The sequence below is a fragment of the Dermacentor variabilis genome, chromosome 6 (genome assembly GCF_050947875.1).
Source record: "Dermacentor variabilis isolate Ectoservices chromosome 6, ASM5094787v1, whole genome shotgun sequence".
NCBI classification, from domain to species: Eukaryota; Metazoa; Arthropoda; class Arachnida; order Ixodida; family Ixodidae; genus Dermacentor; species Dermacentor variabilis.
The window spans coordinates 111,061,499-111,169,892 of NC_134573.1; the positions used below are offsets into that span (position 1 = coordinate 111,061,499).

At 43.8% G+C, this 108,394-nt stretch overlaps 3 protein-coding genes across 5 annotated transcripts in view; 1 reads left to right on the forward strand and 2 right to left on the reverse strand.

The window, feature by feature from the left end:
• Positions 1–4,212: 4,212 nt before the first annotated feature.
• botv (exostosin like glycosyltransferase 3) lies at positions 4,213–48,412 on the reverse strand. Its single transcript, XM_075695454.1, has 10 exons — positions 48,112–48,412; positions 47,560–47,724; positions 45,789–47,289; positions 43,947–44,048; positions 38,178–38,332; positions 28,796–28,923; positions 28,204–28,348; positions 25,985–26,113; positions 25,355–25,617; positions 4,213–22,951 (listed from the first exon to the last, which is right to left on the reverse strand). Exons 1-9 carry the CDS (start codon positions 48,259–48,261, stop codon positions 25,408–25,410), a joined length of 2,685 nt encoding a protein of 894 aa, XP_075551569.1. The 5' UTR covers positions 48,262–48,412; the 3' UTR covers positions 4,213–22,951; positions 25,355–25,407.
• A 6-nt stretch (positions 48,413–48,418) lies between these two features.
• RagC-D (Ras-related GTP binding C/D) lies at positions 48,419–79,301 on the forward strand. Of its 2 annotated transcripts, XM_075695458.1 has the most exons (9): positions 48,419–48,509; positions 49,022–49,176; positions 49,324–49,418; positions 51,942–52,075; positions 55,272–55,471; positions 66,153–66,267; positions 69,780–69,922; positions 75,912–76,060; positions 78,815–79,301. In XM_075695458.1, the coding sequence occupies exons 1-9, from the start codon at positions 48,507–48,509 to the stop codon at positions 78,961–78,963; spliced, it is 1,143 nt and encodes a 380-aa protein (XP_075551573.1). In that variant the 5' UTR covers positions 48,419–48,506; the 3' UTR covers positions 78,964–79,301. The 2 variants fall into 2 exon arrangements, with proteins under 2 accessions (XP_075551573.1, XP_075551572.1); XM_075695457.1 differs by lacking the exon at positions 48,419–48,509 and having other exon boundaries at positions 48,995–49,176.
• A 15,931-nt stretch (positions 79,302–95,232) lies between these two features.
• LOC142585025 (putative protein-lysine deacylase ABHD14B) overlaps positions 95,233–108,394 on the reverse strand; it is a 16,946-nt gene continuing 3,784 nt past the window's right edge. For both annotated transcript variants that reach the window (XM_075695461.1, XM_075695460.1), the window contains exons 3-5: positions 105,095–105,260; positions 103,749–104,053; positions 95,233–99,820 (exon numbers count right to left, since the gene is read on the reverse strand). In XM_075695461.1, the coding sequence (XP_075551576.1) occupies positions 99,611–99,820; positions 103,749–104,053; positions 105,095–105,260 (681 nt within the window). In that variant the 3' untranslated portion in view covers positions 95,233–99,610. The remainder of the gene's footprint in view (positions 99,821–103,748; positions 104,054–105,094; positions 105,261–108,394) is intronic.

Here is a 108,394-nt window from a genome sequence, read left to right on the forward strand (position 1 = left end):
GAATGTGGAAAATAAACATGCCTAATTGCTAGACAATGCTTTCAATCAACACCTAAGCCGATATTTAATTTCTATATGCAAGACAGGGAGCTTACACTTTTGCTCAAAATAATGCCTGCTCTTTTCATCAACCTCTGCAATAAATGCCATTTTTCATGTTTATTGCAATGTGTTCACAATGGCTGTTGTTTTGATTTATTTTCAATGTCGCGATTTAGAAGTGCGCTTAGCAACAAGGTCAAAGATAGAGAAGTCTCGCGAGTGATTGGCGATGATGACAATAAGATTGATAAGGCTCTGGCGCCATCTGGTAGCAGAGAACAGCACTGCACCAGTACTAAAACATTGAGATGGGCGGCACATCACGGAGGCGAAGCCTGTTCTGAAATTCAGCGAGATGACTAGGCAGTGCAATGTGGGCATCACTCTGTGCTACCGCAGCTACGTGCAGTAGGAACAACAGGAGGGGAAGGCCGTCGGAGAATTTTACTAACAGCTCCACTTATGCGAAACAAGAACTATACTTGGTTGGAAAGGATTCATAGCGCGATGTCCTTTCATACTGTGCACATTCCATGTGCTTCTTAGAAATGACACTAGTAGAATACAGTTAATCTATAGAATTTCTTAGTTTTCTTTGTTGTATCTGTTAACTGAGGACTCTGCACCTCAAACCAAAAGATAACGTAAGACACAAGGACAAAACAAACTTTTCCAAGACCAGCAAACTTAGAGAACAATTAGCCATTTGAGAATCATTTACCTTATATGCAGTACCATTATATAAAGCTAGAGTCCCACAAAACCTGCAGTATGTTAACAGTAATAGCTGCAGCCGCAATGGCCCAAACATTTGTCTTCTTGATAACTGCGTTTACTTACCTTATCTACAGGGACAGTTTCACCATTTGGAAATTGTCTCAATTATTATTGTTACCCTATGCCTTGCATCATTTTGATCTGGGAGAGGAGTGACAAAAGTTGTCACCATAGAGCTGCAAAAGATTAGAAGCTCCTAGTTTATCTTTCACTGGCTCCACCATAAATGATGCAGACATTCATCCTCGCACAAATTTTTCTATTACACTGTGCTGATAATATGTGATTATAGAAAGCAGACTTGATTGAGGCACCTTGTAGCACCAATTTTAAACGGGATCAGTTTTACGGAGGTGCACACAATTGGAATTCACAACCGTGGCACAGCAAACAGCACATAGCCTGCATGCACTTTGGTGACAAATTGGAGGCAGCACACGAGCATATCGGTGTGCCAGATGATGATACATTTGAAACAAAGCACAGGTGCAAGATTTACGAATAAATGCATTCTTTGTCTCCCAGACTGAAGTGGCCCAGCTTCATTTTTCTGCCACTGTCATGAACTATGGGTGCAAGAATATTCAAAACTTCTGTATAAGGAAACAGAATAATGCACTATTCAATTCGGTCTCCAAATCGAGTAGTCAGTACTTATAGATATGAATATTGTGATGGTCGTTCACCGAGAATGGGACCCTTAATTGCGAGGTCGACCTGCTGTATTCTTATCGGCACACCCGAGAATAGGGAACACAGTCTTCTTCTATTGAGCCTGTGCACACTCTCGAGCAGATCGTCTTTGTCGTCATCATCGTGGCTCGATGCAGACAGGGGCACGGCAATGGCCTCCCTCCAGAGAAACCATCGTCCGAACGCATGGCAAATAGTAGTCAGTGCACAAATGCAGGCTATATATGTCACTCAGAGAGATAAGGCTTCATGCACACCTTGTGGACAGTTTCAGGTACACACTGGCGGCGTTTCAAGCAAGACGAGATGTCAGCAACGACTTCGTAGGTGTGTTGTGACATCGCTAAGGCGGCACAGAACTTTATACGGTCCAAAGTACCGCCATAGAAGCTTCGCAGAGAGGCCATGCCATTTGCTGTGCTTTAAGTCCTCTAGTGCGTGCAATCAAACGTAAAACTTGAGCAAAAGTGAAATAAATTTAATTCCAGTGGCCATAGTAGACATAAAACACAAGAGATTATGCATTGCGGAGCATGCTATATATTGCTCACAGAGCAAGATGCCAACATCATGAATGCTAGCATAGGAACATTAAAGGTATTCGAAAAGTACTCAATATTTAATTCAAATTGATTATGGCACTATTCAATTCATTCTCAGTCAAGTGGAAGTCGGTCAGATTTTCAGCGCAGCTACTTTGCTTATGACTGGTACCCAACTCGCATTCAAACCTATATGAACGCACATAGACTCATTCCCACTTGAACTCATGCTCATTCGGACTCACTTCAGCTCACTCAAACATGCACCTCACCACCTTCATTATCATCGGGTGCACACAGAAAGGGGCACATCAGGCACCAAAGTCTTTCAGTCTTCCCTTGCTGGCCAAGCCCCAAGTAGAGACCAGGGTAAAATATAGTTTGCCAGCAAGCAGTATGTCGACAAGCGATGTGGTGCTCAGCATCAAAAATTTCACTGCAGAGACTATGTAAATGTTTGTAAGTTTGGCAGAGGTTCCTCAATGTATGCAGCCTCTTTCCATATCAACTTTTGTACTAGATGATAATAAAAAGTGTAATTCATCCAAGCTAATTCTTTGGGATGTTCCTTGTGGATGGTGACCTTGATACAGTGAGGTTCCAGAAAATCTTCCACCTATGTCGTGACATCACTTTCCATCCAGTCCTTGCCTAGGATTTGTCCCTGTATCCACCTGCCAGGATGCAGCAACTTGCTCTGAGGAGGAGGAAGGAGAGTTTGTTGACACAACTGAGGAGTTAGAGGGCAGTGAACCTTGTATTGCTGCACAGAGTGAACCTTACGTAAATGTCTCTTCACAGGTGCCAGGAAAACGGGGCCAAGTACCAACAGTACTACTGAATCAATGTCGCAGGAAACCACACTAGCAAGTGATCGAAGCTTGCCAGTGCTTTCCAGTTCCTCGCCCACTAGCAGATTGAATCTCCAGGAAGGAACAAGCTCGAATCAGCAGTTTTCGGGTTGCCTTGCTCAAAACTGGAGGCCACCCTAGTTTGATGTTTTTAGTGAGCATTTTTTAGACATAGCAATACTTTGTCACTGCATAGTGCCCAATGTGTATTAAGAGTGCAGGCCTGTGTACACTGTTATCCTCTCTTTCTCTCTCTCACACACATACACACACACAGGAAAAGAAACTCGTATTTGCCCATTATTTTATATTCATGTATCTGTTAGATGTAGTTTGAATTTATTTTGACTCAAGGAGTCTTGCTTTGTGTCAAGGCTATGAAGTATAGCCTCTATTTCTGTGTCAGTATACACTTTGAAATAAAGACCACGAATCTACATCACCTTTTTAAAGAGGCAAGTGGTGTTGTGTCGTGAGATGTGTGCCTTCTCAACCAGGCAGCACTAAGCAAGCTAGCTAAAGCCTGCCCTGCTACACCATGTGCCAACGTCCCGTGTAGAAGCGGGCAAGGTACTAAAGCACAGCATGGAATAAAAGAAGAGAGTCCCGTTTCGTCCGTTGCCCCAATGTGTTTCTTCACTCGTCGCTGCCTCAGCAGCTGCAATGCAGCTCAGCACCGCAACAGTCAGGTGTATATAGAAAGGGGATGCGTACAATGCAACACAACAAGTATTCCTCTCCCTCTCATATCTACTCCCTCTAGGACTCGCTTGTGCTTACTTACTCATATTCATACAACCACATGGACTCGCTGAAGCTCAGACCCACACTAATATGTGGCTTTGAATCCGAGTGAGTCAACTCGTGAGTAAGTTCGTTGACCTATGGTTTAGTATTAAAGGCTCATTTGTAATATAATAGAATCCTATCAGCTAATCTTTGTGAAACAAGGTACAAAACTTTTGTATTAGGGTGATGGAATAAGTTGCGTGTTCGTTACTTGTTACCATTGAGGTCCTAGCCTGGCTATAACAGTTCAACAGGACCAATGGAATACACGTGCATGCGGGCACGTAGCTCAGCAAAGATGCCAGCAAAGTATGCATGTCATGCAGGTAGTACAACACATAAAAGCATGTGGATTCACTACAGCAGCCAAGGTACAAATTATTTCGTACTGGTGCCTGCTATAACCCAAAGTACAGAAACCATGGACAGATTAGAGGAAACAGAGCAGCAAAATTGAACATTGCCATGGTATTGGTGAACACCCGTTTAAAAGGACAAGTAATAACACACTAGACTACTCATAATAAAAAAGAAATTTATTACAGAAAGTCTGTTGCGATGGTATGATTTAGCCCCACTGCTAACACTGGCATTTGGTGCTTAGCTTTGTCCCGGAAAACAAAGTGAACACAGGGAGGCATACTTGTGCAGCAAAAATGTACACAGCACCAAATGCAAACACATGAATCAATAGATGGAAAGAATGCCAAAGCGGGCAACAGCACAAACAGAGTGGTATCAAGCAGCAAGCAAAGAAAAAAAAAGCTTATGTAAACGTTATGTGACACCGCCCTCGCATGAAATACATGTTGCGAGATCTCAGAGAGGACACTTTTGTCTCGAGATTGCTCAAAAATTGACGCATAAGGTTGCACGATTGATCTGTTGGATATGGCTCCAAAGTGGCATTACTATGTGAGACACAATTATAACATGTTTTCTTAGTGTCAGCACATTCATTTAACACTACGCATTGCCAATACTGTGATGACTGGAATAGGGTCGGTGTTTCAGCTACTTTTAAGTGAAAGACACACAAAGTGGAATTCAACTGCCATTACAGCATGGAATAAATACGCTGATGATGTGAAGAGACACATCAAATAAGGTGACAGTAGCATGTGTCGTGACACAGCTTGCGACACTGAAGCGGCACATGGTTGCTGTTTTAGCATCACAACACCGGATCAGACATGTGACAACAGTACGACTGGTTTTGTGTGAACAGCCACTTCCCCATACATTGCACTCGGCAGGTTGTAACAGTGAGAGGTAAATGAAAAAAAATCTGCCCCAAGAGACTCTTAGTGACAGTCACTTTTTTTTTCTTACTATGGATTTGTACTGTTTTTGTCATCATGGGAATGCCAGGTGGTACAGGAGTGCGCAGATCAGAAGACGGCAATGCTTACAACACTCAGCCAATTACATGCAACCATTCCGGATATTCTTTTGCATCTTTTTCCACCAATATACTAACACAGGTTGCTGTTCCTCGAAAAAAAAAAAAAATGGTAGCTCACGTCTTCAAGTGATGTAACAGAAGCCATCTTGGCCTATCATAAGTGATGAAAGATAGTGAAATGTTTATGCACAGAAAATGGCCGACAAGACCGCTTCGAGGATGCCTTTGGAGAGTCTCTGAGAAGTCTATGAATGCCACATACAAAATGGCCCACACTTGCTCATAGAATGACAGAAAGCTGAGCTAGTTGGTAAGGATTCATTATGCAATACTTGCTCAGACTTTGCACTGTCTGCAACGTTATTCCACAAACACAAGTAAAGCTGCACGCAAGTCTTTCAGCAGCTGTGAAGGCTAGTACACTGAGCTGCGAACACTCCAAGCATTTTTTTTTTTCTTTTTGGTCGTCACTGAAGGTAAAAAACTATACTAGTGCCAGATAACTTCAAAGTGAATTACCAGACATAGACATCACAAAAACAGAGGTGCACAGAGGTCCACACATTCTTTTATGTAAAGAAGGAAAAGGTAAAGAAGGAAAGAATAAATGCACTAGGCATTTTTTTGCTGCCAGCTCAACTAGCTATTCTTCTTGGAAATTCAGTTAAATACTGGAAAGCTTTTGACTACATATGACTAACCACATTGTAGCTCTGTAACAATTAAAATGGAAGAAAATGCTAGTTTTAACAAGTTTGTAAGCTACCTTTTAAAAACAGAAGTGAAAAACTCATAACATCAAAGAATTATAGATTACCACACTATTAACAATTAACCCTTTAATCACAACCACATATGAATACTGAAAAAATAAACGTTTAAAATTCCTATCTAAATGTGCAAAATACATCAAGAATATGCATATTCCACAATAAGAAAAAATATTTTCCAGAAACCTTTTGGCAATAGGGAGGAAACGCCAGGCAGGAAACAGGAAGCGGGCCTCACTCCAAGACACCTATGGCTTCGTTTGGAATTTTTACAGGCAGCTCTCGTCATATGTAAACCATAGGTATACATTTTATTTGCTTTACATAACGTGTATGACACCCTCACGGCCAGGGATCTTGCACCAGTCTGTCTACCCTTACCGAGCTTTGAAAAGAAAGCAAGTCACGTGCCAAACTTCCTTTTCCTCATTTTGTGTTCCTGCTCTGAACCAGTCAATGACCCTTGCTACCTGTCATTCAGTGTTGGTCAAACACATTTGGCCAGATACTTCGTACTCAATACCGAAACTCAGCAAGAAAAACAAGCTTTTCTGGTACGTTGCCTACAAGCAACACTCACCGATAAAGGATTAACAGCAAGATAGGCTGCTCCAAGATATGTCGCCAGCCATTCAGGAGCATGATTGTTGTTTGTGCAAAAGACACCTGGAATCTGTGATAGAACTCAATCCTTTGTTTTGTACTTCAGTCACGCTAACAGCACTTTGTGCTTTTAGAACTATCAAATTTCCACAACACTTCGCACTTTGCCTAAACAAAAGTTCAATTGAATGAACCAAATTTTCAGTCTCCAAGAACTTTTGCTTAAGTGCCACTATAGTATATACTCAAAAAGTATGAAGTACACAAATAGTCCTATTCAATGCAGAAACTACACTTGAGGTATGATAAATGGGCATGTGAGGAGGCTAGAATTAAGTGGCTGTTCACACAAATGGAATAAGATATTTTTTTCTCATATGAAAAGAAAAAAAAACTTGCTATATCAAAATGATCAGCTTTCAAATTATGTAATAATGCTAGATGCCTTCTAAACAGGCCATGGAGCTTCGTTGTACAAAGCAATTCACATCTGCTAGACAACCATTCAAAAGCAATAACTTCCTCTTAAAATGCAAAATTCCTCACAAGGGTAAGTAGTGTAGTCCGCCGATCAATGAAGACAAAAATCTCTGTGCAAGCAAGAACACAAGCGCGCGTCGCAAGAACTACCAGTATGCGACTTAAATTAAGGCTTCCTTTAAAATTGGCAGCACAGTTCCAGGAGGATAATTAATAAAGAAATTATTTTGTTCCCCAACTAAAAAGTGCTGATTAAGTGGGAAATGGAGCAATTGTAATGGGGCTGTGCGTTACAGGCATGGAAGACGTTTCTTTGTTTTACTATTTGTGATAGTCTAGAAGCATTAAAACATGTGCAGGACCTCAAACCATTTGGTAAGTCTCGCCCTCTAAACTCTAATGGGACGTACTGAAAAGCATAATGAGCTATTACATATTAGTACATGGATTATTGCAGATGTTTTTTTTTTTTATAGCCTAGGGACTGTACATCAGCACATTATGATGCAACACTGACTGGGTACGATGACAATGAACAGAAACACTGTGCAGGGTAACAGTAACAAATGCAACTCATAAACACACATCACTATTCAGTATCTACAGTTGCAGCGCTACAAACAGTTGTGCAGGCTCATAAAAGACACATACTCTCTATACTCCACCTGTATTGTGAACAGGTCAGACACAAAACTCCAAAATACAATCTGATCAGTTGACTTCTCGTAATCTGACACTGAGAGGGCATGAGAGAATGGCTCAAATACATAATCCATAAGATCTGTTAAACAGCTCTCCATCAAACTGAACCATCATTTGCTCAGATTCAACTCCCTACTTGTGGGCAGAGCTTGTTAACATGAGCAGCTGCAGTACTAGCAATCGTAAACGATTAAGAGCCTCTCCATGTTCTAGTCGTGAGATAGTTGGTTAGAACTCAAAATTCTAGAAGCAACACAAATAATGGGCCAACACAATGCCCATGTCATCTAGTGTTAACCCTTGCTGCTGTTTTGCCGTCTGCACTGTATGCAGAATGTCAGAGCAATATGCAACTGGCATATTTCTCACAAGTACTTCACTCTCCTTGCAATAGACAGAACCTCGCTTCAGCCGTCTGCATGCTTGGCCCGGCTGACAATCTTGTATGACGCCTGCTGTCGATTCTCTACCACAGTGATCCACAACCAATGTCTGAAATCTCAATGACGAGTTAGTAGGTTCTACCCTGAATATATACTCCTTCGTACAAGGCCTTATGCAGTTTATTGATTGTGATCGAACTGTGTGAAAAGTTGAAGTAACCAATGTCAAATTAACAGAAGTCAACCGTATCAGTTTACACTGTAAAAGAAACACTACGTCACAGCCTGAGGCCAGCAAGAAACTGGTATGATTGTACTATCAGAATGTTGATTCCTTCTTAGACAGTGCTACGTGCCATTTCCTCCTTGCTCACACTTTGATAGTAAGTCACAGCAGTAGTGAGGTTACAATGAACAGAGGTGGGGGTGTACAAACATAGACTTTGTATATGTGTAAGTGTGTGTCCTGGGGGGGTAAGATTATCAGAGTGTCAAGGCACACAAAAACAATGTATAAACTGGTAATGCTACAGGAATCTATGTTGGAAACAGGAATCTGTGGCTCTGCTATGAACTCCTTATACAAAAATATTTCACAAACTCACACTCTGAACAAAGGTTGAGATATGCCCAGTCACAGTCTCTTCTTGCCAGCATCTGTCTACTCTGCAGTAGTGCCATAAGGGAAGATGTCTGTGTGCTTCATTCATCTTGCAGTTCAAAAAATTTTGAGGGTGAGTGCAAAAGTAATGCTAACTTTGCATTTACAAAGTACTTATTTTTTTCTCCAAATATCTCGTATTCAAGCAGCTACATACTAAGATTGCAACTAGCATTGGTCACAAAGAGTGTGCAAGTAAACAAGGCAGCCAAGACAATCCACCAGTGGACACAACAAAATCTTGGTTTCCCCAGCTCAAAAAGAGTGAGCCCTTAAAAAGCACAATACTGTCATACAATGTGCACACAACCAGACAAGCTAGTGATGGCAAACATGAAGACATAGTGAAGAAATTGGTTACAGTGAACACAACAGCACGACTCAATAAAACAGCCAGAATCAACAGCAAACAATATGAAAGACAGATGCAATGCCAACCGAATGTTCAGCAAGTGTCATAAAGGGACCCCATGACAGCTTTTGAACATGCCAGATAAACCTGCCCAGTCACTGGGCAATGATACCCTAAGGGCAAGAGCCAACATACCATTACTGCACCAGCTGCAAAAGGACCATGATATTGCCCAGAAGTTTGCTTGCCCTTTCCTGAAAACTTGTAGAAGTCCCCATCACTTTTCGTGTTTGTTGTGACCTGCTGATAATACACTATAGCCACTAGCCGGGTATCCTCAAATGTCACACGAGTAACGTGTGCCTCCCTCAGAACCGAAAAGTGTAGAAATCTTATGACCGACAAAGTAGTAGCACCACCTGTAGGCAAAGCACAATGCCACTGTGCCGGTACGCTACAGCCTTGAAGATCAGACTGCACATAGTACACATCTTGAAGGCCATGCCAATAACAAAGCTCAGCATGATGATGGGGTCACAGGTGGTGTCACGCAGGTATGCTACCAGGGAGGCTTCATATTTTCTTCAATAAATTTGCCTCAAGCAACACAAGAAATATAGCACATGTGAGCTCTATAGATAACATGCTTACCGTATAGTTGAGCAGACTAATAAAAACATGCTTTATTAGCAAACACTGAAAAAAAAAAATATATTTTACATGCAAGTGTGAGAGCACAACAGAGATGAATGCACTTCACCTTCTGGGTGTGGGTTGATGCCATCAGGTGTGTGCCACCATGCTACAGATTTTGTTGCTTTCAGTATTTCGTGTGAGATGCCATTGTAAAGAAATTAATTTGAAGCATTCAAACAGAAGAAAAAAGGCAACATATTGATGGCATATCCAGGATTCATGCACACATTAAAATAAAACTAAATTAAAGAAACTTGATTAATTAACCGTGTGCCATCACTAGCATATGGCAATGCTTAACAAAAAAGATATTAATGCAACATGCCTCACCGGTGAAATGAGAATCTAAATGGTAGTCTGCCTAATTTGGTGGCAAATCGGCAGAACTTCTGGATATGACACCAACTTAAAATCGCGCTTCGGTGTATGTGTGTGCATATGAATGCTCCTAAATCCATATGCATTGATACAGCACTGCTGGTTTGAACATCTTAAAAAATAAAAAAAAATTAAAGAGAGTAGCACATGAAGACATGCCAGGGGCAGAGTTTGATTGCTGACAACTCTGTATGTGTTTGTATGCAGTACACTCAACATATTTATATTTTTGTACAAAAATATTTGTGAAGTGGTGACCTCCAATGTGACACATAGCACACATTTCTTGAAAGGTGTCAGAGGGCCCATTTATGTTTTTATATCCCCAATAATTCCATTTTGCCACAAAACCATGCCATTCACTGTTGCATACTGAGTTTCTGCATCGGAAAGACAAAAAAGACAGAGGTATTGTTTTACAGCCTATTTTCAACTGCTGATGAAGGAAAAGCATAGGAAGCACACAATGATAATAAACACACCCATTTGATCACATAAACATAGATAAGGAAATGCATGCAAACTACAGTAAAGTGACTGGATGAATGAACAAAGAAAGACTCATGAAAAATATGAAGACGCCCGAAGCAAAAGTCACAAAGTGTACTGTAAAAAAATAAGGAGAACGGCTCGCAATACTAACGTATATGGAGCAGAAAACCGTTCAGACTGGATATTTACATGTTCTAGACACTTGACTAGAAGTACAAGAGAAACAGCATTAAAAGTAAATAGATGCAGTCTTGGAGATTGACACTTGCGACAAGGACAGCCAATGTTTAAAGGGACACCAAGAAGAAGCATTGCATCAGTTTAGGTAGGTAGAGCATATTGCAACAGCCTTCTTTGCATTGCCTCATAGCAACAAGTGGAGAAAGTGAAAGCCAGACTTCCACATAGAGAAAAGCGCAGACGACGAAACAAGAGATATACAAACTGCACAGGTGCACTGTTCGTATATGTCTTGCCTCATCATTGATGCTGTTCTCTATTTTGAATGTACACCAAATAGCAGAGCTTGTAAATACCAGCCAGACCTCTTTTCTTGAACACAGCAGCCAACTTGCTGTGCCTGCGACATCAAGTATGGCCTCCCAAGTTCCATGACATTTTTGTGCATTTGGGCCATTTACGTGTAGGGAAAGCTCCCAAAAGTTGGCAGGCTGCACCTCTGCTTCCCTTTCATATGCAATGCATACGAAATGCATCCGCTGGGCTGGTAAAAAAATTCACTAAATGCAGGAAGCTGCTGTCAAAATCCATCGCATCAAGGCGAGCTGGTGTGGGAGCGTTAAGATAGCGTCGCCAAGTCTAGCTTGCTGCGCTTCTGCTCGTGGATAAGAACGACCTGTTTTGCCTTTCAAAAATTCAATCTATCAACCTCATTCAACTTAGTATTTACTGTCAGTGACTAAGTTTCAACCGAGGGCTGGCATGCGTTTGCCAAACTCGTGGTGCAGTGAAAAAAAGTTTTGTATGCATGTTGTACAGATAAATACTGAAAAGACAAAGTCAAAAACCTTAGACTGCAGTTTACGTATGGCACAGGCCTAAAGAAAAGTATAAATATATGGCAACTTCCTTAAATGCAGCTGGCTCACTGCAAAGTCAAGCTTCGCAGATTTTTTTTAGACTTCTCAGTTTTCGCTGTGATTGAACATTTTTTCCCACATCACATCAGGAGCATTAGAATGATCAGGAAACAGAACATAGGGACATAAATCAATGTACGGTGAAAGCGAGAACATGAAACAAAGTTTTTTGCCCCTTCATTGACAAATATGTATGCCTCAGGTATGCCTTCCTCACGTGCTACAACTTGTGACTCATTTCTCGCCATATTAAAAGAAAGATTTAGCTTTTGCCTTGCTTATTGCAGTACATGCGAAATGCAGAAATGCTGTCATTAGGCAAATGATGAGCTAGTCTCAATGAAAGCTGCAGCATTTAAAAGAAGAAAGAAACAAGATAAAATTCTAACAGCTGCTGGGAGCAGGGTTTTGGCCTAGGCCCTCAAACTTTTGTTAAGAGAAAAGTTAAGGAAAACCAGAAGACCTAAAAGAAGAAAGCTGAAGCATCAAGTTTACATTTCCATATTGCTATAACTATTTTTCTGACCACATGAGCTACCATACATAATAATAAGAAGCATGTGAACTGCTCCTAGAGTGTCTGAAGAAGGCAAAATTGATATAGGTACCACTCATATGAGTGCACAAATATTTTGTGAACAGGGCTTTTGCAAATCGAGTTAATTGAAGTAAAGAATTTACACAAACTGTGAATGGACATGTCAGTTTTGTTCCCCTTAAAGAGACTCCAAAGAGAACATCAAAGAACACTCCAGTCACCTCAACACCTTTAGATTACAACAGGGCTTGATCACAATTGAGCTAGATCGCAATGGTGTTCAACTGTGATAAAATTTCTTGATTGTAATTGGCTCATGCATGCCAGCTACAGAGGGGAGTCAATTGTGGTAAAGAAATTTGATCCTGATACAGCACGATCGCAATCGCAAGTGTCCCTTGTGACCCGGGTACAACAGGTTGATAAAGCGTTCTGTCAAAATTATTATTCTTATTTTGTGGCAGAAAAGGTTTATTACTGCAGCAGAAAATGAAATAAAAAATTCCACTTTTCGAATATCACATCAGAACTTACGTGATGGAACTTCAGAGTGACGTCATGGATTTTAATGTATGTTGTATTTGGGCCACCTCGGCACGAGGAAAGTTAGCTTGGCAATTCCAGTCTTCAGCTCCTTTAAAATGCAACGTAGCCTTTCTTTACTGATAAACAATTCAATAGGTAAAAGCCGATGCTATCGAAATCACTGATGCCATGGCAAGCTGTTACAGGAACTTCAGTTCAGTGTCGCTACTCTTCACTTCTTTTTGCATCTTTTCGCACTTGCGAAAATTCTTTTCCAAGGTTTCACTATTTGATAAGTGCCATTTTACTAATACAATTCAACCTAACATTATTAAGTGTCCATTTTAAAAGCTCTAGCAGCGGCAGTTGACAGAATTCTCAGATTTACAACTTTTTCACTGCATTTTTTTTTTTTTTCAATCCCTTAGTCTTCGCTTACTTTTGCAGAAGAATGCTAAATGCCTGAATAGAAGGTCCACTCCCGACAGTCAACTGAATATGGTTTGAAATGAACAGTAGCCACCACCACCAATGCAATCTTGAGCTCCCAGCTAGTGGAGTACTCTTCTGCCTTCAATGTCCTCTGCTACCAGCATCCGAGCCCACGTTAGACGCACACACCACACTTTTGAAATGAGATCTGCATGGCCAGTGCCCTAAGCCCTGGAAAATTACGTGGCATATTTGCCTGAAAACTGTTTCAGACTTCCTTGCCAGAAGTGCAAAGAAGAATGTGCAGGAATGGTGGCGTATACAGCAGGAAAGCATTACACAGGAGCTTCTGGACATATTACAGAGACTGCACCAATGTAACTGGCAAATCACTAAACCAGGAGTGATTTAACAAAGTTCTGAAGCACAAAAAAGCGTGAGTACTACCCAAGAGGAGCTCCATCGAGAACTCAGCGAGGTGGTATGACTGCAGGGTTCAAACGGCACAGGAGGCACAGGACAATGAAAGGACAGATAGATATGCACTTTCAACTGGATTCCATTGGTCAAACACTGATTTTCATCAGGAATATACAGACATTCTTGTTTAGTACACTTTCTTCTGATATATGGTCTTATTTATTCCAGGTTTTCTTCTTTAACCTTTTAATGACGGTGCATATAAATACCAGAAAAAGATGTTTGTTATCTATCCAAGTGGGTAAACACATCGAGAATAAGCATAACCAATTAAAATTTTAAAAAATGTTTTCCCAGAACTTTTTCAGCAATAAGACGGAACAACAGGCAGAAAACTGGAAGTGGGCTTCACTCCAAGCTACCTATGGTTTCATTTGGAATTTGTACAGACAGGTCTTCTCATATGTGAACTTAGGTACACATTTCATTTGCTTTATGTGACATGTGACACCACTGTAGCCGGAGATTATGCATCGGTCTGTCGCCTCTGACCATGCTTTTAAAAGAAAGTGAGTCGAGTGCCAAAGTTTGTTTTTCTTGTCCTGTGTTTCTGCTTTAAACCGACAAATGACCCTTGCTGCCTGTGATTCAGTGCTGCCCAAAGACTTCGTAAACCAGAAACCATAGACCAGAAACTTCATACTCAATACCGAAACTCAGCAAGAAAAAAAAAAAAATCTGATCTGTTGCTTGTGTTGCTTGTAGACAACACTCGTCAATAGAGGGTCAAAGAGGCCCTGAAACACTTCTCTAACTAATAATAATATGGCCTCACCATGAAAGGATGTTGTCTCAAGAATCTCATGCCAAGAATTTTTTGAATCCTTTGACTATATGTGGAGTTATCACACCGATAACTGACTTTCTCTCTCTTTTAAACGCTGCTAGTATGCTGGAAGCTACACAGCAGAGAAGCCAAGAGGGCAAAGCTCCAGAAAAAAGATGACTGTCACGGTGGTGAAAGGGCTCGTCAAGGCACCCTGTGGTGGCCACAGTACACTACACTACAGAGCATGGCATCTCAGAGGCCATGCATAGCTGGTGCAGCTACGCACAGTGCAAAGACGAAGTAATTTTTCTGTCTTTTTGAGATGGCAGACATATATATTTTTCATTTATTTAATTCAAAATTAGCAATTATGCATTACTGAGAATGCTCTCGCAATCACGAAATTGGCCAATAGCATCGGTGGGTCCAGCTGTTTTCAATGACGCTGCATGACGGCATTGAGGAAGCGAGAGCAAGTGAGGTTTCACTGATTTTGACTCGAGATTGTAAATTCCATGCTGCCTGAAGTGCAGTAGCATTTGGTTCACACGTTCACAGCAGCCTCTACAACAAACTGGCAGCATTTTCTTACTATGTTCAAAAACTGTTTCAGGGCTCCTTCAAAGTTTTTTGAAATAATATATGTTTCCATGTTATTCACAGATACAATATGATCTCTCCTTTTTCTTTTGTATAGTATAAGCACTGCTGCTTGATCAGTAAACTATAGCTGGGAATGTGTCTGTCGGTCCTTCCGTCACTCTCCTACTTCCTCTACACTGTCCATCACACGGAAAGAGCCGTCCTGCTTTCTTACACCAAATCAAGATATGCAAATCATTACTTGCCAGCAAAGGGTTGAATGGAAGTGATGAAAAAAATGTAAGTTCCAGTACATATGTGCCGGTCCTGCTCCCAACAACTGCCTGCAATGCACTTGCCATTTGAACAAAATGTTCAAACTACCAAGCCGCAAGTGGCTTTGCCATGTGCTTTTAATTGTGTCATGGGCAGTTTACAGCCTTTTGCAGCTCCCTTCCGATTCATTCATAGGTACATACTGTACATATGTACTTTTGTGCCACCGAACCTATGTAGTGCAGTAAAGGCTACATAAAGTGTCGACCAATCAGGAATCACAGCTGGGAGAATAGCTCAATCATTGCCCAGCACTAATGCTATTATGCATGATGTCAGTTGGACGAAAGGATCACGGATGCACTATCAACAGAGCATAATGGAACCGAAGACGCCTCTTCCCTTGCTCTCTTACCTAATTGGTTGATGTGATCCAGAACTTTAACTGCACCGCACACATTTGGTAAGACAAAGTACCGAGGAGCAAGCGTTCACCTCAAAGATATGATAGGCCTCTTATGAACATAGCATTGGTCATTAAGCCAAGTATCAATTCTGGTACATCACCACAAGAATCTAACTTTATGAGAATTAATGCAACAGATAGGCCTTGAAAAGTCCACATCCTCTTCCTACAAACCAACTTTGTAGCAATTACAGTGATTGACAGCTGTTTGATTCCAATGCGACAACACATGCACACAGTTCTGATGAATTCATGAATAAAAACTTACTTCAAACTTGCAACTTCCTTAGATCCACTTTGGTCTGAAATCTAGCTGCGGTCAAATAGGAGCAAACGTGACCTGCCATCCATGTTTATGGCAGACATGAGAACAACAGGTACTGGTGCTATACAAAAGGTTGAAAAACAAGAAAACAACACAGAGTGTCTTGAGATAGTGCTAGCCAAAGTGTTGCGAAGAGCCACCTTGTGGCCCCCTAGCCCGAGACACACGCTTTCAACCAAAGACATGTCGCTACGAAATGTCAGCTTAGAAATTTGAACAGTGCGCATGCAAAATTATAAAACAAAACATGTTAAACCATGTTCAACAACACATTCCATATGCCCGTGACGTAACATTTAACATGACCCGGCTCACCGAAGTGCAGGGCATTTACTGTTGCACCAAAATAAAGCCAACGCACTTGAAATGATGCAACATAAAAATAAAGCTGACTCGAATTGTATCGTGCTACAATATATTACTTCTTTTCTTGGTCTTGTCCACTTCTAATGACTCATGGTGAACCAATCATGCTGACAGTGATACAGTCAAACCTTGATTTAATCAAGTTGTACCTGAAGACAAAAAGTTCAATCAAAAGCTTTGGCAAAGTGAAATTAGTTCCTTTTATAAATGCAAAAAGAAAGAAAGAAAACAACTCAGTCATTTAGCATGTTTTGAATGACGAAGCTTAAAGGGCACCAATGACAAACATTGAATCAATCTATAATGTTAAATTACACTTCGAGAAAACATGAAACATTTGCTTTATGGCAAGGGATGGCTTAGTTGCAGAGAAAACTGGCTGAAAAAGCCACACAATTCTTTCGCAATTCAAGTTGCACATGACAAACGGGTTCCCTTGTAGCTGCACCAGCAATCTTGCATAACATGCTCTGCAATATGCTGCTGACTGATCTGACACACAGGCCTCAGGGAGGGGCCCCACGCTCCCTTCCAGTTGAGTTGTATGAAAATGTATTAAATAGACAGCATTAGTGCATTCTTATAAAGGCAATTACAAATTTTAAAAGTTAACCGAATTTTTCTTTCATGATGAAATGCAACATAATATTATCAGTCAGTGACTTCAGCCAGTGTGACATTGTGACAGCCAGTACTATTACTATATTTTCACAGTAGTGGCATCAATTCTGTCTTATGTTTGTGTTCTTTTCTTACTTATGGAAGCTCTGTTCTTAGTAAACATAATGCTTTGGAGAACTCTAAATACTAATCCATCAGCTTACTTTCATTTATTATTTGCCTTTACTGTCTCTTTCAATGAGAGTTCAAGAGAAATTTGGGCAATGATGCAATAAAAATGTTATACACACTCAACACACATGTTGGATCCGATTGTCACTGCTCACCGAAAATGTTATCTCTGTAGAAATGAGGAGTCACAGTTGACCTGTGGTACATTAGACTGGTTCCTACTATGTTTCAACTTGGATCTGAATGGTACCAAGCCTGCTCTAGATTAAAGCCAGAGAAAGTGTGCCCAAGCCAAACGTACAACCACTTGCCATAGCAATCGGAGGCCACAACAGTGCTTCTGTTGTAAACAAATATAACGGACCAACAAGCTACACACCAGCGTGCACCCGCCACTACAAGCCACGTCGCTAACAACGGACGCTGCAGCAGCTATGTGATCAAAGCTCCATGGTGCTCCCATGTTGAAGCTGTGAGCAGCCCTGAGCACGGCGCTCTTTCAGAGCACCACACTCAAGACTGCTCAGGGCTGAAAGTGCAGGATGTGTTCTGAGCACTCCATTTTGACCAGCCAATTGTAAAGCACTGTGCCATAGCACACTAAAGCACTCAAAAGCGACCAGCCGAATGTGCCATTATTTTGTTCGCAGATATGTCACAGATGGCTACCATTCGTATTGCAGTTGAGTTCTCACACTAATGCTAAGCGTAAAAGAACTTCTGGCTTGGTTGCAGTGAGCCTCGCATCACCTTACAATACGAAAGTTGTCGCAAGTGCCTTGGCACAGTCACCAGCTACTTTAGCTGAAGAGGCGCTTGCAGCACACTTTTTTTCCTTGTAGCTAAAACAGACTAAGCAGTGAAGCCATGTTAGCCAGCACAAGAGCTTCGCTGCCAATACTGGTGTGCGTGAATCACTAACAAAACAATTAATGCAGAAACTCCTCTGAGAGTTGTATAATTATTCATGAGCACTGTGTCTCAAGCTTATCTCCACGCAACCCAGTGTCGTTATCAGTGTTATGAAACTTGATCCGACCAGTACAGTTAACCCTTTGAGGGACAATGACGTAAATATACGGCGCCGCGAACAAGTCCGAAAATGGTCGATGCCGTATATTTACGGCGCCTTCTGTACGTTTAAAAAGCGTGCCCATTTCCTAACTTTTTCTTTTTCTATCATGTGCTGCCACTATGTGGACACAGGTAATTTTTTTCTTGCGCCTCCCTCGCACGGTTTTTGTTGCATGGTTTATTTTAGAGCTGGTTTGCTCCCGCACGTCTATATACTACCACTCGCGCATTGGCGCGTGTGTGGGCGGGTGCGGTTTGGGCTTAGTTTCGCGGGCAGTTTCGGCTTCTTTTGCTTGCAAAACTGATGGCTATCTCGTGACTAATCACTCAAAGGGCGACTGCTTGTTTCTTGCTTGTTTAGTGCTCACATGGGTGGACATAGGAAGGATGCCGCCGTGCATGCGTTTTCGTTGCTTCTTTTTTTTTTGACACTCGCGAAAACTAATTGCCTCTGGTCGGCGATAAGACGAAGATTAGCGGAAGTTTGTCAGACGTTTTGCTTTTTTGACGGGCACACAACCACACAGTTTTCTTGAGTGCACGCACCTACGCAGTTCAGTTACGCTTATAAATATAACTTATAAATATTAGTGCAAGAGCAGGAACAGGTGAGAGTTGGGAAATATTCTCATGTGCGCATTTTCAAAGCCTTGAACTATGTGTATAACAATGCATCAAATTTTTAATTCTGATAAGTTTATTTCCTTTTTTATTGTTGTTCTTCATGAATGAAGAGTACATATATACCAACGCAAAATATTTTTTTCTCACTTTACGGTCACCCTAAAAAAATTACCGTAAATTTTTTTCGAAATAAGTGCCTAAGAAGAATTGGAATCTGCAATAAAAAAAAATCGACCCTGGGCGGTCGCATATGGCGAAAAAATTCGATCCTTAAAGGGTCAAACTGCAATATAACGAGCTTCAATATAACGAAATATTTAACTTTTCATAACCTCTTGTTAATAGAAAACCATATATTTAGAACCTCATAAAACGAAGTGCGTTTGTATGCAATTTCAATATAAAGTAATTTCACTGCCGCCAAAAAGGTATGCCGAGACAATAAATGGAAACTTCCGTGGATGCAGATGGTCAAATGATTGAATTACAAGCGGCTGTTTGCAAACACACTTCTCAATTTGCACGTGGCGCGACAAGAGTGACCGCATGATGTTCCGTATAAGGTCCAAGTGCGATAAGATCCTATCATGCCCCACAAACTGTGTGCTTCAGGTGCAAGTGAAAGTGTGCAAGGGTGAGACAAGATGGTGGTGTCACGAGTGCCACGAGCAAAGGGAAAGAGGGGGAGGGGAGCAAGCCCATGGCAATGGAGTCAAGCACACGTGAGGGGGCGGAGTGGGGGCAAGTTGGCGCACATCTCGGCTGTGGTTGCGCATGGCTGTACGCGCGGCTGAGCGCGAACACAGCCGCGCACCATGCTTTAGAAGTAATCTGCCATGTGCGCAAAGAGTGGGTGTGGCAAGATGACATGGCACCATGTAAGCTGTCTTACTGCGCGTTTAGTATTGGAGGTTGCGCAATCTCAAGTTTTGATGGCCCTTAGGAGTGAGAGGCAGACAAAGCATTCGTTCCCCACTGCCGGCGCTTTTCCTGATAGCATCGTCTCAGTGCGGGCGATGCTATCAGCCGCGGGGCCGAAGCGCATGCGAAAGCGTGGCTTATATGTATGCTTAATTTGTGCCGCCGATAAGATATTGTCGATGTACGTGGTATGAAACCGTATCATTTGTTGCCAGCTCCCAAATTTATCAAAATGAATTGTTTTCTCATCCAAATTTGCTTTTTTCATTTGCTCAATAATTCGGAAAATTCTGCGGCCACTTATCATGCAAGAAAAATCGATCGGCGACTGTACTTATTTGTATAAAAAGTTCAGTTTCAATAGAATGAAATTTTGATATAACGAAGCAAATTGCCGATTTTACCGCCCTCGTTATATTGAAGTTAAACTGCATAAATGACAGTGCTATGGCGACACGAACTGCTATGAATGGCGGCCCAAGGTGAATTGATGATGCAAGCGAACTACTGCGCCAGGTGTGCTGATGCATTCCGATCATTATAAGCAATTAATGCTCTTTAGTGCCTTACCCATCCGCATCGAACCATCACCAACTATACTCTGGAAGCAGCTGCGTATGGTGCGGCCCCGCGGACCTCTATCTTGAAAGCGAGTGCTGATAGCTTCATGTGCACTGTGTTCTTGCAGCTTATTTTGCATTAAGTGAGAGACAGCACGAAGCTCAATTCACTCGCTGATGTGGGCCCTATCTTGAAAGCGTTCATCTTATGTGACGGACGGACAGGTTTCCACATTGCGTAGGCATAGAAATGCTTACGCATATATAACCTTTGTAGATGTGTGCCGATCTGAGCAACTCATTAAAGACAGCAAAGCTGTACATAAGCGAGTTCTCAAGCTACACATCTCAAGCAATATTGGGGGTATGTTGGCTGAATGTTCTTAGTGATGATTCGTCACCAACCCCTTAGTCAAACGGCCGATTCAAGGCTCCCAAGCAGGCTCCTATAGGCTCTCACCGCCACAGCTGTACAAACTCCCAGCTGACTTCTAACCTGGAGCCAGTAAATACGACATGAGAAACAACAATTATGGTTTACTGACTGAAAAAATGAGTAAAGAAGTTGTTCTCTATCTGAGCGAGGTATATGCAAAGTAACTTTCATATTATAATCATTGATAATTACGTTTCAAAGCAAGAATTCTGTACTCCAATGCAGGTTGCATTGCTGGCTGTTCTTTGACATTTGATACTGAGCCTGCTGCCGCACCGTGTGGCCACACAAAAGCAGTTGTGAAAGTCCTCTTAACAGACTCGCTGTAAAATGGTCACCATGTCACGTTTGCTATGCTGTCATTACATCATAGTCATCATAGTCACAGAGCGCAACCAGGCATTGATAAAATTGGCTGCGACTATCAGTTTACAAAAACTTGCACACGTTCTGCTTTCACATTCCTGGACGGTTTTCACACTCCACTATGAACCAAGTAGCTGCATGAAGACCAACAACGTGCCACACTAGCAAATAGCATGACGTTGGTTCATTGCTTATCCATTGAGCTTCTTCGTGTGAAAGCTGCCAAAGCACACTCACAAAGTGGGAAGGTTTCATGATTCAAACTACGATGCAATATCAATCTACTAAATGAATAAGTGCAAAATGTAATCTTCCACAGAAGTGCTCTGGGAGAATGAATATATTTGTTAAATCAAGGTTTGACTGTATTTTAAGAAGTGTCTCTTTCTTTAATTTTTTTGGAATGGTGCATTCACATTTTGCATCATTTCTAATTAGGCTCTGTAGAAAGTCTCTTTCACACTCAGTGTGCAACGGGCGCCAGCAGCTAGAGCAGTAGTAATGTCTTTCTGATAATGACATGCTTCAGAGGGAACCCCCAGTACCACAGGCCAAAAAGAAATATATATTGGTAAAGGTTGCTCCGAGGCTTCATTGACTGATATCTAAGATCTTGGAAAGTGGTCTTGGGCGACTATCTGCACTCAAGGAAGCAACGACAATTACATCATGGCGAACCTCTGCTGTCTCGCTTTGCTTGGCCTGTAGTAGCGCTAGCTGGTCTGCCTCGGTGCGATTCACTTGTTGCTGTACCATTTCTTCTTCTGTGGCACATTTCATAAGGTGTCACATTTAGCATACAGCTGAACCTTGATATAATGAACGCATATACAGCAAATTATCAGATATAACAGAGTAAATCTAAAATTTGCTCATGTTCCCTACCTATATCAGTGCGTATTGCTTATAACAAACATCAGACATAAAAAAGGTGCTTTCATGTCGGAAGCGACATCGTTATAACGAGATTCAACTGGCTCATAAATGTAGGGCTACTCTAGACATCGTTATCTGACCATGGCTGGAGTGTGATGACTGATGCTGTTGGTGCCAGCGCCACCTAGGGACAAGGAGGAGGACCATGTAGGTGTCAATCAATCCTGGAGTGGAAGAGGAGGCCGCTCCTTGTGGTGCTCAGGCAAGGGAGCGAAACACTGATGGGAGGCATGAATGGGGGGGGGGGGGACTTTTCAGGCTACAGGATTACCGTATAGACTCGTATAAGGGCCGCACTTTATTTTCACAATTTTGACGAAATGCGGCACTTACGCGAGACCAAACCTTTTGGTTAATATGGTGCTGGCGCAGCAGGTGACTGCTGGACACCCTGGATCCCCGACGACTGTACCACTGCATCAGAGGTCAACGCGCAGCTCTCGCCGTCTAGTAGAGGCACGCGAAAGTGTGCAGAGCATGGCATAGGGGCACTGAACGCAATTGCTCCTCCGGTGGGATTATTTTTTTCCAAATTTCGGGCTGCCAAGTTGGGGGTGAGGCCCTCACACGAGTCTATACGGTATTGCCGTGGAAATTTGCAAAGGTCGCTCACAGTTACCGGTAAAACATAACGGTTTCAGAAATGAGTCATGGGCAGAAATGCTGGTGCAGTCATGACCTATGAGCAAAACTGCCAGCAACAATACCACTGTCTTGGGGCCGGTGCTGCCATTGTCTATGTCCTTGTCTAAGTGGCAAGTCTGCATCTGCAACGAAATCAAAACACATTAGAATAATTAAGGATCCTATAACCTTGAGCTTCCTGCACTGCAGGTGCCATAAAAGCAATACAGTATAATCTAGTTCATACGTCTCAGAAAAAAAAATGTGAGAAAACATTTACTATGACTGGGAAAGCCTACTATCCGAAGTCACTGAAACATTTGGTAGACTGAACTGTAGTTGACATCTACGTATTGCAAAATGTTGCGTGAATCGTTGCAGCACAAAATGCCGACGCGCACCAAGCTTGGTGGCGGTCGAGCGGCCCGAGACATGCATTGTCATTATTGCTGCTTCAATTACTGCTGCATTGTCATTATTGCAAGTTTACGTTCGCGCTCCTAGAATTTGGCCTGCGTCCGCAGCTTCTTTCAGTGGCCCATTTTGGCAGGAAGCTCTGACCTGCCCAAATGGTGAGAATTGTTGCAGCCCAAGACGCCGACGCGTATCAGGCTGGTGGAACCCAGGACATGCTTTGTTGCTTTCTGATTGCATAGCGTTAACAGAAGCGCAATCGAGCTGGTAGGCAATGCCGAAATACGATGCCGCCAGAGCAAAACATGACGCTCACATCACGCCACCTGAAGCAAAGAATGACAGCACATTTGGTAATCGCATATTAAAGGTGTGCAGTACGCCTCCAATGGCACTAAGCCCCATGCACTGTGAAACAGATAAAAGGAGGTGCTTATCGCAGTAGGGTTGGCAATGATAGCTGGGAATGAGACATGCAACAACCAGAGAGGAGATTTCAAGGTGACATTCGGTGGTACCAGAAGAGGAAACTGAGTAGGTGCCGGCATTTCCATGTGACATCGGCGAGCAAGTACTGCCGGGAAGCTGCCATGGCAGGCACCTAGTGCTTTAGAATGCGCACTGCTTAGCGTCTTTTCTTCTTCACATGGGATCTAGCAGCTGGGAAATGCATCATACGATCATACGAAATGTATCAACATTGGTGTCTAAAGATAATCTTTTCCAGGAACTTATTAACCAGTAAAAAAAGATGTAACTGCATTAGTTCATTTTCTGTGTTCTCGATCATGAGCGTTCATACTGGGAAATCATATGAAATGGGATCGTACGAACAAGGTTCCACTGTACTTTACTCATTACTGCAGTGCTATGCTTGGTTAAAGAAAAGAAAAGGAGAAAAAAATACAGTTTTACCGAATGTGAAAAGCATTGAATATGCCAGCTAGTGCATCATTACACCTGGTAAAAATTACAGAGTCCTACATGGTATAAATATCTACAGCAGTGCCCCAACAATCTGCTTCACAGAACCACGCTTTGATTTGAAAATTATAACAGTGTAAACACATGCAAGGACAAAGGAACAGGGACGAGACACAAGCGCTGGTGTATTTTCTGTCCTTGTTCCTTTGTGGTTACATGTGTTTGCGCTGTTTTTTTAATTTTCAAATCAAGTATGCACCAACTTGCCCGGAAAGAAGTTTTAATAAAGAACCATGGTTGTTGCTCTGCCATCTTTCATGCCCCGTATTTCACTTCTTGCTGCTGGCTCCAAAACTCCTTTCAGCTCAATGTTGTTTTATGCTAATTGTCTCATGCAGCACAGTGAGCAACTGCAATGGCTGCCTTGTGAGCAAGTGGTCACACTTTGCATTTTAACTATGCTGACATTCAGGTAGCCGCCTTTGGCTTGAGCACCAATCATCAGTGGTGGCCGAATAGAGCCCTAATCACAAGGAACAAGATTCCAACAGATTTTCGACATCGGCGCCTCCTGCCACCAAGTGACATTGGCTGACATCGGTCGGCTTTCATGCAGAATAGGCGAATACTATGAGTAGACTCATAGAGCAAGCATAAAATTGTAACCATGCCATAGCATCCCTAACACCTCATTTGTCTCCCTTTTATTGGCAGTGCCATGCTTTGGTTTCGATTGTAAGTCAACACTCCACTTGATATTTTCAAATCTTAAATATAGATCCACTTACAATCATGTAAGTGCACTGATGCCTGCAGACCCTTGGGTTTGCATAAATAACATCTCGCAGCGGATGCACAATCTTGAAGCGATGCTCAAGCAAGTGGTTCCTGTGATATCCAATGCATGTAAAAGTGAGCATACTGTGGCTTAGAAGGACACTAGAGGCAAAAACAAAGTCAATCTAGACAGTTCAACACGGTAGGTAAAACTGAAATTTTCTGGATGTATACAATCAACTCTGGAGACACAAACACTTGTTGTGATATAATGGAAGGCTCACACATTATATGAACACAACCTTTTCACTTTGTCAGACATGTATTCTGTCTCAAAACATCTACACATTTTACACACATTTTACTCCCGCATCCCTTCAAGCAGCCAACTAGCCAAGTCAGTAAGAGTAGAAGGTCCAACAGTAACTTACCTGCTATCAACTGCAGAAAATACCCGTGTGCACAGATGACTGATGAGCGAACCTCAGATGAACTTGAAACACTTTTGCCGGTCATGTGGTATGCGGGTCTTGAACAGAATGGAGTCAAGCCTGAACTGGGTGTACAGCAGGGGCATATAGCCATACACCTTGACAAAGAAGTTGAGGCAGGTGTCTCGCTCGTGGAAGTGTGAGTCGTCAGCTGACAGCGATACCGTGCAACCCGGGCACCGGAACGTCCACCGCGTTGTGACCTAGCACAGAGGGTGAAAAGAAACAACTTTAAGAAACTGCACACCTTTTAAGGAGGGTGTGGGATATCACCTGGTATCAATGGGAATCACCTCAGAAATATTCTGAGGTGATATTTGAAAAACAAGAAGTTTTTGAATGGTTTTTAGGAAATGTTAGCGGCAGCCAGTTGCTGACAGTTCCATGACTTCAACAATTTTCCTCTTTTTCAACAATGCAACTGTGCGCAAAGCTGCGCCGACACAGTGCCATTTCCATGTTGCTTCAAAGCAAGTTGTGCGTGAATGAGCCCTGCGTGTCTGTTACTACGTGCCACTTAAACGGCCGATCGCCAGTCCTTGGCAACGAGAATCAACTGAGCAGTCCTACCTTGAGGGGTGGTTTCCGGGTGATGTGTGAGACTAGGAAGTTCATGGCGATATCCTCGCAGTTCATGTACTCGTCCACCTTGTCCCGGATGGCTTGGGGCATCACGTAGGTGTACACGTACGAGTAGTACTGCGCACATGCAAACAGGAGAAACACTCTACCGAGACACCAGTGCACAGGAATGCACAAACACACTCACATTTCACTCGAACTCGTGTGCAACCTTATGTATTGCACTGCACAGCGTCGGAACACTGAACTCAACTGATTTGCCAGAGAAACGACGAGAAACTGCACTCCTACGTTCTGTATTAGACACTCAGCCTCACCATACAAGCACTGTATATAGCACACACAATTACGAACTGTGACATGTACAAATTGGCCAACATAGTAGAGCAGATAACTAATGTAAGCCTTGAATATCTGTGTGAATGCAGCTAGATGCCACTGCATTTACATTGACTGGCAACATACCATAGACTGACGCCATCTCAGTGGACCTTCAAAACTACTTAAATATAGGATTTTGATATTCAAGGTTTTTAAAAAGGCTCGAAAGACCACTATGAATCTTGTATGCATTTAAGTTACTTATTTCTGTCTGGCACCTTACTGCTTGCTGCAAACATAAAGAGAAAAGAAAACCAAATTTGCTTTATTAAAGGCAACAAATATTTGATTGCTTTCTGCGCTCATGTGCTTCACTTATAACCAAGGACTTTACCCATTCTCAGTACTGAGACATACATATGCTAAACCAGGGCTGCACAACTTAAAACCAGTAAGGGTTAAAACTAACTTTCTCGGTAGCCACACGGGCTGCGCTTTAGTGGGAAATGCTGCACCTTTTGCTTGCAGCAAGGCAGCTTGTTTTGTATGATTCATTCAAAAGATATTGCGAAAGTGCATGTTCGATTTAATCAGGAACATTACGTGAATTAATGCAGTCTTAGTGTTGGTAGCTTGAGGAATACGTTCAGTTGTCCTGCACCTTTCTTATAGGCTTACAAAATCATACATTATGTTTGACGAAAAAATTTTTCTTTTTACCAATGTATGAACATGCTCCATTTGCAACACCAGCACGCAATAGAAGTCTGCACTCGACTGTGCGCTAGGCAATAAAAATCTGCATACGGCCCGCAGGCTGTATGTTGTGCTGCCCTGTGCTACGCAGTTTTTATTTACTTAAAGCACTCAAGCTTCGATAATAAATTGAACTTGCTCTTAATGTCAAACATGTGATCATTGTATAGAAACACTGTGATACAAGCATAAGATGAAAATGAAGCTTGAAGAATGCAAAGAGAACCCATAAAGACATGGTCCCACTGAAGCTAACGGTCATGGCAAGAAAAAAAACATGTATTATCCAGACTTTGGAAATTCCACTGCTTGACAGTGCTATTAACTGCGAGGGCATGTTCCTGGACAGAGTAGCCTTCAGCAGCTTTTTTTCAATTCACAGGAATATCCTGCATCTTTTCCAGGATGAACAAAGCGCATACTATTCATGAACTACCAAAATGTGAGCAAAACAGAGAGCTGTGCAATGCATATCATCAGAATTTCATTTACAGAAGCTCTTGTGTACCTTAGAGCTAATCTAGTTACTGTTTTAATGAAGCATCGAACTCATCAGATAATGAATCATCACACAAAACACCAAGTGATACAGGCACGAAAAGTGATCTTTAGAAAAGGCAAAAACTGTCATCCTTCTGAAAGTACCACAAAGCTAGAAAGGAAATTCATATTGGTTTCTCTGAGGGAGAGCTTCACAATTAAAGAAAAATTTGTCCTAGTCTTGGTGTGAATCTAGGACCAACACCTTTCTGGAACAGTCACTCTACCATTTGAACTAACAAACAGGCTAGCAGATAGCACAACAGGGCTGAGTTAATTCTCATAACCCGAAGTGCAAGGACAGCGGAAATGGCAAATCAGTTTAATGTAAATCTGCAAAGTGGAGAATGTTTCATAAAGATAAAAAAATGTTTCATCTATTGAACAGTAGCATAAAGCTACAAAGGAAATCCATATGGGTTTCTCAGGAACATTCACAAATGAGAAAAATATCTGCTAGCCTCCTGGCCAGCAGAGATAACCAGGTGAATGCCATGGAAAGGTGTCTGTCCCAGGTTCAGTTCCTGATACTCGTTCATGAAACTTCCTACACCTCGTGGATTTCCACAGAATTAATTTGCCATGCATACCTTGTGGAAGAAAGCAGCCCCCATCAGCACCATGGACAGCTCGCAGGAGTAATTGCTGTTGTAGTACCACGATTTGTGGTTGATGTCCCATGCATGGTAGCGACCCGGAAAGCCCACAATGCGGTCTCGGGCTTCACGCCAAACCCTGTCCCAAAAGTAGCAGAACTCATCTGAGTGGCTGTACGGACCCCGCTACTGTCATTATGAACACTCTTTCAGTGATCTCAACATCAAGGAACAGCTACGGCCACAAATACTGACGTATCCAGCATCGGACTAAATTAAGCTCATTGTAACATACAAAAAACAAGTTAAACAAAGCTTTAAAAACAAATTGTCACTTGGGAAAGCTTACAATCTAAATTGTATGATGTACATTGTATGACGATGATGATGTAAATTGTATGATGTACAGTACGTTTAATGTTTCTTGGTGTGACCATATAATAGCAGAAAGCACATGAACCAGAGGAATGTGGCTGAGGTGTTCTAGTGTAAAGGTTATGATGCTGGCCGTGACGTCTTTAAATGATTTAATTGGGAAAGCGTGAAACAGTAAAAGGTCACTGCAAAACTCAGCAACTGCACACACCTGAACCCAAACACTATTTCATCATGACGGAGGTGTGTGTCATCGTCAACAGAGAGCACAGCTTCCGTCTCGATAGAGGAAAATGGCAGGAAGCGGTTGTTGAGGCTGTTCTTCTTTGCGCGTACCACCTGGCATAAAGGCAGAAAGGAAAAGTATGAGGATACAGCGGGGGCACACAATGAGCAAGACTGACAGCCGGTGTTTGTGGTTTGTCTTTTGATTTAGTGCCACAGAAACCCAACTGTCCAGGGTCCCCAATCCCACAGCGGTTACACGGAAATAGGCACACAAAATTTTTGACAAGAATTTTTCGATCTGTAGTCACAACCGTCTTTATGTACTCCTGTGCTTCAAACAGTGACAAGTGAGCATGACAGTAATTGTACACCGGTATGAGAGAGAAGTCAACAACCAATGTGACCCCATCTATGAAAAATCAATCTCTTGTTGATTGAGGCAAACCTCACGCAGGTCATGCTTTTAGAACTGTTGCCCTGTCTCTACGATTAAATACACACATTTTTTCTACTTCCTGTTAAAATGTCTTTGATGCCCCAGACAAATTTGCCTGAGAGTTAAATGCGTCATGTAAGCCACATTAGAAGATAAGAAACCCATGCATAACATTCGACAGAAAATGTTGGCACTACTCCCTCTCTGATGCACTGTCAAGCTGCAAGATTTCACTGTGTATATTAGGTCATGTTTCCACAATCTCCTGTGCGAAAAATGTTGCAGAAATGCTAAGAGTTGCTATCAGAACGTGGTTTACAACAAGGTTTACAGAGGTGCATTACAACAGGCGGCAATAACATGAGGCGTGTCGTCTGTGCTGCCTCCAAACATACAAAGGCATGACTGCAGTAAGTGGCATTTAATTAATAATTACATAGTCAGTGCGTCCTGTGAACGCAGTGTCTACTTATGACTTAACAACTAGCGTATTTGCTTTCAAGATTGCTACACAAGAGCATACAGCCAATCATGAAGTTGCCATGCATGGCACACTGTGTAATTTGTAATTTGTAAGTGTTCACTAGAGACCAAATAACACAATTGCAGAATTTACTTTACATAACGATGAAATAGCCTGGGTATACAGAGTAGAAACATTGGCTACTTTTCTCTGTAACTTTCATTGTGTTTCTTTAAATTTAATAATAAAAAATAGAGAGATAGGATCGCCAACCTAGAGCTTAAAGGGGCCTTAAACCATCCCTCATGCTTGGTGAAAAAACAGTCTTCGGATAGCATATGCTGCTCTGAACATCTCAGCCAGATTGTGCAGTCATGCGCGGCACATGGATCTCGCAAGTGGAACGTGAAGTCGCCATTCTCCCAAATGCTCTCTTTTCAAAAAAAGCCTGCTCCTCGCTCTTTTCAGGATGCTTTATTTCATAATATAACAGATTCCCACAGTGCTAGTGGCTGCTATTGGCCAACAGCTGACACCAATCAAGAAGGGTGCTTGGACCAGAGCGCTTCTTCCTACTGTTACTGTACATACCGTATTTACTCAATTCTAACGCACCTTCGATTGTAATGCGCACCAGATTTCCGTGACTAAAGAAAACGAAAGAAAATCCCCCCTTTGATTTTCACGCACAATTGTTTGCCGCGACCTAAAAAAAGAAAAGTCCTTTACAGTACCACTCACCTCATTCTTTCATACAGGAATACATCTTTCTCTTATTTGGAAAAACAAAGATTTACTCCCAATACACTAAAGCTGCGATAAATGAAAAAAGTTGCAGTTTCACCTGAAAGGCGAAACCTCTGTTACATAGCAAATTATTAGACAGCTATACCAAAAGTCAGGATAGCAGTTTTATCAGCCATATAAGCTTTTAGAGATTCACTTACTAACTAAATTAACAAGCATGGTGCCACGTGCGCACAAGCAAGCATGAACACGTCTCACGCGATGACCGCGGAAACTCTTTATCAAAACACAGGAGTAGGGAAGTGCAGCAGCAGGAGCGAGCGAATTGACCTTTGTGCAGACTCTCGCTTCAATGCGCACTAAGTGACGAGAACACAGTGCGGTACACCTAGATGCGTCACCATCGCAGATCACTTTCAAGATGGGCTACCTTCAATGGTAAGGTGGCGCAATGATCGGCTCAGCCGTCAGTGCTGCCGTGTCAGTTCTGCAAAACACCGAGGCGGCCACTACTACAGAGGCATGCTTTTGCGGCGCTCGTTTGAAACATGTTGGTCGTTCTAAATTGCAGTTTGAAGGCAATTGAAAACATTGAGGTCCATTTTGGACCACCAGCGCTTGAGAAAGAATGTCAAATTTACGACTACAACTATATATATTGTGTCAAAGAAGTAAACAGCACGGATATCGCAGTGAAGTGCTTAAGTTAAAATATGGGGTTTTAGGTGCCAGAACCACGATCTGATTATGAGACACGCCGTAGTGGGGGACTCCGGAATAATTTGACCAACTGGGGTTCTTTAACGTGGACCTAAACCCAAGTACCACATGTGTTTTCGCATTTCACCCCTATCGAAATGCAGCTGCCATATGGCCGAGATTTGATCCTGCGACCTCGTGCTTAGCAGCCCAACACCATAGCCACTAAGCAACCACCGCAGGTTGTGAAGTGTTTGTCACAACGAAGCAAGCATGTTTACGACGTCGAACTCAAAGCAAGTTAACAAACCATTATTTTATGCCACTTAAGTGAGCAAATACAGCCATGGATGCTTTTCAACTGTCATTTGTAGCTTCATTACTTGGAGCGAGCTGTGCAGCTCACAACTGCAGAGGTTTTGGCGAGTCCGCAGGTACCTGTTTTTGTAAGTTGACAAAGTGTCTTGAGCATATTCTGGTATTGTCGTTTGGGCTCGAATGTCACCACTGAACATAATAGAGAGCAATCAGCTGAGACTAAACAACATGAAGACTGAACAAATGTGCGCAAGAGAAATGCTAATTTGTGAATACTCTATGTGTGCTGCGGTGCACAACCAACCTTAATTCTGTCGTTCCAAGCGAGAGAGTTCCAGCAGTCATGTCTTGATCTTGGTGCAGATCAAAGCTGCATGTTAGCTTATTAAAGCACAACAAAAAGCACACTGCATACAAAACTCCAGCACGGAGCGCTTACGAAGTTAGATTTGACACGTAACAACCACTGCATGTTTGTTTTGGAGTGAGACGAGCTAAACAACTATCTAAACCAATTTACAACAGCAGGAATCAGTTCATGTGCTTTTATCACGGAGCAAGAAATATTTAGGAGTGGAAACTCCGCTGTTTGCGGCGACCAGTAAAGGTCACAAGCCCGCGGATATATTTTCATGCTGGCGGCACCTGGCGGCATGGGAAGAAATTACCGACGTTTCGGTTGCCAGGGCAACCGGTTGAGCGTGTTGCTCCCATTCGGCCGCGCGTGCCTGACTTCTACCATGGCGTGGCCGAAGCTGCCGGAGCCGCCGAGCCGCCTGCTGGGCGCTGCTTTTTTTTTTTTTTTTCCGCTGCGGCTTCTACGACGCGCCGCATGGTGCCGCCACTGCATACGGTAGCGTCGGCGCATGCAACAATTGTGACTTTATCTGGTCGCCCGCGCTCGCTCGCGCTGACGGGAGTTTCACCTCCTATATGTCTTACTCCGTGGCTTTTATGCAGTTGTCACTTTTTTGTGTGTTTTTACGGATGCCACTGCTGGTTCTTTTCTTTTTCTTTTTTTTTCATTTACGTCTTAGTTCGTTTAACACAATTCGGAAAAGCGACACGAACTGCGATGATCCACTTCAGCCACTGGGTTGCTTCCCCCGGTTTTGAAGGGAAGTGGTACAATATTATGCAGACATCCTCTTCGCAGTTGTGCCAATTCTTAACGCAGCAGTATCTGCGCTTGTTCTTTTTGTTTGCACTTCTCACGGAGCAGCTGCCAAGAAGCCACGGTGAACCCATTGGAAAATAGAAAAGGCAGGCTTTCGGGCGGGCCTTAGTGCACCACGGACAATGGTGAAAAAAGCAGCGAGGGTCTACTCGCAAGTGCTCACCACTGCTGCTAGGTGGCGCGACATGTACAGGCAAACTTCATTGCAGGGTGCCTATAGGGGCTGTGCAGTCACACCATACATAGCAGCCGCTGGAGTAGAAAGTTTCTCCTGTTTGCACCAGTCTCGCAATGCAAGTTTCAGGAACTCCGAACGCCAATGATGCAGCCCGATTTCTGTCCGTCTCTGCACACGTGATCACTTTCCTTGTAATTGCGCCATTGTGATGAACTCGGCACGTCTTTGTAGTCAACACTTTCATGCTGATAGAGCAAATGCAGAAAACGGTATAGCCGGGAAGACGGACGGTGCACTAACCTAAGCCAGTGCCTCCTTTGTTTTTTTTATGTGTCAGCTGAGTGAGCGCCGCAGCGTCCGCCGTGCCCTCTCCTGTTACTCTCTCGATTTTGCCCCGAGATGCCGCTTGGCGGCTCCACCATATTACCCGCTTGCAGACGATGTTCTCCCCCGCCCCCGCGCTGGCAGTTTGTGGACATTTCGCGCAGTGCTTTTGTCGTCTGCAAGCAAGAACTACAAAGGTTATTGGGTGTTTTCGCAATCACAATAAAGGAAGTAATCTCTGCATGCAATAAAAAATAATGTTGAAATAAATTGTTATTATGAGTCTCACCGGGGCCACAATTCCCGCCTCCGCCAACTTGCAGACAACACTTTTAACCCGTAGGTTTCTGGCAGCGGTAGACAAAGACCCATCTGTTTGCTGCAACGGTGATGTTCCTGTGATGTTTTACACGTCAGTATGCGCTGCTGTTGTGTACCATTTTGCACGTCGAGCCAGTGAAAGAAATACCCTGGAGTGTCCTTTCAAGGCATACTAGCGGACAGAGAGCTATGGGAACAATGGCTGCAAGCTATCGCAAGGAAGAACTGGGAGCCGAGTTCGAATACAAATTATTCAGCCATATGCTGCCTTCATTTCTTGTAAAGTGACTTTCGCCAGGTCACGAGGAGCTCAAGCAAGGTGCAGTGCCCCAGTGTTTTTCCTCACTATCCGTCTTACATGAAGAAGGAATAGCCTAAGGTGAGGAGTTCTAGCGTTACACAGAAAAGAAGTGCAATTCTTCAATGGCCACGCCAGCTAGCCTGTCTGCATCTGCCGAGGAAGTGCATTCGTGCGCTGCATCGTCGTAAGCACACTCAAAGTTTGCGTGAACGTGCCTGCTCAAGCGCCCAAGCCCAGATGGCCCAGTGATCAGGTCACATCAGAAAGCGTATCTGCAGTCTGCAGCGATGACGTGCCTGATACTGCTCCTTTGGCATCAACAAGCGAGAAATGCATGAACTTCATTTTTCCAACCGATGCGCAGTCAGTAGATGGGGCAGGTGCCCGTGCCTTGAGATCAGTTGGCACTCAAGCTGAATGGAGAAGCTCTCCATCAGTGCCTTCCTAGAACGAAAGAAGTGGCGCGAAGAAGAAAGGACCTGGAAGGCATGGAATAACAGGCTGTAGGCAATTATTGACGCTTACAAAAAGGAGCTACAACACCTAAAGGAAGAGTGCAATGTCAACCAATTTCTTCAAGTCCCCGCAGACTCAAACCAGGGCAGTATGAAAGCCAGATTAATTATGGATCAGGTGCTGAACTACAAGGCAAGAAAACCAATGTGGTGAGAAACACTATATGGCAGTGCATAATTTTGCGCGACCTTTCCACAAAGTCATATGAATACCTGAGGACAGAGCTCCTCGCACTCCCATGCAGAATGACACTTCAGAAGTACCTAGGAAGTACTGCAGGCGAAGTAGGTTTCAGGGATCTTGTGAAAGAAAGGCTGAGCACCGAGATGGAATGCCTCGGGATGGAACAAGCCACAATGTGCAGCCTCGTCGTAGATGAAATGCAGATCAAGCAGAGGCTCGAGTACAACAAACAAAGAGATGTCATCCCGGGAGATGTTGACATGGGAGCTCTGAACAACGTTTTGTCGGCATCTGAAAGAAAGGAACTGGCGAACTTACTCTTGTGCTTTTTGCTCTGTGGCTTGCATGCGAGGTTCAGGATCCCGGTAGGATACTTCCTCACGAGGGCCTACACTGGTGAGCTATTTGCGGAAACCATGAAGCACGTCATCAGAAAGACCAAAGACCTGGGATATGAAATAGTTCAGGTTGTGACTGACGACCATAAAGTAAATGTCGCAGCAATGGAAGTATTATCGCATGGGCAACTGCAAACCCAAGTATCTCATCCCGCCGATCCAAGCCGAAGTTTGTTCCTGGCATTCGATCAGAGCCACATTATAAAAAACATCCGATCACAGTTCCTTGCAAAAGAATTCAGAAAAAATGGCGAACTTTCTTCAACTTGCGTAAAGGACCTCTACAAAATGCAAAAGGGCTCGATTCTAAAGCCGCTCCATTTTCTCACGAGAAAACACCTCTTTCCATTAAATATAGAAAAAATGGGAGTGAAGCCTGCCGTCCAGTTGTTTTCACCTGCTGTGACAGTGGCTTTGTCCTTCATGAAGGATCATGCAGGACACACTTGCGATGCAAAGTTAGCCAGCGTCGGACCAACTGTGGAGTTCATGAAGAACATATGCAAATGGTTGGTCCTTATGGATGTCAAAAATTGTCAACAACATATTCACCAAGATCACCCGGACTCCGAGCTTTCGAATCCTCTGATCCGGAGGATTCGAAAGTTCACTGGCTGGAGCTTGTTTTCTTACAATATGTTGAAGACTTGAAATTGGCAAGCAAACCGCAGAACTTCCTAACGAAAGAAACATACCACGCCCTGGTATTCACAACTGTGTCTAACATTCAGTGCATTATTTTATTGGAGAGAGGATTCAACTTTGTATTGACGCATAAATTTTCAAGCGATTCCATAAAATCGTTCTTTGGGTCCCTTCAGTGCAGTGCTGGGTGAAAAGACATGCTGGACATCAGAAGCACTGTTTCCGGACTTCAGAAGATGCTGAAGACGAGAATAGTCGCTGCTTTGCACACTAGTAACGTACAAACTTCAAGCTCATTCTTTTCCTCACGCAACATTATTAGGAGCAGCAAGACAGACAGCACATCAACAAAAAAATGCACCCACAGCAGTGAAACTAGCACAGCAGACATATGTGAACTGTGCATCTCATCAAAACCTTTTCTTCCAACGCGAGACATTGCAGTGATTTTCCTTGTTGCGGCATGCATATCCCGCATTGTGAGCGAGAAAGTTGAGTGTGAGCACTGCGTGTTGCTGGTCGCAAAAGCACAAGGAAGCAGTTCTAGTGCGACGGAGGGTTTGATCGCACGCCAGGACAGAGGAGGTCTGTGCTACCCCACTCAAGAGCTGGTGCGAGCTTTGCATGCCCTGAAGAGGTTTGTTGACACAATGCTTTCAGACTGCGCATCCCCGAAGGAGCCCTTGGAAACGTGTTTAATTTAGAGTGTTGACGTTATTGTAGCCTTGCCGGTACTGTTTTGTGAACGTTGTGGCAAAAGCCACACGCACAGACTAATAGAACTTGTATGTAAGAGATTCATGAAGCCACTTTTCACAAACTATGCCGTTCACTTCACTGACGAGAAAGCAGTAGCCAGGCTTTATGAAAACAAGCCACTGTCTCGCAAGCACTTAAAAAGCTTTGATGGCTAAACGATAACGCAATTTGTCACTTGTACGCCATCTTTGACACTGGACTGATCCACGTCCATATTTGTTGAGCTTTAGTGGTTCATACATGTCTGTTTCACACAAGTCTCTTGTCACAATATTATTAAATTGTTCTTTTGCTTTCTCACTTATTCCTGTCAATTCAATTTATCTTTAACTCAGGCTCTCACCATCAGCAGAAGACTTCAGATGCTCCGAGATAATGCAACAGATTTTTGAACACTTCTTTCTGCACGATTCTCTCATGCGGTAATATGGATGGTTCGTAAACATGGAAGACTATAAAAAAATAAGCTGCAATAATAATAATAATAATAAATAAAAACAATGCACGGGTTAGCAAGGGCTGCAGCATGCCACAGCCGCCACCACGAGGAGAGGGTAATAGCATAGTGCCACCATGCAGTCAATCAGAGTAACAGAGTGATGATGGGACACCAATGGAAATGGGCGTGATGCAACAGGCACAGAAACACGCACTCTGTGGGTGCTGCCTAAGCACACACAGGGGCACTGCCTAAGCACATGGGGAAAGCTACAGCAGCTAAACTCGAAGCACGTGTGAGGCAGCCATTTTGAAATGCCAATGGCGATATGGCAACGCAGAATTAGGGACACACTCGATTCTAACGCGCAGGCTATTTTTGGACCTGTTTTATGGGGAAAAAAATTCGCATTATATTCGAGTAAATATGGTATTTATTGATGCAATTTAATAAACAGGCTGAAGTATGCGAAAATGTGCTTTCAAATTTCGATAATAATTGTACATACTTCTGGAAGAAGCCGACTAGCGTCTGCTCGAGCTCAGCTGTGGCCGCCTGCATAGGAATTAAACTTTGGTCATCGTGCTTGTTGGTGTAGCAGCCATCGGGTCTCGCTAATTTCGACTAGTTTTGAACACTCAACTAGCCATGAACTATGCGAAACTTAAGATCAGACCACATGCACACTTGCCAGCGCGCCTTCCCTCCTGGCCGCGCCTGGTTAGATGTCTTGGCAGACTTCACTTCATGATGAGCTACTGATATCACTTCAAAATGCGCAAGTTGGATGTGGCTACTAAGCTGGTCAAGGACAGAGCAAGTTTGCACCACATAGCACAGCTAGACAGGAGCATATGAGCACGAGTACGCACTCTAGCCCTGCCGTCTACAAAGCAAACACTGTAGTTGCTTGTAGCTGCTGTCTGCTACATAGCACAGATAAGATGGCTGCCGCAGGGTGCCACGATGAGTTCACTGGTTGAGCAAACTGCAGCTCGCTGAGGACAACCGTGTTTGGCACATTTGACGTGTTGTAGGCACCGGAATCATAAACAGTGGCGTCTACATAAACATCCAAAATCAAATTTGAAAAGTACGCCACAGTAATGTTCAGTAGGCCAAGCATTATGGGCACACCCCGTTCTGCCATAGCCTTCACAGTGCAAATCTTTGAAGAAAGAGCGGAAGCATTGCGAATGGTACTATATGTTTCATTGCCAATAACTCTGCTTCTGCTGAACACATTAAAGGACTTTTTGAGCCAAATTATTTCTGGAATACTGTGATTTAACTTCAAATGCATTTTTCGACTTTGATAAAAAGTGGTTCAGGGCCCCTATTTCCCACATCTACAAGCCTACCACATGCAAAATTTGACCTGTTCACAAGGTATCACAATGACTAGATGCAGCACATACAAATATTGGACCGAAAATCTGGATAGGTAACAGTGAAACTTGCCTCAATGGGAACACCAATATCCGGCCAGCGCAGGTCAGAAGATGGTGGCTTCAAGCTGTTCCACACGACGATGACTTTGTTCAGGTGGGGAAGGCTGTGCAGTCGCTGAAGCGAGTCAATCAGCACTGCCTCTCGCTCATACGTTAGCATCACCACTGCATTAACACAGGGATAGGTTGAGTTCATGGCCATGCAAATTCTGGAACAACACAGCATTACAGTTCCCTTTGTGTGGCAATGAATGGAACGGATGCCAAATGCCTGCGATGCGACGTGCCTAATCATCACGCTTGTCTACATGAAAAGACTTGACCGTTGGGCATGTGCGACGGGATTGTGCGTGGAATGTACAAATCCTACTCTCCTTTGTCCTACGTTCAACCTCTTTATGCCAAGGAGTGGTTTCCTTCCGTGATCCTTTGTGTGGGTTCACCCGACCTGACCTACATTCAACCCCTCTATGCCAAGGAGTGGTTTCATTCCGGGTTCCTCTGTGTGGGTTGACTCAAAGTGTCCTGACAAGGCCCTCTACCATGGAGCAAGAGAGAATGAGGTTGCCCAGATGGTGGAAGGAATAAGAAAACCATAAAGCCACCATCCGGAGTCGCATCTTCTCTGCCTTTGTGTGCGTGCGTGCACGCATGCTGAATGTTTGTGTGTGCGTGTATGTGTGTGTGTGTGTATTTTTTTGTCTTGAGCACACCACTCACCCATAATGATGTATTAAACTTCTGTTAATTGTTTTTACATCACCTCATCTTCCCTGTCAAACAATTTCCGATGGCCAATCTGGTTCGAGCTCCAAGTAGACGCTGTTGCAGGTCACAATAACCCCATCCCTATAACAAATGGCGGTAGTAAGAATGAGCAGCACTGAAAATAGCCATGAATTTGAAATTATTGCATAAAACAGAGTTGTTGGAGCTGGCGAATGAGTTGCACCTGGATGTCACTGATGTACTCCGAAAACCACAGTTGATTGAGGCTATTCTTGCTCTAGAGGCAGAGGATGATGAGTTTACAGAATGCCTGGAGATCATTAGATAGAGGGAGACTGCAAAAAGTCAGGCAGAAGAACATAAAGAATGTGAAGGATGGGAATGTAAAGAATAGAAAAGGGAACACGCACTTTAATTGAAGCAACTCGAGCTTGAAATGGAACGCGCTCAAGCAGAAGGGCAGAGGAGCGAAGGAAACAGTGCAGGAGAGCGTGTATCATTAAAGATGATAGAGCTAATGCGGCCCTTTAAGCTCGGAGAGGACAGTGGTTTGTTCTTGATGACCTTCAAACGAACATGTCAGAAGCACGGGTTATCCCGCGAATCATGGCCATAGCGTCTGCTCACACTGTTACTGGGTGAGTCAACAGGCATAAACGCTTGCTTAACCAGAGAAGAAACAGAGGATTACGATAAGGTGAAGTCCAGTTTGCTGAGGAAGTATAGGCTGGCAGCGGAAGCACTCCAGCAGAAGTTCCACAAAATTAAAAAGGCTAGGAATGAGTCCTGTACAGAATTTGCATATACCGTAAGCTTACGTCAAACATGGAGGAATAGCTCAAGGAACAAAAGGCCTACAGTGATCATGCAAAGGTTCAGTGCTTTGCACTTGAACAATTTTATAAACGGTTACCTGAGAGCATGACATACTGGGTTCAAGATAGGCCAGAATTAACATGGTAGCGAGCCGCTGAACCAGCCGAGGAACTTGTGACGTGTCGGGCTCATGAGTCAGCAACAGTCGAAAAGGCTATCACAGTTTCAGGCTTGGCAGGCCGAAGCCCAGGCCGAAAAAAAGAGAGCACGAGCCTATGATTGAGGGTGCCTCAAGATGTATAGTTCCTGGTCAGAAGGGACCATTGAAGTTAAGACAAAGCAGCAAAAAAAAAAAAAAGGAATCGAAGAAACCCTTTCTTTGCTACAAATGTCACAAACCAGGGCACGTTGCTGTGCAGTGTAAGAAGGCAGAGGCATTGTTTTTATCGGTCAGTTGCCATGACGAGAACATGAAGCTGCTCAAACCGTACATGCGCGACCTTGAAGTAAACGGAAATCCATGTCGCGTACTACGCGACTCTGTGGCTACTATGGGCGTGGTTCACAGCTCTTATGTGGAACCTGAGATGTTCTCGAATGAATGCGTCTGGATTAAGCAAACTGTAGAAGCTCACAGTGCATGTCTTCCAATCGCAAAGGTATCAATTCAAGGTCCTTTTGGTACACTTGAGACTCAAGCTGCCGTGTCACCTATGCTTCCTCCAAGGTACCCTTACCTGTTCTCAAATAGGTCAGCTCAGATTTAATTTTCAAGGAGGCCAACGTGATGGCACTAACGAGATCGAAAACTCGTGAGTTAGCTGCAAAAGCAGTCGCAGAAATGGCCCTAACTGAGATGGATGGCTGTTCGGAACCTCAGAAAGCGGAGATAGAGAATGCCACCATGTCGGAATTGCAGGAGTTTGGATCTGCACAGGCAGAGGTCCCCGTAGTGGAAGCAGCCAAGTTATTGGAAGAGCAGTTGCCGCACACATAAACGTTCCTGAAGAGATTCCGGTAGAGCTTCTGGGGCTCGTGTTAGTCACTAACGGAGAGGCTAGAGAACAACTAATTAGGGAAATAGTCTCTAAAGGACAGCTGGAGCCTGAACAAATGATGGAGTTGCAGGAAATCCTGGAAAAATTTCAGGACCTATTTGTAGATAGGCTAGGAAGGACATCACTTCTTACACACGACATCGAACTCCCTTCTTTGGAACCGGTACGTTCAAAGGCTTATTGAGTGTTGCTGTGCCAATGTGAGATTATGGATGCAGAGGTGGAAAAAATTTTTACTCCAGGTGTGATCAAGCATTGTCAGAGCAATTACACCTCGCCTTTGATCTTCGTTGAGGTGCCAGGTAAGGATTCACACCCTTGCATAGACTACTACAGGCTAAACGCGATCACTAAAGATCAGATTTATCCTATACCAAACATTGAAGAGTGCATTAAGAAAGTTAGTGGCGTCTGATTCATTTCTACCCTGGATTTAGTTCGAGGCTACTTGCAGGTTTCACTCACAGAGTTGGCTACAAGATATTCCGCCTTCACATCTCCGTTGGGAATGTTCCGCCCTAAGGACCTAAGCTTCAGTTTGAAAGCACCGTACTGTTTTTCAGGCCTTATAGACAAAGTGTTGCAAAGACAGGAAGAGTTTGCCCTGCCTTACTTAAATGATGTCACAATATATTCTGCATCTTGGTCACAGCATATGCAACATCCGAGGGCAGTGTTGACCCATGTGCGTGAAGTAGGCTTAACCGTCAAGGCACCAAAATGCCAAATAGCGCAAATGGAAGTGATCTATCTATGCGATACGAGATACCCCACAGGCGCACACAAAGACAGATATGAGATCTTAGGGGTCGCCGGGTACTATCAGAGGTACATCCCTAGGTATTCTGAACTAGCTAGCGCTCTAACTGATGCTCTTCAAAAAACTGAGCTACAGAGTATCCTCTGGGAGGAAAAGAAAAGAATCCTCCTTCAATGCCCTGAAGTGCGTGCTGACGAGTCAGTCCATGCTAAGATCGCCAGACTACACAAGGGTATCTGTGTTTCAATGCAATACAAGTGAGCGATGCATGGGCATATTACTAAGCCAAAAGGGAGAGAGCAAGGAGGAACACCCCATCTTTTATGCAAGTCGGAAACTCACTAGTCAAGAACAGGCATACAGCGCTACTGAAAAAGAGTGTGCATATCTCGTATGGGCTGTTCAAAAATTGTTTTCCTATCTTGCGGGCTTGAGGTTCGTCATCGAAACGTATCATTGTCCTCTCAAATAGTTCCAGACAAAGGTATGGCCGTCTCCTGTGCCGGAGCTTCACTTTGCTGCAATATTCTTTTGAGATGCGCTTTAAAAAGGTGACTCTCAATGGCAATGCTGATGGCTTAAGTCAAAGCCCCTAGATCGAGAATCAGCCTCAAACGTTTCATGAAATTCGTGTTTTGCTTCCTAACCTAAGGATTGGAAGGGCCTTATTTTGGATTATGCATTTGAGTTGAGTCATGTCTTGTGAAGCGTATAACAAACTTATGTGTGTATTTAGTGCTGCTGTCAGTTCTGTAAAACTGTCAGTTTTGAGTAGGAAGTAGGCCTGGTGGAGCTCAGAAAGAATTTGTCTCGTGCTTGTTGACTGAGCCACTGAGTCTCGGTGTAGTTCTAAGACACATGCTATGGATGGGAAACTGTTGCAGACTCTTCTGAAGCATATAGACTGGGACCAAGATGTTGAGCGACGTGGGAAAATGCCCATAGTGTTTCGCGCTCAAGAGACCTGTGGACAAGCGATAACTACAAGCACCGACCTGCGTCATTCCTCTGGCCAGCGAATGTCGTCCCTTACCCATCAGGATCTCCTACAGCGGCGGGGCAGGCTGTTACAGTTCACTTTGAGCAGCAATGAACGGAGCAGATGCCAAACGCCTGAGACACGACATGCCTAATCATCATGCTTGTCAACATGAAAAGACTTGTCCGTCAGGTGTGAGCGATGGGATTATGCGCAGAATGTACAAATTCTACTCTCCTCTGCCCTACGTTCAACCTCTCTATGCCAAGGAGTGGTCCCCTCCGTGTGGGTTGACCCGACGTGACCTACGTTCATGCCCTCTATGCCAAGGAGTGGTTTCCCTCCGTGTCCCTCTGTGTGGGTTGACCCAACGTAGTTTACGTTCACCCCCTCTACGCCAAGGAGTAGTTTCTTTCTGTGTGGATTGACCTGATGGGTCCTGACAAGGCCCTCTACCAGAGAGCAACTTGGAGAGGATGAGGTTGCCCAGATGGTGGAGGGTACAAGAAAACCAAAAAGCCACCACGTGGAGTCACATCTTCTCTGCCCTTTCGTGCAGGTGCACACGCGCTGAACGTTTCTGTATCTTTTTTTTTTTTTGTCTTAACCCATAATGTGTTAAACTTCCGTTAGTTGTTTTTACATCACCTCGTCTACCTTGCCAAACAGTCTTCAATGGTCAACGTGGTTGAAGCTCCAAGCAGACGCTGTTGAAGGTCTCAATAACCCCATCCCTATAACGACAGCTTACGGACAACTCATTTCTTCATTGTTAGCTTGCTAAGATATTGTCACGGCACAGTGACAGTCAAGGAGCAGAATTACTTCCAGAATTACTCAATAATGAATTCAAATTTTTATGGGGCGAACTTGTGCCCAGACAGCAAAGACTCAAATGACAATAGCAGTGAGCCCAGTTGTCAATTGCCAAGACTAATTCTATAGCTCAAGTCCGTCAGCTACTCATGCATGTCTCACCACACATTACAGAAAGTTCGTTGACAACACAGATTCAAGAAATTCAAGAACGTACAACATTGTTCGCATCACAGTACAAAGGGACTAAACAGAGATGAAAGAAACTAACAAAAAGCACATGAACATAAAGGATCCGATACAGCTGCATCACTGTCAATTTGGTGACGACGTTTGTAAAGTTTCCAATACACCAAGCATGCCTTGCGTGAGAGTGAAAACCTAATGACAGTGGCAGTCTGGTGAAACCGGCAACTGGCAAAAAGTAAAGCATGTAAGCGTTGTGATATTTCTCCTTCTAGGACTCAGTGTTCCAATTTTCTCTATGAACATTCATCACATTCTCTAGCTTCTGTCTGAAAGGGGTGTTCAGTTTATTTCACTGGCTACTCGTTATCCATACAAAATTTTCACTACAGCAGTCTTACTGAATGTGGTAGGTGACTACAAGAGAGTGCTGACCTGTGAACTGCTCCCTGGGAACATTTCCACCAAGAACTTCCCCAAACTCCTTTCCAGAGCCACCAGCGCCTTGAGCAACCGGCCTGAAGCCGAAACTAGAGCCTGCAAATGAAAATACATTCAGTTTTAAAGATTGGTTGGGAATATGAAACTTCAGGAACTAATATTCAAGTTTCTTTTTCTTATGCAGGGTCTGAAACATTTATGGAAGATGCAAATTTTGCAAGTATGAATAGGGTCGCCGCCTTTGCTGAAAAATCTATCCACCACTGATTCGGGAGGGAGGGGTACTAGTGCATGAAAAAAATGCAAACAAAATGTGGTAATATGCCCCATATTTATTTAGCATGAATAAAATGTGATGCACTTTTTAAAATTTTTGTGCTACAGTTGCAAATGATTTATTCCTAAGGCATATCTACAAACCCAGCAAGAAATGCCACTTTTCCAGGCCATTCTAAAGTGGAATTTACAAACTGACCTTGGTTCTAGTAATGCTGGCTGTGATTGAATTCACTGAAAGGCACGCACACATGTGCTGATCCAGGAAATAACCGGAAGACCGGCAACTGCGGTGCCAGTATGGGGTCAAACCAGCAGCCAGTATCGCGAGGAAAAAACCGGCCAGGTGGCAGCCCTAAGTATGAAAAACCAGCGCCACTCCATAAGCCTTATTCAACAAGAGGACGCATCTGTTCTGTGCACTCCTTACTCCAGAGGGATCGAGAATTTAGTTCCAGAAAGGCTGAGTGGTCAGATTGCTCTGGCCTTCGATTTTGCACTGGGTAAGGGGGACAGAAATGGAGAGGAGTGATGATAATAAAGAGAAGGAAGTGCATTATCTCATCATCAAAAGGCTGCCGTAATCCATTTTTGAGGCTTTCACTGTTTTGCTGTCACTATGATGCAAAGGAATGCTTGTTTGATGCAAACTACTAGGTAAGCAGTTTCCCTATGAGACAAAGACCTGGACCCGTATTCACAAAAAAAAAAAAAAAAGCTTTTATGCTATAAATATCTGTAACAGCCGATCTCAGCTATGGTCATGAGTCTGATGACATATTAGCAAAGACGGCCAGCCAATGGCTGCATTCTTGAGTTCCTTGGGCAGCTTTGTGCACTCCGTACCTTGTGTTCCAAAAAGGTGTCAAATATGTGGGAAAATGCAGATTATTTAATCACATAAAAACTGAGCTTTTCATAGGAAGCACTGAAGGCACAATTTATCTAATGAAAATAGTGTGGTCTAGTGCTAAGGTTAGGTTAACACACAGCTGACACCACAGCACAGATTTTTCTACACAAGCACACGTTTTAGAGCGACACGTTTGTGTAACATGTTTGAACCCCCAGGCAGAAAAAAGACTGCCTTCCTACTTATTCATCATTACTGAAAAGGTCAGGATTCCAACCTACCAAAGTTGTGAGTGCCTGCACTATGTACTTTACATTTATTAACAGAAGTGAAGAAAATGTAATGGATGGATCACACTCACAAAGCTACCATCAAATTACTATAATTTGAAATTTTGGTAACTGGTTCAAACAAGCCCAAAAATTTTACTTTGCCGGCTGTGTGTTCAATGTATACTGAAATGCTTAGTACAGACAAAGTTGGCTGTTAACTTATATCCATGCCACATGTTTGTGCAAAATTACATTAAGGGTTATACCTTTAATGACACCCCCAGACCAACGTAATGCTATCCCCTATGTAGAGCTAAAATTTTTTTCAGCAAGAAACATACCATTACTAATCTTAGACCCAATGTTAAATCTTTTTTCAATAACAGAGCATTAGACATACAAAAAATGGAATTCAACCTGTTCTCCCAAACTCACCCATGAACTTTGCCTCGGAGGGGAGAATAGGCTCTTGAACCCCATATGGGTACATAGTGTGTGGGTCGAAATCTTCGTTCCACACTTTTGCCTGGTCATTCAGGGTGATGCTGAAGTTCCTCTGGTATGTCAGTGAGGGAAATGGTGGCTCAATGGGACCTAGCATCTCATCCGTCTCCGTGTTGGGTGCAGCTTCAATGGTGAGTGGGTGAAAAGTGCTGTTAAACACACTTGGCGATGGCTCCTCATGTGATGGTGGAGCAGGAATCCCAAGCCGCGTGCGGACGAGAGAAAGCACCGTGTTGATCATGCGAGACGTCGTTGACAGATAATTTTCCCAAAGCAGGCGGCCACGGCGCCGTAGCTCCACGATGTCAGCGTCCAAGTAGGTCCGCAGGATAAAGTGGACTTCAGTGACCCGTGCCAGTGGCAGCAAGAGCGCTGCTCGTGACCAGTCGACAAACTCGGAGAATGGAAGCTCGACGGCATCGCCACCAAGAATAACAGGGATGGCCCCGTTTTGCAGACTCTCGCGAATGCGCACCAGGAATGTGGCCGTCGATACATAGTCAGCCGGAGGGGCAAAGACAATTGAGAATGTTGACTCTCGTAGCAGCTGGGCACGACTAAAGTGGTTGCCACACAGCAGCCAGTCATTTGGCACAGAAGATGCATTTTCAGCTGCCAAGCAGCCGAAAGTGAAGTTCAACTCATTGTCGAAGCCCTGCAACATTTTGCTGAGAACGTTGACAATCATCTCGTTTGCGCGGGCTGCTAGGGTGATGTTGGTGTCATGTGCAAGCCTTCCTTGGAAGCTCAGAAGGTAGCGCCGACGTGCGGGCAATATCACCGGCGCCGACTCCCATGGGTGTGCTAGTTCCTTGCCCAAAGGTGGTGGTGTTATTGTGATATCAAATTTTCGCCTGAAAGTCACCGCCCCTGCAGATGACTGCACCACGATGGCCCGCTGCACATGCTTTTCGTTGAGAATGGTGGTGCTGCCCAGGTTGATTACAATGTGATTGCGTCCACTGCCATTCCAATGAGCCAGCTGCCGAAGGTAACTTGCCACTGACCACGATGGCAAGTGGCCACCGAGTATAACCACATAAACGCATGCAGCACTTGGATCAAATGTGGTGTGAACATTAGTGTCAAGTATTTGGGCAAGGGATGCACGCACATTCAACTCCAGGACCGAGTCATCAGTAGGATAGAAATAAACAGGAAAGCCAGATGTCAGGGAGCAGCGCGAGTAGTCGAAGCACGAATGCATCTGGCACTCTGGTGGCTCTGGTGTTGGCAGGTACAGTTGATGTGCATCTTCTCCAGTCAGAAGCTTCAGAGGTGGTCGAAGAAGAGGTATGTTTCGGTTTTCCAGCTCTTCTCGCGCATAGGCGGCTTGTTTCAAGGAAAGCTTGATGCGGTCTAGTTCGAGGCGGTTTTTTGTGTAGCCACGCTTTGATTCTTCGACACTTTGAGTCAAGGTGAAAATTTCAGCCTGCCAAAAAGAAGCACAAGGAAATATAAACAACATGCACAACAACCAGTTAGTTACAGGTAACGACAAATATTTAAAATGACTTGTTGCTGCAAACACTGGTTAGCTGCATGTCCCGAGAAAGCAAATGGCGAAAGTTGTGCTTGAGTGATTAAATGGGAAAGAAAACGTGTCTGTATTCATGAGTTCTATTGCACAGCTCAGCTTTTGTTACAGCATTCCTCGGTCAGCTAGGACATCAATTAGGCACTGAGGTCCCATTACGATCACCTGCAGTCTTTGTCGCTTCTTTTCCAGGTCTCGAAGCTCGCTGCTCACAGACAATTTGATCCGAAGGAATTCTTCAATCCTCAGCTTTAGGTCCTCTAAAACATGAATATCGTCAAGTTGGATGCGCCTCTGCAGGTCTGTCGCTGTATCCACTGTGCCCACAAACTGCAACGAATTTCGAAATGAATGCTCGGTAAAAAAAAAATGCAAAGCAGCAACCGGTTACAGATATATTTAGGTAGCGTTAGAACCAGAGGGTCAAAACATCATCGATAGACCATCGCTGTCATCGTTAACAAAAAGAGTGCGTTGGGCGACTGTTGCAAAATGCACAAACAAGCACTTTTGCTTTGCGTTGATATGCAAGCTTGCGCCCTCATCCTCTGCGTACTTAAAGCAAAACGGGATAACTAGCAACCTTTTTCACACTCAGGCTGTGCAGGGGAACACGCCATACGATGTAAACGCAGTTACGGGCGATAATTTCGAAACAAGGCATTCCCCATGCGCAAAATAATGTAGGGATACGAACAAATGATAGCAACAAATTACCTTTGAAATGTAATAATGCATAAATAGCGACACGATGACTAAGGCGAGAAGAGCAAGCAGTATGAATCTTGTCGTCCCAACTCCGGCAAACCACGCCCGCACAGGCTTGTAATTGAGGCATTTTTGTAGCCACCGTCCGTGATAGGCCATTCCTCAGGTCTTCGGTGCGAGTCTCCGGATTTCTCGGGGCGAGGAAGAACTCGCAGAAAATGTTTTGAACGACATCGGTTCCCGATGAGAAAGTGCACCGCATCTATTGAGACATGGGCGCCGCCATGTTTCCTCTCGCCACCGTGCTCTCGCCCCTCTCGCCGAATCACGTGAGGCCGCAGTGGACCAAGTGGGGGAGAGTTGGCCTGTCATATGATGGTTAGGTGTGCGGACGGTTTGTGCTGATGGTAATGTTCGCTCCTGTGCCGTTTCTTTCTTGTTCCTCACGTTTGTGAAAGTTGTGATCGACTGTGAGGCGTAATTGACTCCCTATGCGTGCTGCGTCTTCGATCGCTTGCTGCTTGATTGTGCGGGCCTGGGCGTTTACTGCGGCGGTGACGGCAGTAGCCTGCGAAAGAGGCTGTCTGCAGCCGTCCTGTGTGTAGTTGCCTGGTACAAAAGCGAAGACGCGTAATCTTGCAGTGCCGCTCGGTTTTGGCGCCGGTTTCGGCTTCTTTCTTTTTGTCACGGCGTCCTGCCGTGCGCAGCTGCTGCATCCACTCGCCCGCCGAACCACGCGGCCCTCGCTGCTTGTGACCGGGGCGGGCGGGCGAGCCGTTGTCAGAAAAAAAGAGGCGTTATTGCCAGTGTGAGGCAGTGTTTGCACACCCGAAAGAGGGCTTCGTTGCATCTAGTGATCTATTAAATTTCAGCTTGATAGTGACGGCCGCGCTTTGACGTCGCTTCGATGTCGTTTCAGTCTTTCGCCGAGGACGAAGACGGCTACTCGTCGAACTACCACGTCGGGTCCCTGCCGCGTGATTATGCCTATGGACCCGACGACGTTGAGGGCGACCCGACACATGCCACGCAATGTGCGAGGAAACGAAAAATCCTCCTCATGGGGTCCAAAGGGTAAGCGAGCAGAGTTCGCCTCACCGGTCCTTCCTTTTCACGCTGCCTCATTAGCGGCTTTTCTTTCTTCATTTGCTGTTTTTATGCAATGTATCAGTTCACATTTGTAGGACCACGACTTTCTTGCCCTTTCTGTGTGGATTTCAGGAGCGGGAAATCATCCATCGAGAAGGTGGTTTTTCACAAAATGTCACCAAATGAAACTCTGTTCTTGGAGAGCACCCACAAGATAGTTCGAAATGGTATGACATTGCCCCATTTTCTTTACGCTGCCCTGACTTCTGTTGTCTTCAGTGAATACGTGCACGCACCAAATACAGAAGCGCAGCAGCCTGTCACCACCCCTAACTTAGTCTAATTAGAATACTGCAACCCAGTACAACTTGGGTGGCTGTGGAGCTAGAAGAATGCTACAGTTATAGAAATTACAGCTGGGCTGGATCAATGCACATTTCTGATGGAAAACAGCAGTATCAAGCTAGAAATGACAGAATCAGACAAGGCGGCACTTGCACTTAGTAACAACCAACTCATTTACTGCGCTCGTAATGCAGCCCATTATCTGGGCACCTGAAGTGATAGGGAGGGTCTCCTGCATGGTGGTGTACTGTCTTGTTTTATGCTGGCTGGATTGGATTTCATGTGTTTGTCAAAACCTTGCAGATGCATACAATGTTCACAACTGTAGCTTCTACTGCATTAACACTACAATATGTTAATGCACCCCCTTTACTATCAAATTTAAAACAGTTTGTAGATTTGACTTAATGTTAAAAGTGGTATGTCAAACAACATTGACATTCCTGGCCATGGAGCCACAAAAGTGGGGTAAAATTGGGTGCACACCCTCTTCTATATATGGTCAACGCTTATGTAAACAGCCTGACTTTCTCCCTCTCAGAGCTGTACGCATCTGTGTTCTAAACTTAAGCAACCACTATTTGACCTTCGTTGCCCTGATGTATATAACCACCTTTGTCACCACTTCACTAAAAGATGATGTTGGCATGCCACTGGCATTTAACATGCCCGGTTTTTTTATATTAATTTAATAGTTCACATTGTCATAACTTTGCAGACTCATAGCCTTTTTATAATGTTTAGCAGTTAGGCATAGTAAGCAGCTCCTAGTACTCATTGGCTTGATGGATAACTGTGCCACCAGAAACAGTCATGTTTTAAGCTTGCTAGAAGCTGTTTTTTTAGATGGTATGCATGTAAATTAAGTCGAGCAAGTAATCAGGTTGTTAATTTAGCAAAGACTTGTCATTAGTGGGGTCAGTTTGTTCATTGTTGCGCGGTCATAGTTGATTAACAAATTGGATGGGCTAGTTGGTTGCTGGCTTGATGGAGTATGGTTATAACGGCGCACTTAGAGGACAGGACACAGAAAGAATGCACACAGGACAGTCGCCCAACTGAGCTTTACTGCATAAAAATTACATGAGCAGCAGTTGCTGTACAGAAACATTAGAAACGATATTGCCACAGTGCACTTTATCAGCACAAAAGCAGAACATCATGTCTCACTTCACTACTGAAAGTCCTGATCTGCGCAAGATTAAAGACACATTTCTAACCACGCTATAACACTTTCTACACTCTTCATATCCACGGACTTCGATACTGATTGCGCAAATATCTCTTCTTTTCTTGATAAATTAAGTGACGGGGTGCTAATGCAACCTTTTCCTTCATTTATTATACAAAATGCCTCAAACATTTTGTCACGGCGTCCTGCCTTGCGCAGCTGCTGCTTCCACTCGCCCGCCGAACCATGCGGCCCTCGCCGCTTGTGACCGGGGCAGGTGAGCGAGCCGTTGTCAGAAAAAAAGATGCGTTATTGCCAGTTTGAGGCAGCCAGGTCAGGTGCACGGAGCAGGGCAACTGAGAAAGAACGGCCAAGTAAGCCTGTGGTGGTGCCTTATTTGCACAACCTCTCCCACCGCTTCAAGAAAGTGACTGGAAAGTGCGGCGTTCCCATAGTCTTCTCCACCTCTGAGAAATTGGCTCGTATGTGCCATGCAGTGAACTGTGAATGCCCTTCGCAAAAGAGCATGTTGCTTGCCTTGTAAGCTGCCAAAAAGAGGTGGTATACCGCATTCCGCTCTCCTGTGGCAAATGTTACGTTGGCCAGACTGGTCGGTGTGTTAATGACCGTTTGAGGGAGCATCGAGCAAATGTGCAGGCTTCATAGTGGGGGGGGTCACTTGGCTGACAATTGCAAAAGGTGCCTGTGTGCTCCATTGTACAAAGACACTTGTATATTAGGAAGTTTCAAGGCTCCCAAAAAGAAGAAATTGTGTGAGGCATTTTTTATAACAAAAGAAGGTTGCATTAGCACCGTGTCGCTTAATTTATCGAGAAAAGAAGAGGTATATTTGCAGAGTAAGTATCGAAGTCTGCAGATTTGAAGAGTGTGGAAAGTTATAGCGGGATTAAAACTGTCTCTTTCATCTTGTGCAGATCAGGACTTTCAGTAGTGAAGTGAGACATGATGATCTGCTTTTGTGCCGACGAAGTGCTCTGTGGCAATATGTCTAATGTTTCTGTGCAGCAACTGCCAATCATGTAATTTTTATGCAGTAAAGCTCAGTTGAAGATTGACGACTGTCCTGTGTGCATTCTTTCTGTGTCCTGTCCTCCAAACGCGCCGTAGTTGAAAGCATACTTGTGCCAAAGCTTCTGCTCTTTTGCCTGGTTCTCTCAATATCTCGTCTTTTTACAGATGTGTGCTACATGCTGCAAACTTTTCTGCCTTTCAGACATATCAAACAGCTCATTTGTCAAGTTGGACATCTGGGATATCCCTGGCCAGGTTGATTTTGTTGACCAGGTGTCTGACTTCAAGAGCGTCTTTGATGGCTGGGGAGCACTTGTATTCGTAATTGATGCTCAGGTATGCTTGCCATTACATGGTAGACTCCCTTTGAAATTTTAACCCTGTCACTATTGTCCAGTGGATGTTTAAGCAAATCTTGTCAATAATGGATCTCTGAAAGACAAACATTGAATCAACCTGGGATGTTATACTACCATTCTAGAAAAACCTCAAAATATGTTTAATAAGTGACGTGCAAAGAAAATCATGATTTTTTGCAGCCACACTGTTCTTCCATAATTAAAATCACCTGTAACAAATGGGGTTTCTTATGTAGCCATGCCCGCGAGCTTGGAGCTCATTCTTTGGCAGATGCTCCTGCCTGCTTTAAGTCCGGGGTCTGCACAAAGTCACCATTGCATAAGAAGCACCGACAGGAAGGTGGGAAACTAATGTTGAAATGCAACATCATGAATGAACACTTTTGTTATGAAGGGTTGACTGCAGTTTTTTAACCACAAACTGGCCATGTTATGCAGTGCAAATTGGTGCTGTATATTCACAGTGATCATGGCAATCCTGCCTTACATTTACCTTATTTTTTTCCTTATGAAAGCTACATTATCAGTAAAAGTGATTGGATACCCATTAATAGTTGAATTACTACTTTAGCTCTGGCCATGTAAAGCTAACAGACAGTGAAGCCAAGGAAGTATTGGGGAAATTAGCTGTAGTTGAAATTGAAATGTAGGAAATAATGTGTAAATGGGGCGGAGGTTGTGGGTTCAGCTCCCATCAGCGACACATTGTTTTTGTCTGCGTTCATTTCCCTTTTTTTTTATTTTCTACGTTTCAATTTCAACTACAGCTAATTCCCCAATGCTTTGCTTGGCTTGATTGTTGGCTTTATATGGTCATGATTAACAAAACGGAGCCCCTTGGTTCCCCTTCTTCTCTCGTTTACTTTAGCTCTAGTGCCTCTCAAGGATGATTATCACTGACTCACGCCTTCTTAGCAATGAGCTGTATGGCTCTTTGCTATACAATGTGTTTCTTTCAGACCATGAAATTTTAAATGATTGACTTCTAGCCCTTGAACTGGATTACCCATAGGTGGACATTGCTTGCTCGAAATGCTTAATTGATTAACTAACAAAATTTTGCTGATTAGGTTCCTAACTAATTACCTTATGGCACATATTGCAACTTACAAATTGCAGCTGGTGAATTCGCAAGGCATATACACTTGGGACGAAATTTCAGGAAGACACTGATTTCGAGATGTTCATTCCCATTGTGTGCGATGAAATGGCGTTCCAGTTATTTTTGTACTGCAGTGCGTAAAACAGCATTTTGTCAAAAAATAACAGAAATAACAATGCATTTTTACCGTAACATTGATGGTGCACATCTAGAAAGTCATGCCATCCTCAGAATTCATTCCAGGTGTGCATGTCCTGCGAACTCACCGGCTGAGCAAAACAAGACCAAGGTAAAAGCTTTTACCTTGTTCTCGTTTTACTCATCGTCTTGAATTTATACCTCCCGCCCTCCCCGTGTTTTCCCTGAAACTCGCCAGCTGCAGTTCCTAAATTTCAAAGTAATCACTTAAAAAATATAATTCGTGAGATTTTGTAAATTGGACCATTGTGCATATCAGTTTATTGTTCAAGTAATGTCTGCCTCTTTGAGCATTCTGGTTCAAAAAAAGATTCTGTATAATAAAAAAAGAACTTGGTATAGAGGTGTTAATGAATTATCTGGCAATATAATGCTCCGCAGAAGCTTACGGACTTTTTAAGTACTACTGTTCTGCAACTCACTTTTATGTATTATTGGCCCTGTGTAATATATACACAGTGTCAGAGATCTTTATTGCTTGCTGCAACCTACAACGATGGCTCAACGACCATGGCATGCTCGTGCAGAGGGCAAGGTCACTAGTTCAGTCTATGGCTACATTGCGATATGGATGAAATGTGAAAATTTCAGCGGACTGAGGTTACGTTGTACCTCTAGTAGGACACTAGAAGAAAGCACACGAGTCAGTCTAGAATGGACTTCAGAACTTTCTGTGTGTTTGTTTGACAAGAAATGATGGTGTTCAAGTGGAGAAAGTGAACGTCAGTCTTTCCCATCCCTCAATTAATGTTTCTTATATGGCATTCCAGAAGGAGAAATTGCCATTCACTGCATTATCCGCTTGTCTTACATTTACATCCCTACATAATGCCAGGTCATTGAAATTAACCTCCAGCGCTGTACTAGAGCATCCCTCATAGATCAGGTGTATCGGACATTAAAGTAATTTCTCGCTATAACGAAGATTTTCCTTGAAGTCTAATCGAGAACTAGTACAGTAGTCGTTTCAACGCTCTCCCATCGCATTCGTGGCTTGCATTCATAGCAACATTTCTTGTTGTTGTAATTAAAGGGAACACACAGCAGCATCTTATTTTCAAATGCTGCTGTTTTAACCTTGAAGGATTGCATAGGTGTGTGTGCAAAAAAACTTTTACAACAGACGAGCTTGATACAAGGTTACTTAGCAAAATGTACAGGTGGCTACCGTCACTGTAAAGTGTCTCATTTATTGCTCTCAAAAGGAACAACTGTGTGCAGTAGTAATTGGCTGTAGTAGTTTCTTTTGCTTAAAACCACATAATCAGTACAGTGCTGTCATGTGAAAGCTTCTGGCTCCCATGCTTGTCTCGCTTCAACTGCTATAGTGTGTTGGATTCATTCTGTTCCCTGTCATTGCCCCGTGGCCATTGTTGTGCTCAGTGGGACTGCAATGCAAACACATCCATATGTTGAGGTTACTGTGCTTTTTGAAAAATCACTGGTGTTCATTCTTAATCTGGAGTCCTTTGCTACATTCTCACAGTAGAGGTGTTTCTTTATAGTGTTTATGCCCATCAATTATCTTTGTAGTGTTTATGCCCATCATCATTGGCATTCCCACTTCTGTAGCTTTTTCTTGCTATCTTTCACCACCTAGTCATCGCCAATAAGTTTGCCAGTCCTACGTATCGCACACACGGAAGTGCTGACAAATGAAATTGGTCTATTGAAGCAAAAGGGGTACATAGTCTTGCACAGTATGATCATGTATTCACATCTGTTGCCAATGTCTTTAGCAATATCTGGTAATGCTAATTGGAAATTAGCTTGACAGCTTTTGTCTGCATGTACTTCTGCTTAGGTGTGACTTGTGCAGTGAGTCTAACTAAATGGAATATGCGCTAACACGACATGCAATCCAAACGTGCAGGACGATTATATGGAGGCGCTGCAGAAGTTGAACAAGACTGTAGTGATGGCAACCAAAGTAAATCCAGACATGAAGATCGAGGTCTTCATTCACAAAGTGGATGGCCTCTCGGACGACCACAAGATTGAGATCCAGAGAGATATCCACCAGCGGGCGACAGACGACCTTGCTGACAGGGGCCTTGACAGCGTCCAGCTCAGGTGAACATGGCACTTTTTTGCCCCTGTAGAGCTTCCACGAGTGAAGTGCACTTTAGTGAGGCAGACCGCACAGATGAGAAACAGACATAGGTGCCAATTGAACACTGGTTGTTTGTTGCACGAAAACACGCACACACATAAAGAATAGCATACCTGCCAGCTTTACCTGCCGTGGTAGCTTAGCAGCTATGGTGTCCTGCTGCTAAGCGCGAGGTCACAGGATCAAATCCCGGCCGTGGTGGCCGCGTATCAATGCGAGCAAAATGCAACAACGCCTGTGTCCCATGCATTGGGGGCATGTTAAAGGGACACTAAAGCGAAACAATAAATCAGTGTAGCCTAATGAAGCATTATTTGAGAACCCTGTAGGCAGTCACTTCAAAAAAATAGTTTATTAGATGAGAAAATGAAGGTCCAAGTATCAGTATTTGAATTTCGCACCGAAACCCCAGTGCGTGCCGGTACGTCAGCGTGACGCCAGGGATACCAAAGTATGTTTTCGCATTTGGCCCGCGTTGGCTGAATACAGGTTCCCAAAACTTGCCATGTTTAATATTTGATTCCTTTAGAACACAATGTACTAAATCTTTACCGCTATATACAATTAGAAGGCCCTAGAAGATGCCATTAAAATCCAAGACGTCACAGCCCCCCAGTTGCGGGAACTTAAGTAGGCGTTGCCACCTATATTTCGTTCTTGCGCTTTTTCTGGCTTACCAAACGTCTTATCGTTGTAAGAGTGGTGTTTTTGGTGTTGTAGAACGGTAATTTACGGATGCAGAAGAAATCATTTTTCACTTTAGTGTCCCTTTAAAGATTCCCTGATGGTCAAAATTATTCATCAGTCCCCCACTACAGTGCGCCTCATAATCAAATCATAGTTTTAGCATGTGAGACCCCAAAATTAATTCATTCATTCATACCTGTCATATTTTACTATTGTTTCATAGAGTGCCTGATTTTTACAGCTTGTTTCTAATTGTCATAGTGACATTAGTAATTTTATTATTTTTCGTTTGCATCAGCTTTAGCACAAAACTCATTTCAGGACGATGCAGATACAGTCACTAACCAATTTTTCAGACTCTTAGTTTTTTAAAATCGCTTAGGTTACTATGACCCACGACTAGCTCACCATACCATAAAATCAATTTCGTTAATGGCTACTGTAATGTTGGTCGCCATAACATGAATATTTCATGAAACTTCATAAATGTTTTTGTTTGTGATGCCCAATTGGGGATAAAGGTTCATGCACTCAAAGGTTCTGACGGTTCTCTTAGGCGGAACCTCCGAGAACCCAATTGAGGACAAAGCCGTTGGTTTCGAACACACACAAACTTTTAATGGAACTAAAAAAGGCTTAAAATAAATAGAAGAAAATATAAAACATAAAAGAAAGACTCAAATACACATCACAGCAATAAGAAACACACTTGGGGCTAGTATGAAGTTAACTAGGGCGCTAGTCCGGGCTTGCCATGACGGCAGGGACACATAACAGTCTCGACGCGGCGACAAGCTGACGAAAGGAGTTGCGCCGGTCTCACCAAAGGTCGTGGTGTAAGTTGGTTGGCCGGGCGACCGGAGCACACCAGCTCTGGCTTGGAGAGGTAAAGCAGGCGGCTTTGTGGCACGAGTAGGCGGTGGCGGCGGCGTTCTGGCCGGGCAGCTGGGTGTAGAGCTCGGGCCCGTAGCCCGACTGCTCTCGTCCTGCCCACGGGCACCGAAGCTTGAACGCCGGCCTCAGGCAGCCGGCGGCACGACAGACGGCGGCGGCGTTCTGGCCAGGCAGCTGGCGTAGAACTCGGGCCCGTAGCCCGACTGGTCTCGTCCTGCCCACGGGCACAGAAGCTCACCGGCCTTGAGCAGCTGGCGGCACGCTCGGGTAGACGGGCGACGCACAGGAACGAGCTGGCGGGAGGCCCCGGTCGGGTGAAGTCCTGGTGGCTCGGGTCCGGAACCCGACGGCCCGTCTTCAACTCCCGGTCCGGTGGTTGACCTCCTCCTGGCGTCACTTCCTGGAACTCTCCCGGCGTCTCCCCTCGCACCACGCTTTTTCTTCTTTCTGGCCGATTAGGCATTCTCCGATTGGCTGCCTGACGCCCCGTGGTCTTTCCTAATTGGTTGGCTTTTCTTCTTTTAGTTGCTTTTCTTGTGCTGCGCGTTCACGTGCCGGACGCTCTTCGGCGTCACCGTTTTCCTCCTTCCAGCACGAAATTTGCCTCGGCGCGCGCACTCCTTGTCGTCTGCTCCTGACCATCCCGACCACCGCACCATGTCACGCACCACACATCTCACTGGTACAGATAATTCTAGCTGTGGTTATGAAACACGCTACCTCGTCTTGGCATGCACTTGTTTTAATGTTTATCTTGAGCAATAAATGAAATTTCGGTAATTTCTGGCTTCAATAGTGGTATGTTTCAAATTATATGGCAGATCTTGAATAGTAACAAAAGATGTCATGTCGTAAAATATTACATTAGCTTTTAGAAGCTCTAATTATTATTGTTCTTTCTTGCTATTTTCAATATTTTTAAACTAGCTTAGTCGATTATTTTTCCTTTTTTTTTATTTCACAATTCTAGATACTTGACCTGGCCATCTTGTTAGATAATGTCTCATCTTTTCACATAAATGTGTGTGCTTTTCTAATAAGCTGTCAGTGAACAGTTATCACCTGTGCGTGTGTCTCAGGTGTGGTTCTTTCACTATCATGCAGTCCACGGAAATCGCAATCCAAGTTTGACACTTCTTGCTGTACTATGGCAACTGAGCCTTTGAATGGCACTGAGGTTATCAGAAAGCCAAAGATATCTTGAAAAGTCTATTGAATATTCTTAAAAAGCTAGGCATTGTATAATATGCAGCTCGGCAGTTTCCTCTATCCATAGAAGCCATAGCTTTGCAAGTCATTTTATCACATTGTGGAACGCATTCAAAGGCCGAAATGTTTATAGACATGCAGAGTGAAATATGAGAGAGAAACATGAAACAGGATCTATCAAAATCTATCTGCATGTGTTTGAACATGTAATTACAGAACCTCATGCATTTGAGACCTGCCACAGTGGTTATGATGTTACACCGATGTGGTCACGGGTTCAATATCCAGCCCCCATTTTGATGGGGCAGAATGTAAAAATGCTCATGTACTGCACTTTGGGTGCACGTTAAAGAACCCCAGGTAGACAGAATTAATCCAGAGTCCTCCACTACAGCATCCTTTGTAACCCATTGTACAGTTTGGGAACATCAAAAATCCACAATTTGATCTTTGTGCGCTTGAGGGTCAATTTTATGAACGTGTGGTTGGAAGCGCCTGTGGTGTCCTTATCTGTGCTTCTCTCAAGTCCTGCACTATCAGAGCCTGTGAAAGCCACAAGTAAACTTGCTGACTGAACTTCCTTGACTGAACCACAAATGCAGGGTGTTATCAGTGCGCGTGACACAGTGATGCGAGATGAAGTGTTGGCAATAAGATCAGCTGAGTGGTGTACGCATTGATTCTGGTGCCTGATCGTCAACCGCATTTGCTGTTACCTTAAGTGTTTGTCAGATTTCTAATTTTAGGATTGTGCTATCATTCTTTTTTGGCCTGTAGTCATCTAAGGCCACATTGTTTGTGATCTTGCAAGTATCATAGCAGTATTACTATTAGCGGCAGTCATGGAAGACATGCTCCTATCTGCCAAGGCATCTTGGCTGCCAATACAGATGAGTACATAATGTGTCATGGCTTGTATTTAAGTTGTAGTACTACTCAAAGTTTTTGTTGATAGAAATTTAGTAGGGGGCCTTTGGGTGCAACAGGACCAATCTTTACAATGTGCTGTGCTTATGGCGCTCTTAAATCGTACCTGTTGTGAGGCATCTTGCACTTCTAGGCTCTGTTTCAAAAGGCCAGAAGATTGGGCAGTTGCTGGTCCAAAATTTAGACATATCTGAATTGTCATACCTGTCATGTACCACAGTGGAATCTCGTTGATACAATTCTGTATAAAATGTTTTTTTGGGATAATACCGTAGTTACACGACTGTAAGTCGACTCGAATGTAAGTCGACCCCCCCATATCGCGTGCAGCAATGAAAAAAATAAGAAGGGCATACCCAAGGGCGCATTCGATGAAGAAAATTTATTAGTAGCTGACGTGGTCACTGGACTACTCGTCTTAACTAGTGCTGCCATCGTCAGCGCTGCTATGGTCCCACAGCACGTCGTCGTCCAGCGAAATTCCATATTTGCCAAACGACTGCACCACGACATCTTGTGGAACAGCAGCCCACACGCAGCCGTCAAGGAGTCTCTTTTGACTGGTCCGGTTGGTGTAAGTTCACAGTGGAGCAGGTCCTTAAAACGCGAAGATCCGGGCTTGTTTCATGACCGTGTCGCACTTCACTGGCAGGGACCGATCACGCATTTCAGCGACGTACACCGCAAGCTTAGGCTACAGCTCCAGAAAGCGTCCAGACTTCGGCACGTGTGAAATTCCTCACTTGCCATCACAGGTGAAAATTTCGCTTTGCTGCAGTCACCACTCTCGCACCACTAGTTCAGAAACATCGAACTTGTGGTCCGCTGCACAGTGATTTGTTTCTTTGGCTTAAAGGATGGCTGCCCTCTTGAATGCTGCTGTGAACGAGTGCCCAATGAATAGTGGGCCTGGAGCACTCATGACGACTGAGCAAGCATGGAAGTAGCACGTAGCCGGCAGTCAAGTCGAATGCGTCAAACCAATGCCTTTAGTCAAACTAAGAGCATAGAGAAAGCTAAGAGCTACAGGGACAGAGAAACACGTGAGCGGCGTCTGCTCTTCCATGAACTAACCGATACTCCCCGCCAGCGCCGCCGTTCTAAAGGTGCCACCATGAATGGAACAGCAGTTTTGGTTTCGATTGTAAGTCGACCACCCCACTTCAGATTTTCAAATTTAGAATATAGGTCGACTTACAATCGTGTAAATACAGTACGTTTTTCTGTTTTTCCCAGCTAACATGCCAAAGGAGCAATGTATTTTCATACAGTTGCTGCGATTGCGTTTTCACCTGGAACTGGATGATATGATTGTAGAAATGGGCTTTTAATGGTATTTCTAAAAGTCATGGCTTTATATTCCAGTGTACTAGCTTAAGTAACATTCCAGTGGCCCACGAACAGTGTGCTATGCGTCCGTAGCTGTGCAGACTCTGCTGCAGTGCAGACAAGTCGCCACCGGGAGAGTGCCACTGCCATACTGCCACTTCAAATCGGATAGAGGATGTTGCTGATATTGGTAGGGATGCGAAGACAACAACGATAAAGAAGGCGGTTAAACTTTTTTTACGGACATTGAAAAGAAGATAGTCTAGCACAAACTGATGAGCTCTTTTAACTTTGTGCATAAGTGTGTTGGCTGCAGCTTGTGGTGTCGAGTGTTGCTATCACTCAACATGTCACTATCACTCAATTCCACATGAACCTTTTGTTATTTAGTTTATGGCCGAGTACACCTATTTTCATACTTTCTGTATCTTGATTTGCGTAATACAATTTTAGGATGACACATTTTATTTTCTGGTTCCCATGAAGATCTTATCAACGAGATTCCACTGTAATAACAAAGGCTGTCAAATAAATATATCTATGCAGGAAGTGCTCACACATTTTGTTTACTAACAGAGTACGTAAAGTCGGCTAGCTCTCGGAAAGGGCTAACAGGAGGAGGTGGTGAAATGTGGAGCTAAAGTTTGGTGCAGTCAGCTTCCAAAGTTTACGGGACACTGGATTTGCAAGAAAGCTCAATTTCTGCAAAGCCTGGGCACATAGTCTCAATCTCACCCGCCGTGGTTGCTCAGTGGCTATGGTGTTGGGCTGCCGAGCACGAGGTCGCGGGATCGAATCCCGGCCACCGCGGCCGCATTTCGATGGGGGCGAAATGCGAAAACACCCGTGTGCTTAGATTTAGGTGCACGTTAAAGAACCCCAGGTGGTCAAAATTTCCGGAGTCCTCCACTACGGCGTGCCTCATAATCAGAAAGTGGTTTTGGCACGTAAAACCCCAAATATTATTATTATTATTATAGTCTCAATCTCTTAAGTTTCAATCCGTAGTAGTTTCTGCAGCCTACATAAGGCTTTATCAAATGAGGACCATAAATAAACAGAAAGTTTGCATTTGTCATAGCCATTTGTACATCGAACAGGAGGAAGGTTGTCTGACAGCACCTTCGCTTCTGGTGTGGTTTTGTTGCCTTTACTGTACACATACCTGCCAACTCTTGCGAACTTCATCGTAAAATTTACAAATCCAGGCAGGTCTTATGATTTCTTTAATATTGCAGCAAGTTTTACAAAAAGTTAAATCATTCAGAAGGACAGAATTTAAGGTTTTTAAAGATTAAGCGACAGAAGAATACAAGAAAATGCATGCACCAAACTAATTGTAATGATACTTGTGCAATAAACCATGTACTAGAGGAGTACTTGCTTTGAGTAAGTTTATTCAGTGTACTTCCTCGAGCAGGCGACATCATCAGCATCACTGTAGCTTCAAAAGTCACTTTGATCCGGAAAATAATGTGTTGCTGCTGGTTTCGTGCTGTCTAAGTGTAAATCAAGATTGACAAGTAAAAGGTTAATAAGGTGCACATGTATTCCACAAAATGTGTTTGCTCAGGGTGACATTAAAAAAAATGCATGCTGCTTTTCCCTTCCCGCTTCAGCCATATCCGCAGTATTTAAAAAAAATTTTGATGTTTGCAGGTTGGCAGGTATGTAGGTATGTGTATGTTGAATAGGCGAAAAGTCTGCTGGCTGCACCTTGACTTGGGGTGTGGGATTGATGCCTTACTTAGCATTATTGTTGGTGTAGAACAGGCGGGACAGAAAAAAGATGCAAGAGCAGAAAAGACGCACTAAATAGGACAGAAAAATGGGCAGCTCTGGGTGTGGAGACTGCCCACAAAGCTCAATGCACGCTTATCTAGAAGGTGATGCCGATGCAGATAGAGATTAACTGGAACGTGGCAAAATGTAGGGCAAGTTATTTCATGTTCATCACCTGAAAGCAGTAATGCAGGTGACGCAGTGTCAGAAAGTAGCACAAAGGGCATCATGTCCTTGTGTTTTCCTTCTTTGTGTCCCCATGACGTCTGATTTCTTCATCCTGTGTTCCTTTCGTGCTGTTTGTTTTCTACCATGTTAACCTACCAAATCGCTGTTTCGATACTGCTTTCTGATAATGGATTGGAGATTACACTCTGTGAAGTTGCAGTGGACTGATAGTGGGTGTTTCAAGCTGCACCCTAATTGTGCTCTCAGTTCATGAGGCTTTCGTGATAAAAGTTTTGATTTTCATTTTATTTTTTGTTTGCTAATTTTTGTTTTTTGGTTTTGCTTGCTTGCTCACTTGCCAGTTCAGTCAGTGAACGCTATGAAGCGCAGATGCTGATACTTAGCAAATATCTTGGTTTTACAAACTGCGCTTCCAAAGAAAGCATAGGCAGTTAGTTTATCTGGCATATCTTATCTGGCGGCCTGAATCGTTTCCTGCTGGGCGGCAACCCTGCTCATTGGAGCTGAAGATGTGAAATTTTTCCAGGACTAAGCTTTGTCCCTCCCATGGACTGTGACAACATGAGCCCTCCTTGTCATGTGAGGTTGCTGTCGTAGCAGCCATACAGTGTTGGCTAGTTGACAATACACATTGTCCTGCTATAGTGGAAGTAAACAAGGAAAAAGGAACTTCGTTGCAGATATGTCTGGTTTAGTGCTTTCGTGCGTGAGTAGTGTTATTTAGCTTGCATTTGTGCACTAAATTGAGCTTACTAAGTTAACAAGCTTCTCAAAGTTATTGGCATTTAACCTTTTCGTGGGCAAGTATTTTATACACAGCACAGGCATCTAAAAGCAGATTTTTCCACAAGACTAGGCCATGTATTTTCACTGTAAATATCTCAAATTTTTAAAGTAAAATTTGCAGAAGTACCTCAATGGGAAGTATTACTCCTGCTGCCTAGTGGGTGTACTGAAGAAGAAAAAAACAAATTACTTATTACTGCAGAAACTACAGTACACTTCGAATGCATTTCTATGGCTCGGAAAGCAAAAAAAAAAAATCATTCGGAAACTGTTTTTCGCTTTCTGCAATCTGCCTGAATTAAGGGTCTGCACCAAATGGCACAGTGCAGCCTTGGTACATGTACGACATCGGCTTCCCTGCTGCCTTCACGTTGCAATGCTGACACAAATTCATAAAAAAACAGATTTGTACCAAGTTCCAGTAAATGTTTTTTGTTTTGCAGCTGAGAAAAAGTTGGTTTTGCCCGAAAGGGGAAGCATCGATTGCAATAGCAAATTAGTAGACAGCTATATGAAGTAAGGATAGTAGTTTTATCGGCTGTGTAAACTTGTAAATATTCGCTTACGAACTAAATTAACAAGCACAGTGTCACGCATGCACAGGTAAACATGAACACATCACGCTCGATGACCGTGGTAACTCGCTGTGAAAATGCTGGAGTGAGGAATCATGGTAGTAGCAACGAGCGATTCGACCTTCACGAATCTCTCACTTCAACGTGAATGAAACGTCGAAAGCACAGTGCATACGAAGCTACTGGCACTGTGTGTACTCTGCAAACATTGCAGATTGCTTTGAAGATGAGGCCCGCGCGGGCACGCACTTTGGCCTGCTAGATATGACGCCCACACGGCCGTGCTGTAAGCAGCAGCCGCCGGAGAACGCCCCCCCCCCCTCCTCCTTGCCTCACTCCCATGCCTCACGTGTGACAGAAGAGGGCATACTTCCACTTCGGTTTCCTCGCCTGCACATGCGAGATTGAGCCGCGATCGCCAGCTCACCCTTGCATGCTTTCACTCGTGCACATGGTGTGTGGCGACGATTTTATCACCCTTGGACTTTATACGGAACCTCACGGCAATGCAGACAGCAAAAGTGTGCCTGGAGTGCCCACATAATTAATTGCTTCAAAGCTTTTACTTACCTTCTGAAGCATCAAGTCATGTGAAACGATGAAGTGGATAGCATCACTGAGGTGAGGTGAAAGCTTAGGAAGCGCCATAGACCTATTTTTATGGCAACAGAGGGCATCACTGCATCTCTTAAAAATTTTATGACGTTTCTGTAAGATGGCAACATATTCCGCTGATAGGATTAGCTCTTCACACGGCCTTGTTACACACACGTAAAAGGTGGGAAGTACAATTCCCGCTGCCCATGGAAGGGTTAAATATACTGTAAACCTCAATATACGGAAGGTGAAAGAGGAGCCAGAATTGTACTTCATTATTATTGCCTGCCCTCACGGGCACCATTGCCCGGCGGTGGTTGGGGGTAGGCATAGGTAGGTACTGCCAAAGCAGCAGCCCATTCTGTACTGCGAAGTAAAATTTTAAATCTGTGTTTCACGAAATGGCAGGCACTTTGACAACACACGCAATAAAAGCCAGTGAGCTGAGTGATACTCGCGAATGTTAGAAAAGTATGCAAAGCTGCAAACCCCCTTAAGACAACACATGCGCAGCTGATTATCGTGATTGTGGTAGGATTGCGCACCGTGTACAACAGGCCATGCTCTCCACTGTGTTTCATTCCAGCATGGTAGTGTACATCACTCAACCAACACGGCAGCGCAGGGGCTGAAAACGTGCAGAAGTATTGAACTGCAGGATCAGACAAACTACTAGCAACATTGTGTGTTGGCATGTTTCGGCCTCATCTGTGCATAATTAACAAATCTTCATTCTGAACCAAAAATAGTTTGTCTTGTATGCATTGCTAGGAAATTGTAAATGCATGCTTTCTTTGGAAGTATCAAGAATTAAGATTAATTCTTGTATCCATTTGTCCTAGCCTGTTTGATTATAGCAATGTTTGGCTGTAGCATGAAAAACATAGAATTCATGAGGCATTAATAAAATACCTGGTGTGATGTTTATTTGTTTGTTTGTTTACAGTGCTGAACAGTTGGAGTGATGGTGAAGAAGCTCAAAAGAAAATGTGAATCATTTCGTATTGAGGATTGTCTTATGCAACTTGTATAGTGTACTAGACAGTAGCCATCAATATAACTACTAATTGCTTTGAGTGCATTTCGCTGAGTAGTATTGCTCCGAAAGATTTTCTTCAAGTAGAGCTGCGACATGCTGAAGGATAGGCTCATTGTTCACGGAAGTGGCCATTAGCTGTAACTTTTGGGGCTGGTCGTGGATTTCTAGCATAATTCTTTCATATATCAAATGCCTTCAGTGACAAGAGATGCCAATGGGGCATGTAAGGCCCGCACCCCCACTTTGGAGTGAATTAAAAATTTGGAAAATAAGTTTCGGTAAGCTCACTGGTTAATTTCCACAAGCTGCTACTTCAGGCTATGCAGTTGCTGCTTTTGAAACGATCTGCGTGAGATTTTGTGCTTTTGTCTTTTTTCTTTTTGTAAATACAAATTTTTTGGTCATTCTTTGTGTTAAACAATCAAATACAAAAAGCCTTGGTGTAAGCAGTTTTGTCATGCCTGGCCGAAAACCAGCAAATGTGGTTTTGTAAATAGTGTTCCCCTTAAAGCGATTACCTTTCGATTGTGACACTAACAGACTCGGTATAAGTTCTTTGTAGTCCCCAACTGCATAAATACCTGTCAATTTAATGCCCTGCATGTCTTTGTTTTGCTCTTTTCACAGTTTCTATCTCACCAGCATATACGACCACTCCATTTTTGAGGCATTCAGCAAGGTGCTTCAGAAGTTAATCCCTGAGCTGCCAACGTTAGAAAACCTCCTCAACATTTTCATCTCGGTGAGTCCTGGCTTGTCAGCAGACAGGCAGTTGAGGTCTGGAAATATGAAAGATCAGCTTTCGTTCTCTCAGTTGAGAGGAAGCTTTAGCTTGGGCCCAACTCAATTGCTGCCTGTTCAAATACATGTAAAACACAGAAATGCTTTTCTGGGATGACCACTGGACTGGTTTGAATAAAGTTTGTTGCAATTTTGAGAGGAGGTTAAATTCTAGTGACTGTAGGAAGCGGATTTTTTTACAGAGATTGCCAAAAATTGTGAAGCTTGAAGAAAAGTTCAGTGGCAATTTAGCAGTAAATGTGAGAGAAATCAATTGCGGGGCATTTCGTCGTACCTCTTTAAGGTCCCAAATCCGTGATTTAAGCCGCATTCACCACATTGCAAAGTGTTGTTCAGGAGCTCACTCGACGCAAGTCCTGCCTCTTCGAAGAGCAAAGTGCAACTGACAGTGATCTGGAGTAGACCACCGTCAGTTGCAGTACATACACACACACACACACACACACACACACACACACTTCTACCACATGATCAGCTTCCCACAATACATGCACATATTTTTTTTTCACTTCGACACTCCTAATGCTCTAATAAAAGCATGAAGTTTACAAATCTATAACTCAACACCAAATTCAATTTATTAATGTACAGCTTTCATGGATTTGCTTGAATGTTTACAAGAGTATTGAAAAAGTCATATTCACAAATTAGTAATAGTACATTCCGATCCATGCTTCTGCGAGACCGTCTCGTGAGGCCTCGTGCGAACGCGTGACCGTACCCGCAAACGACCAGGCGTTGGGATCCAGCATGGGGCGAACATATTCGCTCGCTATCCGGTCGCGGTGAGTCTGACTTCCTAGATTTGTCGCGCGCCCATCGGCATATTCTGGGGATACCAACTCTGCTAGCAGGCAATGATCAAGGAAAGGTGCAATAAATGCCCTTGTTATTGTTTGCACTACTGTGTTGTCGTTCCTTTGTTCCAAGAGCACGGGAGGAGAACCCCACAACACATACCAATTACGGGGGCTGTTCCGCTATCGGCGACACGGACAACAGGCGTCGTGGTGGGCGTGATTATTTTCTTCAGGTGGGTACGAAGGTCAGCGCTCATTACTGACAAATGTGCCCCAGTGTCTATAAGAGCAGATACAGAAACACCATCGACTTGCACGTTGAGAAGGTTCAGATGAGTGGGCAACGTCAGTAGAGGATTTGGCGGCATAGGGAGCAATGCAGCATCACCTCGAGGCGCTACATCGTCTAGTTTTCCGGCTGGGAGCGGCGTCCGAAGGGTGTCGGCAAAAAGGAGCGACGGGGCTGGGGAGAGTGAGATTGTCGTCGTTGGGGCGAAGGCGAACAAGAATTGGGGTGGTTCGGCGCAGGAGAATCAGTGGCGGCATTATCAGAGCGTGCGGCATAGGAACGAGAAGGGCTACCTGAGGGGCGAGAGTAGGCAGTATAAGTAGACCGGTTCGAGGAACTCCAGCGACTGCGACAGTGCCGAGAAATGTGCCCGATTCGACGGCAGTGAAAACAAATGGGCTTGTTGTTAGCAGTGCGCCATTCAGATGGGTCGCAGAAACATGGTGGGTAATAAGATGCAGGACGGAGCGGAGTCGAAGAAGCCGGGTGGGTATCAGGGCGATGGGCCGAGCAGATGGCGTGAAGACCCATGTTTGCGAATTCCTGGCGGACAACTGCCTGGATCAAGGAAACCGTGACTGCAGATGCGTTGGAGGAGCTGGAGTCGAAGGCAGCCGGATAGGCGGCCTCGATCTCACGCCGAACGATCCTGGTAACATCGCCAGTGTTGTTGGGACGAGGAGCGTCGGCACAGGAAGATGTCGCTGGGGTGTTGGGCAGACGGGCAAACTGCTGGTCGATACGTCTGCTTTTAGCAAGTTCCAGGTGGCGGCACTCTTTTATAACTGCATCCACCATCACCACGTTGTTGAAAACAAGCAAGTTGAAGGCGTCATCGGCAATGCCTTTGAGGATGTGGGAAACGTTGTCGGACTCAGTCATATGTGCGTCAACTTTGCGGCACAGAGCCAAGACGTCCTGAATGTATGTGAATGACGTCTGCACACGACTGGATAACACCTCGTGCGTGGCAAGTTGGTGACCGTATGGGTTGCCAAACAAGTCTTGGAGCTTTTGCTTAAGCGAATTCCAGCTGGTGAGCTCATCTTTGTGCATCCGAAACCAAACTCAAGGTGTGCCACCGAGGTAAAAGACTACGTTGGCGAGCATGATAGTAGGGTCCCACCGGTTATTGCAGCTGACGTGTTTGTACAGGCTGATCCAGTCCTCGACGTCTTCCCCCATCTTTGCCCGAGAATACGCCAGGATCACGGGGAGCGTGGAGAGTGATGTAGGTCGTCAAAGTGGCAGCAGGTGTCGGAGGCGGCTGAGTCAAGTTGTCATCACCGGGAGCCATGAAGGAAGGCTCGACGTACCATTCACTGTGAAGCTCCGTGGCGAGGTACAGGGAACGTTCACCTCCACCAGATATGTTATGTAGGAAGACGCAGACGAAAAGCTATATACAAGGATATTTACAAGGAAATACACCGCACTTGGCCAAGAGGCAACAGCCCGCGCTAGCCTCCAATCGTCCTCGTCGTCTTCACACTGCTCGCCTCTTCGTCCTCGCCAATACTGTTCCGTAGCAATATGTAAGAGATTAGACAGCTGGTCAGTCGAAGGCTGGTCTGAAATCGACTGTGTCCTCTTGTGTGAGTGAAAACCCTCCAGGGCAGGAAGGATTGCTCATGATAATTTGTACACACACTACATACATACACTTGTACAGTAACCCACAAAGGAGAAAATAAGGTTGCATTTGGTATTTGCATTTGATTTGGATTTGACAACTATCAAAATAACACACTCATGAGTAACTCTTTTTGTTATAAGAAATGAGATCAAAATCCACTTTCCCAATGCTCGTAGCTCGAAACGACATGCACGATAATACCAAATATAAAGAGCCGAGCATGGGCGTCTAGGCGAAGCGGGAATAGTGCTAAACTATCACGGTGGCAGCCACCATAGAGTGAAGCGAGTTATCGGTTCTGGCAGAACATGAGGGGCGGCAACACAATAAAAAAATTTTTATGAGCCATGGAAGGTTGCAGCACCTCCAGAGCGATGCTAGGCGGCACTTCAAAAGAGCTAGTTCTCTCTCTTTATTTTGTATCGATGTTGCCTTACACGTGTAGCAGTGACTCCCAATGGGTTAAAATTTGTGTGTGAAACACCACTTTTGTTAGCCTTTTCAGCTCGCACGTAACTTCACAAACCTAACTAATCGATTCAAGGTTCCTGATTTATTAGGTTAATATTTCTAGTCGGTGCTCAGGCCCAGCGTTTTCCACTTGAAAAAGTTGAAATGTAAGACTGTGCATTCAATTCAGATAAGATAAGCTTGTTGGGAATGTTATGCACCTTTGCAAAAGTGAATGTGAATTATTGTGCTGACATTCTTCGTTTTCTTTTTCCCAGAATTCTGGGATTGACAAGGCATTCCTGTTTGACGTTGTGACCAAAATGTACATTGCAACTGACAACTCACCCGTGGACATGCAGTCTTACGAACTCTGCTGCGACATGATTGATGTCATCATCGACATCTCATCCATCTATGGGTGAGTTCACTGAAGAATGGTGTGTGCAGAACTGCAGTTTATATGTGTAGTGCCACTTGTGCGATCAACCCTGACTTTAGTGAACAATGCAAATATCACGAATTAGTTCAATGCAGTTGAAAGGCAAGCAATTCACGTGCCTTTCAAGTTTAGCGCATTTGCATCTTTTAGAAGATGGGCACATACGCCGCTGACGAATAATTCGTACTGAACAGGAACCGCCAGAAAGTTATAATTATCGGGAGTCTGAAATACCGGATTATCTCGAAAATAAGTGACTTGATTCCGCAAGTGGGGCTAAAAGGGGTGTGCTGTGTTCTCGGATCGTCATTTTCTAGAATACCTTCAATCTCGAGTGACCAGCGCAAGATGCATCGGCACCTACAAGCGACGGCATTCTTGGCACAGAGCCGAGCATGCTGTGTTATCACATTGTGAAACTGCCGCCACCTGTCGACACGAAAGGGAAAGCATCTTCGAAAGTCATCATCCAAGGGTGCGGCTCAAGTTTATCAGTGCCTTGCCACGCACACATAAGCTTGCCTTTGGCCTAGACAGTAGGGGGTCACAATTATTGAGCGATGCGCCCGCGCCATCTGCAGGATCAGCTGGCCATGAACGGTGTTTGCGAAAGCAGAACAGAACTCGCATGACAAATTGCACTAATCGCAGATACAGCCTTTGCAACTTAGTCGCTTGGCTTGTCCTGTGGTTTGGGCGTGGTCGGCGACTACTAGATCAACCAGGCTGCACCAGTTTCTATTTCAAGGAGGCGCCACCGACGTTGCCAACCACCATGCCGGCAAGCAAAACAAAATTATTTATTTATTTATTTGACTCCGTCTAAATTATTTCTACTTCTGCTCGACTTGGTGGCCAAAATTGACACACGGGTGTGCATGGGTATCCTTTTCTAGGGGCGGCCGTGGTTGGGCACGGCTATCAGTGTGGCTGAGTTGCATACGCCCCTGTTTGCATACGCAGCCAACGCTCCCTGTTTTAGAAGTAATCTGCTGCATGTGCAAAGTCTGGGTGAGCAGAGATGGCGTGGCATCGGGCGCCGTGTTCCTGCACATTGAGTGATGGAGATTGTTGGATCTGGAGGACAATCCCAATTGCTGTCGCCCAGATTTTGGACCTTTCCGTCGGGTGCGGGAGTTGGCCGTGGTTGAGGAGGACTTTAAGATGAAAACTGGAGGTTTATTTACATTATTTACAGTGAGAGTACAAAGAAATTAAGTCATAAAGTCATTACGGGCCGGCAGCAACTCGGACGCTACGGCCCATGGCAAGAAGCTCGAAAGAGATGAATGAAGGAATGCTCTCTTGCTGCTCCCGGTCTCTGGCTTTTAACCCCTTCCGTGTCTCGAAGTCGCGTCACGTTCGGCCAATTGGCGAGCCCGCTCAGGTGGTGTCATTTTCGGCCAATGGTAGGCGCCCGTGCGATTGTGTCACACCCGGCGCAGAGAGTCTCTCCTTGGGCTCCAATTGTCCGAGGGCTTACTTCTCTCTGCGGTATTGCCTTCCTGGCTTGCAACTGCCTTCACAAAGGCGGACGGGGGGATTGCTGCCAGGGCTTCACGGTGCATTACAGCCGTCTTGCCTCGGGACCCACGTTACCTGGAACCGTGCCAGGCTCCCGCTACACTTTCGGGAAGAGTCAAGCAGTGAATAGCTCCACCTGCGGCGCACGAGGTGGGGGACACCAACTTGTTTGGACGTGCGGCGCCTCGGGAACGTGGTAGATGTGCTTCTGCGCTCCTTAATTAGCTGTGACGCAATTCGATGTGGTCTGGTGAACTCGAAGTAGGCTCAGGAAAAGGTCCCGTATCTAACAAGATCGTGTAATCTCGAGTTCCAAAGATGCGTTGAAGCAAGAGGCAGACGAAGCGTTCACTTTCCGCTGCGGGCACTTTTCACGGCAGTGTCATCCCAGTGCGTGCAACACTCTTGGTTGCAAGGGCAGAGTCGACGCAAAAGCACGGCTGGCTTCACTTTGTACCGCCGATGTGAAGGTGTCGTCAACATGGCATGAAACTATCTTTCGTTGCCCACTCTCAAAATTTAACAAAGTTTTATTTCTTCATTCAAATTTGTTCTTTCTTTTTATTGCCCAATAATTCTGAAAGCTTTGCAGAGGCTGTCTTCACAACATAATGCTGATGTGAAGATATTGGTGACATGGCATGAAACAGTATCTTTCGTTGCCAACTCTCAAAATTTAACGAAAAAATGTTTTTGCTCATTCAAATTTGCTTTTTTTGATTGCCCAGTAATTTGGAAACCTTGCGGCCCCTTACATGCAAAAAGATCCCTCAGTGACCTTATTTATTTGCATAAAACATCAAACCTCAGCATAACGAAGCAAATTGCCGATTTTACTTATATCGAGGTTTAACTGTGGTTAGTGGTGGCACTGCGAATTAAGATTTCCTTTTCTGATTGCCTGATCATTCGTGAATCTTTGCGGGCCTTTCCATGTAAGAAAAATCCATTGGCGACTTTACTTATTTTACTTTCCAAATTTCAGATTAACAAAATTTTTATTTAATGAAGTAAATCGGCGATTTTAATGGCTTTGCTATATCGACGTCTAACTGTACATTGTCAAAGGGGCCAGTGGCGATACTGCAAAGCTGTCCAACTAATCAGGCATGTCCAAATTATCAGTCAGCGACTATATGTTTACGTCCATTAAAATTGCTTTTAGTCTATTACGTTGGTGTTGCTCATTAGTACTCCTCTGGGACAACATTTACTGTGACGATAAATTTTTGTGACGATAGTGTGATGATGAACAAAAGTTTTGGCATATAGAAATCTATAGGCGTCAATTCAATAAACATGTACCTGTATTTCAATAAACTGCTGCTTCTTTCCTGGCATAGAATTAATGTTGGTTGACATGCGTGTGTTGGTCCTATAGACAGATGCAAGTAGTACCCAGTGTGACATCTGAGTGAACTCATCACTCTATATTCATTCGAAAAACATGCAGGCTCACCAATGAAATGGCTTCCTTTAGAATGAGGGCTATAAATACCGTATAATGCGGAATATAGGTCGAGGCAGAATATAGGTTGACCCCTTATCTTCAAGCAAAGAAGTCAACATAAAAATTACAAGGCACAAAACTTTGTTTTATTTACTGGTGCCACCAGACTGGTTGCCTGCTCATTCATTCGAGCTGTATGAGCTCTCGTCCTAAGATGACTGCTTCTCACTGGCTGCACCCCACAACATGTCGTCCTCGGTGCTGTCCAAGGAGTTGCTAACGCAACATTTCTTGTGTGCCTGCACCATCATATAGTCGGGTAGCAAGCGCCAAGGTGCCTGCGACACCCATGTGGCCTCAGTGGCGAGAGGCAGCCTGCGCAGTCAGCCGGTTGGGGTCTTTGGGTTGTCGCCAGCCATCCTCTGATTATACGGTTCACGCACATGGTTTTCATAGGACTTGTTGAGCACAACATCCAGTGGCTGAAGTGTCGATGTCCTGCCTCCCCTAATGACGGCTTCATTTACAGTATTTCTGAATTTATTTCTTTGCAAAGAAATAAATTACTGCGAACTTCGGTATGTAACGAACCGTTGTCGCGTGACGCTCAGGTTTGTTAAAAGCTGGCTCAAATGTATGCTTAAGATTTGTTGTTTCCTTCAGAAAAGAAACAAATGCATTCACTCTGTCAAAGAACTACCTATGTTGCTCAAACATTGACACTGCTTTTCACACTTGACATAACATTGTACAGTTCACAGCAGCCTTTTAGAATGCTGCGGTCAGGTTATGGCCACAAAGGTGCAATGAAGAGAAATGCTACTGTGTATTTTTTAGAGAAAAACTGCCAAGCATGCGTTTCTGATGTTGCAGTCCATTAGGCAGCAATGTGATTCTTTAAAATGAGTGGCATTTTGTCTAGCGAAGACCTGTTAGAAATAGAGCTAGTCACCTCGTAGTGCTTCTATGCTATTGTCCACATGCACTTATGGTGAGTATTTTCTTCCTTTAAGGAGGAGAGCATGGTCGTGCGTAGCTCATTGCTGTAGTTCGCGTAGCACCATGGCACACGACACTCAAATTGCATGCATAATTGCCTCTGTCAAGTTTCACAGAACAGTAGCACAACCACATGGTGATCGCAACGTCCATTACAAACAGCACATGCCAAAGTAGCACAGGTACCGCATATAATTACGACTATAGAAGAGCATCTGTCTTCGTCTTATCACATAGTAAGGAAAGATTGCTGTCCCAACATGTTTGCTGATGTTCACAGGCAATCTTCAACGTAGCCATGATGTACAAAGAGAAAATTTTGTTGCCACACTGTTGTCTTATCGCCTATTACCACATTACAAGGAATCACACCCATGATGTCGCTAAACTTGCATAAGTATTTCATATTTCTAATGTTCAATGATCAAACATTTTCAGTTGCATATTATGCTCCTCAGTATTCACTTTAGTTCAAATTTCAGTATTCACAATGAATGAATATAAAATTTTAAACATGTTACCAACTTTGGTTTTAGTGAGCAAGTCACAAGGCTGTTGACACTGCTCATAACCAAGACAAGCCAAAGATGAAAAGGTCAAGTTGCTGAGCAATTTTTTTTACCTGCTCGATTATTTGAACATCTCCATGACATCAGTACATTCACTATTAAACCAACGTATAATGTCAGTCAAAATTTCTGTCACCGTACAACATCTCACTCGATTTTTCGGACATCATCTGTGCATGTGATATTGGTAGAAATGGCGCCCATGAAGTTAGCGCTATTCAGGTCCACCATGCTCTTTCTTTAGTTGGCAAGGTTATTTCTTAGCTAAATCTTGTACGAAAATCTTGTACGATATGCACTAGAAGATATGCAGTAGATTCAGGGAGATGAAGCCACTTGATTCTATTTGACAGACACTCTATGGAGAAAAAGAATTATATTTTCCGGATGTTCATTTAGCATTCCCTTGAAAGTGACACGAAAGTAATACACTGAACCAGTTTCTACTGATGAAGCACTCATTGAAAACTCTGTTGTCGTTAATTTCACGATTATAATAGAGAAAATGAAAGTCAAAGTTTTTTGTGCCGAAACCCCTACTCTGGTACGTGAGTGTGATGTCATGGATTTAAAAGTACTTTTCATGCTTGTGCCAGGTTGGCTCAGTAAAGATCCCAAAACATTCACTATTTAGTCTTTGGCTCCTTTAGAACACGATATAGTCTATCTTTGCTGCTAAAGAATTAACTAGGCCCTAGCAGACACCATCGAACTCGGACATCATGACGAGCTGGTGCGAGAACATCAAGGTGGTGTCACCACCTGCCTTTAGATTTTGTGTCTTTTCGGGCTTGCCTAACGTCTTTTCGTGATAAGAGTGGATTTTTGTGGTATTCTAGGAGGGTAATTTGCTAATGCAGGTGAGGTCATTTTTCTATTTAGTGTCCCTTTAATAGGACTGTACTTTACATCTCAATTACTAGGTATCTAACCTACTGATAGCTTGAGCAAAACATGAACAAGGTGAATGCAGGAGCCAACGTTTCGACAAGTGGACTTGTCTTCTTCAAGGCGACGTATGCTTTCCTCGCCACAGTATATATATAAATATATACTGTGGCGTATCGACATATGCGAGGAAAGCATACGTCGCCTTGAAGAAGACAAGTCCACCTGTCAAAACGTTGGCTCCTGCATTCATCTTGTTCACATTTTGCTCATTGTCTTGTATTTCCATCTCCCACATTCCCCGTCTTTTCTACTGATAGCTTGCAGCATTCTTCTTATGTAATGTTAGTAGAATCTGCAAGAGTATGTGTAGGACCATACTTTCTTGCACAAAATTTATAAGCATTAAGCTTCTTGATAATTTTCTCACAATTGACATTGAATTCGAAATCTACTATTCGGTGTTTACACACCCCTAGCATAAGCCCCTCCTTGTTCAGCTGTTCATTGGCTGCTTTCTTCTGCTTTTTCTCCTCAGCTTGCAAGCTGACGGCGAAGGGAGCACCTTTGACAGCGAGTCAGCCAGCATCATTAAGCTGAACAATGGAACAGTTCTGTACCTGCAGGAGGTCAATCGGTTCCTTGCCCTTGTCTGCATACTCAGGGATGAGAACTTCGACAAGCAGGGTGAGTGCGTCATGGGTCACTTAATGTGTTGTCTGCACAAGGTTGCATGAAAGTAGGCAGCTCATTAGCCATGTGAGCAGTTCATGAAAGCTTACTTTAGTATATTAGGGGCTACAGGCTGGATGTTTGGATATTATAAAGTGGGCTCTTTAGCACTGTAGTGGTGATGGTACTATTCCAAGTACTGGTCTTGCACACCATGCCACAAGGGACCTGAACCTGACACATGAAGGAGGAGGCCAGCTCTTAAATTGGTCGATTTACTAACGAAATTGGTCGAATTACCCAGCAGGTCAAACAGGAGGCAGAAAAAATTCTTATTAATTTGGCAGTATTTGTGCCAATGCTGGCAGGCTCCGAAATGGAACACACACCCACATTTTATTGGTTAAAATTTGAAAACTGATGTAAAAATTACATTAGGGCTTCCAAACAAAGTAGAAATTGAATGTATGCCCAATTTCTTAGCAAGAAAATTGTAGCATGCCTCCAATTCTGGCAATAAGAAAAAGACAAAAGTTGCAAACGTTACTTTCACAGAATATAAATTTTTTTACTATATGTCCTTCAACAATGCTCTCAGAGAGCACTTGATTGCTGTCTGTGAAGAACCACAACATGTCATCCTCTGTGCATTTCATAGCTTGTTCTATATTGTACATTTATCAAATGACTCCACAACAATTGCAAGCTAGTCTAATGACTTTGCTACTATCATTCCAAAACGCCAAGAAGGCATGATGCAGTTTGTTGCCGCTAGCTTAATGTGTAAAATAATTTTGTTTCAATTTGCTATCGTGATCAGACTGAAAGCGTTGCATTGTCGTCGTCATGCTATGCGAGAATTTGTTCTGTCACCATTCATTGTCGTTATCTTGTAATGGCACTGGCTAGGCTGGTCGTGACAGTAGGACATTACAAACACCGTGAACGTGGTTTTCATTTTGGTTTTGCATCGGATTGCACAAAGGAACATTTTTCGGGTGAATCTTCTTGGGGGGAAAAAAGGCCCGCATTAGAGTTAGGTAAATACTGTAATAATTCATTGTGAGCTACTATTTTTACTTTAAATTCTTTTCGGACAAGCCGAAAATGGGCATTTTCACTGCGAGCTGTCTTCGTGTTTGCCGCATTCACTCTACCCTAAGCACCACAAAGACAAATGCTGCCGCTATAGAAGTCACCACTGGGGTCACCATTGGAGTCAAGTGCGTGCAGGCTAACCAGCAATTTTTGAATCATTTGGCTAAGGCAAATTTCATGATAGAGTTAACAAAATTATAGTCCAGTAGAAAGTATGGCTGCTGGCCAGGACCTTGGGTAAGAATCGAATTAACTGGAGCTACATAAACTAAAGCCTACTGTATTCAAAAATGACCGAGCAAGAAAAAAAATTTTTTGAGTGAAGGGGGTTGCTTTTAATTGACTCATCCATAAAGGGTTAAAGCCTAACCCCTCAGTTAAGCCTACTGTTTCCACATTTATCGTGAATGAATCCTCTGACATTGCAACGGAATGTGCACGATGGTTTCTGCACAGTTTCCACACACACGTCATCGTCAACTGAACATTTTTTTTCATAACTATGCATTCTAGCTACATCTACAGTAGAACCTCATTGATATGTTCCCATTACGTACGTTTTCCCGACGCCAACATTCGCAATCGAGAACACAAAAAATTACCCAATAGAGTTACTCATTTTTTACCGGTTCATACGTTCCCAAAAACCTTATTTCTCGGCACCAACTTCACCAAACTGCTATCGTATGATACATTTTCCGGTTGCTGGATCCCAAGTAAACAAGAAAATGCACGAGGCACGCGTGATCGAGGACTGCTTATGGCTGTCCGCCATGGCAGCTTCACCGCAATACTCGCCCGCCCGTCTCACGAAAACGCCAGCGTGGGCTCAGTTTCTCATTTCAGCACCAGCAAATCTTCGCGGGCGTTGTCGCACGCGGCGTTCACAGCTATCACCAGCAATCCTATTGCGATAAGCACCTTCGCCTATCTGTTTCACAGCACATGGTGCCACCTGAAGCATAGCGCATGCTTTTAACAGGCGACGACCGAAACGCACCGCTGTTCCCTGCTGCAGGCTTTGATTGTACACATTTTCCTGCCTCTAGATCCCACATGAACAAGTAAAGGCGCAAGGCACTCGCGATCGAGAGCGGCATAATGCCGCCCGTCTCATGTGAAAATGATAGTGCTCACAGTTTCTTATTCCAGTACCGGCAAATCCCCACCCGGGCCGTCGCACATCGCATTGACAGCTATCGCCATCAAACCTAATGTTATGAGCACCTTCACTTATCTGTTTTACAGTGCATGTTGTGTAGTAGTGCCGTTGGTAGCGTACTGCATGCTTTTAGTAAGCGATAATCCAAACGTGTCATTGTTCCCTGCTGCAGGTGCGATGTGGGCATCATGTGTTGCTTCAGTGGCATCTGGCATCGCCCACCAGCTCGATTTGTTTGTTTCCCATCGCCCTCTTAAAACCCCAACTCCACATGCATCAGCGTCTCGTGCCGCAACAATGTGTGCAATGCTTCACATTATGTAAATGATAACAATACTTGAGTTTGTCAAATTTGTCTAGTTGCTTCAGATCATACGTTTTCCCGGTCAGTACATTCTTTCTCGCATTTTTTTCCAATACATATGAAGGAGGTTCTACTGTACATTATGTTGCTAGCGCCCTTTTTGAGCGAGTGAATGCTTTGAATGACCCCAGCACTTGCCTTGCAGGGCTCATTGATTACAACTTCCAGTGCTTCCGCCAGGCCATCCACGAAGTGTTCGAAGTACAGTGCCGGACATCGCAATCGTCTGGAACGCCAGGTTTCAACAGCTCCGTAGACCTTAACCTCAGCAATGGCTACCCGGAAGCGCGATGAGCTCATCCCTGCCTGAGCACCTTGCTCTCCTTGTTTGTGTCCTGTCACCTTTCTCTCATGTACATAAGCTCCTTTGCTGTGTGGAAGTTTACGGACAATGATGATTAGGTCGCAGAGCCTCAAAACCCCAAAAGATCACCTGCCTGTTCTTAGGTATTGAGACCTCGCGTACCACTGTCAAGCACCTACTAAAAAAAAGCTTTAAGAAGAGATGTTTTTAAAGTTAACCTAAACGACTCCCTCTGCCCCTTCCTGTTTTTGTTTGTTCGTGTTTCGTCACATATTAAATTATGGGATTTGCGTTAGTTGAATAAAAAAAATGCTATGTTTCATTACAACATCAGACTTGAGTTGTGTTATTATGATACTTGTAATACTAGGGGCCATGCAACTGATCATGGGTGCCTGGGCCACTGAAAGTAAAATGACAGCCCCTTTGGTAGCAGGGTAGCGCTGATATCATGGGTGTGGTACTTGCCTTCGTCAATCTGTTTTGTTAATTATGTTACTCTATGCATCAACTACAAAGCATGTGCAGAGGTGGTATAGTTTTCAGCAACGTGTGTTTCATGTAAACAAAAGGATTGTTAATGTACTCTGCATGCATATGGTTGTCAACAATCAATAGCAACTCCTTCCAAGACTCTGTGGCCCTTCTATCTTTACTGTAGGGCTTACTGTTGTACCACTGTGCAGGCAGTGAGTGACGTCTGCATTGCTCAACCCATCATTGTGCAGAGTTCTGGCATGACCTCCAAGATCTGCGAGATGCATTACCACATCTCAACTTGAGACAAAAGTTCAGGATAAAAAAAACAGCCTTGCTAGTTTGATCTTTTCTGGAAGTACTATTGCTAAAATTCACATTATAGTTGCTATTGACAAGAGGCTCCATAGACAGAAGGCCGGAGTACGTATTGAACCAAAGGCCCTCTGTGTTGAGCAGCAGTGATAGAATATTGTCTTGAAAAGGACAACTATAATAACAGAGTGGTCAATGTGCTGAACATGTTTTAACAGCACGGCCTGGGGCACAGGGGAAATGAAGGTGGTGTTGCATTGCTAAGCACGAGGTCGCAGGATCAAATCCCGGCCACAGCAGCCGCATCTTGATGGGGGCAAAATGCAAAAACACCTGTGTACTTTGATTTAGGTGCACAAAAAAGAACCCCAGGTGGTCAAAATTATTCTGGAGTCCCCCCAATACGCTGTACCTCGTAATCAGATCGTGGTTTTGGCAAGCAAAACACCATAATTTATATTTTTAAGTGAAAGTGGATGAAAGTAAAGTCTTCCTTAGCGGGTTGGGGGTAAGAACAGGCACTGCGTGCAGCTTTCCTATCAGATCGCCCCTTGCATGAGGCGAGTATGAAGAGTGTCAGACTGCTTAAATTTTTTTACTCCATCTTTCGGATTGGCTCACATTTTTAGATTAAGTGTACCCACGGGAATGGGCCACCTTTGAACAGCTTAGACTGCACTATGTTCGGGATTGGCCCACATTTGTTGACTGCGTATACCCACGGGAACAGCTTTAAATTGCACTCTTTCCGGGATTGGCTAAGTACTTTCGGTATCGGCCAATGAAAGAGGCTAGAAATGCAAACCCCATACTGAAAAGTGGGGATAACTCGCCTAAGACATTGTCTTCAAAATATTGCAAAATCATGGTACTTCAGCCAGCCTTCATTATCACTAATGAATTCGTCCACCTTGAAAGCATGTGTCGCACTATTGACTACCAATCGTAGTATTCACCAGTTTCTTTTGTTCACAACTAATCTGGTGGTTTCTGTAGGAGAGGTTGCCAGCCTATATATTTCTTCACAATTCACTTCAATGAATCGGTTGAGTCTGCGCTCTTCCTAGTTGATTGTTTTATGCTCGTCCTGCCTTTAACTGCTCAACAAGAATGTACAGGAATATAGTTTGACTCGGGTTTTTCTTCAGAGCATTGTCGATTGGGCAGGTTTACTTACCACATTCAAAGCAAATTAGAGGACCCTAAGATAGTGAGACAACCACAAGGAGGATAATGCTGCATAAAAAATTAGGCAGTTGCACCGGGGCAAATTGGAAAAAAATGTACCGACAGCAATATCACCTGTATGGTGCCGTCATTAAAGGGTCCCTCGCTAGGTTTGGCCATTGCAAAGAGACAAGCATGGCACGCAGACCAAGCAGTGAAAATCATATCTTCAAGGTATCAAATGGCTGGACAGTGCGTAAGCAACTGAAGTTTCAAACAAAAGCCCGCACGCTCTTCCTCTCTAGGGAAACGCACTTCCAGCAGTCAAGGTCATGCACACAAATGCCTCTACATAAGATGCATTGCCTGCAATGTCATTGATTGTGGCATCAGACTTCGTTAAATCATCCAATGTGGAACTTGGAATACTGCCACTGGAAGTACCCCGCACAGCAAAGAAGGAAGAAAAAGAATTGCTGGCTCTCCTGTAATCGAGAGCAGATGTAAGCATGAAATGGCAATGGGCAAAGCAGATTGGTTGTAGATGATACTAGCCAGCCACAATTTTAAAATGGGTGTAGTGCATGCTTGCAACGGCACATCTCACCACACTGCACCACACCGTGCCATACTGTGCACTGGTCCATATTGATGCTGCCCAGCTAGAAGAAAACTAACTGAAGATGGCAACACCAGGCAGCATTGGCTTCTTGGTCAATCCCCCATATTGGGTAAATGCCACAGTGAGGAGGAAGCAAGCAAGCAGAGTAAGACGCCAGTGAGACGGAGGACACTGCCCAGCTAGAAAATCTTAAGGAGTTGACATTCAGTGTGGCGCCATCTCTCGAGGCGACGCAACACCCATGCCGTGAAACTTGCACACCGCTGGCGTTCAAAAGAGCACAGGCAACCCTGCCACAGTGCCATAAGGTGACACTGAAGTTTATGGGGCCCTGTATCTGCCTTTTGAACGTCGCTATTGGAAATCACAAATAAAACTTCAGCATACTAGAAGATGCAGCTTGAGTAATATTTTTAACAAACATTAGGAAGAACTTGGAAACAATATTTTTTTAAAACATTTTTGGGCAGTAACTAGCATATGTAATACAGTCCCGTAGAAAGGGTTGGGGGCCAGAGACCACATTTTCTTCAGTGTTGACTGGATGCCCGGATGATCTCGTTTTGTTCTCGCAATTCGCCCAGATGTTCTTGTTTGAGTGCCTGAATAACGGCTCTGGCTTTTGGCTCAAGGCCACTTGAAGGTCGCCATACTTAAAGAAGAGGTGGGGCACCGTGGAAATGTAACGCCCTCACTTGCGAACTCTAGTCGAGGTGAAGAGAGAGAATGTCTATGTCGGCAGTGAAGCTCCTCCTGGCAGCATGGCAAAGCGTCATTTTAATTCCTTCTATCTCCTCTAATAATGAAGCAATTAAAAAAATTTGGAGGACGCTTATGTTTCACCTTTAAGAGTGGAATGCGATAGCATTCAAAGATCCCCGACTGCTTCCCATGCTTCCCGGCAACTGCAGCTTACGTAACCGTAGTGTTTACCGGGAAGCACTGGTGGTGAAAGCTATGCACGAAGGTGAGATTTCTGGTAGAAACACAGGCTCTTGCATGGACTACGATGTGGCGGAGGGGAGTGCCATCTGGAGGTTCTGCAAGGAACCGGGTGCGCCGCTTTGTGGCCTCCGCTCTATGAATGGTAGCAATGCCGGAAAATGGGTTCGTCTCTTTTATTTAAGTTCTCGCACAACATAAGTTTTCTCGTATATTCAAATTACAATCAGACACTGTCATGTCTGTAGGTTGTGTGCAAGTCACATTTTATGATTTTTCTACGTATTTTACCTTGAGAAATTCAATTAGTTCTGTAACTTCCTTGCGCCACATGGATGGCCTGCGTGGTTGGGTATACGTGGTTCAAAATTCTTTTTGCTGAAATGACGTCCGACGCAGGACGCCGGATGCCTAGGCTGGATTTTCTGCGACTTGGGGCCCTTAACACTTTCGTGTTAAAATTCACACAGAAACTCCTCTGGTAGTTGCCTAAGTATGGGCAAGCATTGTGCCACTTGCTCATCTCCATGCAGCCTGGTGTCATTATCGGTGTTGTGAAACTTAACTATTCTGTCGTTCGCTTATCATATTCGATAGTTAACATTATAACGCAGGTTTAATTAAGAGTTTATTACAGCACTCGAAACCATAACCATCTGTGTTAATTAAGGTATGTTCATCAGCCACAGTTAAGATTTTAATTAAGTCACATAAATAGTCTGCCTTTGGTGAAAGTTGAACCAACGACCTTTGGTGTTAACCAAAGGTCGTTGTCAGGTCGACTATGGTTAGCTATGTCAACTATGGTTAATTTAACGAAGCTGTTGCAAAACCACCACTATATTTGCTGAAGGGGGTATGCAATGCTTTATTGATGGTTTGGATGCTTGTTTTGAACTTGTTCTTTATTGAAACATGTGCTGTTCTGTGTGTTGCATGGGTGATTTCAATGAATGTATGCACTGCTTGCTTCGCTACCCTGAGTGCTTGTAACTTCTGCCTTACGTGGGTGTGAGCCATTCATTGCCTTACGTGACATACAAATTTATTGTTTGGTAGGCATAGAAATTTTCACGCATTGAAAATTCTTGCAGTAATATTGTCCCTAGGAGGTGCCCTACAACTTCCAGTTTGTAAGTAAAATATGCAATGGGGCCTGGTGAAGGGCCCTTGGAAAAGACAAGAAGTTTCACAAAAAGGGAGAGGTTAGATCTGTTACCGGGTTGGCTTACGCGTGGGTAAATGCAGTATTTGATTTGATATCCTTGGCTCTGTTAAGGTCGTATGCAAGCTTGCTTGGCATGCAGTTGAGCAACATCTCGCAGCCTTGTGCTTGGGACTATCAGCCACAAGAAAGAAAGAACAATGGCCCCTCTCCTGTAGATTGCTGGACACAAAAGGAAACACAGAGCCTAGAAAATGACTCTACTGTTATCACGCCCCACTCGCCTGTCTTTGTTCCTCCACGAGCTAAACATGCTGCTGGTGATAAATGTCCATTCTCTGACCAAGCATGAGCTATGCATGCGCCTGTCGAGATATTTCCTGGCCATCACCTCCGTCATGTGCATTCAGCAATGTAATTGCTCTCTTGTATCACTCGTCACCAAAGGTTTACAGGATCTGAGAAAACGTTCAGTTTTCAAGTAGTTTGGGACAGCAGCCAGTAAAAATGTGCAACATTGTGTTGTTCGCTCCTACTAACACAGGCTGAAAATCTGAACACCAGACTGCAGAGATATTAAGCTTTTTCTCAGGTCCCACAATCCGTACACTTTTGACACCAACTATACCTGTTAGTGTCATTGTTTTCATGCACACATGTCTGCTATGTTCTCTGTCAGCGTCATCACCATTGGCCTATTTTACATGGACTGCACGGCCTCTCTCAGCAATCTCTAATTACCTGTGCTGTGCGTCAGCTAGCCTGCTCTATTCTATGCCTGCTAATCTTTTAATCTCACCACCCCACCTAGTTCCCTGCTGTCTTCAACTGTGTTTTCTCTAAAGGACTGCCCTGCGTTCTCTAATACTCTTCTGTTAACCTCCATGATACTACTTTTTTTCTGTACTGCCCTCATGTCTCGGTCTTAGGCACCCTGGACAATGCCTACACTGAGTAGTTGAGAACAGCTCTCCAATCATGCATTTTGCAAGGTCTCTCAGCACACTCGTAGATGAATGTTCATTTATATTCTTTCAAGTGCCTTTTTTACGGCAGCATCACACATTCTATCTGTTTGGCATCTTGGCAAGTCTTGCTCAGGAATTTTGTACCTCTATGTACACTCTTTTAGTGTGTGTATATTCTGTTTGTATTTGCATCTGCATTTTAATTAGTCTGATGCGTGTTATCCTTACTCTGCATACTAAACTTGCCTTATCCTTCTGCAAATGCACGCATCTATAACTTGGAAGTACATTTGCTTATTTGTTTATGAATAAGTAGTGCCCAGGATATCAAAAATTTTTATTTCTTAGCATTACTTCATTATAATTTTAACATTCTGTTTGTTGTACGCATCACGAATGCATTGCAAATGGATTTTTAAACAGCCACACTACAATTTTTATTTAACTTTGTTCTGTTGCTCATATATGTGTCTGAGTCAACTCACAACAGCAAACATGCTTAGGTGGGCATGGCAATTACTCAGCACAGCAGCAATTATTATTATTACTCTGCTACTTGTATGCAATAACTGTTCTAGACTTTTTCCCTCTTGTACTTCATTTGAACCTGCCAGCAAGGAAACAATTACACGAATACACAGGTGACCTTTACATGCAAACTCGTGCATTTAAGCAAGCGTTAAGGGGACCCTGAATTGATTTTGGCGATGTTGTACAAATATACCGATTCGTTAGGGTAGGTCCTGATCATTAAGCGATACATTTAAGTGTAATTTATTATGACATTTTAAAGATGTGCATCACTACTGATTGCAGTGGTACCATTCTCCTGATTTTTCAGCCGCCCCTTCCATAGAGAGTTAATATAAGTAGCTCTAGAGGAAAAGGTCTGCATAGCGCCCATGCATTGAAATCGGCAACCACAAGGGCACCGCCATGTTGGTACTATATGCAGCTGCAGACCACGAGATGCGATTGAGACGAGATGCACAATCAGCGAGAACCCAAGCCTCCCACAGTACAGTGGTGCCATCTAGTTCAGGCACCTGCAATTGCATCTTTTCACGCACCGTAAATTTTACATCAACATTATCTGAATCGCCATTCAATCTTTCTCAAAAATATATGAAGTGGACTTTACACTTTGTCTATATGTGCTAAGTGTTAATGAGCCTCTTTGCATAATATTTTGAGTATTTTAGCATTGCAAAAATTTGTTGTAGCAACATGGCGGTGCCTTTGCAGTTGGTACTTTTATTGCTCAGCTTTTCCTCTAGAGCTAGTATACTAACTCTGTGGCCCCCTCACAATTGATGAAGTTAGCCCAATTGACGTCAGCTGGGTGAGCTATCTGATTGGCTCCCCAGGTCATGTTATCGATAATTTTTCCAACTTCACGGTGAAGAAATCTTCATAATAGTTGGAACGTTGGTGAATTTGTTTCCATAAAGAAAGGTAGCAGAAAGAATATGCACAATGACAATTTATCACTACACTAAAGCACTTCTGGCATAGCAAGTGTCATCTGCTTGTGTTCCCCGCCCTCAGTGTTGACACGAGCTGCGCGGTCAGTGTTGGTCTCGAACTTTCTTTTCGCGAGCACCATAGATCACCTTTGTTAAGTTACAGGCTCAACCAGGCAAACACAGAGCTAACATAGCAGTAACCAAAATAGTGTCACAGCTTTTAGGTGCTGTCCGGAACAAACAGTGAAGCACCTTTACCAGATGTCATATTGCAGTGATGGTGAAGAACACAGTAGCACAACTGTGAATCTCGAAACAACATATTATTAAGTGGACCTGTGGCCACAAAAACAAGTGACACTCAAAGCACAACGATAGCAACGAGCACAGACAGCGATCATCGAAATCTGATTTGCGGGTCAAGCGCATCAAGTTTTGCACATGACTCTTCGAAGGTTCCAGCATAATCACCGTTTTGCAATTGAGGAACCTGTGTCACACACAGGTTTGATTCCGTATAAACTATAATTTCTTTTTTTTTTTTTTCAGTTGAAGTGTTGATGTGTAATGAAGCTAGAAAGATATAGGCACAAAGTGGCTGAAGTAAGCTAACAATATTAATCGCATTAAAACTGCATTGGAAAGAGACACGAGAACACACTTGGTTTATATCAGCTCAACATAGCAACACTTGCGTACGTCGACCACCAGCCGCACGAGGGGGGCAACACATTGCAGTACTGCATGCAACCGTTGAACTGCTGTGGCTATATTTTAATTCATTATGGCGGGCATGCCTATAGCTGTTCTAAGAAAGCATTCTGTCAGAGATTCTTTATTTATGTAGGTAAAATCGTTTAAGGTTGACCATTTTGCGCCACTGGACGATTGGTCACAATCGCACGCTGTATACGCCATAATCGATGGCAAGTGACTAAAGTTGCACATATTTCTTGCCTACTAAACACACTCGCAGAATCGGCAGGGGCTGGTTTGCAAAAATGTGGTCACTATCATCAATGGCCTGTTGACTGACAACCGAGTCTGAGCAAATAGCGCGGGAGCGCATGCATACTTACTGCTGACATGGTCGGAGCACCACTGCCCAATCTCCCGACTGTCCCTCAACCAAGTTACGCGTTGAAGACGCAGCAGCTCCATCATTACCCTGCACACTATGCAATGTATTCGTGTCAGAAAGAGTTGGCATCGTTCAGGTCTTCCCTGAACGTCCCACTACTCTGTGGTTTGATCTGCCACAAACTGCACTGTGCTTGCTTGCTTGCTTGCTCCTCACTTGTGGTGCTTACCCACTATGTGGGATTGGCCAAGAAGCCAGCGGTTAAAGATTAAAGGGAAGGGGAGAAACGAAAACCTAAACGGAAAACACTGTGCATGAGGCTACCCCGAGGACAAGAAAAAAATTGACTGCGGCTTAGCTCAGCTAAACCTAAATATGCAAAGCAAAAACTTGGGTTAGGCTGGTTAAGTCTTGGTTTAACCTGGTTATCCTTTGATTCAGCTGTAATTATTATACTTAGGTATACAGTCATCGTTAAGCCAGGTATGACGGCTGTGCCTAGGTCGGTGGCTAAACATGACTGTGATTAAGCTTGGGTAGACACGCCATTCGACGGCGCGACACCTGTTGTCCCACAGGGAACGCACAAGTGCTAGACATGCAAAGAGACACCGCGAACATTCGCAGCGTCGACGCACATACGAACAGGGTGCGAACGCAGTCGCTACATTGATCTCGACATTGCGATGCCTGTTGCATTCCGGACCCTCTCCAGTGAACCAGCTCGCCAGGCAATATCCGCGAGCTGGTGAAATGCCGCTTGGCAACGATGGCTCAAAGCCTCCCGCTCCTGCGCAACGATCAGAGAAGACGGCCCGGCCTCGCTCTGATCCATGGTCAAGCTCGCACTGCCTACATTTGCCTAGGCGAGCGCGGCGCTCCTTTTAGCCAAGCGCGTGGTGTGTCACATGGTCAGGTGGCGATGGCGGCAGCGGAGCTCGGCGCGGCGAGTCACGTGATGCGTTGCCAAAGCTATGGCGCAGCTGCGGTCAAATGAGGGTCAAATTCGTTGCAAAGGCAGAACTCGGCTCGACAAGGTTAGTAACGCTTTCGCTTTAAAAGAATCCAGAAAGACGCAGCCCCACAGCCTGTCAATTAAAATGGCGGTCGACGACGCATTTAAGTGCACGTACACGTACACAACATGCTAAGAACGATATCACTCAGGCCTAGCTGAGATTAAAACTTCCAATCACAATTGTCTATAAATAAAATTTGCTAGCATTTCTGTTACATATTAAGGTTATTGCTCCGTTGTAAAGTATGCAAACAGTTAATCTTTCGTTAGAAATATATGAGCACGCTAGTGTCTTTTTTTTCTTTCTTTTTCAGATGTGTGTGTGTCACTATAACAAAGAAACATATAGAAATCTAAATAAAGCACAGGGACGCCAATGTGAAATGATGCATAGATCAAAAAGATGTGATGAACATAGTTCATATACGCCTAGAAAGGTAGAAACTGGAAGCCAGCACGGTCAAGCACAGCACAACTTTGACTTCAACATTAGGGTTAGGTTTCTCCCTTGCTTAATCAAATGCTCCTTTGATACATGTACTCTGCTAAGCTGTCAACTGAAGAGCATACGCAGCCTCGTCAGCCACATGTGTTGGGCGGTGCAGCGGCCACATGTGCAAACAAAAGGAGAGAGCCGCACTTCTAGTACACTACTTAATTCTACTGCCTTCACCCATTCTTGCATGTTTTCTAGCTTCTTTCTGTGTTGACACTGCTAGCAGTGAATAATAAAAAATTTGATATGGTGATTGTGATACCACTTATACTATTGCTTCAGAACCTGCAACAGATTGATGCAGTTTGACTATATCATTTGAATGAAACCGTTCTTGTTCGTGGATGCAGCTTACTTTTGAATGTTTTAACTAAAGTGGCGACAAGAAAACTCAACATATTACTGAATGTAAGCAAAACCTTCTGCTAACCAATACCAATGTCATTAGGTCACTCTAGTACGTAAAATAATAAAAAACAATGATATTAATAAGTACCAGGTTTCACAAGAAGGTCGATGTGTTGCTCTGAATCATTACTGTTCTTGTGCCAGAAGACCCTACTCAATTATAGCGCATCTGCTTGAAACTAATATTTGAATCCTTCAATTCAAGATTTCAGCTACGTTGGATCGAGGCCCAATGTCGACTGCGATTGACACCCTTCTACAGCTTGCGCAAAGGAGCCAATCGCAATAGAGAATTTCAATCCCAGTCAGGCTCGATCGCGATAGAATGTGCTGGTGTGAACAGGCATTAAATATCGATCCTACAGGTCCTAAATTTCTTCTACAATGTTTGTGCCGTGTTTTTAAAAAATATATAAATTTGCAGGCCTTCAGGATATTCAGTTATAATTTGTTACGGAAAAGGATAAAAAGGCCACAGTGGTAGAATCTACCATCATGAAAGAAATGTTCGTGACAGGGCTGAAAACAAAAAGAACGGTGCCCTTCTCTCCTTTTGTTTTGGCATTTCACTGTGGCATTGCACAACATGTTGTCGATGAGGCTATTCCCTTTCCTAAAGATGACGATAGCATCTCCGTCCAAGAGTTTTCGGCTACATGAGGCTACACACCGGTGAGCACACTTGGAAACATGTCACTCATTATTATCTTTTTCCTTCGATATTGGCAAAAAGGAGTCTACAATGTGCCTTGTATAAGGTAAATAATGCTTTACATTAAAATAGTGACCCACCTCTTTGCACTGGTGGAACAATGAGAGAAGGCTGCCGTTAATCAAGGTGTACGGAGAAGAATTTTATTTATAAAAAGGTCGAGAGGTTGGCCTGAGCTTGTGTGCAACAAAGGTGTGAGGACACTATGCAGATGTGGTTGCACTTCACAAGTATAGAGAATCTTGTTTACTTTAATGGGTACTTTAGGACTGGTCTAACTACTATAACCTACTATACTATAGCTGCATAAATGCAATTTCATGTGAAATTGAGTGTTTGATGACTGACTGTACTGGCAACAGGTGAACTTATGTGCTTCCTTCAACACCTTGTGTCACATTTAATGTGATCAATGAGGGCACACTTCTGCTAGACTAATGTGTGAGTGGATTTATTACTTTATAGGTACATTTGTGCCGATAGGTGTCCACTTTCAACAGTGCATAGCATTCCTCAATGAGTCACTCCTGCAGTCTTTACACAAGGCCAATCCCAAAAACAGTGAGCGACGTTGATGAAACTCAGTTTTCATGTATATAAACATTAGCTAGTAAGACATACAATTCATTTTAATGATGTATATCTTTCACTCTTCTCCACTACACACATATAAATTGTGATACTGTTTGAACTGAGGCATTATTGAGGTTCTGTTGTAATATATAGAGCCTATATCTAACATAGAAAGAATTACAAATTACCCTCTAGGGAGCTTGCAGTATGTTGAGAACTGACTAGAATGTTTCAAGCACGACTAGGGAGAAATGTGCTGCTGGGACCTAGCAAATTGTGGCACCATGGGGCGAGTACATCGCTTTATCCTCATGGCTGCTTTCATTAAAACTGATTTCATTCCAAGTTCGTTACACGTTTGAATGATCGCTTAACATCCCAAAGCAGCATGGGCTATGAGAGATGATGTAGTGAAGAAATCTGGATAAATGTGGCAAATTGGAGCTTCTTGAGATGCACCCAACCTTTTGTACACAAGCATTATACACTTAAATTTTGATATAACGAAATTCTAGATATAACGAAGTATTTAACTTTTCATAACCTCGTCCTTAGAACGCCATATAATTAGAACCTCAATATATCGAACTGTGTATGCATGCGATTTCAATATAACGAAAATTCGCTTGCACAGCAAAGGAGTGATGAGACAATAAACGGAAACTTCCGCGGACGCAGATAGTCAAATGATTGAATTACAAGCGGCTGCTTGCAAACGCACCTCTCAAATCGCATGCAGCGCGACAAGGGCGACCACCGAAGTGAAGCAGCATCTTGTTCCGTATAAGATCCTATCATGCCCCGCACACTTTTTGCTTTAGGTGCGAGTGAAAGTGTGCAAGGGTTAGCCAAGAAAGATGGTGGCTTTAAGGTCCCTGAATAGTTTTATTCAGAGACATTAGGTGGCTTCACGCGCGAGCGCCGCCTCAAGCTGATCCAGAGCTGAGAAGATGGCAAGGGCCAGCGGAGCCCTGGACTATAGCTTCCCGACCATTAGCGATTATTCTGATTCTTTTAATAAAGTTTCCATCCATCCATCCATCCCAGAACGAGCAAAGGGAAAGAGGGGGAAGGAGAGAGCTCGCGGTAATGCATTCAAGCGCGCGCGAGGGGCGGTGCGGGGGAGGGGGGATAAGTTGGCACGCATCGAGATTTCTGACACGCGTCTCGGCCGTGGCTGCGCATGGCTGAGCGCATACGCAGCCGCGCACCCTGCTTTAAAGGTAATCTGCCACGCGTGTAAAGAGTGGGTGTGCCTAGACGGCATGGCATCATGTAAGCTGTCTTGCCGCGCATTTAGTATTGAGGGTTGCGTAATCTCGAGTTTCGGTGACCCGCTGGAGCGAGAGGCAGACGAAGCATTCATTTCCCATTGCCAGTGTTTTTCATGATAGCGTTGTCCCAGTGAAGGACGATGCTATCAGCCACGGGGGCGGAGCGCTCGCGAAAGCGCGGCTAACTTCGCTTAATTCATACCGCCGATGTGAAGAAATCGTCGACGTGGCATGAAACCATGATTCATCGCAGACTACCAAATTAATCAAAATGATTTGTTTTCTCATTCAAATTATTTTTCTATTTCCCCATAATTCGAAACATTCTGCGGCTCTTTTTCGTGTGAGAAAAATCGATCGGCGACTGTACTTACTTGCATAAAAGGTCGAATTTCAATACAACGAACCAAAGTGCCGATTTGACCTACTTCTTTATATCAAGGTTTAACTGTAATTGCATTCTGCTTCCATCAGAATGCAGGTGCTGGAGCCAATAATTAATTAAATTCTGGAATTTTGCGTACCAAAACCACAATCTGATTATGAGACACGCCGTGGTGGGCGACTCCGTATTAATTTTGACCACCTGTTTTTTTTTTTTTAACGTGCACCTAAATCCAAGCACACAAGCATTCTTGCATTTTGTCTCCATCACGATGTGGCCTTAGTGGCGAGGATTGGACCTGCGACCTTGAGCTTAGCAAATGCAATGCCATAGCCACTAAGCTACCTTGGCACATGGAGCTCAGAATCAAAACCACAACCTTGTGATCAGCGGCACAATGCATAGCCGTTATGTCATTGCACCAGATCTCAGGATAAACTTTGTCAACTCTTTTATGTACATTTTTTCCTACGATAAAAGCAAATACTAATACGAAATGCAAATGGTTTGAGATACTAAGGCAACACTGTCGAGAAAAGGGAGACAACAGAAGATAAAATAATGAAGGGAAATAATACCACACGAAAAGACAAAACAATAAACGACTTTGGAAACAAATCTAATCCAGCGCACGTCTCCAGAATGCATTGCCTTTGCTGTTCTGCCACCGACAGTAAGTGACAAGTGTGATTGACAAGTGTGAAAAAAGTGTGATTGATGCGCACAATCTAAATCCAAATGTTATTAGAGTTCTAGTAACATTACATTATTACATGAAATTATGGGGATTTACGTGCTGAAACCACCATGTAATTATGAGACATGTCATGGTGGGAGACTCCGGATTAAGTTTGACTACATGGGGTTAAGTCTGACTGCCTGGGTTTGACTACCTACCTAATTCTGAGAGCTACATGAGTGTTTTTGCATTTTGTCTCCATCTAAACGTGGCCACTGCGGATGAAAATTGAACTAGCAAGTTCAAGCTCAGCAGCACAACGACATAGCTACTAAGCTAATCTGGCGGGTCGTGGTTAACATTGCTTTGTTCCCTCCATGCTTCAGGAAGTTATGCCATTAGAAATGCTACCGGCACAAAGATGAGGAGTCCCAGTCTTTTGGCAACAACGAGCATGCTGCAGTCATGCAACATATGCTCAAGCAAGCCAAAATAACCAGCTGTGAACATGAAGATAGCTCACGGTATGAACGAACGGGTTGCCTGGAAAGGAACTTGGAAGAGGAATCTGCCTGGCCTCGTGCACAAAGTACTTCTTCGTCAGCATCTCCTCCCACTAGTATATGTGTTGCTGCATGCCACTGCCAAGATGCACCACTAATGGTTAAATGGCTCCACTGATCCCTTCAACAGACGTGGGTATCACACTTTATGAACAAAACGAAATTCACAGATGTATGCCAATCTAACAACTTATATACATCAAAGACAGCAGAGGTAGATAAGTGATCTATCACATTCTTTGATGTACTAGGGCCCTGTTCGCTTGCTCACTGCCTCGTTTGAGTGTTCGAGCACAGTCGTGGGTTCTTAGTGATGGCTCCCATGGAGGCTGCGTTGCAGCATCGCAGTGTTATCTTTCACCACCACAGCCATAGGAACACCTAGCTCACTCCCAATGTGGTGTTGGTTTAATGCGACGTGAGATACACAAATTATGGATTACTGGTTAAGAAAACTGTGCATATATTGCATATAAACTGTGCAATTTTTATATTTTTCTTCATTGCTGAGGTAGAGTTATAACCATGATAGTTTCATTTTTCAAAATTGTGCAATTTTAAACAATTACTAAATAATTGACTGTCTAAGCCTAAAAGTTGTTTTCTACAGTCACTGCATCTTAGTACATTTTTTAAAAGCTTTTTCTTTTATATGTAACAAATCTCACCAAATTTCGTGCAGTGGTTGCTGTGAAAAGCAATTTCTCCTTTCCCATGTAATTAGGTAGGAGCCTGTTAATAGCCACAAGGCTTTATACTTTAGTATGGACTTCTTATCAGAGAGGAGCTGTGGTTTACTGTATCAATGTTTATTAAACCAAGGAGATCTAAAGTTCGTTTTTGGCACTTATAATTAAACTAGCTTAGAGTATTAAATAAACTGAATGTGGGTGTCAAAACACAATAAAGCAACAGGTGTAGTGCTCCGACAATTTTTAATGCATCGATATTGTCACAGGGGGCTACCAAATTCAGAGTAGCACCCTGTGGGTACCTGTCACAGGGTGCACAGCCATTGAAAATTACCTGTAAACATATCTTCTCTCTTGTCCCCTCGTAACAATACAGACACATTCATAATGTACAGATTGCCATGACAATCGTCTTTCTGAAACGTGGCTGCACTACGTGCTGCATGGCAGCAACAAAATATGTAAAACAAATGCATGCTCCTCTCCGAGCTTTTTTCCAGTCCTTTCTTCATATGTCGCGATGCCAATAGGGTCATGTGCATGACATCACTCTAGTAAAAGCTCTTCGTTGGTCTGTCTATGAGCAATGTCATTTCCGATCTGTCTGCTGGCACTGCTTTGCCATGCAGTGGCATGTCTGCTCTTCCTTGTCTTGCTTGCCTGCCTGCCGTATGCAATGTAGGGATTTCACCATGTGCAGCATGTTTTGCACCGTGCGTGCGTTGGCAACTGCACGTAAACGAAAAGCAAGCAGCCTTGGCAACTGAATGTTGATGGCATTTTGAGACAATAAAAGTGTCAATGAGACATTTGGTGTTCTTAATCTTCTATACAGGACCCTTAAAGGAAGCTAAAGAGCAAGGATACTGATGTATACATGCCTTATAGATAAATGTACAGCAAGGAGGAGAAAGTGCCTCTGGCAAGGGAAGCAAAGGTGAGAGGGGAAACTCCTCTCTTACAAGCTGAGAGTGGTTAATGTAACGAAATTTTGTAATGCTGAGTTTGTTCTGAATGTCATATACATGGTAATGAATTTGTTATTGCAGTCAGTCATTCGATTCCTCTAATGCTACCACAGTGCAAACAAAAATTCCAAAATATAATCGCCATGAGCATGGAGGTCATTTCAATGAAGACCTTCCATCCCGTGGCCCTCCGACTTACAAATTGTCTTTTAGTAGTAATACAAGCAAACTTCATGATGGTTGCCTTTTTAGAGGCTTAGATGATGTGAAAAGGACAGTAACCGAAAGCAAATAATGTATCCAAAGTTTATTTTCAACACAGAAACAATACAAAAATAACACCAACACTCACCACTTTGATATGGCAACAAAAACAACTCTGGAATCGGTTCTTTGTACATATTGGCCAATGCAGGCACAAGTGTATAAAAAATAACATTCTTTTATGCAAAAAAAAAAAAATAGGCTCTGCAATTTCTCACTACAAATGCCTTATATGGCCTTGGAGTGGGCGCGCGCAGCAAAGGACTTTGCTTTTGCTTTGCCGACGGCGTTTTCAGAAACAACATATTCCAAGACATTCATATGGTCTGTTTGATATGAAAATATCACAATGACATTCGTAGAACACTTCAAAACAAATTCGCTGAGGAGTTGTAGCCACTGGCCAATGATTGAGTGTCACAAGTGGTGGGACTAGCATACGAACACTACCTGCAAGACCAGTCTTCACGTGCCAACTTATATATATGTAACGCACATTTATTGCAGCAATCCCAAATGGGTCAAAGAACCAAATGCTTGACTCCGCATTGGAAATAGAAACCGCAATGTTAACAGTCACAAAACACCAGCCTTCCCTGAACCTAAAGAAATGATGCGCCGCCCTAAAACTTGCCCTAAAAGCCAAGTTTTACAACCGCCGGCTAAAATATGGCATGGCTGCCTTTTTTACCCGTGTTTTAATACCGATACTTAGTGGCTGCCCTACTTAGATTAAGAGCAACATCTTCACTTGTTAGAGCACACAGACAAAAACAAAATCAGACTGCAAATTGAAGCAATCAGAAGTCTGGCATATACTCAAATTGTAGGAACATTATCTCCTTTTTAATTCTTGCACATCCAAGCATTGTCTTTGCGAATGGTGTCACATTGCACAACATAGGCAGTGATGAGAAACAAAAGCAACATTATGCACAGGTCAACCACATGAAAATTGTGAAATCCCTCAACAACATGAACTCTGAAACAGTTGAGCTTTTTACCACCTCCTCCTTTACAGAGAGAGCCAGGTTATGTAACTATCTTACCAAAAGAACAGTTGAAAATGCTGACTACAGTGCACTCCACTTATGACGATACCACATATAACGATATATAGGCTATAATGATAAGCTGACTTGAGAGTGTCAACTTATACATTTGGGCTATGAGAAAAAAACCCTTATGTAACAATCAAAATTTTGCCTTCTGAATGCTGTTTTCCATGCAGAATAATTGTGAAATTTGCTTTCCTAAGTTCCCGTTAAACGAACGATGCCGAGACGGGGCGATACGTTTCCCTACGCAAGTTCGTATTTGCCGACATTTTCCGCGCAATGCGTCCCACCCACGCGCTGATTGCGAAAGCCATGGAGAGCATCACTAGTTGGTGCGTCGTACCATGAGATGGTGCCAGCCGCCTCGCATCGCCCACAATCGAGATACGTGTGAGAAGAGGGAAAAAAATTCGAGAAGTGAAGCTTGCCCCCCTTCTCAGCAAGCGTGGAAATGCGCCGTGGAAGCAGCAGCGGACAGCCCGGTTGATAGAAGACAGTGCCGACAAAGCGGAATCTTGTATCGCTTGAGACCAAGCTGCAAATTTTGCAAAGCTCAAAGGCGTACGAGCGAACATGAAGGCTGCAACCAGAGACCATGTTGATCAATGGAAAAGGCGGGCTTTGTGCACCAGAATGAAATGCCCCATGATAGTGAAACCAATATGGTGGAAGCTGCTGACATTATCGAGCTCTGGGAGCCCATCGCTACTGACAGTGAAGCAGGTGGTGCTTCGATGGAGGAGTTTCTGAGTGCGGATAGTGCTGCCTCGTTATGCGAAGAGATCTCCGATGGGGCGATCATTGTCGCGACAGATGTCGGTGTTATGCGATGGGAGCGACAAGGTTGACAATGACCCGCCTATGACACCGACCCCGATGTTCATGCGAAGTGCACTGTCGTCGAACGACGCGCTCATTGATTTCATGCACGCTAAATTATTGCCGCTGGTGTTCGCGCAGCAGCTGGACGCTGCAGTTGTGAACCCGGAACTCCCGCGAAAGCAAGTCTGGATTTCTGACTATTTCAGGGCATCGAACGTTTGATATGCTGTTTAGAGGAACAAGTAAACGTTTCATTTTTCACAGTCTACTTTACATAGCATCCATTTTTTAGCGCAAATGGTAAATTTGGTTTCAGAGCTACAAAGGCATGTTCGGCAGTGTTTTTTATGGCAGTCCAGATATAGCGATGATCGGTTATAACAACAGGATCTTTTGTTCTTGATACTGTTATAAGTGGACTGGACTGCGTGGTCACACGTAGCGCTAGTTACACATTAGGCACTAGCGACATATATAATTTAACCTCACAGCTCTACATTTATCAGTCTTATTATCCTTAATAGTTGGTTTGCAGACCTGGGGAGGTCAACCTGATATGTTTTCTTTCTCAGGATTGTGTACAAGTATAATACTTCTAACTAGATTTTATTTTTTTGCACTATTTTAAAGGCATTTTCTTGGTTGGCCTTTCCTTCTTCAATCTTCACATGGTTATTTATAATAATTGAACAAATACACGGTTCTGAATTCTTGCATGTCTTATGTCTCCGAGCGTTATTAGCGCCCAAGTGCGAAAGACTACAAGCGACACAGTCTTCGTGTTTACTGCTATGTTGCAGTGCTACTAACGCTCATAGCAAACTGGGAAATTCCTTGATTGCTAAAGGCTAAACCTATTCTAATGTCTTTTTTGAATGCACTTCTTTGAAGAAACATGACAGATGACATGCATAAAATTCCTTCGTCCTAAGCCAGTTTTCCACGCCGCATACACAACCTCGAAGAGCTTTATCAACATGTAAAAGCAAACTATACTTTCTCATAGAATGAAGGTAGTGGGACTGGTCAATGAAAAACAGTTAATGCGCTCTGAGATGTGCGTGTTTTAAGAATACTGCACATAATGACACACTGTTTAAGCAGTGTGCATGTGTACATTGTGTGTTTGTGTAAATGAATGTTCAGTGCATATGTGTGCAGTGCCATGTCATTGGGCTACATCAATCAACTCTCAAACTCTTAGAGGGTACTAAAATCAATGCCACCTGTTGGCAAAATGCCACTGTGTTTTACAGGGCCAACTAAGTTAAATCACTACTCAATTTGCTTGTGCACGTAGGCTACATAGAAACAAAAAGAAGTGCGAACAGTTTTCTAAACTATTATGAAATTATGCAAGAACTATCACAACAAGTATATAGTCTCAAGAGGTAATAATACAATGCGCACAATGCAATGAAGCATTGACAGAAGCACCAAAAACAACCTTTCAGCAATTAATGAACACCATCGAATACGTCTCAGCCTTATGTCCCATGAGGAACAAAGCTGAAAGCAAGCAATGCCTTTGCACAACGCAACAGAGACAACTGGCACAAGTGAATCAAATGTCAAGTTTCTCATGGCGGCAGCACAATTATAGATATCGCCATGCCCCCATCCATGAGTGCTTCGGAATGCTCCACGTACTATCGTTAACCAACAATAAACTCAACTCAAAGCACAAGTGCTTGTGCCATGACACACCCGCAAGATTTTTTAATGCAAGAGCAATGTTGGGACAAATCAATCAGCCTCGCAGCTCATCAAGTGCTGCTGACAGAGGCTGGCTTCAGGAGGCAGAAACCAATTCGCAAATGCTGTTGGCGGTGCGAAAGGTCCAATACCTCTCTGCAACACAGCTCCTTTAAAAGGACACTGAGAAATATTAGGTTAAATCAAATCGATATATCACACTTTACAAACTGCAGGTAGGTCATTCTTACCATGAACAAAGGCTTCATAAAGAACAGGTGCAAAAAAAGAAAGACAGCCAAGCAATGTCACCTTGAAATTGTAGCACCAGCTCCTTCCTTTACAGGGTTGCAGATTTCGGCAGCATCTGCTTGGTGCTAGGCAAACCGTTCAACAATATAACTGAACCGCATCGCGTTACTCGAAAAAAGAATAAGAACGCAAAATCTGCCAAAGTTTTCTGCACAGAAACGTCGCTTAAACCAAGGAATCAGATTGATCTTATCGGAAGTGGCAGTTTGTGTGCACAATTCGAAAAGAAAAAAGTTTAGCTGCTTTCTGCCAATAATAAACCGTTTCTCACCCTGAAGGAAGTGAAAAGCTTCAAAATAATAATCAACTAGTCTAAACCAACTACGTTTCTATTTAGTGTCCCTATAAATAAGCAGGCCAACAGTGGCATGTCCCTACCCTACTTCAGAGTTGCATGAAGTGTTAAAATAACCTTCTAGCTCCACGCACTAGGCAAGAGCTTAAAAAAAAGAAAAAGAAAGAAAAAAACGCAAGAAAAACAATAAAGAGGATGGGGCATTCGATGGGGCACCAACTCAAGAGCTGCCCTTGGTAGCTTGCTGCTGCAGTCCATGGCGCAAACGCAGCAGGAAGTTATACAATGCCTGATGCCACAGGATGGGGTTGTCCAAGTAGGCTGGGTGCTTGCCGTGGGGTACCTCAACGGCCACACTGTTGGGCAGGAGGTTCAGCAGCGCCGAGCTCGTGCTCCGGTCGTGCTCGCCAAACACCACCATCGTGGGCACCTGTGTGCCACCGAGACAATATGCTGCATTTTTACTTGATTTTAACGCACGCTTTTTTGACATACCAAGAAATTATGAGCTCTTTAGATTCAAGTACAAAAAGCAAGACTACGATAGTGACAAGCTATTACCATTGGCTTTAGGAATTTTAGTCCTCTGATCTTAAGGTGCCGAATTGTACCAGAACTCTGGCTGGCATCGAACCTGAACCAATATTTTTGGAACGTGACTGAACACAAACTGAACCTCAACAAACAAAAATAACGGTCACTCATGGTTTGGCAAGAAACAGTTCGAATGTCTAGGGGTGCAAAGGGTGCTCAATAGATATGCAAATCTTGGAGATAACGGTACTTCAGCTGGCACACCCCACCAGCAGATTGTTATGACTCCCAAGTTGCGTTACATGCAACAATAGGGATAGACGATGGATATGTACTGCTAGCTACAGTCAAACCCGACTATATAGAACCCATTTACATCTAATTATCCCTTATATCAAACAATTTCTAATGCCATAATGTTACCATGAGAATATATAGCAAAAAGTATGGTTACGTAAGAGAAAAATAGCACCCGCTACCGATATATGCATCTTCAAACAGCACGAAACTGCCTCAGAAATTTGCTTTCCTGCATGCATGGTGGCCGGGTGAGCTGCCAACACTGCCTCAGAAAGGTACTTAGCCCGACCGTGCGCGCGTGGCTCTATCATGCTGTGGGCGAGCAACCCCCTATAAAAGATGATTCTTGCAGGCCCTGCAAAGCTCTCACAAAAATCCTGCAAGTTTCGAGCTTGTGGAGATTTGCGTCGCCATTCTGCTGTGTTGTTTTTCCACACGTTGCCTTTGCTTTGGTGTGATGGCAAGTGTGAAGTGGTGAAACCTGCCATTCACTGTTAATATAGCTTCCAGGCAACGACGATATTTAAGCAGAAGAAGATTCTGGACTATTATGCGCCCCAGTACACCGAAGGTAAGTCATTTCATCAACGAAGTGTTGTTACTAATGGTATGTGCTTTTATGTTGCTATAACGTTTAGATGGAACGATGCCTAATATTGAACTGGTAGGTGTTTTTTTGAGAGTTCAATGAAACCGGATTTGACTGCATTGCTAACTTTTAGTTAAATAAAGGAGGAATACTTTATATGTCTGTGGTTTCAAAAAGACAGAAAAATTATTTCATCCTTGCACGGCCGATCTACATGTAACAGTTGCATGTAGCTGTGTGTGCTGCGTGTGACCTCCGTGATAGCAACAGCGCACTGCGTAGTGTACCGTATTTACTCGCATAATGATCGCACTTTTTTGTCAGAAAAATTGACGCGAAATCAGGGGTGCCATCATTGCGCGGGTTAAATTTCGCGCGAAAAGAAAAAAAAATTTTTTTTCGTCCTGCGTTTGCTGCGGGACACCAAAACAAAAATGGCGGCCGGCGGAGCAAGTCGAAAGAGTTTTTTTTTTCTTCTCGTGCGTAAATTAAGTGCATTGAAACAGTTCCTTCCGTATCAGTAATCAATAATATCGTTAATATCGGCAAGTTAGCGGCAATAATGTAGCCATGTCCACTTTGACGGGACAGAAACAGATGGGCACGTTTAGCTGCCAGTGACATAGAAACACATGGCCGGCGTGCTGCGGAAACCGGCATCTGTCTTCACTAGTATCCTAATACGGCACGTTTCCCCTAAGGGTGGGCGAATATCTTAGCTGTGTTACAAGCGTCGGCGTATGAATAGGGTACACTTTTAATGATCAGTGTAAACGTGGCTACTATCGTTGCTGCTCGCGATTTGTTGCGTGCCCACGAGTGCAGATGAGACGAATCGAAAGGCGCCTTTTTTGTTGTTGTTGACCACAACCATTATAAAGCTTACACATAATAAAGGCAAGTTTGGTTGCAGCTATTTTTTTTAGTCATGGAAGTGTGGAAAGTGATCAAAGTAATGAAATGAGGCATATACTTAAGAATGTTGGGTGCGTGCAGACTGCTTGGTTTGTCTGGAGTCAAGTTGTTCGCGTAGCATTCGACAGATGGTAAGCGTGATCAATATTAGCTAGTCTTGGCACATGACATATCGCTGCGGCATGTTCGGGGTGCGATCATTACACGGGAAATAAAAAAATCTAATTTTGACAACAAAATTCAGGGGTGCGATCATTACGCGAGTGCGATCATTATGCGATAAATACGGTAGTTTACTGCGGCCACCATGGGGTGCCGCGTCAAGCCCTCTCGCTGCTAAGACACTCAACTTTTGCATGGCACTTTGCCCCCTTGGCTTCTCTATGTAGCTTCCAGCTCACAGGGGAGCTGGAAGTGAAGACAAAACTAGAGACAGCTGCACATCAATGCAATAACTATCAACTCCACTTAAACGAATATTTAAAAAAAAAAACTTCCAACAGAAAATTTGTGAGGCGACATATTTTAACAGAGAGGCCATTTTATGATAAGGAAAATGGTTCAGAGCGCCTTACTAGGCATGTCAAAAGTGATGAAATGTGGTACATTATGTGCACAGCTTGCTCCTCCGCAATACACTGCATATCCTTGACCACGTAACACTGCTGTATTGCAGTGAAACAACTTTTGAGAACCGGCATTATGTGATGCTTGACCCTTGCCATATTTTCCATGCTTCTAAGCTATCGGCGAGGATGACAAAGGTGGAGTTGGTGTCATTGACGACAGCAGTGAATTTTTTTCAATGAATAACACGGTAACACACCTTAGGAAGCTTGGTAGCTAACGTCAAAGCAGCCGTGCCTAACTTTGCTGCCCTGGCTATGGCTGCTTGTGGATCGGTGCGTGAGAGTGCTGATTTGATTCTGAGAGATTATCAAAATGGTGGTAGTGGTGGCTTTGATTCTTGCTATTTTGGACAAGCAGTCATGGCAAAATTTCAGGACAATTGAACAGCGAAGGGTTTAAACCTCAAATTTTAGACGCTCTTATATAGTGAAACCTCGTTACTACAAATGCCACATTAAGGAACTTTTCAGATTAACAAACTTTTCAGAAATCCCGTGCTGACTGCTTACAGTTTCAATGTAAAAATATTTCAGCACTGCAAACTACAGAATAGTGATAGTTATTCAGTTTTAGTGTCATAACAACGTGTAAGTACTATGAATTAAAATTCCAAATTATGAGGATTCTTAGATTTATGCGGCAAACTGGGCGTGTTGGTATTGAGCCCGTCCTTGTCTCATCTCTGTCCGTGTTTTTTTTTTGTGTGTGCTGATGCCTTTTCAAATTCTAAGATTTCCGTGTATCGTTTATGGCAGCCAGAACAGTAGGCTAGCAGACAACAAAGCACAGAAAACAGACGCTGCGGCACATGGGTTTGGAAAATCTGAGACGATGCCGCAGAAAAGCTGCCCGGAGGGGACTTATTCTTTTTCTTGTGAGGAGACAATGACGTATCGGGTTTCGCGAGTGCATCTCCACCCAAACAAGTGTCCCCTAGCAATGGAGGCGAGTCTGTTTCTTCTTTTGCCCTTATATCTCCGCATGCCTCTTCTTTCGCGCTTTCTTCGGCAATACCAGCTACACGTTCGCAGTGTGCCACACTACATAAGGTGCTGTTGTGGTGAGTGGTAGCAGAACCTAGGGAAAATAGCGACAGAGCGGGCAGAGCGCCAACAGCGATGTTTTCACGGATAGCTGATACGGTAACAACTGATAAACTGATGCGTTGATAAGCAAAATGGTCAATTTTGGGGCTTTCAACATAACAGCCTTTCGGAATAACAAACAATTTGCTGCAGTCAGCTGAAGTTCATTATATTGAGATTATACTGTATACTGGCTCTATGGGGTACACGGCTATGCTGCGAAAGTATCCAAAAATTGGTCGTTGACTGCATAACTACAAAAACACAACTGACAACTACACCCTGCAAGCCACAGTCACACACACCTTGATGCAGCTCAGGTTGGGAACCTGCTTGGGCAGGTGGACCTGGAGCGGTGGGTACACATGGGACACGGCGACTGGGGCCTCCCCAGTGTTGCACTGCACCTGCTCCAGCACATTCCAGCCGACGGGGGCCACAGGAACATAGCCAGCCATCTGCTGCCAATGCTTGACCAAGAACGGCAGGCTCAGCTGACCACTCAGGCTGGGGCTCACAATCACCGGATTATTAAGACGAAGGGCAGCCAAAAGGTGTAGCATGAATGCTGCCTTGTCTGAGATTGTGCCAGATGGAGATTTGCCAAACCCTGTCAAGGACAGTACAACACGAGAGGATCGGAAACAGTGAGTTAAAATGCACTCATTTCATTTTTTTCCCTTTTGTCCACAGGTATACCTGTCTATGACACTACAGGCTTGTCTCATGCCATTTCCCTCACAGCGTACATATTTCACAAGGACCAGTGTGATAGCTTACATTGTTGAACAGTATGTGGTTTCCATCTGGTTGTACGAAATTGACAAATCTGTGCGTCGTGTTGGCTGGTTGGCAATGCCATTGTGAAAACATGGGCTATGAGCATTCTCTCAAGATTAAGTGCTTTCATGATGAGTTATTGCATGGTATGCATGATACTGTATTACCCTTTGGTCACACAACTGAAATGCATGTTGGCATTCAAAAAAACTCGCCCAAGGTTATAATGGCAGGGCTCAATGAATTTGTTCTGCTCCCTAATATCCTACCTTGTAATTTCCCTACCCAAAGACTTAGCAACAGAAGTGCGAGCGGAATCTAAAACGACAATGATACAGCAACCTTCCAGAGTCTACATATCTGTGTGGTGACTACTTACACTACCCACAGCAGTGTTGGAGCACAATTCACCTTGAAACCTATGTCCAGCCAATAAGGAAAAGCTCTGACTGACTTATTCACGGGGTTTGATACAAGACAGGTTATGAGGTATGCTGTATTAATTTTGACCACCTAGTATTCTTTAAGAGACACTAATTGAAAATATCAAGACAAATTTGAAAGACCAGACTCTACAGGAGTATTAACTTGGGCTAGTTAATTGAACATAGAGGTTCTGAAAAAGTAGCACAGACAACAGGACAATGGGAAGACAACAACAGGGCCCATGTTGTTGTCTCCCCATAGTCCTGTTGTCTGTGCTGTTCTCTCAAAATGCCGGCGAAAGATTAGGCTTCTGTAGTAATGAATTTGCCAGAGAACAGAGCTTCTGTAAGCGAAAAAACAATGAAGATAGAAAACCTGAGTGGCAGCACCTACACAAGTAAAGTAATACACAAGTAAAGAAAGTCATGCCGCATGCATCACTCACCGGGCATGTCAATGGCAACAACTCGATATCCCATCAAGCTCAGACTGCCTAAGGTTCCGAGGTTGTACCAAGTTTCAGATTTGAAGGCAGCACCATGCAGCAACAGCACGGAGATGTCAGTGTACGCATCCTTGGGATTCACCTCCTGGTAATACACTGTGAGGCCCTGTAGGAAAGCAAGCAGCATTCCAATAACAAAATGTCACCACCCAATTCTTCCCAAACACATGCCGTCAGGTGGTCCCTTCAATATTTTATTTCACTGCGAAAAAAGAAGCACAACAGCAACGTAGACAAAATAAAACTTTGGTAAGTTTCATTTATTTCTTTAATCATTCAAGGGCCCCATAACCACCTCCAACATCTTTTTACACATTTCAAACAAACACATGAATTGTGTACAGAACAAATCTTAGCAATTGCAGCAGTGTTATGTGCTGTGGGGCTCCCACAAATCAGAAAAACAATTCTGTGCTCCTCTTTTAGCCTTTCCAGCGCCTCCTTCATGCACCGTGATGTCAACAGGGTGCTCCAGGTTACGTTGCCAAGGGACAACAGTGCCACCATGGTGAGAGCAGACTATGTTTCGTGAGAACTGAGGGGGGTCTCGCCCACCGTGTGCCACTGAACCTTTTCTGAAGCTTCTAATCAGTTGGTGTCACACGAAGCATGACTGAAGGAGCCTTTGTTCGCATCATCATCATCATCATCATCAGCCTGGTCACGCCCACTGCAGGGCAAAGGCCTCTCCCATACTTCTCCAACTACCGCGGTCATGTACTAATTGTGGCCATGTCGTCCCTGCAAACTTCGTAATCTCATCCGCCCATCTAACCTTCTGCCGCCCCCTGCTACACTTCCCTTCCCTTGGAATCCAGTCCGTAACCCTTAATGACCATCTTCTCTCCTCATTACATGTCCTGCCCATGCCCCCCCCCCATTTCTTTTTCTTGATTTCAACTAAGATGTCATTAACTCGAGTTTGTTCCCTCACCCAATCTGCTATTTTCTTATCCTTTAACGTTACACCCATCATTCTTTTTTCCATAGCTTGTTGCGTCGTCCTCAACTTAAGTAGAACCCTTTTCGTAAGCGTCCAGGTTTCTGCCCCGTACGTGAGTAGTACTGGTAAGACACAGCTGGGGTTATACACTTTTCTCTTGAGGGATAATGGCAACCTGCTGTTCATGATCTGTTAATGCCTGCAAAACGCACCCCAGCCCATTCTTATCCTTCTGATTATTTCAGTCTCGTGATCCAGATCCGCGGTCACTACCTGCCCTAAGTAGATGTATCCCCTTACCACTTCCAGTGCCTTGCTACCTATCGTAAACTGCTGTTCTCTTCCGAGACTGTTAAACATTAGTTTTCTGCAGATTAATTTTTAGACCCACTCTTCTGCTTTTTGCCTCTCCAGGTCAGTGAGCATGCATTGCAATTGTTCCCCTGAGTTACTAAGCAAGGCAATATCATCAGCGAATCGCAAGTTACTAAGGTATTCTCCATTAACTCTTATCCCCAATTCTTCCCAATCCAGGTCTCTGAATACCTCCTGTAAACACGCTGTGAATAGCATTGGAGAGATCGTATCTCCCTGCCTGACGCCTTTCTTTATTGGGATTTTGTTGCTTTCTTTACGGAGGACTACGGTGGCTGTGGAGCCACTATAGATATCTTTCAGTATTTTTACATATGGCTTGTCTACACCCTGATTCCGTAATGCGTTCATGACTGCTGAGGTTTCGACAGAATCAAATGCTTTCTCGTAATCAATGAAAGCTATTTATAAGGGTTGGTCATATTCCTCACATTTCTCTATCACCTGATTGATAGTGCGAATATGGTATATTGTTGAGTAGCCTTTACGGAATCCTGCCTGGTCCTTTGCTTGGCAGAACTCTAAGGTGTTCCTGATTCTATTTGCGATTACCTTAGTAAATATTTTGTAGGCAACGGACAGTAAGCTGATTGGTCTATAATTTTCCAAGTCCTTGGCATCCCCTTTCTTATGGATTAGGATTATGTTAGCGTTCTTCCAAGATTCCGGTACGCTCGAGGTCATGAGGCATTGTGTATCCAGGGTGGCCAGTTTTTCTAGAACAATCTGCCCGCCATCTTTCAACAAATCTGCTGTTACCTGATCCTCCCCAGCTGCCTTTCCCCTTTGCATAGCTCCCAAGGCTTTCTTTACTTCTTCCGGCGTTACTTGTGGGATTTCAAATTCCTCTAGACTATTCTCTCTTCCATTATTGTTGTGGGTGCCACCGGTACAGCATATATTCGCATATATATTTGTTCGCATATATTCACACAACCCGTAGATCTCGCTGCACTGCATGGAGTTGGTGAGCCTATGTGGTGAGCAGGAGAGTGTGCCAGAGGCAAGGGTAGCAGAGGCGAGCCAAAGACTGTGGCAGCTGCATAGTTGTTCATTAAATGCCTGTAACTATGACATTACTGCACCATTTTAAAAAATTGTTCGGCTCGCGTCTCCTACTGCAAGCCGCCTCCACTACAGTGTGACAACCAGCTATGACCGCTGGATACATGACAACAGATTCCATGAAACACTGCTTCAATTCATACACAACACAGGCCTCACAGCACACATATAATACACATATACGCACCAAGAATTATGCCTTAAGGGGAAGTCTTTATCGCAGTAATAAAAAAAAATGTTTACTGCAGACTGGTACACATCAGCCACTAGGTAACTCATTTTTGAGCTCAGGGTTGTTTATAGGGGCCCTATAAGGGCTCACTAAAGAGCAACGCTTTAGTCAGACTTTCAGAACCCCATTTGCATTCATTTGTTAGGAACGGTCAATAACTGCAGGAGGAAATGAGGCAAAGCTTCCCTCTCTTGGATTTTGAGCCAGAACCTCAGCAACAGTATGTCACCATTGCATTCACAGATGTCAGAGTAAATATACTCTGACAGTATACATTGAACCTGTTTTGGCGCAGGAAAGTTTCTTGAAACCTGCTACAGTAGTTTGAGTCTTTTCTTCCTTTAGGGTGCAATGTAGTGCTTCTTTACTGACAGAAAGTTGGCCAAACAAGAGTAGACACTGTCTAAACTTATGATGTCACAGCAAGCTGGTGCAGGACCTTTTAGATGACGTTGCCAGCTGCCTTTCATTTTTGTGCACTTCCTGACTGACTAAGCTTCCTCTCGTGATCTGCAGCTTTGCTATTGAAAAAGCATAATTTTCTACTAAAGCTTAGGTGTCCCTTTAAATGTGAAACGAACTTTGCTTTGCAACCTAAGTTCAATGCTCTTAATGTGCTCAGTGT

What these genes read in the sequence shown, in the direction of transcription:
- botv (XM_075695454.1), bottom strand. Translation starts at nt 48,261, where the DNA reads ATGGCCTATCACGGACGGTGGCTACAAAAATGCCTCAATTACAAGCCT. An exon ending in AGAAGCGACAAAGACTGCAG is followed by an intron (nt 47,290 to 47,559) that starts GTGATCGTAATG and finishes TCTTTTTGGCAG; the next exon opens with GCTGAAATTTTCACCTTGAC. An exon ending in GGGCTGCTTTCTTCCACAAG is followed by an intron (nt 26,114 to 28,203) that starts GTATGCATGGCA and finishes GCATGTGCGCAG; the next exon opens with TACTACTCGTACGTGTACAC.
- RagC-D (XM_075695457.1), top strand. Translation starts at nt 49,010, where the DNA reads ATGTCGTTTCAGTCTTTCGCCGAGGACGAAGACGGCTACTCGTCGAAC. An exon ending in TATTCGTAATTGATGCTCAG is followed by an intron (nt 52,076 to 55,271) that starts GTATGCTTGCCA and finishes CCAAACGTGCAG; the next exon opens with GACGATTATATGGAGGCGCT. An exon ending in TGAGAACTTCGACAAGCAGG is followed by an intron (nt 76,061 to 78,814) that starts GTGAGTGCGTCA and finishes CTTGCCTTGCAG; the next exon opens with GGCTCATTGATTACAACTTC.